The sequence below is a fragment of the Anastrepha ludens genome, chromosome 3 (assembly GCF_028408465.1).
Source record: "Anastrepha ludens isolate Willacy chromosome 3, idAnaLude1.1, whole genome shotgun sequence".
In the NCBI taxonomy this organism is placed as follows: Eukaryota; Metazoa; Arthropoda; class Insecta; order Diptera; family Tephritidae; genus Anastrepha; species Anastrepha ludens.
The window spans coordinates 78,788,352-78,914,706 of NC_071499.1; the positions used below are offsets into that span (position 1 = coordinate 78,788,352).

A 126,355-nucleotide genomic window follows, 5' to 3' on the forward strand; every position below is an offset into this window, starting at 1 on the left:
CCACGTTTCAGTCAGAATCGAAAATCAGACTTTGGAATCACTGAGCCTTTTTCAATATCTGCAAAGTGAGCAGGCGAACTCTGCGAATAAGGTTCGTTATTAGAGTTTGTCCTGCATTGATTACGTCATTACAGAATTGTACTGCAGTATCAGTAATTTGATATATGTTTCGTAATTTTTCACCTTTGTGTAGATGTAACTTAATCAATTTCATTGCGATTCCATTTACCTCCTTCTCTATATCCTATCAAACAAATAAAATTAAATTTTCTTTTGAAAAATGCAACCATTACATCAGTCTTTTCTTATGACGTTGTCACGTTAAACTATCGTCAGTAAACCGACTTTACAGACAACCTCTTTTTGTCTAAATAACAGTAAATTCCAAGTATCTTGAAAATTTGCCCATGAAAAAACCTAACTCCATTTTTGGAATCATGGAGCGATTTTATACCGTGATAGCCCATTTTTGATGTAAACCAGTGTATTTATTTCTTATTCAGAGTTGCAAGTCGCAGAAATACTCATCGTAATGAGCGAATACCTAATCATAAAAATCATGATGATCAACATTATGAAGTAAACGATCATGATCGCATTGATCTTCATGCTCATGTGTAGCGCTATAGCTCATGATAATAGCGGGACAAACCAGCTGATTGCACAACACAATTTATGTGCTCACATGCACTAACTAAAATAACAAAAACTATATGTATAATATTACATTCATGTATGCATGTATGTATGTAACACGACCGGCGCGAGTGGTAAAATAAACAAATAAGCAGTTCGTGAAACATAAGACGATGGTGTGATGGTAGAGAGAGTGAAGAAGATATTAATGCAGAGCACGGTGGAGAGTGCAGAGCCTGTTGTTATTGTTGTTTTTCGTGTTTATTGTTTATACATAATGCTGCTGTTGAGGAACTTGTTGACACCAGAAATGGTGTGTAGATTCCGCATGTTACAGCACACACATACACATCGCTCATTTGCCGCAAGTGTGTCTTTACTTAAAAAATCAAAACTATTGAGAAAAAAGACTTCAAAGTTTTATTGTTCCAGACTTCCCTAAGTAAAAGGAAATGCATTTCTCTCTTTTAGAAAATAAAATATAAGTACATATATTTTTTAGAGCTCTTACATTGATTCATTTTATATGCATATTAGGTATATATTTGTCAGTATAAAGTACCTCCAGAGAGGCGATAATGCTGATACTCGTAATAGCAGTGCAGTCGTTGCGCTGTCTGCTCTTTTACTTTTACAGCTTTTACGCAGACTATCCTTTTAGTCAAACTGGTTCAGATGAATGACCACATTTGACTAAGCTGACTAGTCAACATGCACCATTCCAGTCAACGGACCAGTGGGCCACTGGAACACTATTTAATTGTGGGCAATTTATTTTTAAATTTATTTTAATCGCCAAAAATTGTCAGTTGTCTACAGATTTTCACATTTCCTTCCTCATTTTTTTATGCGCTCACTAACCTGAAACTAATAGCGGATGCGAGACTACACAAGTTGGTCAGTTCACAGGCAGTAGCGCATGTGTGTGTTTGCGTGTGGTAGTAAAGTAATGCGATCGCTTATGGATGAACGTCTAAAAGCCAAGTTTACAAAAGCATAATAACAACAACAGTAAAATTTTCGTAATTGCGATTCCATCTCACCAAAAAACATACACATCCAACCATGTGCATATATACCAAATGTGTATGCCTCTGCACATTTACTTACATACGAGTCATATGTTTGTTGTGTGTGGCAATGTTCAAAGCGCGGGCCAAGCCAATAAAACCGTTGCCTTCAGCCGTTCAGTCGAATTTTCGAGCTTAAACGTGCGTGTGCGCATGCGCTGTAGTCAATCGCAACAATCGACGGAGAGTGTAGTTTAAAATTTAATTGAATTAAATACCCAAAGAGCTCAGCATGATGCGTATTTTGTCACAGTTCATGAGAGTTTTGTTGCTTTGTATGCTTCACACACAAGCGTATCCAATTACCAACAATAATGATGCAGCATTTGTGCAATTTGTGGCGGACAACAATCCAAAACTGATTGAGGTCAATAGCAACGCCGCCCAAAATGCCGCCCTCTCAGACGACACAGATACTTTGGCTGACAATAGACCAAACTTACGCGTCGATGAAACACAGTTAGCCGAATATACGGAGCACTCGCAAGCCGAGGATGGCGGTAGCAGCAGCTCGGGCGGATTTAGGGTAACTCGATGCGTTTAAAATGTCATTTATGAACATTTGAAAAAGTTTACGAATACTTCTTTGGCGTTTACAGATATCGCTTCTACCAACTCAAGAAAAGACTGCTGAGTCAGTTAATTTGGAACACGAAGGCATACCATCAAAGATACTCAGCACATATGACAAGACTCAGAAGAAGGTGACTGATTTGACGAATGTAAGTATGATGGACAGAAAAAATTATAATATATTGCCAGAATAGTAAATCAACTCAATGGAAAAATAATTACCGTTCACATACATACGAGTATATGCCTACATATATGTACATATGTATATTAGGATGCAACAATCTCCATACAAACAAATGGTACTGTTTTTGAATTGAAACTATACAATTTATTTAATTTTAACACTTCTGCAAAAATATTTAGAAAAAATATTATGTTTTACGTGAGCTGGATTGATTTGAAAAGAAGTACCTCCAAAAATATCATTACTTTGATTCCGTTGATATAGGTTAGGTTAGGATAAGTGGATGCTTACGCGAGGTGTCCACTTGAACCAAAAATCTAAGTCCGACCATTGTGATATCATACAGAGGAAAAACATAAAAAAAGAACCAAACAGAGGGAAAACCCAGATTTGGATTGGAGGAAGATATCTAAAGACGGCTAAATACATTTGATATAATTAATTACATCAAATGAGCTACTGAAGAAGCTCTTCAGATGTGTGATGTTTAAAGCAGCTATCCATCAAACTCAAATTTAGGCTTCCGGACCACTGTAGTGTTTTCCAAGCGAGAGGTAGTCGCATTAAAGAAGCAGCGAATTGGTTTTTTTTTATAATTAGCGTGTACTCCCTTTTTGGGTGTTTAGCCGAGCTCTTCCTCCTATTTGTGGCGTGCGTCTTGATGTTGTTCCACAAATGGAGGGACCTACAGTTTCAAGCCGACTTGGAACGGCAGATATTTTTTATGAGGAACTTTTTCATGGCAGAAATACACTCAGAGATTTGCCATTGCCTGTCGAGGAGCGACCGCTATTAGAAAAACTTTTTTCTGAATTTGGTCTTTCACCGAGATTCGAACCTTTGTTCTCACTCTGAAATCCGAATGGCAGTCACGCACCAACCCATTCGGCTACGGCGGCTGCGGATTGGTTGCCTACTTTTGTAATTACTGTAAGGGAGGTAGACAATACTCCAACAGCCGGCAGTTAGGGCCCTAGGCTCGTTTTTTGTGCGTTCAAAATTAGTTCGGGAATGCCGTTGATACAATTTTGAAAAATATTTACATAGATCTTTTAAGCTTAAACTCTCGTACATCGGAGGTGATTTTTCAAAAAAAAAAATGTTGTTAATTTTATTAAAAAACAAACCTGATTTTTGATAGTAAATCATTTCAGCTCTAGTAAATATGAATATTTTTCCGAAGTGTTTTGGCGGTAGTCTTAGAATATAATAAACTCATAATTCGGCATTTTTTTTTTTTTTTTTTTTTGGTGGACCACCCTAATATGCATATATAAATAAGCGAAGTGCGTTTTTTTAATTTATTTTAAATCTATCATTAAATTGTGTTATATTTCTTTAGCTCGAACCCATTGTGGACACAATCAGTGAGCATGAAAAATATGGCAATAACGGTGATATGTTCGATGGCATAGCGCGGTCCATTGTGAATGGCTACGAAGCTTTCTCGAATCTCCTCAATGCTTTCATACAAGTGAGTAAAGCTTTCCAGTTTATGTCTATACTTGTACATTTGTTTGTAAGTGTGAATACATGTATGTACTGCGTACTCGTACAGTAAATAGTTAACGAAATTATTATTAGCTAGCTAATGAGAGAAGAGCTTTTTTTTTAATTGCTAGTACACTCAAGTAGGTCAACAAAAGGCGTTGGCTATTCGAAATTAGATCTGCAGTGAGAATTTTAGTATTTTTAAAGCAAACATTTAATGTTGCTTGCCTGAAAGTGAAAAGTGATTAGAGCTATATTACTAAAAAAGTACTCTCAGCAAACAATACTTTTTTTATCATTTTTTTGAACTACGAAACTGAAACTTCTTTGAAAAGGATAATAACTTCACCCGGAATTATCTTTTGAGAACTAAATACTTTACAGCAACTTATAACAGTATAGAATTTAATTTTATTTGCTTTTCTCAGACTTTTCATCAGTCATCAGTCCAACCAGCCGTCTGCACTTCCCTCTGCTTAATGACAGAAGGGTTTGTGACAGTTGATCGGACATGACAGGTAACATCAGTTTAGTCCATCTGCAGTCTCTCTCGGCCTGCCAAGCTCGCTTATGGGTTACAACGTTACAACCAAAACGTCTTTTTAACAAATTTTCACTCTCAGAAGTCTTACTAATTTTATAAATAACTCTTGTGTAAAGTGCGTCTGAGAAAAGATTGAAAAAAATCCTCATTTTGTTGGGAGTGAGTTATTTTCTCAAATAAATTCTTGTCACTGTAGCGCTTTCGGTGAAATGTTGGTTTGGGGAAAAATAAATTCATTATTTTTGCGCAAAATTTTTGGGCAAATGATTTTAAACCGTTTTAGCTCTTGGGCGACTACTACGAACATACCAGTCAACTTCTATTGTATTATTTCTGTGATTTTAACGACATTTTCGACACCACTCACAAGTTCAGGGGCCTGACTTCCATTTTCGCCTTTATCAAAGAAAAACTGTAAAATGTACCGAATTTTCACTTTGTTAACTCCCACCGTCAACACCCTGTAATTCACAACTGAATGGAACAAACAAAAAACAGTAAACGAATTTTTTTAGTGTGAAATATCACCTTGACAATGAGCATAAACTTTAAATTCTTTGATCGATAATTTACGAGATATCAATCACTACAACCATCTACCGAGAAAAGAACGGATTTCTTTTTCCCCTAACTAATATTTCTGACCACGCTTAATATACTTGAATGATTTTTGCATTAAATGATAGCAAGAGTAGTATCCTTACAATACACTTAATTGGTTTCGTTCGTGATTTTTTGCTGCTCGTGAAATTATTGGTGAAAGTTAGTCTAAATTTTATTCTGCACACGTTTTCTCTCTTGTTTACATTAACCTAACCTAATTTTTCATTTTCCTTTAAAAACTATTTCACTATTTTAAAACTCTCTTTTTAATTCTCATCACTCTCAGACCCTATCTACAATTTCGTCACGACAAAGTTGTGCTATTTTTTTAACTTTCTGTGTTATTTAAAAATTTGATGCGCTTTCTGTTGAACGGATAACCAAAGAGCTTCTCCTGGTGCACTGTCGCACCGTAGTGCATAGTCCCCTTTGATTTTGCCGGGCAGTTGGTATGAAAACAGAATCGTCTTTATGTCAATGACCTTATTACCTTCAATTTCGAAGTGGCTCGGTAGCCAGCATATCATTTCTTTAGGAGCTGAAAAGTGTCGTAGTACTCTTTAGCGAGTATATCATAATTGCTCTATTTGATTAGCTTTGGTAGCAACTTGACTAACTGAAAATACAACAATAGTAGCATCTTAGTCCACTTGCTTATCGCTATGAGGATAGTTCCTCGCCAGATGCTTAAAGTACAGCCCTCATCCCCTGATACAAATTTGACCCACTTATTGACTATTGATGCTTTCTATTTCAATTCAACCGGGCTATTCGGGTCATGTTCTTCGATTTCGATATAACTCAAATATGTTGCTCTCTGGTCAAAATAATGAGACACGTATTTTTTTGTTCGCCCGAAAAAATTTTTTTTTCAAGATTTATCGGCAATTTTGTTTTTCGGCTCAAAATCGATTTTTTTTAATTATATAAGAAATTTTTTTTTTAAATGCTCATAACTTAGTCAAAAATGAACCGATTTTAATAATTTGGTTCAAAATGATCGCGATTACTTACACGAGCGATTTCATGTAGAAACAATTGCAAAAACGTAGTTGAAAATTTTTTATTTTGGAAAAACAAAAAAGATTCGAAATTTTTTCGAAATTCAATATTTCAAAAAGGGTATTTTTTTTTAACTTTTTCCAAATCAAGAGAACACCTCAAACTTCAATTGAGCGGAATGCCCAGTAGCTAAAATGAGTTGTTTTTGAGTAATGAATTTTTGAGTAAAAAACCTGTTTCGCACTTTTTGTTTTTTGCAAAATAAAAAATCTTCAACTACTTTTTTGCAATTGTTTCTGCATGAAATCGCTCATGCAAGTAATGACGATCATTTTGAACCTAGAATCATTAAAATGGGTTCATTTTATTTCAGTTATGAGCATTTAAAAAAAAAAAATTTCTTATACAGTAGGTTCTGTTTTTATGCGGCTTTTTTTAATGCGGTTTTGAAATAGTGCGGTTTTTTTTTAAATTACAAAATGCATGTCGACCTATCGGGAATTGTACATATAAACAAGATTCTAAGCCAGCTAAGCAAAAACTCATCACAGATTACATCAGAAATGCTAACCCTACAAGTATGGAACCGCCTGCATAACTATCTAGATCAGACGTGTACATTTCCTAAAGTGACGAAAGTGATTTTACGCCAAATCCTAAACGAACGCGCAACATGTGGGTATTGTCTGATTCTATTTCTGACTTAAATTTATTTTTCGATTCTGACGTTTCTTAAATAAAGATATAATTTTCAAAAATACAATATTTTGTTTATGCGATTTTATTTAATTATTTCAAATTCATGCGGTCTATGGAACGTATCTATAGTTATAATACGGGACTAGTGCCCTTTTTTATGCGATTTTATTACATTATTTCAGATTTATGCGGTTTTATTACATTATTTCAGATTTATGCGGTTTTAGCATTTGAAACGTATCTATAGTTTTACTATAGAACTAGTAACTTTTTTTATGCTGTTTTTTTTATGCTGTTTCTTGCGGAACGTATCTACCGCATAAAAACAGAACCTACTGTATAATTAAAAAAAATCGATTTTGAGCCGAAAAACAAAATTGCCGATAAATCTTGAAAAAAATTTTTTTCGACCGAACAAAAAAATACGTGTCTTATTATTTTGACCAGAGAGCAACATATTTGAGTTACATCGAAATCGAAGAACCTGACCCGAATAGCCCGGTTGAATTGAAATGGAAAGCACCTACTGTATTTTTTTTTTTTTAATAGATATAGAATTTTTAAATGAGAACATAAAAATTTTGTAATGAAATACAAATGTAGCCCTAATTTTTATATCAGCTTCAGTTAAAAATTAGTTTAATTATTCGGTTTCGGAACGTTCATATAAACTGCTAACCTCCCATTCCATATTTTGACGAATTTTGCTTAAAAATCTTGATATACGCCCCTAAATGCTCAACTCTACTCAAGAAATGTAGCCTCTTGCTCATTCGAAGAGCCCTCGAATTTATCCAATTGAAATGTCTTTTTTTAATATATGATACTTCGTATATAAATATTGTTTTCTTACTTCTTTCTTTACAGAAGCCTAAAGATCTCGCTCGCTCTATTTCGAAAGGCATCACAGCGCAACTGGATATTATTGGTGGAAAAATTGTTGGATTATAAAAGTAATACTTACTTATCTGCGTATTTTAATTAAATTTAGGATTAACAGATTTTGTTATTTGTTCAATTAATGTTAATTTTATTATTACTTTTTCAATAAATAATTTATTTTTTTAAATAAAATTCATTTTTGGCTTCTGTTTAATTACGTAAAACAAGTAGCTAAGAATAAAACTAAAAATCGTAAAACGAGCAATGCCAGTAATTACGCTATCCATCACGAATAAAAACTAATAATTATGAAAGAGGATGTCCTCCAGATCAACTTTGTCGATTACCATAGTAGTCCAGAAGGTCGGATTTTTCTCAAGGGGCCCTCAAATTTTAACATGTTGACCGAAAATCCAGTTAATTTATCGAAAAAATCATATATATAACGACTCAAAATAGAATTTTTGCCCTCAGATTTCTACAGCAGAATTTAACGAGGAATTTTTTTGGGCCTTAACCCTTTAACTACTACTGAAATGGGAATTTTTGAGCCGTTCTCAAAATAGCTATAATGAGAGGTCGTTAAAAAGGCAATTCTTTGTTTAGAATTCCCACGAAAAGTTTAAGCAGCCGATTTTGCGGAGGGTTATCTAAAACGAAAAATACGTACGGATAAGATAAGTGCGTACGAAAGCTTATTTCAAGCTGCTGTTTACACATTGGCATATATAGTCACATTGCGAACAAATATTAGCGCTGAACGATTTGTATGGAGCATAAATTGAATCCTGTATCTCTTTCTACAATAATTATTCGCGTTTCTTCGTTTGAGTAACATTTTTGTAAAATTGTTGGACAATTATATTTACTCCGTAATCATGATTCAATTATTAAAGGTTTGCTCACTAGTGGTATTCGATTTTTGACACTCCCTTACAAAAGGTTCTATTTAAGAAGGTGGAACAAATTAAATCCTTTTTGGTAAAAATGATTATTAAATTTTAATTAATATTTGAATGAAAATAATGGTAAAAACAGAAGTTATTAGCGGAAATTCATCCATCCAGGGGAAGGTGGGCTCATTGGAAACAAGTTCCGTCAATCCCACCTTTTTTTATAATGAACTATGCAATGTTACCGATCGCGTCGTGACTATCCTATTATACTTCCTGTTGTAACTCTTTGTGAAATGCTAGCTCTTTACAAAATATGAATTACGTCTAACTCACCACATCATAATAAATAAAGCTTTGTAAATTCTCCACTCATCGATCTTGGATTGCGTCAATTACTCTATTATGTTCTGTCTTAAGCGGTATGTATTTCATGTCATACTACCATTGTCCTGAACATACCGATGAAAACTCTTTAGCGAGTTGTTGCTCGTAAACAGACCATTTTGAAAATGAAATGTTTTTTCTACCAATTTTACTTTTCCCCCACTTTTACTCAAAATTTCTAGAGCTAGCAATCCAGTGTCTTGCTAAGGGAGCCGATTTGTCAAGAGAGAACGGGAAAGCTGCTTACTGAGCAAACCTTTTATCATTGAACCATGCTCCGTAATCAAATATTATTTTCTGAAAAACTGAAAACGAAAATGCAACTCGTAAGGAATGATTTACTTCGTTATTTGAACAATGAGGCCATTTCTACAAATTCCGAAAAATCGGCCAATGTTTGCTATTTCATTAAAGCAATGCATGTACAATTTCAATGCAATTGATTTTAAAATAATTGTAATTTCGGAATGCAATTATAAGAATGGTTCAATTCATATTCTAAGTAAATAAAAATTGTTTTGCAAATTCTGAGGTCTTTTTCATACCCGTTTATATTGGGTAGATTTTGCATATAAATAGTACAGTGCAGCAATTTCGGAGTAATTCTTTCAGGATAGCAGCAAAAGTTACCCTAAATTAAAATATGTAACCTTAGCTTATGTTTAGCTTATGGAAAAGGGGTAACCGCGAATAGCGGCAAGTGCGGCCCTTTGGTAATTTATTGAGCTTTAGAGCACGGGTGAGTCTCAGAAAGAGTCGCTCTATGACTGCAGTATGCTTTTACTATTACCCATTTGGCAATTACAAGACATGAATGCCCCTTGAGAAGTACTTTGTTTTGACCTTCGACTCTACGCTCTTTGTTTACAGGACTTCATTGCGAAAGTATGTCGGAAGAACCTTTACAAATGCTAACTGGGCACTATTTCATAAGAACTTTGGGAGATGCAGCGATCTGCTCGGCAAACGAAAGAGTAAGCAAAAGGCTGAACTTACTGCATACTTACAGACCAAAAGAATATTTAGCGTAACTCGCTTAAACCCAACCGAGTTTATTATTTCATGTCATAGTACAGTGTATTTGGAAAGAATGGGGCTCAATTTGACATATGCATAAATAAAGGGTTGTCCAATAACAGGTGTTATTTAGATTAGATTAGAGTTGATTAATGATTTTTTATGGCCGGAATTGGATGGTATTGATCTGGACAACGTTTATTTTCAACAAGACAACGTGCCACACAAGCAACGAAATCATTGATCTTTTACGGGAAAAGTTTTCGGACCATGTTGTCTCTCGATGAGGTGATCACAATTGGCCACCGAGATTTTGTGATTTAACAACTTCTGACTTTTTTCTTTGGGGGCACGTGAAAGAGAAGCTCTATGCCAACAGCCCAGGGTCGATTCAAGACCTCAAAGATGGAATTCGTGAGACTATCGAGGACATAGGGCAACCACTTTGAAATTCGGTTATGGAAAATTTCGTGAAAAGGATATTGTCCTGTAAGCGGGGACGTGGTGATCATTTGCCTGGTGTTATTTTCCACTATTAACGGCATACCTTCCTCTTTATAATGAAATAAACATCTGATCATTTAAATAAAAAAATAGCATTTTTCTTTAAATATCAAAATAACACTTCTTATTCGATAACCGAACGATGTATGTAATGCGGATATGTGGCCAACATCAGACCATTAACTGGCTCTCAGCGATTTTGAAGAAATCAGCTGCTTTACTGACGTCACCGCGATTATGACTGCGGTTTGTTTACGAAAAAACTGAGATTGTGTTAATGGTATATGAAAAAGAGGAACACAATCGCATGTTATTTTGTTGCCGTCTGAACAACGACTGATTAGACGAGTGTGGAGATGTGGAATATGTGTGGAATAAGCGGACACAATTCTGCTGTCGAGTGCCCAGTGGCCAATGCGAATTTTTTACAGGTGATGGCATTCGCATTTAAGGAAAACCCTACTTTTTGAACTCCATCACGTCAAAATCAACATGCTCTCCTCCACACTTGCCATTCTGTTACCTTACAGGGATGCCGAAAAAGGGCCCTTTACCCCGCTTAACTTTTTACAATTCCAGAACACTTTCTTTTTTTTGACGTTAATAATATCTACCGCGAAATAATCAGCTGGGCAGTTGCCATCACCTGTAATGGTTCCGCCTTGCCAGCGGCGAGGCAGCCGAAGTTACTCTCACAAAGAATCCACAAACTTGGTAATTTGTCGAGTCGAATTGAGTACTGATGGTGTTGCCTTCCCAAAACAGTTACTTTATTTTTCGCAATTTTGACAAGTCCGTCGTCAGGTCCCTTGCCAATAAAAAACAAACAGAAGGAGGAGAAATTACATGGTTGTGAAAATTAAGTGAATGGCTTGGTAATATTGCAATTTGTGAGCTTTAAACTAAGCAAACTAATGAAAACGAAGTGCCGCGTAATAAATTGTGAAAGCACAAATCAATATAAAGCCTCCAAATGCAGTTCTTTTGAGTTTCTATGCGGAAGACCCCGAGGCAAGAATGTGTGTGTGTGCGTATAGCTTCTTCTGTTTGGATGTTTCTATTGCTTTAGCCTGCTCTTCCTCTTCGCAAACAAGTAACTCCCCTTCATTTTGTTCTTTTATTCCTTCCGACACAGTAAATTCGGAAGACGCAACCTTGTAATCTATCGTCCCTGATCGTTCAGAATTCTTCTACGTAGTCCCCAGTGATGTGCCGGTCGAAGTCACTCTTATAATTTTGCTTCGGATGGAAAAATCTGTCAATCTATTATCCTTGTTATGTATTTATATATTATATTTTTTTTTTGGCCACAGTACGGGATATATCAGAACATTTTAGCTAACTAGCTGATACTTTAATTTGCATTTCTGATACTTCAAGTCTCATTTTACCGTCGTAAAACTAACCGTAGTTTTTTATAAGAAAACTTTTCAAAACAAAAATTCTCTTCGTATTTTGCTCCGCTTTAGAAAAAATGTTCTATCATTTGATTTTTTATTTCTTCGAGCCCGTAAGTACCCGAAATGTTCGCTGGAAGCAATAATCGGAATCAGTTCCGCAGAAATCATAAATCATGATCAGCAATTTCACCCGAAAGATAGTCACTCATAACCCCACTTGGCTTCGGTGGCTGAAAGTTGTTCCAATAAATTGCTTTACAAAATTTTACGTGAGTACGTTTTGGGAATTTTGGTTAGGGTAACTTTCGGTTTATCCTGAAGACGTACGTTGCACAATGTAAATAATAAGAGTGGCTTTAAAGATATGTAATACTAGGCAATAACAAGTTATTAACTCAAGAAAAATGGCCCGTTCAATCACAAAATTTTATTCTTGTGCTTTTAAAAATAATTTCTGCTCGCTGGCATGCTCGTACTAGTACTCGCAAACTATTTGTCTCTAAGTATTACCTACTATATATGTTAACTGGCAGTTTATGCAGTACAAATAAATACATATTGGGTATATTGGATTTTATGTTAAACCGTTATAAAACGAAGGTCTGAGTACAAATAAAGAAAAGCGAAATTTTAATTGGCAAAAGTGGTTTTTGTTCTTTACGATATTTCCAATATTTCTGCTGTATTGCCACTGAATATTTAACCTATGATAAATTAACTAAAAAAAAGTTTTCACAGACCTTCGTAGAATACTTAATAAATATTTTTGGCACAATTTGCATACAAGTTTAGTAACAATTATATAACTGCATACACACATACATAGATACATATGCATGTGTATTACAATACTATAAATCGTCAATTACCACTAGATCGAACGTACATATTTTAATCACTAATCCTATTCGTTTCTCACTTCATTAATTCGTAGATAAATATCTTTATTAAATGCTTTTAATCAATAAGATATGATAAGAATACTATCGTTGCTTTCAGCACAACGCTAAAGTTGGCTTCAGTCCTCCCACATATTCGTTCGTGTCTGTGGATCAATCGATGGTGAATAGGATTTATAAGTCTCCGTTTCACGTTTGTGTTTTACGGTGCAAAATAGCAGCATCGATGTGATTAAACCGAAGAGTTGTGCAAACGCAATGCCCAAGCCAACAGCACCAATTACGTTCAGCTGACCTTGGAACCAGGCTTGTAGCGAATGCGCGCAACCCTTACTCCACCAGAGGGCGGGATTTTCCGATCTGAAATACCAAAGATAATACATTAAATCAGTAAGCTATTAGGTCCAAAATGAAATGCTACGTGAAATATAAATTAATGAATTAAGTACTGCACAAATTATTTACTACGAAATTATCCACTACTTGAAATGGAAAATTTTCTATTTTCTATGTGGCAGTGGTGGATTCAGGGCTTGGGTAGCATTGGTAGCTGAATCCTGCTGCTATGAATCTCCCAACACCCTAAGCTTTTTCTGTCATAAAATTCGGGCATGCACTTTGTACGGAAGGAAAGGCGAGAACACAAAAACAATTGTCAAAATTTAATGGTCTTTTGTTGACAACTGAAACTTGTACCTTTTTGTACTAAAATTCAATGGGCGACAAACTGCATACACACAAACTTTTTAAAGCTTCTGGTTAAGAAGTAGAAGGTTTTGTCGAAATGAAAAACAAAATGTGTTCTTAGTTTGAGATTTTACGTGATATGGTTTTTGTTGTAGTATGAACCATGATAAAATCATAGTAAAGCAGAACCTTTCTCTCAATTCGTATTTGAAGTTTACCAGCATTAAAAGGTCTTTCACCAAAGAGCATGCAAATACAACTTAAAAACAAAAAATCCTAATAAAAGTATAAAAAATCAATTGCAAATTTAAAATTCTTACGTGAAATTGATTTTGAATCTATCTACGTATGTATGCTTTTACCCAAAGAATAAAAAGGAAAATCATGGCGGGCATGCATAAATACCAAATGCTATAAAAAGAATTAAGAAAATAATTAAATAAAATGTTGAAATCATTTCTTTTATTTCCCAAAAGGGGGTTTTTTATATATATATATTAATATATAATTGACTCTTACTCGCACTTTGGGTATTTGGCCGAGCTCCTCCTCTTATTTGTGGCGTGCGTCTTGATGTTGTTTCACAAATGTGTACTTGTAGTATTAAGCCGACTCCGAACGGCAAATGTTTTTTTATGATGAACTTTTTCATGGCAGAAATACATATAGCCAAGGAATATTCATTTGATAGTTTTGCGGCTTTACAATCTATTTCAACTGATTTTTGCATATTTAGGAAACACAAGGCTTTTGCAATAAACCGCCGAAACTTCAGGCTAATCGAGGAAAAATCGAGCGCTTTATAGCAATTTTACTGAAAGTTATATTTAAAAACATGTATAGCCAAGACAGCTTGGAATTAGGGGGTGTTCCGACTCATTTGACTTTTCCCAGTTTTACAACCGATACTCCTGATTTTTACATACTTAGAAAGCCCAACGTTTTTGCAATAACCTGTCGAAACTAAAGGCTAGTCGGGACAAAATTGAGCGAGCTATTGCAATTTTACTGAAAGTTATAGTTAAAGTCATGTACATTCTGTAAAAAATATCGCGAATTGCTCATTTAAAAAGCGAGCGATAAAAATATTGAACAAAAAATTTGTCTTAAATTTTGTGTTTTGAACGTGATTTCCTGTGCCGAATCGTTGAGAATGTTGCAGTGGACTTTATCAAAAACTCGGGTCTACGAATGGTTAAGGCTTTTGCAGAGGGCCGAGAAGTCGTGTAAGATTTACCCCGATCTGGTCGCCCATCAACGTCTTCAACGGATGAAAACGTCAACAGAGTCCATGAAATGGTGCTGGAGAACTATCATTTAAGTTTGAGGGAGGTGGCTCGTGGCCTTAGCGTCTCACGAATCAATTCGCAACATTTTACACCATTAATTGGGCATGACACGCGTGGCTGCTCGACTCGTTTCTTTCAAAAAATTCATCGGAAGAAGGGGGCTGAAGACATGCTTGAGCAAGTGAGCTCGGATCCAGCGTTTATTCAGCGGATCATAACAGGTGATTCAACGTGAGTACGAGTATATGTGTTTCACATACAAATCAGTCAACATGCGGCTGAATAGCGCTATCCACATGAGCCGAAACCCAAAAAAACACGTCAAAGTCGGTCAAAAGTGAAAGTCATACCTCTCGTTTTCTTTGATTATCACGGTGTTGTGCACTCGGAATTCATTCCAAATGGTTGTACGGTGAATAAAGAATATTATTTTGAAGTAATGCGACGCTTGAAATGGAATGTGCGTAGGAAACTGCCCAATCTGTGGAAAGAAAACTAATGGAGCTTGCACCATGATAACGCACCGTCTCACAAGGCTCACATTGTGAATACTTTTTTGACCACAAACTCGACAAATAACATCGAGCAACCACCGCAATCACCGTATTTAGCCCCCTGTTACTTTTTCCTTTTCCCAAAACTTAAATTGCCACTCCCCGGGCGCCGCTTTGAGTCGATAGATGCCATTAAGGCAAATTCGCTGAAGGAGCTGACGAAGATCTCTTCAAACGCGTTTAAAAGGTGTTTTGATGGCTGGACTAATCATCGGCATATGTGTATTGGTATATACGGCGGTCGCCGTAGCCGAATGGGTTTGGTGCGTGATTACCATTCGGAATTCAGAGACGACGTAGGTTCGAATCTCGGTGGAAGACCAAAATGAAGAAAATATTTTTCTAGTAGAGGTAGCCCCTCGGCAGGCAATGCGTATTTCTGCCATGAAAAAGGTCTTCATAAAAAATATCTGCCGTTCGGAGTCGGCTTGAAACTGTAGGTCACTCCATTTGTGGACCAACATCAAGACGCACGCCACAAATAGGAGCAGAAGCCTGACCAACAGGGGTGTAACGCCAATATATTTGCGGCCTCCTGCAGACCTATCCAAGGTCGTAATAGTGTCCGCTTAAGAACTACTCAGCCCTTCCTTCTTTTCCCTTATCTCGGTCGATTTATTTTGCTTAATTAAAAATATATTGAAATTTAAATTGAAATATAGACACACAGTCAAAGAGTTGGCATGCAAATTTGTGAAATTTTTCTAATTTAGGTATAAAATTTAAAAATGTTGCTTCTGTGTTTTTGTTTTTTTAGAAAATAAAATATACTTGCATAAAAAAATAATGTAATTAGATTCACAAAACAGAAACAAAAATATATATATTCATAACTGGTGAAACTATTGATATGCCATCGTTGTGACGCAGGCGTATCTATGAAAACAGTGAATACTGTCCTGCCTTTTAATTTCATTTGCAGCATACAAATTGTTCCAATTTTGAGTAACTTTAGAAAAATACAACTATAAATTTAAAATTCCATACTTACTTCCCACATTCTACTCGCAGGAAACTATCTCCGGAACCTTCGGTCAGTATACTACGTGCCTCCGAGGGCCGACAACACGATTCGGGTACCCAACGTTTGCCACTCCACGACTGAATGTCATACCAGTCCTCATACGAGGATACACCACAGCACTCGAACTACATAAATGATTCGAACACGATGCAACATTTATGTAGTTAGTCAGGTTTTTTAGTTTAAATTCGCGTTCATCTACTCACCGATTGCTGCACATTATCCCAAATGGCAGCGACCGATGGTGCCACCAAACTACCACGATCCGATGCATTGTAATGTCGCTCAATACCGAAACGCAACTCGTTAGCAAAGGTGCGCCCCAAACCGCCACGGAAAAGGAAAGCAATCGAACCAATTAGGAATTCGCTCAAGAAGAGCATAACAATTAGCAGGAAGTACTGAAAAATAAGAGTGAAGGAGATTTATTAAACACAAGAAATACACAAAGAAAATATAATCACTACCGCTTCCGCTTACCAACACTAACAAGCAACGTGATTGCACCCAAGCTCCGCAGCAGCCGAAGAATGAGATAACAAAACCGACCACGCCGATCGCTAAAAAAATCGAGTCTGCGCTTAAAGCATGATGATCGGGAAGTAGGGTGGCATAGCCCTCGTACGACAAACGCAGCCAGACGCCAGCACCAAGGAAGGCGCAACTGCAAAGCTGCGAAGAAGAAGAAGAAGAAAAGAGGAAGTATAAATTTTATTGTTGAAACTTATTGGAATTTATTTTTTTTTTTTTGTGTTTCTGGCTAAAAGTAGCATTTTCGGTGAGTAACGGCATTGCCCAATTTTAAGTCGTTAAGGTCATTGTGATGGCACGTTTGACTAAAAGTCTGACTTTTTTGTTAAGCTTAGCAAAGTAAGATAAAGTAAGCTAAAAGTGAAGTAAAAGCAGAATTCATTAAAAATTGGAGTAATGCTGCTGGCATTATGCCATTTCAACTGAAGACTTGCATGTGTGGCGCTCATTAGCGCAGACGCAACGTCGTCGGTCAATACAATTATCACACGCTGCGGCTTATTGAGCAACAGAAATTGCAGTCTGTAAAGTTTGTACAATGCCACTACGTAGACGATGACGATGACGTTGACGCCGGTCTCTGTACCTATTGTATGTGCACATGCTCCGCTTCATTAACTCATTGAATGCTTCACTGTTGTTATTATCGTGCATTGTTGTGTGGATGTATTTTATACTCGCACACATATTATGTAGTTCGAAAATCGGGAAACACATCAATTTCCGCTGCAGACGCACCTCTACTTGGTTTCGTACAAGTATGTGCAAGGGTATGCATATACGTACGGATATTAGTATGGTCCAAAACAATTTTTGATGGTACCCTCTATTTTGTGGACAAAAAAAAATCGTACCAAGCATTGACCTGTAAACGTTGAATTACGCCTTGAAACCTATCATTTAATGATACCACAAAAAAAAAAAAAAAACGAAATAAATATATATTTTTTAATATTAACCTTTTTTTATACTTTACGGGTAGCTACACAAATAGGGGCATATAGATAAAGTTTTTTAGATAAAGTGTAGAGTATCTTTTTTTCACATTTTGGAAGGGAAATCAAGGGAGGAGTAAAATGATACAGACCTGCAAGTATTTTATAACAAATTTACATAAAAGCGTATTTTTTTAGAAGGGAATTCAATAAAAATGTTTAAGCGTAAACGGGTAAATATTCAAAAAAATTTAAAAATAAAAAGTAGATAGCATTACCATCCTAATGTCCATATGTACCTATACTAACTAGTGCAATGTACATATACTTCGGCAAGGCAAGGTGAATAACACTTCAGCTGCATAATTACCTGCCGCCAAGCATATCGTCACTTTTGCTCATTAAAGCATCAACACAATTCCCATTATTAAAAATCGTATTCGAATGTGTGGGAATTTTTGTGCTGGCATTGAATTCATATTCACTTTTTAACAAGCATTTCTGAATATTTATAATTCTTTCTCAAAACTTTTTTATGAATGTATCAAAAGATAAAGAATAGTTAGTTATCGTTGAGAACTCGTGAATAATGGTAACCCCATTTAATTTGAGTACTTTACGGATAACGAAATCACTGATATGATTAAAAGATAGTAAAGATTACCCAGTGTCTTAGTGGAAGTATAATGAAAATATTACTCTTATTAATTCACTAAAACTACAGTACTAAAACCGGTTACTAAATAGACGATTAGCAATAAAATAGCGATACTACATATAACTTACATGCTAAATGAAAATTTGTTTAGAAATGTTAAAATAGACCGCTGATAAGTGTTCACTTCGGTTAACAATTCTAAGGATGTGTTTGCCCAAATTGAATTTTTATTATATTAGTACAGCTAGACTAGGACATTCACCTAACATTTGGTTAACAGAGAGTTTATCGAAACAGAATTTTCATTGTTGGTGTGGAGTACCTGCAAGAAGATGTTCATAAGTAAATTGCACAGCGTTTAGACTTAACCACATTTTGGGTAATTTTTCCCTTGTTGGACAGCTACCCTATATTTATTTTAAAACTAACTACCAGAATTTTTTCTAAAATAAAATTATTAACCTAATTTGTCAATGCGTTGCTCTCACAAGAGTTGAATCGCCAATTTTCTATTCAATATGAACTTAGAAGTCATGAAAATTTGCTCTGTCAGCATTTCCTTTCATTGGATGCTCTTATACAGGGTGGGCCTTATAGCGTTTGCTTTTTGAACCACCTTTTTACGAAATGGGAGGCTATACACTTGAACAAAAATGGGAAATATTGAAAACCTATTTCCAAAGTGGTGAGTCTTCTTCTTCTTTTCTGATTTTCACATCGGTGGCTACGTCAATAAGCAAAATTGTCGGATTTGGGACTCAGAAAATCAAACCGTTACTGTAGAGAAGCAAATGCATCCACAACGAGTCACTGTTTGGTGCGGTTTTTGATCTGGCGGCATCATCGGGCCATTTTTTTCGAAAATGAACGAGGAGCCGCGGTTACAGTAAATGGCGAGCGTTCCCATGACATGCTCAACGAGTTGTTTCCAAAAATTGAAGATGATGACATGGACGACATTTGGTTTCAACAGGACTGTGCAACTTGTCACACTGCCAAAGTTGCACTCGAACTTTTGGCTACCGTTTTTGAAAACAGAATAATCAGCCGAAATTCCGATATCAATTGGCCGCCTCGGAGCTGTGATTTAAGCCCGTTGGACTATTTTTTGTGGAGAGCCGTTAAGGACAAATGCTATGCGAACCATTCAGAGACGATTGATGCTTTAAAACACGAAATCGAATTTGCCATTCATGAAATTGGAGCCTAAACAATCGAAAATGTGCTTAAAAATTGGGTTGATCGAAGGGCCTACTCGTAGCAGTCATTTGAACGATATTGATTTTCGTTCATAAATGACAATCTTCAAACAAAAACAAAAGTTTCTAAAAATATTGATTAGTTTTTTTTTTATAGCCGATTCAAAAAGCAAATTTTACATGGCCCACCCTATATTTGGAATACATACGGCTATCTTTTTTTTAATTTTTTAATATCTGGTGGAAAGGTTAATGGCAAAATTAATTTCTGTTATTCACAATTAATTTCCTTCCAAGAAATAGGCGTCATGAATATATAGGTTTTGTACATTTTGTGATATGGTTTTGAGATAAAGCTACAGCAGTGTGAATAGGTTGTTAGATGTAACCTATTCACACTGCTGTAGCTTTATCTTGGTATCGTAAAGTGTGAAATTTTTAATAGCAATCATGTTCAGAACGTTTTGTCATACTTATTTTATGTCTTATTTTATGATGTTTAAAGCTACTTGGAGGTAAAATTCATCTGGGTCAAAAAAGGAATTGAATATTTTTGTAAGATAATTTTCTCGAACTTTCGACATAGTTTGCCGCTCGGCTCGCTTATTTCGAACCATCGTGTTTCGCTGGATTTCCGAATTCAATCGTCGTCGCAATTTGCCGCAGGGCAAACCCCCTATAGATCAAATCTATGATATAAAAACCTTACAGACTAAATTACATATGTACATACATTGTTCAGATTACCTATATTGCATACAAAACTGTGGATTTTGTATATAAAATAAGAGAAAATATTTGTGTTAAATTAAACATACCCATAAAATTATATTAAGCCAACAGAACGTCCTTCGAATGCATGTGTATCCTGCATTGCCCATTTCGATGTTTACTTATAGATATTTTTATTGCTGCAATAAATTGAAAATAGAACATAAATTAAATATTAGTCATCAATAAGTTTTTAAGGTATACAAAAGAATATTAAACAAAAGTTTAAGGTAGTCAAATGTGTTATAGGATAAAAGCATGATCATTTACAAATACTAACTAGCATTTCAACACCAACTATGTAATACTGTGTTAGTTAAAAAAAACCAGAGGTATGTGAAAAGCTCCTATGTTTTTTTTTTTTAATTTATAGTATTTTTAATAATTTTTATAATTTTAAAATATAATGTTTTTTTTATTTAAATTGATGAAAATCATTTGCGAAGAGATTGTATTTACATGGAATAGAAATTCCGCACAATAACCATCGCAGCTGATTCATACAGTGACACAAAACACCAATAAAAATTGTGAATAATAATTATAAGTGAATAATTCCAAAATACTGAACTTTTTATAAATGTTTCCTTAACTATGTGTATATAAGTATTAGAAAAGCAATGATAATAAAAAACACGATCCACTTCGAGTGGCAAGTATTAGGGTAAAGGCATTTTATTTTGGAAATTCAAGTAATATACATTTTTAGTGAAATCTTACCCAGACGTGAGTAAAAAAATTATTTATCAAAATTGTGTTACAGATACTTGGTATGTGGTATATCTCCCATATCATATTTCCCGAAACACAATCTGATCCCTTCTATTCAATAAGAACATTTCTTTCTTTAGATGTTTTTGTTTTTGTCCCTGTTAGCATCCCTTACACCCGCAGGTTGTGGAGTGACAGAGTTTCAATATAAGCCATAAGTGATCGATGCGGTTGTAGCCTGGAAATTGTGCAAGCCAGTTTTTTTATTACAATTTCATTAATTAAAGCCCCCGGTACGCTATCCTTAGTGGGTGTATTGGATAATTATCTTCAAGCACTTGTATATATGATGCTTAATCTGTAAATACCGTACGGTTTCAACTAAAAAACTCTACAGAATATCTGTTTCAGACACTGACGCTAAATTTTTGCTCCTGACACTAAACATTTCCTCCAAATTTTAGAGTAGTCTCGACTTGCACAAGTCGAGCCAGTCGAAGCCTGTGTTTTTTTTTTTCAAAAGTAAAAGGCCGCAGTAAGCGAATGGGTTGTCTGAGTTCGATATTTCCCGTAAGAAACTCCAAGCATTAGAAAAAGGTTTCTACTTGCCGTAGTCTCTCGGCAGGCAATGTCTTACCTCCGAGTGTATTTCTATCTGTGTTTGGGGGCGGGATAAAACTGTTGGCCCCTCTATTTGTGGAAATGCATCAAGACACATACCACAAATCGGAGAAAGAGAGTTGTTGAGGAGGGTTGATTCTCTGCGTATTAGGCTTGTATTTTACTTTTTTTTTTTTTGTCGATATTAATTCTAGATCCACTAGCTTAGCTCTACTATGAGCTTCAAGGTGAGCTTTAAGCAACATATTGTACTACAGGGTGAGTTTTTAAGAGCTATAGGAAAGTTAAAAAAAAAACTCACGTAAAATTCAGAAAAATGCATGACATTTTTGTTTAAATCGATAGTACAGTCCATATAATTTAATGTTTGAAAATTATTTCATGCAAATGTTGACCGCGACTGCGCTTCAAATAGTGCATCCGCTTAGTCCAATTTTGGCATACTCTTTCCAATGTTTCGGCCGGTATCTCACATATAAATGCTTTAATGTTGTCTTCCAATGCGTTAATTGAAGCAGGCTTGTCTGAATAGACATGAGCTTTAACATAGCCCCACAAAAAATAATGTAGAGGCTTTATATCGCACGATCTGGGTGGCCAATGGACAGGTCCCGAACGTGTAATAAAATGTTCACCGAACTCGCCTCTCAACAAGTCCATTGTTACGCGTGCTGTGTGGCATTAGGAACCGTCTTGCTGAAACCACATGTCATGCAAGTGAAGCTCTTGCATTTTGGGCAAAAAAAGTTGGATATCATTTAACGGCAGCGCTCACCATTCACAGTTACGTTACGATTCGCAGCATCTTTGAAGAAGTACGGTCCAATGATACCTCCAGCCCATAAACTGCACCAAACAGTGACCTTTTCTGGATTCATTGGTAGCTCTTGCAATTCTTCTGGCTGATCTTCACTCCAAAATCGACAATTCTGCTTATTCACGTATCCATTTATCCAAAAATGAGTTTCGTGGCTGAACACAATTTTTCGATAAAAAAGTGGATCTTAAACTTTCTTAACAGAACACGCATTTTTATAATAAAATTCAATGATTTGCAAGCGTTGTTCGTTTGTAAGACGATTCATGGTTAAATTATAGACCAAACTGAAGATGTTTGACAGTGAAACAAAATACGAAACGTGCGTCAGCTGTTTAAACCAACTGTTTAAAAAGATAATAGCTAAAAAACCACCCGTTATATGAAAAAATGGAGATATCATCCTCGCCTTTTTGTACTACTACTACAAGCGCTAAAGGGGCTTTGGCTACCGAGGAGAAGCTGTTTCCCTGATAATCGGTTCTACGTTACTGGAGCGACCCCCGGCATAAAAACACGGCCAAGAACAGTCAGCAGTGTTTTCATGCTTTTGCAAGAAATAAAATATATAAAAAGCGGTATAATTTTAAGATCCCTCCACCTGTGTATGGGAATATCAACGCAATATACCTATAGGTTTTTATTTTTTGTCATAAAATCATCAAGTAGGAACAATTTTAAGGTCTTTTTTTACAAGCCAACGATTTTTGTAAAAATTCAAACTGAAGTGTTATTTTTCTTTTGCACAACGGGAACTGTCATATTTACTTTTTTCGAGCTTATTAGCAAATCATACTGTCTTCAATAAATATAGCACTAGGACTCACTAATAAGTTGGGACACTTTATTACTTTTTTATTTAATGGGTTCTTCTCTCACCAAACCCTTTTAAAAAATTTTAAACTTTGTGCAAATTTAAAACAATTCACAAAATTTTCACACTTTTAATCAGAATATTTAGAAAATTTTCAGTTTTATACTCCTTTAAATTTGAGCTCGTGTCATGAATGCCCACCTATTTCATTTTTGTGCCAATAAGTATTATAATTGAATGGAGGATGTTAAAAAAAAAAAATCGGCGAAAATTAAGAGAATCATTTTTGGTTAACTTTTTTTTAACAAGGAATTAAATTAAATGTTTTTATATTTATTATAAAAAATCAAGTAAAAAATAAAAAACGCGATCAAATGTGCGCAGTGTTTTTCGGAGTCCATTTTTATCTCATCTGATCAAAACTTGTCACTACATTTACTCAGGGAGGCTTATCGTGTTTTTTTTCTAGCAATAGTGTCGCATTTATCCCGCGCTGCGTCAGAGCTTTCCAATTTTCGCTTTCTTTTCTAAAACTTTTGTACTTGCATCAGAATATTTGGCATTTTTTACCAAATACAAAAAATGAGGGTGCGCGTTGTTCAGCTGGTTTTTCTTTATCTGCATGCACAAGTTCATCAAAGTAGTTGTACAAAAACTTGAATTGCTCCAAATAAATGGAAATAAATCGTAGTTAAATATTAATTATAAACAGGGTGGCGCAAAATTAATCACCTTTATAATATACTTTTTTCAAATGGCACCCTTATGAACTATACAGCTTCAATATACAAACAGACAAGCAATAGAGCGCATTAAGGTCAAAATAAAGATTTCCATCACACCAAATTAATTTTTTATATTTAGTAAAAAAAATACTCAAGAACCAAATTGAGTGATTAGTTTTGGGCTTTCTATTATATTCAATATATAATTTGTGGATATGTTGGATTTTTCTTATTATATTCTATTATGAAATGTTCAATGAGCGACGACATATAATGAAGAAAACTCTTGTTTTAGAAAAGAAAACAATATTAATAAATTTAATACTTTGAAGTAAATTCTCTCGAATATTTGATTTTTTAGGGTAATGATATTCTTCCAGCAAACGAGTGATATTTACCCTCCATCACTTATTTTTGGTGTTGTTTTAATAAATTATTGCATAACTTTGGCAGTCCACAAGAAAAACTGTAACTACATTTTTGTACGTAAGCGGACTAAATGAAAATAAGGCCAGTTAAAACTAATTCATGAAACTGAAACAAATCATAATCGCACAAATGCGAGTAATCTCCAGCAATAATGCAAATTTAGGTGCAAAATTAAAAGCTCAAATCCACTATTACTACACAGTGGAATGTGTTTACAGATGTGGCACCCTAAAAAAGAGACTAGAACGACGTTGACAGTAAATAAATTTAAATAATATTTGCATTCGCCCTAAATATTTAAATAACAATAAATAAAATAGCTTCCGCTCACCACAAGCAGGGGTCTGCATTGAAGCTATGGCAGCAAATTTTAAATTTGTATACTTTTCTATTTTATTACAAAATGTGTGTGACTCGAATGAGGTTTAGGTGTTGCCAAGTCAGCTAGACACTGCTACGAGTTCGTCCATGACGGCACCAGGTTTCTGGTAATAATTCGCATACACGTTTCGGCTAACCAGAAAAATTCTTAGGTAACTGCAGTGCATATTGCTAATTAAACAAATTATCTTACATACATAAATGTTTATGCATGCATTGATAATATTCACGTGCATACGTGACTGCTGGTTCTACGGGAGCTAAGAAAATTTTTTCAACTACGAATTCATTTAACTGAGTAATGCATGCGCACCAGTACACCATCACACCGTCAAGCTTACAAATGCGAAATAGCTGCGTGTTCAGTGATCAGTTCTAATCTAATAAATTACCTAACTTTTGCTTTGTTCATATTTATTTTATTTAAATTTTTTTTATTTTAAACTTTTTGAGTGCGTACACAATTTGCTTCGGGTGCGTATTAAATTCTGTAAATCTCCGATTAGTTTTTTATAGCTTTTAAGACAGAAAGCTTTATGATGTTAATGCATAAGAAGTATAGCACAAAGAAAGAGTTATGTACACAGTACGGAAATGTTATAAGGCCAAGATGGTTATGACGATAACCACTAAAATAATAGGAAAATGTCCTAAAACAGTACCCCATAACGGAAATTATTCCACATTTATTTCTAGTATTTTAGTAACGCGCAAATTCTTGTTCTATGCAAAACGAAATAATTGTAAGACCAAAAGCGTTTGCTTTTAATTTAAAAGTTCACAAGTACGGCGGCCGCCGTAGCCGAATGGGTTGGTGCGTGACTACCATTCGGAATTCACAGAGAAAACGTAGGTTCGAATCTCGGTGAAACACCTAAATTAAGAAACTACGAGTATATTTCTGCCATGAAAAAGCTCCTCATAAAAATATCTGCCGTTCGGAGTCGGCTTGAAACTGTAGGTCCCTCCATTTGTGGAACAACATCAAGACGCACACCACAAATATCTCGAAGGAGGAGCTCGGCCAAACGCCCAAAAAGAGTGTACGTAGATTATTTACACTTCGTGCTTAACTTCCAGTCCGGAAGTAAAAAGTGAGATTGCTCATACAAAATGTATCTCCCTAAATCTGAGATTATAAAATAATCCTAGATTATAACCATACTTATTTAGATACAACCCAGTGTTATCGACAATTATTTTTACGAATATAAGGAGAAGCGACAAAGTAAAGGCTAAATAAAGTGGACGCCGGCAAAGAAAACAGGTTTGTAGACAGAATTTTAATAAAGTTTTTATTAAAAATTATTGTGCATTCATATTACAGAAAAAAGCGAACGCACTTTTACAGCAATGGAATTTCATTTGGAGTTGTGTCAAGAGCAACTGTTCTTATTTTACAGGGATAAGAAGAAGGTTGTTGGGCCTTCAGGCGTTAACGCAGTTCAGTAAAGTACCATATATCCTTGGCGGGTATACATCTTTTAATTTAGAAAAATTAAGAAATATATATGTACATGTGATAAATTTATTATATTTATTTTAAGTTTGCAGATAAATTGAATTAAAACTTTTAATTTGAAACTAGCCGAACGAAAATCTTTCATGTATTTGTGGTTAGTACTTTATTAGTTTCAATTAGTTGAATAATAAAAAAATTAATTTAAAACGAATATAAAATATTAAATTTAAAAAGAACTTAAAAACAAAGCAGTTGATTCTCTTATGTGTTCTGCGCTGAAGTGGCCTTGATTATAGGACGCCGATTCTGGTTGCGTTGATTTGCGAATAAGAAATTTGTTTGGCTTATCAATTTTTCTAAACCTTGCTTTCGAGTGACCGAAAGCGTTCTTCAAAGTTGGTAATTAAAAACTTTTTCGCTGCATCTGGCCGTTGGTTTGCAAGGGCGAGGGTTCATAAGAAACTGTGTAAATCGGATTGCTGAATCTCTCAGCACAGCGCCTGTAACATTTGTATACAAAATTGGATTCGTGTTCTTGCTATGAAGAGGGCTTTGAGGACTTTTGCTTTAAGAACGACTGCTTGAAAATTTGAGAACCAAATACTCCAAAATATTCTACCAAACCAATTTATATGGTCAAAAACCTTTCAAAATAGTATCGTCAACTGATTGTCAATTTTGCAGGTAATCTGCCATATGTGAAATGGTAGATTAATTTTGTGAATTTATTGCTATTTACTGCATATGTGAATGCACTTTAAGTTTTTATCTTAAAACTGTTATATTGTAAGTGTTTTTGATCGCTTTGTCTTGTTTTCATATTTATGGGGTTGTTTTGATTTAAAATTAAATAATTAAAACAAAATAATAATTGTTTTGAATATGAGAGAGACAAATTTTGGAGTAAGAGAGAGGTAATGCGATAGATAGCTTCAAAATTAAAAAGAAGCAAAACTGGGGCCTTACATTACTTCCAAGCACGGATGTGCCAAGAGAAGTAATAGAAAACCAAAACTTAACGTTAGAGATGTTCAGGACCTCAAACAATTAACTATTAATAAATCAAATAGCCCTGTTGAAATTAAACACACCCTCAATTTGGAAGTTACTACCCCATGTGCAACAAAATTTTGCAAGCGGATTCTAGTCTAGAATAGGTAAACGAGTACCTAAACCTAAGTTAACCACACGACACAAACAGGCCAGATTGGCATTTGCAGAAAGTACTAATTCTAGGGGAAGTTGAATGGAAAAGAGTAATTTTTTCCGATGAAAAAAAATTGATCTGGACAGAATATTTCCAAATGTATTGGCATGATAAACGGAACAAAAAGGCGGATGGAATGGCTAGTTTCGGAAGGCATTCTGTCATGCTTTGGACAGCCATTAGTTTCAAAGACCAGGCTGCAATCTTGACCTTAACTCAATCGAAAATGTATCAGGAATAATTTCTCAATCGGTTTTTAAAAAATGGAGGACGATTTTATAACGCTAACCTTCCCTTGGAAGTGCGATTATATTTGTTTACTTTAAATATAGGGTTTTTCAGTAAGAGCGCTTCAACTTTTGAACTTTTTTGAATAAAACACAAACGGTTTGACTTTTTTAACTAATTTTTTTTTTATTATCGAGTTTGAACATATACATTTAAGTATGAAACTCGATTTCTTTTGCATGACCACCGCGTGCACGTTTTACGAAGTCCAATCGTTGAACCCAATTTTCCACCACTCTTTTGCATAAATCGGACGAAATTCCAGCAATTTCGCGTTCAATATTGGCTCTGAGCTCACAAATCGTCGCCGGCTTCTTACTGTAGATCAATGGCTTCACATAACCCCAAAACGGGACGGCTTGTTAAATGGACCGTAAAATGGCCGTAATGCTCTTAAAGTAGCAGCAACAGAACGATTATTTTCATAAAAAATTTTGCTGTATTTTAAAAAAATAATAATTATAATAACAATTGGCGCGTGCACTTATGTTAGGTGTTTGGCCGAGCTCCTCATCCTATTTGTAGTTGTGGGTGGTTTTTATGAGGAGCTTTTTCATGGCAGAAATACCCTCAACGGTTTGTTTTAACATCTTCAAGAAACAAATCTTACGTGCCTGTCTCGGCGACACGTTCTATGAAATTAAGAGATGGTTCAGTGTTACTAGAATCGATGTTTTTTTCAATTTTCCCTCAACTTTTTTAACATCGGAATATCGGGCCTTCTAGTAATTTGGTTAGTCTTTGTTTCAAAGACAGCTTTTAGGAACAATTCATAAACATGATGGCCACAGGCGAAAAGTAGTAATTCTCTTCCTAAAGTTTGCTCCAAAATAGCACCAGCTCCATTGAAATGGCCAGTATTGCAAGCTGTTGTGTCACCGCACATTATTTGTACTTTGTCGTGAAGGTTCCAGTCAAAGAGAGCTGTTGAGATGTCCTTAGCTTCATGTTTTCCAGAAGAACTCTCTAGCTGTTCTCTATCGTCAAACGAAGAAATATCTGGCAAGCGTTCTTTTTTTGCACTTCATACATTCAACCCGGCTAATAGTTTTCCATTCCAATGGACAGTGACTATTTTCGGTACATTGTTTTTGAAGTCAGATTTTATTGCTTCTGCCCTTGATTTTCTAGTTTCAGTACGAATTCGCTAAATCAAAGATTTGTTAATAGGCACATCATGGCTATTCAGACCAAGCGCTTCTACCACCGCATTAAGAATGTGAATGGAGTCTCTAATGTCTAACTGGCATCGATCTAAAGTTGCCACTAGTTTAGGTGTTAAGCGACTCTTTCTACCTCTTTTCGAACTTTATTCATGGCAGGGAACGTCCGGCAACCTGAGTTCAGAGTTCAAGATCTGTTCTTCGTGTGAGTCTTCTACACTTTCTAAGTTATTTGTGGTGGAAGTAGATGCAACAACAAGTGATTCTCTTTGCCTTGCCATCCTTTCCTCTTCTTCCTGTCGTCGGTGTCTAGATCTTTCTTTCTTTGCAGTCTCTTGTCTACACCACCTAAGCATCCCGGACGACCTGGCTTTATCTGTTTCATTGAAAATTATATAGAAATTGTTCTCATAGCTTTTGAACGTAGTCTGAGTTTTCTTACAATTTTTTTGTAACTCTCTTCCAACATGATACATATCAACAAGTTTCTGTACGCAATTAGGAACAGGCAGTTTAACCTGAGGAATATTGTAAAATCGGGCTGAGAAAACTTGTCGATTAGATAGTATTGTACTTTTGTACCATTTATTTAATGGCTAGGCAATCCGATAAGGAAAATATCTGGTTTGTCACTGCGTAACTCCACCGACATGCTTACGCACTAAGCAATGGAGCACTAATAATCTCAAAGGTCTCATGCAACTTGTATGGACATGTTTAAATCGCAAGTCGGCACGGGTAATCGTTTATAAATCGAACTAATATTTTTTCTAGACAATATAAGGGTTATTACGAAACTTTTAAGAAGGTGTGCATAAAAAAATATTGAACTTGAAATTTAAGGGACACCCTAGTATATATGTATATATATATAATTGGCGCTACGCTCTTTGTTTGGCCGATACATATAAATATATAATACTCGTATAGCATCAAACACTCACTGCTTCAAATTTTTTCGTTTCATTTAGGCAGAATTGCAAATTATTTTAAGAAAAAAATATGTATTTGTATTGAAATTATAGAATATAATAGCAATTACTTCTACAAAATAAACCAGTTTTTATTAACACGTTCACGCCGGCCCTGTTATTCATGGTCTTCGCCCACAGACGGCAATGTTTACATCTTTTCGCTCTATCGGGAGCGATTGCAGAAATTTTTGAACGAAATTTTTTCGTAAGGGTAGTCGTTTATGGCATATCATCTCATAGGTACCGTCTAATAGAGTACCATTGGTGGTACACGCCGCCCCATGAAGCAATCTTGTGCGGGCCACCGGTGGTACGCGCCGCCCCATGAAGCAGACTTGTGCGGGCCACCGGTGGTTCGCGCCGGCGTGAACGTGTTAAACCAGGTATTATTTGAATTGCAACGATGTTATGTAAATTTGAATTAAAAGAAATGTTTTTAATTTTTAATGGTTTAACCGGCTTAAACTTGTAATACATATTGATATATTAATAAATATTATACATATACCTTATTGTATATGGACTTCGGTATCGTATAAACGTATAAGCATTTTTGATGCATAGAATCGAAGCGTTAACGTTTCCTTTCGGTTAAAAACAGAATACAACGGAAAGGTAGCAAATAAAACCCAACCCCTAGTATTTTAACACATTGACTGCCACGTCGGCCATATATGTGTGACACTGTACTATGCGGTTTACGCCACGTCGGACACATATGTCCGACACCACTATTATTCCCTCTCGCCATGTCACACAGCAACGATTGAAGATAAATATGATTTTATTGCAATAATAAAATATATGGCTTCCCATGATATTTCTGTTATAGTGGCTTCGCCGCGGCTCAAAAAACAATTCGAAAAAATTTGGTTTTGAAAAAAAAATTAAATTCATTTTATTGCAGTAACAAAAAATTTTTTACATATTATTTTTACAAAGTAGTTATACAAATGAACCATTAAACTTGTTTGTGGTGATTTCCAAAACATTCTAAACACATGAATGGCTCTTGGGGACAATCCGGGCAATACGTGTATACTCTTTTAGCCTTCTTTCTGGCAATCTCCCTTCTTTCCATTTGTTTTATTCTGGAATAACATAAAGTACATGTTCGACGTAGTTTTGTATTACTTGCACTTAGTTTTATTTTTAAAATATGAATATTGCCTAATTTTGGCTTCATATGTTTTCCTGGCTTCTGCAAATTTAGAAGTGATGAAGTAATTTGTTCTCTAAACCATCGTATTTGTGCATTATTTTTTTTCGTAGCTTTCTTGTGCACTACAAAAGCATTTACTACTGATAGTCAACGGATTCAAGCATCATTGTCATCATATAACGTTGTTTGGTGTTTGTTTGCAAAAACAACATACTCCCAATTGTTTTGTTTTTGCAAAACGAAGTAGAGCTTGTATGACGACGATGTATTTTGATGTTTAGCCAATGTTTTTGTCGTGCATATATGTCCGCCATGGCCCTGAGTTAAAAAAAGTCGGTAGGCGCCACGTCGAACATATGTGTGTGACATACTAATTAGTTAAAAACTGCCTGTTTCTAAGCAGAAAATATTACCAGCACTACCCTAAATTCCAATTTTGACGTCTCTGATGAGATTAAAAAAAAAAAAAATGCTGTGGCCCCAGAGCATCTTATTTGCTGAAAGTGCCTTGGCAGTCAATGTGTTAATGAAGCAAACTTCTAAAATATTTAGTAAGATTTTTTTGGTTAATTCTGTGAATGAGTAAAAACAATTTTCCTCCTTTCAAAACTTTCTGAAAATAAAATTAAAAAAAAATGAGTGATAGAGCATTTCTAATCTGTTGAGCTGCTGAATGTTGTAAAGCTTAAAAAAAACAAAAAGCTAAACTGAAGTATTAAATTGTCTATAATAGTTAAATATAAACAAGCTTTCCATACAATTTCGAAATTGTTGCTTTTACGATATAACCCATCCAGATTTCTAATGCATTTTTACTCAACCGACTAACCGGTGGCCTTTAGAGAACAGCCGCCTTATCAGAAATATTTTTTCTATTGGGTGAACTAATTCACTTCCGAATGGTAGTCACGCACCAACCCACTGGGCTACGGCGGACTTAGTATGTTGCATGTTATATGTATAGGGTTATTCAATAGGTGCGCTTCAACTTTTTTCCGACAGAGAGGGCGAACGACGCAATATTTTTTATTTTTCGCTTGTCATTTGTAAACTTCATTAGTATACATTTCATCATGGAACGCTACACACTTGAGCAACGATTGCAAATCGTGCAAATTTTTTATGAAAATAATCGTTCTGTTGCTGCTACTTTAAGAGCATTACGGCCATTTTACGGTCCATTTAACAAGCCGTCCCGTTTTGGGGTTATGTGAAGCCATTGGTCTACAGTAAGAAGCCGGCGACGATTTGTGAGCTCAGAGCCAATATTGAACGCGAAATTGCTGGAATTTCGGACTTCGTAAAACGTGCACGCGGTGGTCATGCAAAAGAAATCGAAGTTCATACTTAAATGTATATGCTCAAACTCGATAATAAAAAAAAAATTAGTTAAAAAAGTCAAACCGTTTGTGTTTTATTCAAAAAAGTTCAAAAGTTGAAGCGCTCTTACTGAAAAACCCTATATATTGCATATCATAGGTGAGTTCAAATGCGTTTATATAGTTATTTTGAAGAATATTCACAATCCTATATTTTGTACAGACAATTGTTAGCATTTTTTCCATATAACGCATCCAAAAAATTACAAAAAACTCTGCGGCAATTGCTGACCATTTTAAACGTACCAATTATTAAGCTAAAATTTAATCAGCAATAAAACTGCTTAGCTTAAAATATTTGGAAAATTCTGTTAACCATATTTTAAATTTTGTTTGAAATTTGTTGATCTTTTATAAATCAGTTTGAATTTTTTAAACCATTTCCACTTACAAAGACTTTAGTGTTCATGTTGATTAAAGTGGCGAGACCGAAGAAAGTTCTGTCAACGATTTTCCTCGATTTTCTAGCTAGTCATTATTAAAAACTCTTCTCCAAGATAAACACATATATTGAATACTCAAATTTGATACAATGCAAAATTGCACATTCCCAAGGGCCCTGATGTAAGTACAGAAAATAAAGGAACAAAAAAAGAAGAATGAGCGAAAGTGAGTAGATAATCCAAAGAATATATCAAATCTGAACAAACAGGTTTTTGTATATTATTTTCCGTACTGACGTCACTCCATTGTGAAATGCACCAAGAACAAAGTAGCGGTTTTCGGAAGGCGCCATTTTCTGTATTGTCTACATCGGGCAGAATTCTCATTTACAATTTTATTTTCTGCTATTATCGTAGTTCTTATCACAGGTCCTATGCAAGCGCACCCTTAAAAGTAGACAAGTATTTTCTAATAGCTGTCACCCCGGCAGACAATGGCAAATAACCTCCCCCATTTTTGAAAAAAACAAAAAACAGCAAGGCACACACCACAAATAGAAGAAGTTTGGCCAAGCACTCCATAAAGAGTGTAAGCACATATATATATACAAGGTGGCGCAAAATTCATATAATAAAAAAAAAGGTTTAAGAAAAAACTATTTCGAGTGATGGAAATCTTTATCATTTGAACTTTACGCGCTCCATCACAAGCCAAAAATTATTGGCGTACGACGCCATTTGCAAATATTATACATCTTCCCATAGGGTGATTAATTTCGCGCCACCTAGTATATATATATGTATATCTCCTACGACCAGAAAGTACCGGGAATGTTTAAATAAAACAAAGTTAAATTTCAGGCAAATTTATTTTATCTCCTTCAAAATATGACCCGTCTAAAGCAATACACAGGTGCCTACGATTAACCTAGTCCTCAATGCACCCCTGGTCGGCCGGCGAACGGTTGGGCTTCAGCTCCTTCATCGCATTCTATAAGATCTCCTCAATCGACTGAAATCTCCTTCCACGAAGTGGTAACTTCAACTTGAAAAACAAAAAGAAGTCGCACGGGGTCACATCAAGTGAATGCGGTGTTTGCACGATGGTATTTTCTTGGTGTTTGGTCAATAATAATGTAATACAGCATAATTTAGGCTCGGTGCGATGGCGCGTTATCATCATGCAAAATCCCAGAATTTTTTGCCCACATTTCCGGCCGGCTAAAAAGTGACAGATATGTGTCTTACAGTCCCTACCAACATAAGAAAAAAATATGGGCCGGTTACCAACTGCGCCGTTCGTTTAAATTAAACATTCCCGGTACTTTTTAATCATAGAGTATACATATATTAAATAGATCTGTCAATCAACCGCCTACGTCAAGTGATTTGAGTGTTTTGGACTAATTCTCACATCTCCGATAGATGACATAGAAACCAAGATTCGACGGACTTTAGCAAGTTAAAGCCTTTAAGGTTATAAACAATTGAATGTTTATCGTAAGACGCAGTCCAAGTAGCTACTTACCCGAATGTATTTATATACACTAAACAGCATAAGCTAATAAAGCCAAAATCTTAGCAGGTTAATTTTTTTCCGCGAAAGAAAAGCACCGGCTAAATACACGCAGCTTTTTATATATGTAACAAACACTTATTACAAAATTTTGCTTTCTTTTCTTGATTTTAATTTAAAAACTTGAACATAGCGTAGCGAGAATAACCATAATTACAACACAAAATTAACTGAAGTCACACGTACATACAGATCTAACTATGAATCGTAGATGCAATCCGCAACGATGTCTATCAAGCAGACGCGTTAAGTATATTTCACTTAGAAATCACTTTCATCCGCGACATTAAATTTAATGGTCAAACGCAGCGGCTCTACCGAATCCCGTTTAGCACAACTAAATCGTTGCTTGGCGGTTGCTGATTGCGATAAAAGACCGAGACGCGCGCACGAGTAAAACTCTTCACTGCAACGACTCTTGGCGGATTAAACTGACTGACTGACCAGAGGTCAGCAGCGTATGTCTGTGCTCATCGCAGGCAGGCGGTCGTTGACAAAAGAAAAATCTTTGTGCTACAGTCGACGACGAGTCAAACATTCGGTTGACCATTCAACCGCCCAGCTGCATGGCACAATGTATGTATGTATATGTAATACATACATAAGTATGTGCGTTCATTTAAGTGCATACTCATATACAAATATTCATACATGCTCATACATATGTACAAATGTATTTTACCACACATATTAAAATGAAAATTGTACATTTTTAGAAACAAAAAAAAATGATTGTAAAAATTACTGCTATAGTATGTGCATTCATACACAAACAAACACACAAATGAATGCATAAATATTTGTGTACGTATGTATGTATGTACAATATCTATTATACCCGCTGCGTTGCGCGAAAGTCACTAACTGTCGCCAGCTGGTGTACGGGTATGCTGCACCGTTGAGTTGATTTCGCCCGCCTGCTGGATCATTCGCTACAAAACTGAGTCGCTGGCTTATTCGCTTATTTTCTAATTTAACTCAATAACATTTTGGAATAATGGCATTTAAATCATTGTAAATTTGCAATTTACCCAGTAGAAGCGAGGAAAATATCATAAACAAAAACTTAGACTTTGCTACATTTTGATTGCCACCAGACTGAACTAAAAAAAGGTGCGAAAACAATAATGCTGGCTGCAACTGTTGCCCGTTTCAAGCTCATCGTCACGGCGGCGCTGAGTGACAATGATTGAGTTCGAGTTGGCGTAGTTGGTGCTGTCAATTGCAATGAAAGCTTTATGCATATGTACATGTGTATGTATGTATGCTTATATATAATTATAAAGATCAAGAGCTCAGCTGATGTCTGCTAATCGCCCTTAGAGCTGTTGATTGACAAGCTTGAATAGATTTTTCAATGAAGATACGTTTTTCGATACACAAATCGTCATCTCTATCACAAAAAATAAAAAAAAAATAAATTATTGGCGCGTACACTTCTGTTAGGTGTTTGGCCGAGCTCCTCCTCCTATTTGTGGTGTGCGTCTTGATGTTGTTCCACAAATGGAGGGACCTACAGTTTCAAGCCGACTCCGAACGGCAGATATTTTTATGAGGAGCTTTTTCATGGCAGAAATACACTCGGAGGTTTGCCATTGCCTGCCGAGGGGCGACCGCTATTAGAAAAATGTTTTTATTAATTTTGCTTTCACCGAGATTCGAACCAACGACCTCTCTGTGAATTCCGAATGGTAATCACGCACCAACCCATCTCTATCACACTTTTTTGAAATATGAGATATAATTACGTACATCGATAGCCACAAATTCAATAGAAAATTAAAAAACAAACAAAAAATTACAAACTAGTTTCTCAAGAGATATTTCAATTCGGCTTATTGAAAACCGTAGTTTTCGCTACTGTCGCCAATCAAGTTTCCCATTTCCCATTCGATTATATTTTTTCGCAACTAATGCGCTCGCGATTATTTATTATTATTTATTGTTCGACTTTTACATTTCATTACATTTCATTTTTAATCATTAACATTAGAACGTACGACAGTGACACTAGGTCGTTTGTCGGAAGAAAAAAGAAAAAAAAAAAAAAATCTTACATTTTACATATGTTACTATGGTACTATATATTGAATTCGCTTAAAATTAATTTTCTATATTCTATAGCACCAGTGATGAACTTAAATAAATTATTATATCCAGAAGGGCCAACACCATTTAAAATGTCTATGATTTCATCTCGGTTTAAACTAAATTTTCCAAAAAATCTTTGACGAATTCTTTTAAGCGCTCGCGATTATACGCAATGATTTATTGCCCTGTCTTATGCTGTCTAATGTCAAGCAAAATGCGCAAATCAAATTTTCTCAAACTCTCAGCTGCACAATCAAAGCGAAAAAAATGCAGAAGGTGTGGCCAATATCAGACCGTTAACCGTCTCTCTGTGAATTTGAAAGAATCGGTTGACGTAACAGGGGTAATCGGCCAAACCTGGTAATCTATCACCATTGGATGCAAACTTACCACAGCTTCATGCACGGTGGAGGGAATGCAAGAGCTTGTGCATATGAGTGAATTTGCCAGAATCAGTTATATCAGTAGAGGGATCGATTTAGCCATGTTTGACGCCCGTCAGTCGTGTGAAAGGTGTGACACTCAGTCTCAGAGTCTGTAGGAGTAATCTTGGATAAGAAGCTGACTTGGAAAACACATGTTTCGCGAAAGGTGGATCGTGCACTGAGGATATTTCAACGATACCGTACACCCTTTGGCAAAACCTGGGGTCTGAAACCGGCTGTGGTCTGGTGGATATACACAGTACATATCACACCAATCATCACTTATGATTCTGTAGTTTGGTGGAGAAGGAATATGATTAAGTCAACACGTCGGGAACTATACAGGCTGCAAAGAAGCGTATGTTTATGCAGTACGGGTGCCATGAGTACAACTTCCGAAGATGATATGCTTAATTTGCTCTCCTTGGATCTTAAGATATAACAGGAAGTAATAAAAACAATGTATATACTCCGTAAATATGGCCTCTGGCACGAATACGGAAGTTCGGGATGCAGAGAAATCTTTAAGTTACTATCTGAGCAGCATCCACTGTTCTTGGCATCTAAAGATGACTTTTCACCTATAGTTTCATTTGGAAAGAAATTTTATTTCAAATACCCACTGCGTGAGCAATGGTGTAAGCCAGAGTGCATTACAAGAGGTTTGACGGATATTTTCTTCACCGATGGGTCCAAGAATGTTAAAAGATTCTGGAGCCGGAAAAGTACTTAAACTAGAGTAATAGGTATCATTACGCTATGGAAGGAATGTCAACTATTTTTCAGATTGGGGTTTTTAGTGACAGTAAGAAGAAGCTTAATTCTTTTGCAAGACAGAATAAGCTCGTACTAATATGGATTCCAAGACACTGCGGGGTTCAAGGGAATGAAATTTCCGATGAATTGGGCAACTGTGGATCAGCGATTCCCCCACAGGGAACCGAAATAAGTGCTGCAGAAATCATGAAGTGGATCAGCGATTATGTACGCAATTTACATAAAGAGCGATGGTCCAGTCTAGAACGCTGCAAAACTGCAAAATATATTGTGACAAGCCCTGACAGAAAACTTTCTTCTAAAACTTGGAAGAAAAGACGTTCTGTTGATGATAGGTATTATTATAGGACACAATCCATAGAGTCAACATATGACCACCATTGGAATCATTGAAAACCCGATTTGCCTATCTTAGTTAGAGGAGGAGGATAGCATTGTGCACTTTTTGTGTGAGTGTCCGGCATTTGCTAGAGCTACGCTGCAAATTTTGGGTTCCGATGTCGTGAGAATGAGTAATATTCGTTCTCTAAAACTGGTGGATATTTACAGATTTGCCAGAGAATCTGGAAAATTCTCACAGGACTAACTATCTCTATCTCTGTCTCTATTCTTTCCTATCTCTGTCTCTGATACTTTTCTCCCTCCCTCCTTGACTATCTACCCCCTTTCCAGAGCTTTAAATACAATGGGCTCTTTAGCCTGAGTGTTTTAGGAGCCACCAAATCTCCTGGTGCTCCTTGGCTCGACCTTTTCAAATTTCAATTTCATATGTATTTTGGTATAGACCGAATTCAGCCATCTGAAGTGGTTTTTTTTCATATTTTTTGTGTTCTCTATTCTATTATCAACCACGTTTATATTTAACTAACCCCATCTAAAATTGCATCGAAGCAAAATTACTCTCAAATTTCCATTTTAATCTGCATTCTATCTTTCTTGATGGTATTCATATAAATTTGAAGTAAATGCTTAATTCCTTATTTAGCCGCCTTAAAGTAATTACTTCTTTTTTATTAATATAATTCACTGTATGGACAAATATACCATACACTTGAGGAAAATCTTTATTTCGGCCTCTACGCGCTCCATTGCTTTTCTGAATGTTTAGTGCAGATGTCCAGTTCACAAAATTATAAATCTTCTGAAAAGGTGATTAATTTTGTGTCACCTTGTACAATAATAAAAGTAGTTAAATTTAAATTTTTCAACCGCCATATTGTCCACCTAAGCTAAGCCATTTTAACAGATTATAATATAATATTTCATGCCACGATAACTACTAGAAGAAATTTTTCGATATTTTGTGGTGGAAATTTAGTTTTTAATTAAAACGAAACAAAAAATATTGTTTCGCTTCTTATTCTGCAAGCTTATGATCTCATTGATGAACTCTCTGTGCATCAAAAGAAATACTTAATTTTTTTGTAGTCTCAAAATTTGGGTTTGGTTCTAAGACAAAATGTTGCGTATTCCAAGCTAAAACAACTCGAAGCGAATCGATCCCCATAATTTTGATGAACAATTTTTGCTTTCTTTGGCACTTAACACATTTTCGGTAAGTATTTGCATTTAGCAAAGTTGCTTATCAATGAATAGAGAAAGTTAGAAATAAATGAAGATGCACTATTTATTGTTCGTTATTCTTGCGTTAAAATAAATGCTTTAAAAAATGGACTTAGCTTTTCACTCTAAGGCTCGCTATTTTGTAAAATTCTAAAAATCTCCTGCATATGCCATTTTAAACTACACTGGAAATATTTGTCTCCTACAGAACAGCAAGTTCACCACGGTTTTCTAATGAATAATAAATATTGAGTTTCATAGATTGCAAAACATTACGTCCAACGATCTCCTAATGTTGCATAAGTTAATGGACCATTGTAATGAAAACAATATACGCTGAATGCTGCGTTTTGGATAAGAGGTTAATTCAAAATTTGTTATACTTAATGGAGCTTTATACAGGGTTGCCAATATTCGACGGACCCATCTGGCAACCCTGCATCTTTTTACAGAGACGTCAGATCGCATAATGACATACCGCGTTGGAAGCGTCAGTCCATGCAGATTTTTACCATGGAACAGTATATTCAACGCGAGCCCGCTCAGTTGTTGAAATTTACATTCAACAAAAGAAGTCAATTGTGAAAACTCAACGTGCGTATAAAAAATTAAATAATGTGAAAAGTGCGCCTTCTAAGAACACCATTAAACGTTTGTACGAAAGGTTTTCGACTGGTGATGCTCTTTCTAATCCAAAGAGCCCAAATTGATTTTGTACGGGCCAGTGTTGAAACGTCGCGAGACGTCGAGGACATCCCAAAATCGCCGTTCTCAGCTGTTGGGCATTGCTCGGACCACTTTACAACGAATTATCCGCATTGATTTGCATTTATTCCCGTATAAGATTCAATTGACGCAAAGATTATTGCCTGCGGACAAGCTTCGTCGATTGGAATGGGCCCAAAAACACATGGGTCCGTCGAATATGGGCAACCTTGTATATGATTGTATCGGATGTTTTTTAATAGCTTGAGAGCTTAAAATAATATTACAAAATATTATTATAATCTGAGAGATAATCTCATGGCATTTATTTTTTGAATATGATATTCGGCATATGCCAAGCGTGCATGATCCATTCGATCAGTTCAATTTTGGTAACTTCTTCCAATAACTATATTACTTTTTCCGGATGGCGTCAATGGTGGTTTGAATATTGCAACAAATCGATTTTTAACGCGCTGTAGTTGGGACTAACCTCTTATTTCCATAATTTGGAAGTGTTGTTCTGGCATTAAACGATTCATGGTGACATTTCTCAGCTGTCATTCGCCATTCTCAGCTGTCAAGCCATAATTTTCGATATCGATAGCTAAAATAACACCCCCCTAGTAGCTAAAATAACACCCACTATACGAGGTTTGTTAAGAAAATAAGGTGACTTTTCAAATTTCGCAGGCTTTTTTTTTTGTTGGTACACTCGTCTCGAAGATATGTTCACGGTATTAACCGCTTTTCGATAGCATATCCAAAGCTTGTGACTAAAGAACATTTATTTTTTGATGGGGCATTTCTTAATAGATTTTTTGATAAAGCTTTTTCGAATTGATATGTATCTTAATTATAAGATAAAGCAAAATAAAATAAGAAATTGTTTTAATACATTAAAAGATCAAAACAATTTCAATTCGTTAGTTTTTGAATTACTAATAGGACTATGAATAAGTTCGTGCGGTTTTTTTCGAAATTTGAAACTTTATTGACGTAAAATGGTTACAAATTTAATATTCAAAATATTGTCCATCGCTTACTACTACTTTTTCCCATCTTTCTGGCAATTCACGGATTCCCTTTGTGAAAAATTCGGTCGGTTTTGCCGCAATCCACGAATCGATCCATTTTTTGACTTCATCGTAATTACGGAAGTGCTGGTCAGCCAGGCCATGTTGCATCGATCGGAAGAGATAGTAATCGGATGGCGCAAGGTCTAGACTATACGGCGGGTGGGGTAGGACATCCCATTTGAGCGTTTCTAAGTATGTTTTGACCACTTGTGCAACATGTGGCCGAGCATTGTCATGTTGCAAAATAACTTTGTCGTGTCTATCGGCGTATTGCGGCCGTTTTTCTCGCAGTGCTCGGCTCAAACGCATCAATTGTCGTCGGTAGACATCCCCCGTAATCGTTTCATTCGGTTTCAGTAGCTCATAATACACAACACCCAGCTGGTCCCACCAGATACACAGCATAACCTTCAGGCCATGAATATTCTGCGCCGACGTCGATGTTGAAGCATGGCCAGGGTATCCATACGTTGCCCGACGTTTTGGATTGTCGTAATGGACCCACTTTTCATCGCCAGTCACAATTCGATGCAAAAAACCCTTTCTTTTGTGCCGTTGAAGCAGTTGTTCGCATGCCATAAAACGGCGTTCAACGTCTCTTGGCTTCAATTCATACGGCACCCAATGGCCTACCTTTCGGATCATTCCCATGGCTTTTAAACGTTTGGAAATGGTTGATTGATCAACTCCCAAAGTTTTTGCAACCTCTTCTTGCGTTTGAGCCGGATCTTGATCGAGCAATTCCTCCAATTCGGTATCCATGAACTTTGGCGGCGCACCCTCGCGTTCTTCGTCTTCCAAGCCAAAATCACCACTTTTAAAGCGTGCAAACCACTTCTGGCACGTTCGCTCAGATAGAGCATGCTCACCATAAACTTCCACCAAGATACGATGACTTTCGGCTGCTTTTTTCTTCATATTAAAATAATGAAGAAGAATTCCCCGCAAAAACACATTATTTGGCACGAAATTCGACATTTTCAAGTGTGGTAAAAATATTGTTGTTTACGCTTCAAATAAAAAACTTATACTGACGTTTGTGCCTTACGACAGTAGCTCTCCAATGAATGTTTGGAAATGTGGATCGATGGAATAATAATCAAGTTACGCCATCTGTTGTAAAACCGCACGAACTTATAAATAGACCTATTAGATAATATCGTTCGTTTCTTTGTTGGGAAATTAGCCATCAACAGCCAGCTATAGAAATCAAGAGCGCAAGAAACTATACTCTCTCAAAAGCAAGAATATCATAAAATGTTAACAAAGGGGAAAACAGATATAGGGTGATTCAAAAGTGAAGTAATTTTTTAACAATAATTATTAATGATAAATAACTTTTATTTTTATAATTTTATTTTTTATTTATTTATTTTTTTTGGCAATTGCTGCTTTGGCAAACTTAGTCATGGAATGATATTCAGTTGAAAAACGTGTAGAAGTAAACCCCCAAATTATTTATTAAAATGGTTGTTCTGAGGAAAGGTCATTTCGCGCATTGCATGATTTTTTACTCAACATAACCGACACATTTTCACTCAAATGTACACGATTACAAGAAAAACTACCGCATTTGAAGTAGTGAGAATCCACAAGTCATTCTAAAAAACCTTTGCACCCACAACAAGTTGGTGTCTTTCTTAGGTTGATGGAGGCATCGTACCTTAATTCTTGGAAAATGATGGCGGTAACGATGTTACAGTGAACAGTGAACATTATCGTGATATAATAGCAAACCTAATTGGCCTGATTTAGATGGCATGGACTTGGGCAATATGTGCGTTCAACTTGGCAGTGCCACTAGCCACACAGAGCATGCAATAAAGACTATATTACAAACGAAGTTAGCAAGGCTCATTACCATACGAAACAGCGAGTTCAAATGGCCGCTGAGCTCTTGCTATTTGACACCATTGGACTGCTTCCTCTGGGGCTAAGTGAAAAGTGGTGTCGCTATGCCCGAGAAGATGTCAGGACTAAAAAATTAAATCATTATGAATGATATGCAGCCCAAACATTGGCAAAAAAACCATAGTAAATTTCGGTATGCGCATCCTGTGTTGTCAGACGAGCCGTGGTGAGTATTTAACCGATATTGTGTTCCATACAAAATACAAGGTGGCGTCCATCTCGTACCGCTATTCCCCTCTCAGCGAATTTGACAGAATATATGTGCATGTTACGTCACGCTGGAGCAATTGGTGATTGTAAGCCTAGCAATTTATTCTGTTATTGTTGTAATTTCTTCTTCTTGTATTCTTGTTCGCGTTTTCGCATTTCTGCGTCACACATTTCTGACGTCATTTTAACGTCAAACAAAAATTATTGTATTTCTATTTGATGGGACAATCGTTTATTCCAACGTTCTTTTGTTTCATACATAAATGTCATAGACTAAAAAACATGATGAAATTAAAAAAAAAATAGTTTCGAATTTTTGTGTTTTATTTATAAAAGAAAATCTGCAGCCTCATTAAATCACCGTGATTAAACCTACCATGACTTTGAAATCAATTAAAAGTCAACCGTAATGAGTTAACTAAAAGCTAACTGTTTTAGTAGTCGCCCACGAAATTTCTAACAGGGTTGCATTTCTTAAATACGATCGCATTAATTAATCTTTAAAATATATCACAAATATTATTTACATACAAATTCCACTGATTTGAATGTGATTCGCTCTCATTGTCGCTTTGTCGCCCTCACAATTGTGTGTAAATATTAATTGTTGTGATTTTTTCTAACATAGCAACTATTTTCACTACAATTAAAACAAATGGTTGTTCACGATTATTATTGTTGTTGCAGTGACTGCATTTTTGTGTGCAATTATGGGCAATGGCCGTAAAATATATACAATTATTTATATTAGCATAAAAATTTAAATACTCGTTCATACGAGCATACACAAACACATGTATATGTATATATGAATGTGTGAATTTTTAAGTGTCAGCGTGCTTCAACGCATTACGCTGTTATCCAGTTCCTTTGTGGAGCAACGGGTGGCTTCTTTAATCGCGCAACCGGTTTAAGATTCGCAAGTGCAAAAGTAACTCATCTCAATGATGGAGAATCAACATCGCCACCACTTCGATGCCACAGCTGCGTGTGTGGCGGCTACAGCGCTGCATGCAACAACCGCCAAAGCGCGTTTGGCTATGTTCAACCAGATAAGTGTTTTCAGCAGCACATACTTAACTACACACATGCACGTGAACGCCTTTACGCATGTATGTCCATATGTCCATATTTTACTAGTACAAGTTGTGTCAAGTAGCTTCTGGAACAGTTAGCTGCTTGCATTCAAGTGGCAACAGAAGAGAGTACTCGGATGATGACTTGAAACGCAAGTGCGATGATGTGATTGTTGGCCAGACAATGCACAAATTGCCACACAAAGCTGGATAATTTGTCTGGCATACTTAAAAGGCCATTCGCTTGCGGGTTGGTCAGTTCTTTGATTTATCGTTTTATTTTATTTTTTCGTGTATTTTGACTTAATTTCCAACCAAGCTGTGCTGTGCTTTTTCATGCATCATATATTTGTTTGTAATTCCTACCTAATTAGTGGATAGACTTATACATATGTATGTATATGTAAGTATACATGCACTTTTAGTAAATAAGTAGTTCACCATAAAGTAATAACCATTGCCGCATTTGAAATTTTTTAACTTAATTTTATTCTACCATCTCCCACCACTTTCTTCAACACTGGGTTAATCGCTGCAACTCATGCAGTCTCAATTAAATATTAACTACTTATATATATTACCCATAGCATTTTGGCCATGGTTATAGCTTTGTTACCCAGCCAACGTTCAAAAATCTCTGCTTGTATTGAAAGTCTCTATGAAGAGTTCACTTACATTTGTCTTGCTTGTAAAGGGTTTTCCAATAAGAGGTCTTATTTTGATACTTTTCCCGAATAACATCAATGGTTTCGTTGCTTGTTAAAATTAAACGTTGCAAAGATCAATACCATCCAATTTCGGAGATAAAAAATTGTCTCTCGATATCGCAATCCATTCACCGTAACTGTTGCTCCAGCTTTAGTTTCGAAAAAGTAAGGTCCAATAACTCCGCCGGATCATAAACCGCACCAAACAGTCACACGTTGAGGATAGAGAGGCTTTTCAACAATAAATCTTGGATTTTCTGAGCCACAGATCCGACAATTTGGTTTGTTGATAAAGCCACCGAGGTGGAAATGGACCTCATCACTCAAGATAATTTTTTGATGGAATTCCGGATCAATTTCATGCATTTCAACGACCCAATCCGCAAAGACACGAAGTTTTTGATGATCGACCCGCTTGAGTTCTTGTGTTAACTGGACTTTAGAAGCCCTAAGACCCAAATCTTTATACAAAATACAGTGTAATGACGTTTGTGGAATGCCTAATTCCAAAGAACGACGAGGAATGGACAAACCTGGGTTTTCTTCAACACTTTCGCCTACAACAGCAGTATTTTCGGCTGTTCTTGAGCGACGTGCACGGGTTTTATTCTGCACATCACTAACTTGTCCAAACAGCTCGAATTTTTTCACAAATTTCTGTATTACGGTCTGACAAGGTGCTTCACGATGACTCAAAAATGTTCGAGTTTTACAAACCGTCTCTGCCAAATTTTCATCATTCTTATTGTGAATTTTAATAATTTCAATGCGTTGTTTAACCGTGAATCATTCCATTTTTATTAATGGCGTAGTTTCTACTTGTCAAATATCAAACAATGACAGCTTCAAAATTGGCATCTACCGAAATAGCGGGCTATTTAAAATAACACCTGTTATTGGAAAACCCTTTCAAATGGCCAAAACACTTAGGACCGAAATTCCATTAGTTCGGAGCAATGTCGAAGAAAATTGCTGTATTTTTGGCGAACTTAAAATGTTATTTCATTCTTTGTCGATATCCAACTCAAAACCTTTGTCTTTCACCGAAAAGGCTTAGTCGAAGTCTGTTAACTGCTAAGTTCACGCATAGTATTTCTGCTCTCAACAGTCTCCACTAATAACTCATTTTCTCACACTTTTTAATTAGGCAAACGAATTTGGCATATTTTTAATTTTAGTAAAAGTATTTCTTTACTATTTTACGGGCATAACTTTCTTACGTACTATTTAGAACGAAAAGTACAATAGAATAACTATCGACTATAATTTAGTCTCTTCTTCTAATCATAGTCGATAGCCTGCTCTCCTTTGCACGGGCATCAACTCTCTATTAGTTAGCTAAAAGACAGTCCAGAGCACTGTTTACAAGCGTGCGAGTATTTTGTCGAGAGTAAACGCGAAAAAAGAAAATCAGTAATGGATTTCAAAAGTAATAATGTGATAACATTACATTTGGCTAGAAAATCACAACCAGCGATTGTTTGTGAGCTCGAGCTTCTTAGCATCGCGAAGCGTCATGGAGGTGGTCATCAAAACACTGCAACGACACGTGAAATGGTTCAAAAAGTGACTTGAGCGAAATCTCCGCCGAAGTGTCAATCAAATAGCGAAAGAACTGAAAATATCTGACCGTAGCATCCACCGCATACTGAACAATGATCTCAAAGTCAAGCCTTACAAAATCCAAAAGGCGCATGATCTCACACCAAAGCAGCAACAAATCAGACTTGAGCGAACGAAGGAGTTACTTCGCTTGGCCGAAAACGGTCAATTTCCGAACATTGTGTTTTCTGACGAGAAAATTTTTTCAAATTGAGCAATTCATAAATTCCCAAAACGATAGGGTTTATTTGATCGAACGTTCATACGAGAATTTGAGTCATCGATTGGCCAGCAGGAGGCAGCACCCGCCACATGTAATAGTTTGGGCCGCTGTAACCGCAGATGGGTGCTCTCCAATCGTTTTCATCGAGCCTGTCGTCAAAGTAAATGCGAAATATTATCGGGAAAGTATTCTGGATATTGCTTGAAAACCTTGGACAAAAAATGTTTCGGTGGCAGACCATGGATGTTTCAACAAAACTCGGCACCGTCTCACAAAGCTCGAGTGAACCAAGAATGGCTAAAAAACAACGTTCCGAACTTCATAACGTCCACTTAATGGCTCTTCAATTCACCAGTCGCGAATCGGATGGATTATTCCCTTTCGGCCATTTTCGAGAACAAGGTCCGAACTGAAAGATTCACCAGTCTCGAGGCACTGAAAAAGCCATTGTCCGCGAGTGAGCAAAAATACCTACAAGTAACATTCGGGCAGCTTCAGATTTGTTTCACAAGGCCATAGTCAAGGCAAAAGGTGGTTGTGTCGAGCAAAAGTAAATTTATTCTTAGTCTTGTATTATTTTCACACATTTTTTACTTTGGATTGAATAAAAGAAATTTTCCCCACTAAATTTTTGACCTTGTTAATTGGTTACACTCGAGTGCCGGACCCTGTACACAAAAGACTTCCGAATATGTGCTTTATGTGGACGCTGTTTTCCATTGTTTTCGTTTTTAGCATACTATTTTCATATTCTGCTGCCGGAAGGAGGCAAAATATATGGAGCAAAAAATACATATATTAAAGGGTTACATGGGTTTCGTCGGATAAAAAAAGGCCTATTTTCAACATTTTTTTTCTATGTAAAAAATTATTTATTTAATTCAAACTTTTTTCTGTCTTATAGATACATATTTAAAGAATAATTTCTGAAATTTTCAAAAAAAAAAAATTAGAACTCCTCCATTGTGACGTCATTTACGGTGACCCCTCGAAAAAAAGGCGCGTCCGCATTGTCAGCATAACTCCTAACAGGCTCATCAAAAATGAAAAAACAAAAATGAGTGCTTTAGTTAAGACCATAAACTCGTGCTTGAACGAAGGAAAGAATAAAAAAGTAAAAATTGGAATTTTGGCAGACATTTTTCCAAAAAAATGAAAATTTCGGTCAAATTTGCGTGAAATTTTGTTTTTTTTAAATAGTTGTAATTGAAAAAAAAAAAAAAAATCTTTCGCTCAAGCACGAGTAAATTGTATTTCGAACACCTGTGTAAAATTTCATCAAAATCGGTTGAGTAGTTTTCGAGAACATTTGGCAACCGACTTTGAAAACACAGTTCCGGGAAAAACGCGTTTAAAGTTTGAGTAACAATAAAAGTGACTTGGAGCGCACACATTCCAAAGGCTGTATCTCCGAATTTATTATTCGGATCGACTTGAAAATTTAGGATAATATTCCTGAGATGTTGTAGAAATTAATAAGCCGAAAAAAAATAAATCGATTTTTTGAACCAACGAAACCCATGTAACCCCTTAACAAACATTTATATATCATGCCCGATCTTCATTGTCAGCTATTGTTTTTTTGTTGCACTCTTAATTTATTAGATGTTTTTAATAAATATTTCTTTGTTTATGTTTTCCTTTTGCCTAAGCGCTCCGAAGCTTTTCATAATTTTTCAAAAAAATGTATTTACATATTCTCTAATGCATTAAATTGCTTTTGATGTGCCCATTGGGATCCGCAGTGGCTGTAGCAGTGGCCTCAATACCTGAACGCATAGCTAAAATTTCAAACAGGTAGTTAAGGTTGACTTTGCAAATATTCTAGTAGACAGCATTTTTCTATTTATCTATTACTCTCTCCTTGAGTTGTGTTGCATCTGGTTTTTTTTTTCATCATTTTGTTTTTCACACTTTTCTATACAACAGAATACGAGTATAGCTGTAGTTAGCTACTTTCGCAAAATCAACGTCATGCGACAACTGGTTTGACTGCAATACTTTGTTGTTGTAGTGAAATGGCTTAGACGTTATCTACTACTGGTGATTTAAACGTAGTGAATTTTCAGTGCAAAAGGACAAATCTTAAAAAGTGTCTAAATTTTGCTAAGAATGTGTAGGTGAATGGAAATTTGCATGCACTGAAGCAAGAAAATCCAGAGCTGGGGCAACTAAATATTCCATTTACATATATGTATATGCGTTTTATATTTTCTTAGAAATTAAAATAATGAATGCGTAAAAGCACTTTGACACAATTTTCGTTAAAAGCAATTTTTATATAATACAACTATGTATACGAGTATAAGTAAGAAAGCTAATTTTTTTTTAATTTCACTTACTTCGCCTGCACTTGAGTCATAAAAATATCAACTTCGTGTTATAAACAAAATTCACCAATTATTTATTGTGTCGCTCCAATCAACCACACCTGTTGCCGATTTAACAAAATAAATGATAATACACACACACTCGCACGTACACACACACACACCAGATACTACTTGCATGGCTTCTTCTCTATGAAAAAAGTAGCTGCGCTGCCGTTACTGCTCATCGCTTGATAAATTGATTGCATCTTAGCATTTGTACTGATTCGTTCATTTTTTATCAGCCAACACACCGAACCTCCACACACACGTGTAACATAGCACACATTGGGACCGAGTGGGGGGGAGAATGACGGGGCGTATACTTTACACTTACAAAACCCTGTGCAAACATCTATGAAATATTCACTTAAGTATTTGTGGTGCTATGCGTGTGTTTGCATTTGTTTGTGTACATTTGCGGCATTAGCTGCACATTTGAGTGATTTAAGTGAGATGTGGTGGCGGCATCAACAGTTGCTACTGCGGGTAAGCTAATATTTATAAATAAACAACAACCATTAACAGCATAACAGCAACAAGCACGCCACGGTGATGGGATGCATCCGCTTTAGTGCATCCGTTAATTTAAAAAAATATGCAGAAAAAAGATTAGCTACTAAAACAATTGTATGATGACGGCTAGTTCCATATTTAAAATAATGAAAAAAAGTGCTTTATAGTAAAATGTTAAGATTATTTTGCTTATTTACGGTAATACAACTGTACTTGCTGTCTTATGGAAGATTTACAAGTCTGTCAGATAAAGTATGCTGGTTGGTGAATAACTAAATTTGAATGCAAAAATTAAATGATAACAGACAGCAGCTATAACTTAGCAAAGTATAGCTGTGTAATACAGTGTGTCCCAAGAAAATGTGTACACACCCGAATTTTCTGCAGGGGAAGGTCATGCCAAGTATTTTTAAGGCTAAAGAGACTGTTATTTTCAGCGAGTTTGTGCACTCTCCACTATCAAAGTGATGTGAGAGTTTATTTCAATGAAATCTGACAAACAGATGAATTGCTTGAAGAAGGGCCAATTTTTTTCTTTGAAATCGAAGAATGCATGAGAAAATGCTTCACCGTGCTTGCGACTGCATTGCTTCGCAGCGCCAACATTGTTAAGATCAAAATGAGGAACAGTTTGAACAATTGAATTGACTAAATAAATTCCACATTTGTTTTCATTATTTATTATTCATTAAAATATTTATTATAAGCTGTAGCTTGCAATTATAATATAAATTCAAGGGACTTTCAAAAGACGCGCCAAAAAGTTTTGTTAATATAAAATATGTTTCAGATTTTTCAGGTGTCCCTATTTTTATTCAAAATATGGCTCATTTGTGAAAAATCACATCATTTAATGTCCACCATGATCACGTCTACAGGTAAAAGCGGCTAAACAGTCAATTCATGAATACCTAATTGTTGAGTACGTCCAGATCGATGTTAAATGTTTTTCAGCAACACTTTGCGCTACAGCAGCAATATTCTCAGCAGAATGCCCAGTTTTTGGCCCATCAGTTCTTTTTTATATACTCGACAGAACCAGTTTCTTGAAATTTTTGAACCTTTGAACTGTCGATTCAAACGAATGATTCTTTCCGCCAAAAACATTACGAATTTTGTGATATATTGTTCTTAAAGATCGACCATTTTCATTATAAGTTTCAATAACTTAAACGCGATGTTCTATCTTATAAATATCGTATTCGTATCGTACGCTCTCGCGAAAGGACTGCAGAACTATTATAGGTATGCTAAGAGCTCATACTCTATTGGCGGCACATGCGTACCAGATAGGGATTGCTAACACGGACAAATGCAGGGAATGCAAAGAGGATGATGAGGAAACTTTAGAACACCTTCTGTGCGTTTTTCCGGTATTATTAAAAACTCGTTTAAAATGCCTGGGAGCCCCATTGTTTGAGAGTGTGGAGGGCTTTTCAAAAGCGGCTCTCCCAGCTCTGCTTTGATTCACCAAAAGCGCTGACATCCTACATGATGTCTACTTTCAGTATTCACAGAGGTCGGTCTCCATCTGGTTTTGCTAGGGACCAGAAGGTTTATGCGTGCCTTATTGCCAACCAGGCTAACCTAACCTAACCTCTATTGTATAAAATTTTACATCTGTCTCCTTGACATGACAAATGTCAAAGATGACATAAAAAAGATACCATTTTTCAAGCCAGTTCCTACCACAACTGTCTTTTTTAAATTGTACTTTTAATCTGCACCCCATTTTAATACATATGAATTGTTTTTATAATCACGTAGAGTGCGTCTGCTTTTTTTTGGGACACTCTGTATGTCATTCTTGGAATTATTTTTCGACGAGTTGTTATATGTATAAGGAAAAAAAATGTTTGAGCATAGACACGAATTTTTTTTTTAAATACCCTATAACTTATACAAATAATTAATATTTGATTATGTATATTATTATAACTATTTAATTTTTGTATTTATTTTTTCCTTTACAATTACATATTTATACAAAATAATCACCAAATTGAGTATTTGCAATTTCACTGCATTGAAAAAGTAGACCTTTTTCAACAAAAAAAAAAATCAGAATAATCCTTGTTGTCCTTACTCTTAACCACTTTATTGCGACAGCACCCAACTAACCAGCACCTCATATACGAGTACGATATATATGTATGTGTAAGTACATCAATAAAGCACTGCGTAACATTACAACTGAACTGAACACAACTGATAATTCACTTAAATAAACATTCACATTTATTTATTTCGCCGTTTTAAAGTTTCAGCTTTCGCGTCACCGTTCTGTACGTTGCGAGCATTCAACAACAACTGAATGCATTAAACATTCTTTGGTATCGCTGACAGCCAACAGCGGACGGCATTCACAGTCAACCAGATAAATAAATAGATACTTATTACCGAGGAGCTACTCTTCGCTGTAAATACGCGCTAGATATATTAAATCCAATAAAGGGGGGAGGCGCGCAATAAGCAAAGCATCTGCTACTGAGGCGGCGGCCGCTACTGCTGCTGCTACTTTACACCGTTGCATTCTTACTTGATTGCTGCTCTCTTTCGGATGCGCCACAGTTGACATTCATTGCTCATATGCATTACTTGTTGCTGCTTGATTGACGGTGTTGTAGCTGGCATTGATGCCCTCGCATTCAACTTAGGCGCTAATTGATGGTGGGTAAACATCGACGGAGAAAACACTTAAAACCTATTGTTTATTATTCGGCCAATAGTTGGTGGCACACTCACAGTGCTTGAAAATGTTCGATCATACTGTCAAACATGTTCGAATACAAGTTCTCTGTGAGTGAAGTGGTATTTAAGCTGTTTTAGGTAAGGTAGCATGAGCCAACGACATAAGGGCTCGTAAGAGGGAAATAATAAAAAAAGCTATTTTCAACTACGAATTATGCGACGAAACGAAAATGAAGAAGACGGCAGTGATTGCGCAACAGAATAAACAATGTACGTTTCCCAAAAGCTGTGAAAACCTATATTTTAAAAACTAAAGGTATAAGTTTAACATTGCAATTGCCTACTAACTTTTTTCCGTGGTTTATTAAGTGGCTCAAAATGGCCGACACCCTTTATTATGATAAATTTTTTTGAATATAAAACATGTTTTTATGCCGTATTATTCTTTAAGTGTGCTCACGTTGAACAAACAATCACGCCTAAATAGCGCACAAGCCAACATCACAAATGTAAACAAACCAAGAAGGGGTCACAGAAGAGAAATATCAAGAAAATGACGTCACATACTTTTTTCCTAAATTCGATAACAAATGCATAGCCTTCTTCTATATATGATTCATGGTAATGAATGATAGAATACAAGAATGAGTCTTTTCTAGTGCCGTGACGTCAATAAAGCAAAAAAGAAGAGTAAGAATAAACGCAAGTGAGAGGAAGCCCAGGGATATAGAATAAATCGAACGTACATATAGGTATAGGAATAAGTATCCATCTTTTCTTAGCCAAATTTACAATTTATTTAAACAATTAAATAATACGAGATATTATGTGAAATATGTGCCATTGAAAGCTAAAACTTTACTCCATCTTTCAGACAACATACAGATTCCTCTGACGAAAAATTCGAGTTCGGTTGACTTGATCCATTCATTGAGGCAGTTTGTTATGCTCTCGTAAGAAGTGGTAAGAGCTGACTGCACTGATCGGAACAGATGGTAATTAGAAGGTGCAATGTCTGGGGAATACGGCGGCTGGGGCAAGATTTCCCAATTCATTCCCTCTAAATATTTCTGGACCGGTTTAGCAACATGTTTTTCGAGACGAACGTAGACATTTTTGGCGTCAGTTAAAAAAGGATATTTACGCTTCAATCCAATGTCAACTACTGCGATCCAGACCTCACATATACACCTTCAAATCACCAGTATATTACTAGTACGAACACAAAAATAGTATCATAAGCGCCCTCTTTTACAAGGGCGGAAAGTTATTCCCATACCCAATACATTTACACACAAAGGTTTGTTTATATACGGCGTGAGTACTGACATCACTAAATTGTCAAATTCGCCAAAAATAAAGTATCAGTTTTCGGAAGGCACTACCTTCTGTATCCTCTGCATCGGTGTTCATGATAAGGGAGTAAGATTAGGCTATAAAAGTAGATCAGTTAAAAATATATTCGAAAAGTGTACTAAAAATTATGTACAAATAAAAACTAGCATGCAATAATAAAATTAAAGTGTTGCAGCTTTCCCAATTGGGCCCCACAAATTGAAGAATTTTTTCGACAAATGGACCACCCTACCATTTTATGCCACTGCGAACCAAAACTTTTGAATTAAGAGGTTGCGCTTGAAGGAGAACTTTTGCGAGTAATTCTGTCGGGGCGTCACTAGGGAAAGTGTGGAACAAAACAGTGTCAAAATAACCAACTTTCGTAAGCAATAATGTGATGATGTTGCTGTGTTTGGTGGGATTGGGCCCTCCCAGTGCATTGGGAAATATTCGAAAAGAATGTCACGGTCAACAAGGAGCTCTACATTGCCCAACTACAACGCATGAAAGAAGTTTTTCGACTGAAAAGAGCTGAACGACATGGTCAAACCATACTTCTTCATGACAACGCCAAGCTCCATGTTGCCCATGTTACACAAGTCGTCAAAACCGCACTCTAAGTGTTCGAATGGAAAGTCCTTCAGCATCCGCCGTATTCTCTCGATCTTACACACACCGATTACCACCTTTTCCACTCCCTACCAATATGAAGGGCGTTACTTTCGATAACAAAAAGGTCCTTAAAAACTGCCTCAATAACTTCTTTGACATCAGACCAAGCGATTTTTGGCGGAACAGCATCAACAAATTGGTCGCGAAATGGGAAGAGGTTGTAAACAGCAACGGTGAATATATAAGTGATTAACTTATTGGTTTAATTATTGTTTTTTATTTAAATAAACGTCTTGAGTAAAAACGCTACATACTTATTCAACGTAATAGATTTGATTGAAAGTATATTAGTTGCACAAATACTCTCAGAGGCTTGCCATTGGATGCCGAATAGCGAAAGGGAGAATCATAAGCAATCATTATACTTGTGAACTAATTAACTGTACACAGACAGGCAATGGAGCGCGTAAAGGTCAAAATAAAGATTTGGATCACTTAGAATATTTTTTTTATTTAGTAAAAAAGTTATTCAAAAAAAAAATGTAATGATTAACCCTATCCCATGGTGTCCCATTTGGCACCTTAATCCCATGTCTATATAAGTTCGACAGGAGTTATTTTTTGGAAAGCAGCGTGCACTGCATCTTCACCTGCCGTTTCGTTATATTTATTGATTCCTATATTCATATATTTCAAAATGATCTCCAAAATGTCATCTGTAAACAATAGCGAGCAAGCGATCCCCTCCCTTAGCCGTTAGAGCACGATTTTTTCGGACGCACGCCGACCTCGTACTTCAGGTAAATTTAATTTCTATTTATACCAATGTTTCCCATACACACATCGTCGTTGTCGAGTAGACGTTAATGGCTGTGATTCTGCTTCTTCTACATCTGAAGTATGAGCGGATTCAAAAACTTTTCAGCGTATTCTTCACTACACGACTCTTCTTGTTCTTCAAGAACATCTTCTTCATTATCATTTGAATCGCTTCCGAAATATTTCACAGGTTCGCTCAATTCCAGCGCTTGTCCGATCTGCCATTTTGTATTTACAAATTTGTATGTTTGATAACGAAAATTAGACAATATAAGTTAAAATAGCTTAAAATGGCATATTTTCCACACGAAAAAAATTTCACTTACCTACAGAAAACTACCGAACCCTATGTGGATGGGTCGTTGACGTCCGCTTGTAAATTGCTTGCTCTGGCTGTTCAATACAAACTGTACTACGAATTCGAAATTTTTACTAAATTATCCTTGTGACGAATACTTTTTTGAGGAGTGGAGATAACCCCTCCAACTTGCTTAGTAGTTCCGGAGAAAACATAAGAAAACGGGCCGGTCATTAACGACCCATCGACATGGGAATACGTTTATCGACGATTTGAAAGTTTATATCTGAATTGTATCTAAGTGCGGTTCAAAGTTTTCACTCTGTTACACATTCTTATGGTAAATCGTCAAAGAAACTGCGTAATTCTTACATTTTATACACACGATGTGTTTAAAAGTTGTATTTAAAAAAACGGGGAACATTTTTATGGAACATTGTAGCTATCGAACTCCTCAATTGATTGGCTTTTTTGTCTCTTTTGGGTGAAAAGGAAAATATATAGTCATAACAGAGGGATACAGTTGATTAAAATGTGCCGCACCTACAAGAGTTTTCCAATAACAGGTGTTAAAATCACTATAAAATTGGTGAAAATTTGGCAGAGACGGTTCGTAAAACTCGAACATTTTTGGGTCATCGTGAAGCACCTTGTAGGGCCGCAATACAAAAACTGGTGAAAATATTCGAGCTATTGGGGCAAGTTCGTGATGCGAAGAATTAAACCAGTGCACGTCGCTCAAGAACAGCCGAAAATATTACTGTTGTAGCCGAAAATGTTAAAGAAAACCCAGGTTTGTCCATTCCTCGTCGTTCTTTGGAATTAGGCTTTCCACAAACGTTACACCGTATTTTGTATAAAGATTTGGGTATTAGGGCTTATAAAGTCCAGTTAACACAAAAACTCAAGCCGGCCGATTATCAACAATGTCGTGTCTTTGCTTATTGGGTCGTTGAAATGCATGAAAATGATCCGGAATTCCATCAAAAAATCATTTTGAGTGATGAAGCCCAGTTTCACCTCGGTGGCTTCATCAACAAGCAAAATTGTCGCATCTGGGGCTCAGAAAATCCGAGAATTATTGTTGAAAAGCCTCTCTATCCTCAACATGTGACCGTTTGGCGCGGTTTATGTTCCAGTGGAGTGATTGGACCTTACTTTTTCGAAAATTAAGCTGGAGCAACAGTTACGGTGAATGGATTGCGCTATCGAGTGATGATTAACGATTTTTATGGCCAAAATTGGATGGTATTGACAACATTTATTTTCAACAAGACGGCGCTACAACGAAACCCTTGATCTTTTACGGGAATAACACCTATTATTGGAAACCCCTTTATTTCCCATAAAATTCTGCTACAAGTCTCTAAATACGTCAAATCTCCAAATGCAACTTAAATGCCACAAATATGTCAAAACTATAATTGGGTAAAGGTTTGATTTTGTCGTACAGTCCTGTTTGTGCCTTCTTATGTAGCTTCATTTAGACATTCAGAAGAATTTTTTGCCCTTCAACTTCGGGTAAAGGAGTGATACTCTAATATTTTGTTTTTCTCCTCTCATGTAATAGAAATTATAATTTTTCTACGTACATAAATGATGAAATGACCAGATCTAATCCATTCAGAAATAGACACTCTAATCGTATAGAGTTTGTGAGATTATCTCATTCTTAAACACGTTCCCACTGTCGCATTTATTGTCATTCATTTAATTGTATATAATTGAAAGTTTCTTTAATTATTATGCAATTCCATGGCACGACTAACTAATACTACCTGATTGCAATGGCGCATTAGGATATTATAAATAGATTTTATGTGTGGGGTGGTGCTATGGAAGCTGCAAAATTCCCAATTTTTGTTCACAAAATTTCCAATTAATGTTTCTTCCGGTGTGCCATCACTGGCTGTAGTTATAAAAAATGCACATTTTGAGAGCGAGAGAAAAATAGTTTCGCATCTTGTAATCTATAGCCTAAACGAGTGATTGGACGAGCGTAAGAATAAGTGTGAAATGACTGAGAGCTGAATTCTCCTGCCGAGTCCCCAATGGCGTAGCAGCCGCAATAACACTCACACTTTGGCTTTGGATGGCCAAACCTTACCCTTGCATGTGACCCATCGTCCAAGATTGGTATCAGGAAAAGTGTAAAATTGGAAAATAATTAAGGTGAGTTTTTCTCTCTGCTCATTTTCGTATGCGTATAATATATACATATCTGATTGGCATCACAGTTTCTTTGCTTCTTCTTCGCTATAGCTTTCGCATTGGAAGTTCGCACTAAATTACCAATTCTAAGAAGATTTATATAATTCTGCAATTTCCTTAAATATAGTTAAATATCTATTGTAATTTCTTCTAATTGCTTCAGAATATTAACAAAAATAATAACCCTATCAGAAGATTTATAATTTTGCAAACGGTGTCATAATTGACACTTGTGACCTCGATAGCTGCAGTAGGTATATAAGCGTGAGAAGGTCAAAATAAATATTTTCATCACTCAAAATTATTATTTTTTATTTAGTAAAAAATTTATTCAAATAAAATATAAAATGGATGATTAATTTGGCGCCACCTAGTAGATCTAAGTATTCACGGCTTCTTTACACTTGCCCACATGGGTGCTAATTTCGGAAGAGTTCTGGTATTACCTTCCATTTTTTGTTTATTTCGCACGTTACTAGCAATTTTGTTATTGGAATATTTTTTTGTTACCGCAAGCAGCCACTATTTCTTGTACCGCAACTCTAACGCTCACTCAACATTGCCATTATCAAACCGAAATGCTGTTGTTGCATAATTTAAGGGGCAATACCTCCGCCATCCATGCAATTATTGTCTCACAGCTTCTCACAATAAAACATGAACTATGCCTTTGAACTTTGAGTCTCTTAAATTTTATTACAGCACCACTATTCTTTAAATGTGCACGACACTGTACAGAAGTACATATTTAAGTAAAAATAATAAAAATAAAAATGTTTCACCTATATTGTGTATGAGTGTATTGTGTATATGAGTATATGCACATAATCTAAAATAAATGTAAGCTAACTTATAGTCCACTTAACATTCACTTTTCCTTGCGCAGCTTTTGACTAGATACTTCGATCGAGTCTAACCACAGCTTCAGATCCGCTGGCATATCCGGTCGGGTTGTGGCTTCGGGAAAGGTTTCCATCAACTCTGTGACATCACAATTGGTGATGCATTGTTTGGATAGTGCCACAGCGCGTACGAAGCCATCCGATAATGTCACAAATGACTGTTCCAAATAAATAGCCTTCTCATCCCACCAAATAAGTTTCGTCTGGATTTTGTATGCATTGAAAATGGGTATGGTGCGACGATAGCGAACGCTCGATGCACCTTGTACAGCGCCGCCTTTACGCTGACGTACTTTTTCGTAGAGACCTGTGAGCGCATAAAAATGGAAGCGGGCAAAGTCTAGCTCACGCAGATAACGGGCGTTATTCATGTGGCGAATGAAAATATCTACATCCTGTGAAGTGCACAGACCTGTTGACAAAGTCAGAAAAAAATAGAGTAGTTGAAAAACCAAATAAAAATTTTTCAAAAGTTGGGAAAAGTATCACTTACCGTAGATGGTTGTGGTATCAGTGACCTTGCGCTTACTCTGGAATAGACGACCAGCCAAGACTGTGAAAATGCACCGAATGAAATAGTTAACATCCCATATGATGTAGAGAATGAGCAGAACCACCAGGAATGACATATTGCCTAAGGGAGAGCAAATTAGAGCATAAAATTAGTCTATAAGTTTATATAAATCAAATACTTAAAAATTTGTCATCACTCCAAAATGTAATTCTGTAAATAAACTAAAAACTCCACAAAAACAACTACAGTTCCTATCTAATTTATATTAAAACTAAATGCTGGTGGAAATTTTTACACCAACCTTGAATATCTCTAAACCAGTAACCAATTTGTTAGTTGAAATTGCGGAAATGTGCAAGCAATAACTAACACTTCAGTCTCGGTCGCGTAACGAACTTTACTCTTTATTTTTACCAAAGTTTTCTCCCTCTTTCTTAATTTTGCCATCACTATTTACATAAACAGGTCAATTGCTGCAATATTTAAATAATTAAAACGCAACATCTTGACTTTTGCCCTAAATTGATGTAAATATTCCAAAAGCTTTGCTCAACCAACTAAAGTCGATGGGTTTCAACACACGGCAAATTGGCTTCAGCAAAAATTAAAAAAAAAATCATAACAATACAGCTCTTCGGCTTATATGTATGTACATATGTATTTTTATTTCCCCACAACAACTCACCTGTTTTTTGTTTTCTTCTACTTTGTTGACGTCCACTTCACACAGCACACAAAAACTAAATGAGCCTTCGAATGCCCAAAGCAACGCTAATATGTATAAAGCACTAAAATGATACCGGCTGACTTGAGTACAAGTAAAGTAAAGTAAAAACAAGTCCAAGAAAAAGAGACATGGAGAGAGTAGTGAGCAGCTCATCTATTTTGTTGTAGTTCATTCGTCGCAACAAATATACGAGTATTTATGTGTATGCGTAAATAGGTATATATTTCCTTTGCTTTCTCTCATTCTCGCAGTCACTTCATGTATTTGTTAAATTTTTGTACAGCCGGTTTCTCCCCCAATACATTTTTCTTTTGATGAAGTGTACCCTACATTACGCATTTTCGAATTGATGATGTGCAATGCATTTTAAGTGCAAACAGGTAGTTTTGAGTTCAGAATACAAAAAGTTTCATCCGCCATGCATATGTTTTTGTTACTGTTCATCATAAGAAGATAGCTAAAGATAGAAACATAAAGAAGTTACTTGCCAGTTATCACTCTTCAGAATGTCACAACCGAAGCAATCCACTCCTCTGCTGTAACCAGAACCATTTTATAGCCTTAATTGGTTTATATGTAGTATATCGAAATAGTTAATTCTTAAAAATTCAGACAAGAGCAAAAGTCGGTTGCTGTGGATTTATTTTCAGCAAATGAAACTATTATGCTTAGACTGAAAAACTAAATAAAAATAGGACAAATACTAAAATTTGTTGAGGAAGTTGAGCTCAGAGAAATATTCTAAATACGTGAAGGGGGCAATGCTTAATCCCCTCATAATAATAGATTTAGTTTTGCTAGCTAAAGTTCTTCAGCAAAAAGTGCACTCCAATCCCTTTTAAAGCTTATTCGTACTTACCAGAAACTGTATGACATATTCAACATCTTCATCATCATCATCAGAGCATTTACAACTTCATTTACTATTGCGCTCCATACATGTCGGTTCATTGCATGGATTCTTTCGTGCGTTCATGGTTTCACATAATATGGCCATTTTCTTGGAGCGGTCCGCACTTTCCGCAGCCCAATTTGCAAGAGTTAAAAGTCTGCTTTGGAATTCTCTTGTCGTCCATTCGAAGTACGTGCCTTAGCCATCAAAGACATTGGGCCTTCACGAAGCGCACAATGTTTTGTCCATTTACCAGTTTTTGACCTCAATGTAATGTTTTATTCCATACGGTCCATCAGGCTCTCGTGCATGGCAAAAAATTCTCCTTAAAATTTTACGCTCAAAATATATAACATTATTAGCTGAAAGAAATACTTAAAGGAGGATTTGTTGAAGCATTTCATTCATTTTATTCAGTAGTAAAAGAAGTAGGTTGAGACTTATGATGAAAGTGTACAAAACAAAATATCTGCTTCCATCCAGCAAACGCCAAGAAATTCCGCGGTGTTGATAATATCGAAGGTGGCTACATACAGTGGGCTCAATAAAAAGCCAAATGATATAGCTTTAAAACTAAAAATATATATTAAAATGCAAATCGGATGCGTTTATGTGTCACATTTATTTTCGTTCCGTAAGAGGCTTTTGAAAACTACAAAAAACATAATTTAACTTCAACTCATTCGTACATAGAAAATACAAACATAAAAACTTACAAAATATGGTACGTGACAAAAAAAGAACTCGGGCAGTTATATAAAGTAGAGTTAGGCAAATAATATTTAAGAAAACACAATATAATTAATATTTAGTCGGCAAGGCTTTATTTCTTCTCATAGCACTCAGTCTTCTTGGCATGGGTTCGACGAGCTTCTTTCATGTTAAAGGATATATTTTCTCCCACTCTTCTTAAATAGCATCTTCTAGGCCTTTCTAGTTTCTAATAGTATGCTTTTTCAGATATTCAATTACATTGATGTCTGGAGATTATGGTATTTCAAGTACTTAAGGCCAGTTGTACATAAGCCATTGACGGGCATCAAGTGTAAATGATCCTTAATTCCCAACTTTTCAGTACTTTAGACACAATTTTCTTTCAAGATTGTTAGGTATTGCTTGGGGTTCATATTGCCGTCAAAGAAGCACAAATTTTCAGTACCAGCAGCGGACATACAACCCTTTACCGACCAACCTCCATGTTTAACTGTCGGACGTAAGTTTTTTTCCAGCAAATCTTCATTAGGTATTCTCCACTCATATGATTGTGCATCTGACCTAAATATGTTAAACTTACTTTCATCTGTAAATAAAACGTGCTTCTACAACTCGAAATCTTTATCCTCATGACGCTTTGCAAATTTTATTCTCTTGTGTCGGTTAATCTCGTTGATGAAAGATATTTTTCGTGCAACTTCTCCATTATAATTATTCTTTCGCAACACTCAACGTATACTTTCGGGATTGCAATTGATATTAATGTGTTGGACGACTTCCGCTGCGAGCTTAGGAGCGCTCAAATTTGGATTTGCAACCGAAAACCGGAAACAGTTTTGGTCGTCCCGATTTCTTCTTATTTTCCACGGATTATATTTCCTTGAAACGTTTTATCACGATTTCCCGAATGGTTTTACCCTTTTTCTGACTTTAATTGAGCTTTGCCCATGTTGTCTACCCATGTTTATAATTTTTACTTTTTGACTTTTATTCAAGAAAACACGACTGTTTTTTTATTTATATTTATTACGTTTGATTCTTGATTGTGGGATTCCCCATGCCAAACGAACGCAATAATGCCAGATGTCCAACTTCAATTTTGCGAATGCTGCATGATAAATTTTTTATAACAAGGAGGTAATGGATTTATAAATTATTGTTACTATTTTTAAAATCCCTGGGTATTCAATCAATATAAAAATATAAAAACAAAAATATTTAGCTTGCATTTCTTACAAGAACTTCGAATTTGAAGCTGTATGCTATGCATGCCCGAGCTCTTTATTGCCACTGTACGCTCTTAGTGAATTCGATAGAATCAGCTATTGAGCTGAGGTAATAAAGGCACATTTGTTTTCATTTTTCTTGCTATTATTATCTTACCATATTCTCTCCTATTATATCACAGCCAGAAATACTCTCCCTGATATCGCAATCTTATAATAGGACTCTTCTTTCGCCAAGACTTAGCAAGTGGTGAATGTATGAAGCAAATGAACATATCGCACCCTAAATACAAAAGGATCACAACTCAAAATTTTCCACACTCGAGCTTGACTTGTTTACAGCAGCACAGAAAACAAACTATGTGACATATCACGCTGAAATTTGCCATGTAAGCTTATAACAGTCCTACCAGAAACCAAAAAATTTATTTTTGCCATATGTCATCCGCGGACCGTTGTATTGATAAAGTCTCGTTCATATTTGAGCAAATGGTACATTTTGAGTTGTGACCCTTTTGTATTTAGGGTGCGATATGTCGTCAACGCGAGAGAGAGCTGCCTTAAATTGCATGTGCTGGTAAGGCAGTGCGGCCTAGTGAGCTATATAGCCATACTCTCTAGCGGCGATTCTTCCTCCATAACTTTGTTGTTGCTTTCGCAATTTTTTCGTCAAGTTAATCGAGCATAGAGATAGCGAGCGGGGAAATGGGAAATAGAAAAGGCCTAATATATCATTCCTCATAACTGCAGATGAAATAAAATAAAGCAGAGCATGATAAGCTCAGCCACAATGTATAGAATGGAAGGGGAGCAACCGTTTCGTGCCCTCATTACTCTTTCAGGGAATTTGACAGAAATGCTGTATGTGTAACTTCACTCTTTCTTCTTTTTCTGGTACTTCTGTTTACATTTTCTCTCGCAATTGCACCAGAGTACACGCAATTTTGTATTGTATTCTATAATTCTTGAAGCTGGGCTATATGTTGCAAATGCTCTCGACATACTTAAATTGCAGATCCTACTACAAAAGCGGGCTCACCCAGACATTTAAACCTTCATTTCTTTAGAATACAAATTATTTTAAGCCATGGCATGTCAAAGCTGCCGTTCTTGCAAAGAAATTGCAAATTGTATCACTTGCAACTTCACATGAAATGCCACAAAAACCAGATTATTTTTCCAAGAAGAAATCCAAAAGTTACTTAAAAGATGGATAATAATAGTGGCAGGGTAATGATATTTTAGGGACCTCTTTTGTCTATAAAAACGTACTGCTCGCTGGTGAAGCATTAATGATGACAAAATCCATGGCACAGCCAATTGAGTATTTGAAGGAAGGGTTCTGTGGAAGATATGTGGGATTTTGTACGATAGTGATGGATGCTCGAATGTTAACCAGCATGAGCTCTACAGCGACATAAACAAAGTGGTTAAGTCATACCATCCAAGTTGATACAAACTCGTCTGCCTCGTCCGCAAATCAGTGATGTATTGATGATGCAGAAGAAAGGGATTGCCCCCTCTGGTTTTAGCCTTCTCTGGGTTCACTTGGCGTTCTTAATTCGCATTAGTTACTATGAAAATCCGACGGGCTGCTTGTCATCAATAACTAATACGCCCCTTGTAAAGTAGTATCCGAGATTTTTCCAAGCTTTTAAGCTTTTCTGATGTTCGTCTTTTTCTTAATTTCGTTCAGGGGCTAACTAACCAGCAATGGTGCATGAGCTGACGCATTATTATGAGGCATCATTGCGGGCGCCGCAGTTGAATGAGTTAGTGCGTGACTACCATTTGGTAAGATCCGAGTCCAAAATCCTGGACATAAAACACAAAATGATAGAAAAGGTTTTTGTCTTGTATCATTAGCCCCTCAGCAGGCAATGGCGAGTGTGTTTCTGTCATGGAGCGCCTCATAAAATACCAACTGCCGGTCGGAGGTGACGTAAAACTAAAGGTTCCTCAATTTGTGAAACAACATGAAGATGCAAACCACAATTGGAGGGGAAGCTCTGTCCTACATCCACCAAAGAATATATGCCCCGTATTTCTTTCATTTCTTTCTCGTGCTAACCGGAGAAAGTCTTCGTCTTCCTTTGCTACCGCCAGGTGGCACCGAATCAAATACTCTCAGAACCGGAGCGTTTGTTTCCATTCGGACGACATGACATGTATGCGATACTCGTCGTCACCGATGTGCAAAGGTCCAAAAATCTTTCGCAGAATCTTCCTTTCAAAAACTCCATGTGACACCTCATCGGATGTTATCATCGAACAAGCTTCTGCGCCATACCATACAGACTATTTAAACTACATAACAAATAACTCAAATATTCTTACCAAACTTAAGGAAACCAGACGAAGGATGAGGATTTTCTACAAATTTGCCTTTATTTATTGGTATAGGATTCATCCTTTTTGCACACATTTACACATACATTTATTTTAGGTAGTTCATCTTTCACATTGGCATATACGTTGATCTCACTCCAAAATTTACATATTTCTATTTGTATAGAAAACTAAAAATTAACACAAAAATATTTTATCAAGATTTGAATACTAAAATTATTTCCAAAAATAAATAAATTCTTTCTTCTTCGCAATTTTCTATTTTTCTTTAGCATTTAGTAAGTGCAACTACATAAATATATACGTATTTAAATTTATATATGTTTGTATATATGCACATATGTATGTACTCGAATATGTAGACACGCATAACCATAAACTAAGTAAGCACTTTTTGTATGTATTTGTATAGTATTTAGATTGACTATCTGCAATTCTACTGCCCATAACTATCAGCAATTGGCGCGTAGATTCTTACTTGACAAATCATTATATTCGATCCATTTTTGAATCTCCGGTGGCACATCAGGTTTCAATTTAACACGTGCTTGTCCATTTTCGGCCACATCCAAATTTGTTGTGGTTACAGTACTATTATTCTCCAGGCTCGCCGTTGAGGTAACAGTATTGTGAGAAGCTTGCAATTGCATACTTTTAGGTGCCAATAATTCATTCATCACCTCATCCGCTGAGCAATCGACAATGCGTTGCCGACATATTGCAATGGCGTGTACGAATTGATCGGAGGGCCTTACAAAACGATGTTCCATATAAACAGATTGATCGTCCCAATAGATGATCTGCAAACGTAGAAAATTGCAACAAAAAAATCAAAAATTTATTTGCTTATTTCTTTACTTTTTGTCTCAGGTGTAATACTCACTCGTGATTGTATTTGAAAACGATGATAGGGTCTGATAAAGCGCCGATACCGTATGGTAGCTGCTCCCTGAAAGACAGAACCACCTTTTCCTTTTATTGTCCGATACAAGTCTGTGCGCTCATAGAAATCGACTCGTGCAAAATCCAACTCTCGCAAGTAACGCGCATTGTTCATGTGGTACAGCAACCAGTCGATGTCATTAGTGAGGCAGATACCTTGAAAAATTTAAGAAAATTAAATATTTGAAATAATTCTTAACATATAAGTGAAGAAAATTAGTAAATTAGACTAAACATTTTTTTTTTCGTAAGGCTTTTCTTGGCCAAGAAATGTAAGTATGCCGATTATTCTGATTCGGATTGTTAATACCTAAGGCTCATAGGTATTCTGAGGGTTATGAAAAATAAGAAAATACGTATTTTACCAAATACTTATGTCAGTAGTTTTTTCCTTTAAGGTCACCTCTAACTTTAAAGTTCCCATTTTATACGTGGGGTGGAAGTTCATTATACAATTTTGTTTTTGAATAACTTTTTTAATACAGGAAAAATGATTTTGAGTGGTGAACATCTTTATTTGGACCTTTATGCGCTCTATTTCTTATCTGTTTCTAGTTCACAAGTGTCTAATGTAACGTACGACGCCATTTACAAAAATTATAAGTCTTCTCACAGGATGATTAATTTTGTGCCACCTACTTGCGCTACTAGTATACTTTTGACGTGATAACGTCTTATAATTCGATTTAACAGGCTGCACGCACGAAAAAATGTGTCGTTACCTTGCTCATATGTAGGTACCTTGCTCATTAGTGTTACCTTGCTCATTAGTGTTACCTTGCTCATATTAGTGTTACCTTGCTCATTAGTGTTACCTTGCTCATATTAGTGTTACCTTGCTCATTTGTCGTTACCTTGCTCATTGCATTGAATGAACTGCAAGCGAAAGGGCGGAACGAACGACAAAGCAAACAAAGCAAACGAACGGCAACGTTCGACATCTTGCTCTCTCCTACTTAAGTGAGCGTATATATGTATGTATGTATATGCGCAAATGTACATATATAAATTCACGTATTTGTATTTGCATATGCCTTCTTATTGATTATTATTAATTTGATTCACTTGAAGAATTTAAAATAAAACCAAGTTTGTTAATAATACCTGTTGTTTTAATGTTATAATTATTAATTTTTTTATTATATATGAAGGAAAACATGTATGGTAATATTTACCATATACCTTATAAGATATGTTGTCTATACTAATATTATAAAGAGGAAAACTTTGTTTGTTTGTAATGAATAGGCTCAAAACTACTGGACCGATTTTAAAAATTCTTTCACCATTCGAAAGCTACATCATCCACGAGTAACATGGATTATATTTTATTTTGGAAATAGGGCTCGAGATATAGGTCAAAACGTGGACCCGGGTAACTTTCGGATGTGTATGTACAATATGGGTATCAAATGGAAGCTGTTGGTGAATGCTTTAGTCCAGAGTATTTTTCATGCCACTCCGTGACTAGGGTCTCGAGATAGAGACCAAAACGTGGACCCTAGAATGTGTTTGTACAATATGGATATCAAATTGAAGCTGTTGGTGAATGCTTTAGTACAGAGTATTTTTCATGCCGCTCCGTGACTGGGATCTCGAGATATAGGTCAAAACGTGGACCCGGGTAACCTTTGGTTGTGTATGTACAATATGGGTATCAAATGAAAGCTGTTGATAAGTGCTTTAATACGGGGTAGTTTTCATACCTATTGATGACTAGGGTCTCGAAATATATGCCAAAACGTGGACCCGCCGTGTCTTTGAACCGAATTAAACCAAACTTACACACATTGTTAAGTAGGTATTGAAGATGATTTCCGTATAGTTTGAATACCTATTGGTAGATAGGGTCTCAAGATATAGGTCAAAACGTGGACCCGGGTAACCTTCGGACGTGTATGTACAATATGGGTATCAAATGAAAGCTGTTGGTAAATGCTTTAGTACAGAGTATTTTTCATGCCGCTCCGTGACTGGGGTCTCGAGATATAGGTCAAAACGTGGACCCGGCTAACCTTTGGTTGTGTATGTACAATATGGGTATCAAATGAAAGCTGTTGATAAGTGCTTTAATACGGGGTAATTTGTTATGTTATGTTATGTAATGTAATGTAATGTTATGTAATGTAATGTTATGTTATGTTATGTTATGTTATGTTATGTTATGTTATGTTATGTTATGTTATGTTATGTTATGTTATGTTATGTTATGTTATGTTATGTTATGTTATGTTATGTTATGTTATTTATGTTATGTTATGTTATGTTATGTTATGTTATGTTATGTTATGTTATGTTATGTTATGTTATGTTATGTTATGTTATGTTATGTTATGTTATGTTATGTTATGTTATGTTATGTTATGTTATGTTATGTTATGTTATGTTATGTTATGTTATGTTGTGTTGTGTTGTGTTGTGTTATGTTATGTTATGTTATGTTATGTTATGTTATGTTATGTTAAAGTATATTATGTTATGTTAATGTTAACTCATTCTCTATATCCATACAAAATATCTATCAAACAAATAAAATTAAAATTTTCTTTTGAAAATGCAACCATTCAATCAGTATTTTCTTATGACGTTATCACGTTAAACTATCGCCAGTAAACCGACTTTACAGACAACCTCTTTTTTTTATAAACCAATGTCCTGCACTACATCCTAAGTGGAACGATCTTTGATCACTCATAGAAACGTAAAGGCTTGATTGAAAACTTCTATGGCTTCGACTAAAAGTACAATACATAAAATCGTTTTTAAAGACAACAACTATTGGGTTGTGGAATAAGTTCATGGCGTATTAATAATTTCTTCTATTTTATTTTATTACTCTTTCTGCCCTACAAAACTATGTTTGAGGCTTAGAAATGGAATACCTAGGAGGTAAAAATCAATATTTACCTCCTTTGCTTCTCATCGCGGTCAAAAAACTGCCGAAGGAGATCGGCACATTTGCGACGTGTACGGGAAGGTGTCATAGACAAGTCCATAGCACGGGAATGGTTTGCAAAGTTTGAAAATGGCGACTTTGACGTCGATGGCCCGTCCCGCAGCGGGCGGCCTTCTGAATTTGATGAAGAAATCACTTTTGAAGAAGAACGGTCGCCAAACCATACTCGCAAAAAATGGACTGCGATCATAAAACGATACTCATTCACCTTCAATGGGAAAGCGTGAAAAATTGGGAGCCTAGGTGTCTTACGAGTTGAACGAAAACATCGACCAACAGCGCTTTTTGTGACGAACAGTCACAGGCGATGAGAAAGGGTGCCCATACATCAATGTGAAGTAAAGAAAGGAGTGGGTGGCTCCAGGAGATACGCCAAAGCCGTGAGTCTAACCGGATACCCCTCCAAAGAAGATCATGATACGTATTTCGAGAGACTAGAAGGGCATGGTGCACTGGGAAATGCTTGAAAAGAATGCCACGGTCAAGAAGGAGCTCTACCTTGTCTAGCTACATGCTACACTGTGGGAATGAAGATTTTCAACTGAGAATACCTAATCAACCTTACCAAAGACAAATCATATTTCTTCACGACAGCGTCAGGCCCCATGTTGCACAAATCGTCAAAACCGCACTCCAAGTGTTCGAATGGAAGGTTGTTCAGCAACTTCCATATTCTTCACCGACCGATTACCATCTTTTTTGCTCCCAATCAAACCATATGAAGAGCGTTACCTTCGATAACAAAGAGGTCCTTAAGAAGTGGCTCAACAATTTCGTTGACACCAGACCTGGCGATTTTGGGCGGAACGGCATCAACAAATTGGTCGAAAGGTGGGAAGAGGCGATTATATAATTGATAAACCTTTTGATATAATTACTGTTTTTGGTTTGAATAAAAGTTTTCGGTAAAAACGATACGAATTTATTCCCAAACCTAATACTGTATTTTGTTTTTCTTTCAACATTGGTAAATACTAGAACTAAGCTTTTAAATTTTGTAACTCCCATTCTGTAGACGTATTATAAAAGACGATATACACCCACATACAAATAAATAAATATTTACTGCTATGCCCACAGACATTTTATTGGAATTAAAAGTTCTTATTTTAGATGAGTTCACAAAAGATCAGCAAAAACAAACTGTAAAAACTGTAAACTAATTGAAATATCCTCTCCTGGTAATTAGTTGACCACTCCTTTATACACTGCCATGACAAACACCAAATGATTATTTTATTTTGCTGTACATTTTTATATCATAGTCTGAAAACATTTTATTCCTTTCGAATATAATACGAAAGCATTTTTAAAGTCATCTGCTCTTGTATCAAAGGTATGTAAGTTTGATTTTCAACATACTAGCTACAATTTTTTTGCATCTGACTTGGCAAAGAACACTAGAAATTTAGCGAATTATGTGTAATGGCAGAATCTTTGCTAAGCCAAAATAGGCATAGTTTTATCACACTGATTTCCTAATAGCCAGACACGCCCAGAGGTGCAGACATATGACTTCTACAAAAGCTGTCTAAATGAGGAAGTCGAAGAGACGATCTGGAATCTTCTAAAACTTTTGAGAAGTTCACACTAGTTTTAGGAGAGATAAGGACAAGTTCCCCAGGCGGTTATGGCCTGAGTGGACAACTGCTACAAGCTGACTTAATCTATGGGCTGCTTGAAAAATTCCAAAAACGTCAAACTGCTGGATATACACACAAACCGAGATGTATTCATAGCAGAAAAACTATTTTTTTTATTTTCTTGCGTTTAATGGTTTCACTGACAAAATTATATGGTTTTTTCGTTATTGATTGAAATCTCGACACTCAAACTAACAACTTGTAAAAACAAAATACCCACAAAACAGAAAACATGCAAATTTCGTTTGTGTGCTACTGCTATCACTTTGCATGCTATCCACTTCTGCAAATACAAATAAAACGAAGCAAAGTGAAACAACTGTAAGTAGAAATAAAACAGTATCATTTTTGTCTGTCGGTTGCAAAAGATACCAGCATTATTAATAAGTAAAGTATGTATTAATCTATTGTACTTAAAATATGGTCGTCGGTGTACTCTCATTTAGCACAACTCAGCAAAAATATGTACGAACCGAAAATAGTCCTCAAAAAGTGGTAAAGAAGGTCCTTAAATTATTCGTTTTGTTAAATGGGATAGACCTGCCAAAAAAGTAAAGCAAAGTTGCTGGTATTACCTTAATAATACTTAATAATATCACACCACTAATATCAACCTGCGGAAAAATCAAGAAATGCCGCCAGTTATCCTCACTTTGAAGATTTTTTTGTAAAAACTGTATGTATTTTTCTTTTGTTATATTTATTCGAGATTTTTTGGGGACTTTTAATTTTAAGGGCATTTGGGTATTTGACTCAGCACTTCCTACCATTTGTAGTATGGTCCCAATGTTTTCTGCAAGTGGAGGGACTTATAATTTTATGCCGCCTACGAACGGCTGATGGTTTTTTATGAGGAGTTTTTTCCATGACAGAAATAAACTCGGAAGTTTTCCATTGGAGTTTGCTGAGGAGCGACCGCGATTAAAAACAAAAAAAAAAGAAACAAAAAGTTCTATGAGTTGGTGTTTCGCGCCCGGGGTTTCGAACCAGTGCACTTCCAAACGGTAATGCTCCAACCTATTCAACCTACGGTGAAATAAAAGGAAGTAGCCTTGAATTTTACAAGGTTTACTTGTCAAATAACTTCTAAGGTATTTACCTTCCGAGGATTAAAAGGTTAGAATCATTTTATTCAAAGTTATATAGTTTTGAAACACGCATATGTAGTTATTACAGCGTAATATTCAAGCTTTAATTTGAGTATAGGTTGAAGTCCTTAATACGCAATATTTTTTAAGAAAATATGGCCAAAAATATTATCTTTATAAGTTTTTACCGCCGTTTTTCTCAAATCAAAGATGAAACTGCCTTTTTGGGTCCCAAAATCATTTCCAGCGCACAAAAATATGCCGGAAATAAATCTCTTATAATTAAAAAAAGGATATTTGTAATCAGAAAAATCTCAAGGAAGATATTAAAAGAAAAATAGAAATTCCATAAAAAGATGTTCACAGTGAGAGAAACTAGGAGTAGATTTTCATGACGAAAGACATTTTTTTCAATATTAGTCTTCATCTGTGGCAACGCTGCACACCATTCAAATACTTTATTCCTAGACCAATGCTTTCTGGTTAAAGTAGAAAAATATAAGTTAGCTAGCGTCCAACCTAGGTAGGTTTTACTGTAATATTATTTGATTGGTCACTCCTTAATTATGTAGCGAAAAATAAATAAATATTTAGGACGAAGAAGGAGAAATATGTCAATATTAATATCCTTTTATCACAAGGGGGGCTCAAGTGCCAATATTTGTGCTCAGGCAGGTTATTTGCGGCAAAAACACACTCGTCGCCTTCGTGTGGACTTAACCGAACTACCTTGAAATGAGTTATATTTCAATATGGCGTATACGACTAGTTGTCCAATTAATAAATTCCTTTTTCATAACTTTACGTATACGCACCGTTGACCAATCACTACTGAAGCGATTCCAACTGGGCATGAAAATAATTAAAATTTCATTTCTCGGAAAAGCAAGACATTCATGCAATACTACGATAAAATATACAAAATTGTCCTCCAAAGTAACGGGAGGCGTATAACGAAAACCATATGTAGCCGAATAGCTCAATAATGTTATGTCAATAACGACACTTCTTCGTGTTTGTTTTTCAAAATTATAAATACACATTCCTACTACGGATACCTTGAACTTGGCTGAACTAATTACATACACGACAAAAGGGTTTCTTATTTGCCACCAGCGCTGGTGCTTTTAAGCGCACCACCATCATGCACTGGCTAGGTAGATGATTAGGTAAGCAAAAAATGTGCACGTGTATGGCATAAGCAAAAAGTGGTTAGAAGTGAATACGTTTACAAAGGAAAACAAGCATGGAACTTTATATATACCCGGCATATATTTGCCTAATTTTGTAAAGAATAGTACAATTTTTTTCTATTTCACCAAACTCAAGTACTTTTCCATCAATGCAGGGAAGCATTCTTTCACGGTCACTGCAAGAAGTTACCGGAATCAAGCGATTACGTAAAGGGGTTGATATGCATAATGCCATTTTTGGTTAAAAAGGTAGTTATTAAAGTTTAACGATAAGCCCGAATGGAATACAGGTCGAAAACGATAAATTTGCAATGGGCATTTTTTTGACTCACAGTAGATCTTTGATGACGGACCCGAAACTTCACAAAAATATTTTCACATTAGGCGCAGCAACTTAGCTTATTTAAGCCTTCATATGAAGGCAGTCCGAGAACTTAAGACACAGACGTTGTACAACTCATCGTTCGATTCTAAAAACTGACACCACATGTGAACCTCAACTAGTCGTATTTCTGCTAAATTTGTTTATCATATCTAAATTATTTATTGAGCGCAATGAGTGTGAACTCGATATTATTTTAAATGTGGACGAGAATTCAAAAATGACAGTTCAAAAATGGGTCGAGACCGTCTCTTTCCAACAACTCCAATTAAGAGACGCTTACTGACGTCTAGACTATTATAGCGTTTTTGATTTCCATATGAATTTAAATGGTATGGGGCAAAGCTGGCGAACATAATAAGCCCTACTCCTTCAAGGCTCACCTTCTTCGTAGAGAGCCAGATGACAATCAAGGGCGAATAACTTGGAATAACTAAAAATTCGTTCCGCAACAGCGCCAATCTATACAGGATTTCGGAAAATTAGTATTCGAGTGAACGGGAAAAGAGTCTAAAACAGCACTTGAAGAATTCAGGAGAATGCTAGAGCTACTAACGGACTATTCTTGAAGCCGCAGTATCGCATTTACTCTGGACACGATAAGTATCTCTGGAACGGCTTCTCAAGGTTTGAGCAATTTAGCAATTTCAATGCATTTTTGTTATGCGAGCGGTAGACGTGATTACTATTGAATCTAAATTACAATCAAAATCATGACTTTCGTATCAAAAGAGACATTTGTACACCCATCTTGCTGGAGTGTGAGATTTACTTAAGAGTATAAGGTTTCAAGTTCGTTTCTCAAAAATAAGTAATAACCGCAATTCCGTCATTGATATCAGGTCTTAAATCTAATTTTGTTATTAGAAAAAAGTGGGGAAAGTCTGTTACTCCCCGAATCTGCATACTTTCAACAGTAAACGTCCCCATACTGAGGAAGACATTTGTAGCAAACTTGTTTAAAATATCAAAATTTTTGGATTACAGTGTGGACGGACATCAACAGACAAGGTAAAGTTAGCAAAGCAATTTTCTGTTGATTTTTTTCTCAATTTACTGGTTTGAATGTCAATCGAAATCTAAGGAAACAAACCAAGCAGGTAACTTTGATATACAAATAACCAAATCACAAGAAAGATATAAATCTATAAGTATTTTCGATGTCCTATTAAAGTTAAAATACTAGTGCACACTAGTACAAAAATGCGCATCCCCTGTTGTATTTGTAAAACAAACAAAAATCGAATGGGTGATTTCTCAACACACACTCGTACTAATATATGTATATATTTACTAAATGCACACACACACATATCTACATATAATTTCGAATACTGCCTTTAAAACATGTACATAGCCTGCTGGAAAAATTCATTGTTCCAAACTTATAGCCTCCCATTGAACTAGGCAACTAAAACATTTTTGCAGTTTACGTTTATTTTACTCAACGATGTCCAACTGTGCCGATTACCTAATTTTCGTTAGTGGAAACATAATCCTTTTACCGGTGCCAATCATTCTGAGGTGTTTGGCAAGAGTATGTACGAGTATATGCTAAGGGTAGGTGTAGAATTGTCGTAGAGGTACTTACGTAAACAGCAAAAACACGAGTCTATCGCATGTGACAACAGTAAAGAAAAAGCTAAACGGGGCATTCCATTGTGGCTGGACTGACTATGTCAACGGAAATTATACAATGTTTGAATCTTTTTTATTACAGAGATAAATATATAATATTAATAAACGAAATCCCTCTTAAAAAAATACCAAGCAATTTGTTGTTGGTGTTTCTAACTTTTACACTCTACTCGATCTTTCAACTTTGTATTTGAGCAAATAAAAATTTGATGGCGTCTTGGGCCACTGAAAGTTTATTTAGAAACAACAAATCCGACATATAAACAGACATGTACAAAATTTTAAAAATATAAAAGTCTGTGTCAGAAAAAAGGACCCGCGATTATTCATGAAGTATAAAATATAAATATTTAAGAGTCTCCGACTGTCACTCAAAGCGAGCGGTTGCCTTTCTTTCGTGTGCTCTGTGCTCTCTAGCCATTTCAGGTGTAATCCACGTGCTTTGCCAATACTGTGTTTGTATCACGGCATATTAATTTCATTTACCAAGTGTAATAAATTAAACTTTAAAGCCAATCGTTTCCAGTTATTGTGCAACTATGGCCCCCGGGCCCCCCCTCCCATGGGACTCTAGGGACTAATCGGTTTGCAATGCTGGCCGATAGTTCCAAAATAAAAAAGAAAAAACAAAAGCAAAACAAACAGAAAATAGACATTACTGATATCTTTGACTTCCCAATTTTACCAACAGTAATAAAAAATACTAGTGACCCCAAATACATTACTATTGAGTCGACCGAGCAAAATAAACCAATTTCACAATTTTCCTGCTTTGCTGTATATAAAGCCATATGTGCAGTCAGTAGCGAAATCAATACAGTGAGTGAGCTTCGTGATGGTAAGATTTTGTTGCTAGTGAAGAATAAAAAAATAGCGGAACGCTTCATTGCTTTAAAACAACTCCCGGGTATTTGTAGCATAAAAGCCAAATATCATGATAATTTGAACTTCACCAAAGGTACAGTGTTTGCCCCTTTCTTGAACAACGTCAGTGAAACTGAAATCGTGAGTGAGCTAGGTTCACAAGGCGTAGTCGCTGCCTACAAGTTTCAGAGGAAAAATGAAAGTAATCAACCTACTCCAACCGGAGTTGTGTTGCTAACATTTGACTTATACAATTTACCTGGACAACTCGATATCGCCTGGCGCAAGGTAAACGTCAGACAATACATACCCAATCCCATGCGCTGCAAAAATTGTCAGTTGCTTGGGCATACCATCAAACATTGTAAAGGCAAAGCAGCTTGCAATAATTGCAATCTCCCCCCCCACAACCCTAAAACATGCACACGTACTCTTTGCGCTAACTGCTTTGCAGATCACCCAGCCTCTTCAAACAAATGCCCTAAGTACAACCAAGCTAAGCAAATACAAACGATAAAAACAACAAAAAAATGCACTATGCGCGAAGCAATCAAAATATATAATTCAACAGTTTCCCTGCCTGAAAATGCCCCTTCATTTGCATCCACTCTCTCTCGCTCCACAAACAAGCAAAATATACAAGAAACCCAACACGATAACCCACCTCTAAATGACACATCTACCAACTATTCATCTACTTGCTCAAACTCTCCCAACAATCAAGAACTATCTGAAAATAATACTCAAACTCACACTATCACACCCACTACAATAATCAATGAATCAACCACTCCAATTCCCGACTCTTACTCCAACACTCTCAGCACGCCTGTGTACTCTGACATGCACGAACAGAGCTATTACGCTCTCACGCAACACCATCACCCTCACTTTCACTCACTCAACAACACTAGCTTTGACGCATACTCAAACTCAGCTACAGATCTCTCTATTGATCTCCCAAGCAACAGCAACAAAAATCGAATAACTTCCTATTCTGATAACTTCTCTCTTCCGCATACGGATGATACAGTAATGACACACGGTGACTTCGCCGGAATGTCATCTGATGATGATTAACTAAACAAACCAACTAAGAATACGTATAAACGTTAACAGCACAAACACGCACAAAATATCAAATTTAAACTCTTTCTTCCAATTTACTATATTAACATATTATGTTCTCAATTTTACAGTGGAACATGAATGGTTTTTATAATAACTACCATGAGCTTCAGCTCTTGGTGCAGTCCCTATCCCCTTCAATAATCCTACTCAATGAAACCCATTTAGCTTACAACGTTAACGCTTTCCACACCAAACGCTACTTTAGCATATTCCACAACTTGCCTTTAATAACTTCAAGTAAGCAAGGCGTTGCAATATTGATTAAAAAAAGCTTACAGTTTAAGAGAATCGCCATTCAATCTGCAATATCAGCAATTGGTATTGAAATTTACTTAAATTTTAAATTAAATATAATATGTGCTTATATACCTCCCACACAAAGCTTCTCAAATGCTGATATCCTACACTTGCTGCAACAAGTCACAGCCCCCGTCATCCTTGCAGGTGATCTAAATGCATGGAGTCCATTATGGGGATCTCCATTGACAAACAATAGAGGAAAACACCTTGAAGATGCTTTGATAACATCGGATCTTGTATGCCTCAACAATGGCAGTGCAACACACTTTTCAACCCATGGTACGTTTTCGCATCTCGACCTCACCCTCTGTTCGGCATCTCTTGTCCCACTTTGCACATGGAGTACGTTAAATGACTTGCATGGCAGCGATCACTACCCGATTGTCTGCAAAGTAAACATGCAACTTCGTTCCAAATTTAAACCAAAATGCATCTATAAAACTGACTATGCCGACTGGAGCAAATTTTCGGATTTATGTGAAAAGGCGAATACCAATATTCCGGCTTCTGTCAACACGAATAGAGAAGCAGCGCTAATACAAAAAATAATTCGCTCCGCAGCAAATCTGTCTGTTCCGCGCACCAACAGTGTGAAGCCCTCTAGAAATGTACCGTGGTGGAATTCTAATCTAGCATCTCTTAGATCAAGGAAGCAATCGACTTGGTATGAATATAAACGTTGTCAAACGCTTGAAAACTTAGTAGCCTACAAAAGATCGAATGCTCTCTTTCGCCGCACGGCTAAAGAAGCGAAGCGACAATGCTTCCAAAACTTCACAGCAAATATAAATCCTTCTTCCTCCCCAAAGAAAATATGGAATGATATTAACATCCTGTCCGGTGGACCAAAAAATACGCTAATTTCCCAATTAAACACATCTGCGGGACCTTTAGTCACCCCCGATCAAATTTCAAACTACTTTGCAAACCACTTTGCTAACGCCAGTGCCGATGAAAATTTCAGCTCCCAATTTCGCAATAGCAAGGCATTAACCCTAGGCAATTTCCCTTTAATAGCATATAACCTCTCTCGATCTGCAAAACTAATAGAATCCGAAATTTCGTTATCAGAATTCGAATATGCTCTATCTTCAGTAAAAGGTAAAACGCCTGGATTGGACAAAATTTCTTACCCACTAATCAAAAATCTCCCAATTTCAATCAAGGTACGACTAACAAAGCTATACAACAATATTCTTGACACTGGCATTTATCCGCAGTCCTGGAAAACATCAAACATAGTTCCAATACTTAAATCTGGAAAACCATCCACTGATGTTAATAGCTATCGCCCTATCTCCCTTTTAAGTTGCCTAGGGAAAATTCTAGAAAAGATTATCGGCAACCGTCTTGCATGGTACGCCAAAAGAAATAACCTCATCAGCTCGCGTCAGGTGGCTTACCAAAAAGGACATGGCACAATTGATGCCTTGCTATCCCTTGACAATTTTGTAACAAACGCCCTGTCTAGTAAAAGTCATGTATCCCTGCTCTCATTGGACTTCCAAAAAGCATTTGACCGCATTGGAATTCATGTCGTTTTAAAACAATTACAAAAATGGAAAGTTGGTCCTAAAATGCTAAACTTCTTGAAATCTTTTCTAACTAACAGAAAACTCTCAGTCTCTGTCAATGGCTCACTCTCATCTACCTGCAATTTATCAAACGGTACCCCTCAAGGATCACCTCTTTCTGCCTTCCTTTTTATCATCGCCTTTGATGAATTGAGCCATCTCCTATGCAAATACAAGAACATAGAGCATCAAATCTATGCCGATGACGTACTCATATACACCAAAGCCAATAACATATCTAGTGTTGAAAATATCTTTACTGATATTCTCAACGATATTTCATTATGGTCCATAACTTCAGGTGTAAAACTCTCTCTAGAGAAAACTAATCTTTTACATATCTGCCGAAAGAGGAGTCCGTGCAACATATCACTGAGAATAGACAACTATGCTATTCAACCCAAAGAAAACTTAATGTTGCTAGGATTAATTATAGACTCTAAGTACTCTTTTAAGCCACATTGTAATTATATTAGAAATTCCCTAGCAAATAGATTAAATATCATTAAGTATTTGTCCTGCAAGCATAGTTATATACATCCTACGACACTTATTAATGTTGTCAGAGCACTACTTCTATCGAAAATAGACTACGCCTTGCCAATGTACGGACACTGTGCAACATCTTTAATACGCAAAATTTCAGTGCCTTATCATGCAGCAATTCGTCGAAGCCTTAGAGCTTTTCCAACTTCACCAATAAAGTTTCTACTAGCAGAAGCCGGCTTACCGAGTATCCCCAATAGAGTTACTGATGCAACATCTCGTGTTCTTGCAAAACAACTCGACACCACAAATATGGCGTTAACAAACATCTTCAACAATGCAATTTTACGAAAAACGCAGCCGAGGATACTATCATCCATATCAAGATCCCTCGTTTTCGCCAAGGAGAATTTCATAACTCTTTACCGAGCGAAAAGAGTCGTTGAAACTTTCCCTCCCTGGCTCATTAGCCCCAGATCATTTGAAGACGTCTTACTTAGCTTGTCTAAGCAAAACACACCAAACACGGTATATCGAGCTACATTCTCGGAGACATTTGAATGTTATAGAACATCTGGATGGAGCTTCATTTACACTGATGGATCTAAGACTTCAGACTACACCTCTCTGGCCGTAATCAACCAAGATGGAGCCGCAATATCACAATGGCTTCTTTATCCAATGTGTACAATATTCACTGCTGAAGCCTTGGCAATCGAACTAGCCGTTGAGTATGCAAAAAAAAACAAAGGGAAATATATGATTTGTTTTGACAGCAAATCATGCATCACAGCAATCAAATCACCGTCTAATTTGAACAAAATTATTTCATCGATTAGAAATTCGCTTATTGCAGCACCAAACAAAATCAAACTAATGTGGATACCCGGTCATGCTGGAATCTCAGGAAATGAAGCAGCTGATACGACTGCTAAAAATGTCAACAAATCTCCTACACTTATGCTTAAAGTTATAAGCAAAACGGACCTGTTTAACGCCATAAAGAAAGAAAGACGTAATGTCGATTTAGCAGACTGGACAACGCAAGGACATCACTATTACAAATTAAATCCAAAGAGACTAACGCCATCCTATCCGGTGAGTCTGACCCCTAATTTCTTGAAGCCGTATACTCGTTTAAGACTGGGTCATACAATTTTTACCCACTCACACCTCCTAACCAGGAAAAGTCCGTCCTGCTGCCCTTTGTGCGGCGGTCCAAACACAGTGGAGCACTTTATTAACCAATGTCCAGTAACGAAGGAGTACGAAACCGCTGACAACATTAACATAAGTAGAGCATTATCTACACCTAGCTATGACAATATCGTCACAATATACAATTTCTTAAGGAACCAGGATATCTTAAATTTAATATAGCGTAGATTAAAGTATTATTTTATTTTATTATTCTATAACAATAACCGCTTACGTATAATTTTTTACTTTTCATTTCATCCCACTTAAATAAATTAACAATCTTTCCATCAAAAAGACGACTGAAAGCCTCGTAGCTAGTGTCGCTTTTCTTAATTTATACTATAATTTATTATTGTATAATTTGTTATAAATAAATAAATAAATAAATAAATATTTAAACATTTTTTACATGAAAGTATGTCGAGTATAGCCTGGCATTTGCTCGGCATACTTTGAACCGGATTTCCTGCTTAGCTCGTCGACAAAGAGGACCAGATTTTTCGAACTTGACGCACGAGTTGCTTTAAATCGTGGTCTGGATTTCCGGCAAGATGCGTTTTCATAATTCCCCACATATTTTTAATGGGGTTGGCGTCTGGGGGCTGGGAAGGCCAGTCCATTAATGTGACGCCATTTTCCTGTTTCCATAAATGCATACCGCTTCATGTACTTCTCACTCATTTTTGTTTGGTTGCGTTCACGGAAAAGTTTCGAAGGGCACTAACCAGGCGTCGTAGCCCTTGAATGGGACTATTACGCAGCAAAAAGCAGAACGAAAACCAGAAAACCGGTTCTTTTCTTCTGACACAGACTGTACAATATAAAAAGTTAATAAAAAAACACATATAAAGATGTACTGAAAATTGTTGCTTGCTACAGGTTTTATATAAATATTAAGACTTAAATGGTGCTTTATTTCAAAATTTATGATATGAGGCTTTTTCTAAGCGGTCCCAAAGGAAATGTTTAAGTACCGTTTTCTCAACAATCTGATGAAATAGAGGACACCAATGAATTTAGAAGGCCTTAGTTAAATAAAATTACATATCAAAACCTTTTAAACCTTGAAAATTGTCAATCTCTAAGAACAACGTACCACAAAATTCGTGATTTTTTTGGTGGAAATAATCATACGAATGAGTTGACAATGCAATGATTGGTGGCAAAATTTCGAGAAAATAGGTCTGTTGAGGATAGAAAAAGGACTGATAGTCCAGACTGAGGTTTTTTGAAAAGTAAAATCTTTGTAAATAAACCAACAGCGAATCCAAATCTGAAACACAACATTCGAATCGAGATGGCTGACTTCAATGCGACAGTTTGTGAGCCAGTTAGTGAAAATTTTAATTCTCATATGAGATTCTCGTCCTGTAGACGTGCTCATGGCGGATATTTAAATTATATATGTATTATATTTTTTCACATATTTGTTATCGTTGAATAAAAATAGTGAAACCTGAAATTATCTAAATTTTATTAAATTTAAATATTTAAATTTATTAAATTTAACAGAAATCAGAGCCCTAGTAGAGCATTGCCAAACCCACAATCAAACCCTCATAATTGGATGCGACGCAAACTCCCACAATGTGGCATGGGGAAGCACGAATATAAACAACAGAGGTGAGTCACTCCTTGAATTTTTATTACTTAGTAATATAAAGGTAGTAAACAGGAGTAATAAACCCACTTTTGTAAACGCAATACGACAAGAGGTACTCGATTTAACTGTAATTACTAACAAATCTTTGAATATGATCAGTAACTGGAGAGTCTCGGATGAGGACTCAATGTCTGACCACAAACACATACTCTTTGACCTAAATGGGGTGGTAAAGTTCTCCACATTTTACAGAAGCCCAAAAACAGCAAACTGGAAAAGATACAATGAATGTCTTTCAGCTAAGCTTAATAACAGCGTAAGCAAAATATCATCAACAGAGGTGCTAGAAGAGGCAGTAACAGACATGACTGACTCAATCATGTCCTCATATCAAGACTGTTGTCCACTAAAAATGAAATCCTCCACGAAGAGGGTTCCCTGGTGGAACAACGAACTTGACAAACTTCGGAAAGCAACGAGAAAACTATTCGACACTGCAAAGAAAACAAACAAATGGGACGAATATAGGAAATCCCTAAATAACTATAACAAAGAACTAAGGAAATCCAAACGAAACTCTTGGAAAAACTTCTGCGAGGATCTAAAAGATACTCCAGCAACAGCTAGAATCCAAAAATCACTTTCCAAAGGTGACTCAAGTCCCATAGGCACACTAAAAGGTCCAAACGGAACTATTACCAACACATTCGTAGAAACACTGAGCTTCTTCTAAAGACTCACTTCCTAGATTGTAAAAGTGGGTCATCGACAATAATCTAGACATGGTAACTCACTATCAACGGAGATCGACGGTCTCATTTGTCAATAAAATCATAAATTTCTAAAGGGTAGAGTGGGCAATTAACTCCTTTAAACCCTTTAAATCACCAGAGCCGGATGGAATATTCCCAGCACTTCTATCCAAAGGCACTGTGGAACTGATCCGAGTCATGGTGAAAATCTTCACAGCTGGTCTAATATTGGAAAACACTCCAAAGATATGGAGGAAAGTGAAGGTAATATTTATTCCTAAGGGAGGTAACAAACCCCCTGATTCTCCAAAATCTTACAGACCAGTCAGTCTATCGTCGTTCATGTTAAAGACAATGGAAAAACTACTTGAATACCATCTAAGAGAAGAAGTAATCTTCAAAAAACCCCTTCATAAGCTGCAATTTGCTTACCAAAAAGGGAAATCCACAGTCACAGCACTGCACACACTCGCTGTCAATATAGAAAAGGCTCTAAATCAAAAAGAAATAGCCCTATGTTCCTTTATGGGCATAGAGGGAGCCTTCGACAACGCAAATTACAGATCCATGGAAACGGCACTCGGGAAAAGAGGTGCAAACCCAATATTAATACATTGGATAAGCCAAATGCTTAATCAGAGGATTATTAAAGCCTCGTTAGGCCAAGCTGAACTTAATGTCACAACAGTAAAGGGATGTCCGCAAGGAGGAGTTCTTTCTCCACTGCTATGGTCCCTACTAGTTGATGACTTGGTGCAGCACCTAAACAATAAGGGATTTATAACCATTGGTTATGCAGATGACATATCTGTTATAATAAAAGGCAACCATGAAAGGACACTAAAAGACTTAATGCAAAATGCCTTGAACGCAACATGGGAATGGTGTAAAAAGGAGGGGCTGTCGATCAACCCTAACATAACCACAATAATCCCCTTCACAAGAAATAGAAAGTTAGAGTTTCCTGCATTGAAAATAAATGAAACAGTGATAGAACTAAAGGAAGAGGTCAAATATCTAGGTTTAACCTTAGATAAAAAACTCACTTGGGAATCACATATAAATAATATAACAAAAAAAGCCACGAAATCCTTGTGGACAACCAAAGAAGTACTAGGGAGATCCTGGGGCCTCAGCCCTAGTATGACCCTCTGGATATACACCCAATTGGTTAGATCAATCATACTGTATGGGGCACTAGTATGGTGGAGCAAATCTATCCAACATGAGAACTACCCCAACAGCTGGCATGGAAGCACTCCTTAATCTCCCACCACTTCATATAGCAATCCAAGAGGAAGCAGCTACGCAAGCACTCATGCTACACATGAAAGAAAATTTCAAATTGGGCAACCTCACCGGTCACCTAAATATCCTAAATATAATCAAAAACACCATAAGCTTGGCTCAAGTTTCAGACCACATTGACCCAACCCTCTGTTTCACAAAAGGATACACAGTTACCTTTCCTGAGAGGATCGAGTGGAAAACAAACCCGAAATGGATGAATGATGATTCACAAAAATGGTACACTGATGGATCAAAAACACCTTATGGTGTAGGAGCAGGAGTAGTGGGGCCCAGAATCCACAAATCATACACTCTCACCAGGGACACAACTATCTTCCAAGCGGAACTATACGCAATAATGGAAGCAGCAAACATCATGCAACGTAGAAACCACAAGAGAGTAAAGATCAAAATACTCTCGGACAGCCAATCAGTTCTAAAAGCTTTAGATAGCTATACCTACAACTCAAAAACCCTCTTAGAATACCACAAGGCACTCAATAACCTGGCATCCAAAAACAATGTTTCATTAATTTGGGTACCGGGACATGAGGGATACGACGGCAACGAAAAGGCAGACTTTCAAGCCAAAAAAGGGGCACCTAGTCCCATGTTCGGATTCAACAAAAACAGCCTAAAACAAAAAGTAAAATACTGGGCCAAACCTCTATTAAATAAGCATTGGAACAACGTAGAGGGTCTTAGACACTCCAAAAAGTTCCTAAGTTTCAGCGCTAAAACAGCTAACATGGCCCTCACGTTAAACAAAAAGAGCATTCGCACTCTCACAGGCGCCCTCACGGGACACTTCACCTGCAACAAACACTTACATAAATTAGGCATAACTAACACCAGCACCTGCAGATTTTGCTGCGAAGATGAGGAGTCTATAGAACATCTCATTATCGAATGTCCGGGGTTGACGCATAGAAGGAAAAGGTTTTTAAACAAGTTCATGCTTACAGATGAAGACCTTCAATCACTCCCTCAGAAAGAGCTGGTACAATTCATAAGCATACTTAACAGTCAATAGACAGCATAGGGTGCACAATAGATCAATATGGTCGCAGTGCTAAAGGGCCATACCTTAACCCTTTACAACCATTAACCATTAACCATTAAATTTAACAACATCATCGTTTTAACAAGCTCATCTTTTGAAAGACCTTTTATTAAAGGTTAGGAAAATTACCTTTATGTTTTTTCGAGTGACTTCTGAGACACGCGACATGCATAGAAGAAATGCACAATCACTAGCATAAATTGACTTTTATGTAGCAATTTACAGCTATAAACCCTCATTCCTACGAAGTCAATAAATTCACCACAGATACAATTGAGATTTTTATCACAATTGGCATTTCTTGTTTTCTTACAAAAGCTCATAACCTCAAATCATCATAATTAAGTGAAAGTTCTGAACACCATTCCAGCAGGTCACGAATGAAAAAGCTGTTAATAAAATAAAAACAAGTGTTTTTTGATTTCATCGATTTTGTAAAAATTTGCTCAAAATGTTGTATGTGTGCGCGACTATTTTAGTGAAACGAGTGAAGGATGTGGAACGGAGAAAAATTTTAAAAGCGTTGCTCGATGATAGTGATCAATTTGCAGAAATTTTCGGAAAAAACCAATAGCAACAAAAGGTAAGGCAAATTGTGTTAAATTATTATTGTATATATTTATTTAATTATAGTTAGTTATAACAATGTTATGCTTATATTATAGCTTTTATCAAACCTTTGGAGTAAAACGTACAATTTGATCAATTGACTGCACTTACATTAGCAGCGCATCAACATCTGCCAGGAGCAGAAGAATATTAGAGGATAATACTCGCATAACACCAATGTCGAAGCAATACGTGTTGTTTAAACTATAACATACTTTCCACCTCTCTGTGGGACAGTTTACAAACTTTTTTCTTGAGAGAGCTTTTTAAGAAGGAATAGAGGGCTCACAATTACAATATCATCTAACAACTGAGCTGCTATTCTTTTTCCCTATTCACAAAATGCACAAGTTGAGATTTGCATCGCAATTGATACGTTTGTTATATTTAAAGAACAACTGTGAGCACCAGTCAATGAGGTCACACACGAAGGCCGCTACTGAAAAAACACCAGAAAGTGATGAAAAGTGAACCTTATGTTAAAATTTTCTCAAATAATTTAAAAGGTTTTATGTGGTCGTGGCTGTTTTAGCTAAACGAGAGAAGGATTTGACGAAGGATTGCAGGACTTGTATTTTGAACTTTCGGAATATAAAATCATAAAAAACCTAAAATATTGTGAATTGCTCATTGCAAAGTACTTGATAAATTCCAGCTAAACATCAAACTACTGTAAATACAAATAAAATAAAGGAACTAAACCAATTCGGATTGGATAAATTTTTGTATAGGTATATCAAAAAACAAAATACTTAGTCCTGACATAATAACTTTTTTAAAGAAGTTAGTTTTATTTTATGACGTAAATACTAAAAAAAAAATTAATTTTCATTCGAAATGTTCACCATTTGCGGTTTCCATGGAAATGGACGCCGCTGCTCAAGCCAAAGACTGTTCGGGGCTCTCCAGATTTCTGTGAGGTCTTCGAGAGGCCACGCCCTCCAATTCTAATCACAAACTGTAGTCCAATGGGCTCAAATCTGGACTTCCAGATGGCCAATCTTCTGCAGCTATGAACCCACGAATATTATTTTTTAGCCACTGCTGAGTGGTTTTTGCCTTATGGGCAGGAGTGGCATCTTGCTGAAAGATCAAACCATCAGCATTGAAGAGAGTACTGCTCAACTGCTTCACCATGCCTTCAAAAACATCCTCCTGGTACACTTTTGCCCTGGTCTTAACCCCTCTGTAGCAGAAATGAAGAGATATAACGCCTTTACAAGATACTCCACACCAAACCATTACGGTGGCTGGATGGTGGCCACACTGAACCCTTGAAGCAACTGTTTTTGTGTAAGTTTTATAAGTTTAAACATACATTTTGTCGTTTTACTTATTAAAAACTTATTTTCATTGTTGAAATTTGTCTCATCTGTGAAAAGAATATTTTCATAGCCACTGACCACGTGGCACCGAAGACGCTGCTTGCATCTGTCGAGTCTACTTTTCTTCAAGCGTGTTGTCGAAAGATGACCAGTTGAGAAACGGTTAGTCTAATTAGTCTTGACTTGGATCTGGTCGATACATTCATTTCCCTGGGCATGACTTTCTGCTTTCTAAGGGAATTTCTGCGAATTCTTTCTCGCACGGTTTTTACGGCTGTACGAAGCACGCGCGGACGATTATCACTGCAATGCGACTTCCCCACTCCATTGTTAGCCAGTGAAATTTGCCAGAGAACTGAGTATAATTTATGAGCATCCAATGCATACGTATAAAAGCAAAAATAACGAAACTCTTTTCTACGAATTTGTTCTCGCAATATGCATTGTTCGATTTGTCACAGAATTTATTACAAAACTAAGTATATTTCATTCTTCAGAATATAATAAATATACGAGTATTTACCAAAGATTTTATTTAGAATTAAAGCATACAAATACATCAGGCAAGTGAAATCAGTGTTGTAAAGTAACTAAAGGGTGGCGCAAAATTAATCGGGTGGCGCAAAATTAACCATTCAACTTTTTACTAAAAAAAAAATTATTTTGAATGGCGGAAATCTTTATTTTGACCCTTACGTGCTCCATTGCTTGTCTGTTTATATGCTGCAGCTGTCTAGCTCACAAGTGTCAAATATGATTGCCGTAGGACGATATTTGTAAATATTATAAATCTTTCCATAATTGATTAATTTTGCTTCACCTTTTATGTGTATTATAAGCGAGTTCGAACGTTCTTTTGCAGATCATTGTTATGCAGCTATTAGTTGTTATTATTACTTTCTTTGTTAGATTAGATTAGGAATGCAAAGTCCATATTCCGCTCCAAATAGATGAGTCTACAATTTCATGTCGCCTTCGATTGGCAAATACAAGGGGAAGTCCAAAATAAACAAGACTGGCGTCATAAAATCTTTTTGTTGGCGCAATATTTTTAATGAGTTAGTGCGTTGGAAAGTACATCGCTAGCTGACTTCTAGTGAAAGCTTGGTGACATTCAGTTCGTCAAAAGTGTCAGAATGTTTGTGTCATCGGTACAAAAAAGAGTTTCGAACAAAGAACTAATATGAAATTTGGTTTTAAAATATTTGAATTGATGAAAAAAGTGTATGGCAATGATTGTCTATCTCGTGCTAGAGTTCATGAGGGGTTTACACGTTTCAGAGATGGTTGTGAGGACATAGATGTCAATGAACTTACGGGCTGCCTAAAATCAGTAACCACCACAATTTTTCACGTTTTATTGACTAACGTCTCTGTAGTACATAGTATCTATATTATAAAGGGTATCTCAAAAGATGCGCCTACATGTCGTTTTAAATCAAAAATGTAAAATTTTTTTTTCGGGTTTCACTAATTTTTCCAAATACCGCTCTTAACAATTATATGTGAAAACAAATATTATTATTATTATTGACTTGTTCCTATATTGCAACCCACATCGTAATTGAGAACTTAATCTGTCTACAAAAAATGTTCACAAATCGCGTATTCTTGATACATATTTTAGTTCGTTGAATGATTTGTTGGTATCCTTATTTATACATCTTCCCCAAGTCAATTTTGACCGACCACTATTTCTAGCGCTTTGTAGATACCACTGCAAAGCTGAATGAGCTATTTCGTCCGAGTTTTTTAAAAGCGTGTATCTGACCTATTTATACTTTCTGCGCATAATTCCCTTTTCAATAGGTTTTTGTTGTAGATGTTGATTAGAAATAGTTCGCGGCCATCAAATGCCGGTAATACGACACAAACAACTATTTACAAATAAAATGCGAACAATTACTTCACATAACGGTACACCATGAGCACGTCTACAGGCCGTCATACGGGAATTAAAATTTTCAAGTTTCACTCACACGATATTGTATTAGGTTCAGCAATGTCGCTGTGAATGTTGTGTTTCAGCTCTGGAGTCACGTAGACTTTACTCTTCGAAAAACACCAGCGTGAGCTGCCAGTCATTTTTCTGCACTCGACAAAACCACTTTCTTCAAATTGTTTCACCAATCTTTAAATTGTCAACTGGCTCGGATGATTATTTCTACCAAAAAAATCACGAATTGTTCGATATGTTGTTGTTAAAGATCGAGCATTTTCATAATAAGTTTCGATAATTTTAACTCGTTGTACTGTTGCGTAAAATTACACACCTGTCTACTCTTCACTACTGACATCTAGACGTCACTTTTAAAATACCCGTTTTTTTATAAGTAATACAACATCTTCATTCGCCAATACATACCTCCTACTGTGGTCGTTTCCAAAATGTGACATTTACCCTTAACGAAACGCGCTGAAATTACACAAAGGCACATACGCAGGAAGTAATGGAGTTCGAATAGAGCATAAAGCACCAGCCCCACAATTAACACATAACACCACCAGGGCAGCATAATTGGAAGCAGCAATATTATTTAAGTGTGCAAGTATTACTTAAGTACTTAAATGTTCTGTTATTAAAGCTACGTTGCTGACGAATGCCGCTAATGAACTAATTCGAAGGAGCTGCAAGTTTTCTTTGATCAGCGGCATTGGACGTAGTTCAAAGCAATGCACAAAATGAGCTGTACTTCCGTGCTTTGTTAAGTTCTGCTAACTTCAATTGCGGTTAACTTAGGAGCCGCACTTATACGGATTCACAAATTGCCAATTTATATTCCATGTACATTGAATTGGCTTCGTGTAATCAAAGGATGCGCGTAATATCACTAAATTTCAATAAGGATAGTTAATGTGAGTACTTTCTAATCACATACAAGTTTATGTACGTGTAAGTATGTGTGTGATAAGGTTTTCTTTTGGTAAATTGCACTTTTTGTACTTCGAGTATACATTATTTAATTCTATATTTATTATATATTTTTTTTATAGATGTGACTTTTTTCATATTCTGTCATTTAGAAACATGAACTCGTATTTGTCATTTGGCATTTGGTGGGAGATCAATAACGTGTGCAAACTATAGTACTTTCAATGCATCCGTAGATTACACTTCGTCACATTAACAGTTCATCTGAGAGCCGACTTCAATGCATTCACTTCTCCAATCAATCTATTAGACTTTTTTTCGCTGTATGTACACTTTTCGTTTATTTCGCTATTCTTCTGCTTTTTATACTTTCTAAAATGTAGGTTTAGTCTTCTTCGTTTTGTCTTTCTAAAACTGGGTCATAATCCTTTCACATCGTTGCCAGTTATGTGTTACAGGTTGAATTACTATTTGCTAGTCATCATCAGCCTTGTGTAAAAATAGTCAAAAATGCGCTTTTAGTAGCTGGAACTCCTCAATCAATGAAAACTGCCCTGCCGCACTATAATTTGGCTTACTCCTATACAGTTGTGTGAGTATTATTTGCGCCAGCTCTTCAAACCAAATTTACGCCCATCGTACGGGTCATCACTTCGTCATTCAGTGATGGGTTTACCACATATGTGCATACATATATAAGCATACAGTGCTTTTTTGCTGTTTTTTATAATGCAATTTGCTACCATATAATTTTCATACCCAAAGAAGATTTTATTTATTAATATTTGTTAGTCGTTTTTTTTCTTTGCATATAAACCATCAAAGGAATCTCACGAATTAATCTACTGCTAGTAAAAACACTTCGTAATCAATATTATTCTAATTTTCTTCTCATTCTCTAACTGGTGTGGATATTAGTGCATCACTTTGTACGCCTAAATGCAAACATTAAAACAATGAAAGCAATTATTTTATGCTACTTGCACCACCACTTATTGCCACTTTGCGGATATAACTGTGCATAATAAGTATTTATCTTTCTATATTTTCTACATTTCTATATAAGTTTGCTTCTAAAGCACAACATTTCGTGGCCGCAACTAAATAACTACTAAGTGTTGAGTGCGTAAAATTTTTGGGGCTCTCGGGACTAAGTCAATAAAATGTTTGACAGTTGTCCTCCTCAATTTTGATATTTTAGCGCATGCGCTCTTTCATGCGAAAGAGCGTGCAACACGTGGGAAATATATAATATAAAAGCATTTTCGCTCTAAAAATGCATGTAAAATGCTATTGTATAATCCATAGATAGGAGGATAAAAGTAATAAAAACCGAATTTATTAAAATCTCTTTGAGAATCTACAAAGAAAGAGCGCTCGTGAACATTGACTGACCTACCACAAGGATAACGTCATCATAACTATCTGTCATAAACAACAAGCGTCTAAGTCGAAAATCATGCACTCGAGTTGAAACATTTCTGTGCAAAATGCCACAAAAAGGATGCCCTATTTGAAGGAGCTAACCACTTTTCATTTGGCGGTTAATATAACTGATTGGCTTCAGTTTAATTTTTACAGTAGACAGCTACAAATTTTATTGTGTTTCAAGATCGTACGCTATCAGAACGCGAAAAACTGGTTTCAATGCTTTTGCGGAATAATTCGTCAGTAGTTTTAACTCAACGTGAATTTCAAAACAAATATCTTAACCGTGCGGCACCACTGTTCAAACAATGTTTAGTTGCTCGGCTTGAAGAGATCGAGTCAACCTGAGCGCAAAAAATAAACGAAATAGCTTCGAATATGTAGACCACACTCAAGCTACAAGGAATAGTATCTAGGAGGACCAACGCGAAAACGCGGAACGCAAATGAGCTTTGCTCAAAAAACTATTTAAAAATATTTGACTGAGAACTTCAACATTTTCCAAAATTCTTATGTCGCAACAGCTGGTGTAAGCCCACCGCCAAACACGTGTCGGGCTATTATAGACACAGATTGTTACAGTCTGATTTTTTTTTTCGTTTTTGTTTTTTTGAAACCTTAAAATAATAAATACATTATTGCACCTGTTAACTAAAACTTCGAATCTAAATGGATGAACTTACAAAAATTGAAAATTTTTTTCGGTCGGCCCTCGGAAGTCAGTGGCAAACCTCCGAGTGTACGAGTATTTCTGCCATGAAAAAGCTTCTCATAAAAAATCTGCCATTCGAAGTCGACTTAAAACAGTAGGTGCGCCTCCATTTGTGGAACAACATCAAGACGCACACCACAGATATGAGGAGGGGCTCTACCAAACACCTAACAGAAGTGTACGCGCTAGGTCCAGTATAAATTGCTTCAACGCAAAGAGATGAGGCTTCAGCATTGATGTTATGCTCAACCGTTTTGGCATGCTAGCAGTGCAAAGATTTATCGGTTCTTTGACCGAGTACAACTGCATTTTATTTATTTTGAAATAGTTGGAAAAGTTCAGCAGCATAATTCGCAGTGCATCTCCACAGCCGAGCTCCATAGGTCCACACCAGCTTAAGAATTTGAGTACAGATTAAAAGTTTATTTTGGATACTCAACTTTGACGTTCTGCCGATACAACAGTATAATTTTTTGTGTTTTAAATTAAGTTCAGCTGCTTTGGTTTTGAGATGCTCCTTCGACTTAAGCTTAGTCTCTAACGTCAAGCCCAAGTATGATACTTCGCGGTGCAAGCGTGCGGAATGTTTACGGAAAATGTATGAATGGGTTTGTAAATAAGTTTTTTGTTTTTAAAATTTACGTGTACCGATTTCTTCTTCTTCTTAATTGGAGCGTTAAGGGGTTATACGCAGTTATGAAGCAAATAAAAGACGGGTTGTAAAGGATTTATCCTGAAGAAACTTCAGAATATTTTAATTTGAAAATGTTTGGCGGTTATAAAAGCATCCTTCAAGAACGTAACAAAATTTTTTATTTATGAAAATGTTGATTATAGAGCGCGCTACAGGCGATTTCTGGAACCTCCTTTAAAAAAAGACGATTTACGGTGTACATCGTAACTCAGGATTGGATTATCTGAAATCAAAAAACCAAACAAATTTTGTTAATATATTAGATTATCTAGTAATTAATCGTTCGGCTAATCAAAATAGTGAATTTTCACAAAATGGCAGCTTTTAAAAAAAATGGTTTCGATTTTTACGTTAAAATTTGGCCGTAAATTGATTATAAAATGGAAAATAAGTATCAGATTTACAAAAGGAACGATTAATTACTAGAAAATGTATCTTTAAAGATTGAGTTAAAACGGTTGACCGATCAAACAAGCCGTTTTCGAGATATCGTGTACACCGACTTGAAAAATGCCGTTTTGAAAAAAACACGTTTAAAGTTTCAATACCTACCATAAAACGTACCGGCATCTCTACATATTTAGGTATAACTCCGAAAGTATTGCTTAGATCTACTTCAAATTTCGTGCGTATACTTTTGAATATATGTACATTACAAAAATGCAATAAAAAAATCGATTTTTTTGAAAGTCATAACTGCGTATAACCCCTTAACCGCTTTCACTATTTTGACCGAGTTTAACAAGTCGTTTCTTTCTCGTGCTAGCTGGCGCCAGTTGGACACACCAAGTGAAGCCGAGTCCTTCTCCACCTGATATTTTCAACGCAGAGGAGTCCTTCCTCTTCCTCTGCTACCACCAGCTGGTAACGCATCGAATACTATTAGAGCCGGAGCGATGTGTCTACTCGGACGACATGACCCAGGCGGCGTAGCCACTGGATCTTTATTCGCTGCGATATGTCTAAGTCGTCATAATGCTCATACAGTTCATCGATCCATCGCCTGCGATCTTCGCCGTTGCCAAGGTGCAAAGGTCCAAAAATCTTCCGCAGAATCTTTCTCTCAAATACTCCAAGCGTCACTTCATCGGATGCTGTCATCGTTAACGCTTCTGCGCCTTACGTTAGGACGAGCATGATAAGAGCCTTGTAGAGTGTTAGTTTTACTCGTCGAGAGAGGACTTCACTACTCATTTGACTACTTACTCCAAAGTAGCACTTGTTGGCAAGAGAGATTCTACGTTGGACTTCAAGGCTGACATTGTTATAGGTGTTAATGCCGTGTACAGATTTAGTTTCATTATATTTTATATTCCACGTTCTTGTAGAATTAATTTGTTTTGTACAATTTTTAATGTACCGATTTAGTTTAATGAAGTTTTATATTTCATATAGCTTTGTGGTTGATGCATTCTCGTTTTTATCAACCACACCATTTGTAAATATCGCTATTTTGCAGGATTCTGCGACCGGCAAATCAGAAGTGTACAATAAGTATAAATTAGACCCAAGTATGCTTCCTTGAGAAAGGCATTGATTTTCCTAATGCTGGTATATGTCTGCTCATGTTTTATGCGAAAATACCGATCGTCGATCGTCAGTAATTCAGTAAACTGTATCGGAAGAAGTTCTTCAGTTTGTAGGTCAGTCCCTCAAGCCAGACTTCATCGAAAGCCTGTGCTATATCCAGAAAAATCGCGGAGCAGATGTGATTTTTCCTCAGAACTTCGTAGAATGTTTTTCTGTGAACCCAAACTTAGACGTAAGGCGAATAGTTTCTCAAATGGTTTTCACATCAGTCGGAGTAGTGAGATTGGGCAATATGAGACTAGCTCATTCGCATTTAGCTTATGCCGATGACATCGACATTATCGGCAAACCCACCGCGCTGTATGCTTGGCATTCTGCAACTTAAAGAGAAAAGAGAGCAATGCGGGTCCTGCAGTGAATGAGGGCAAAACAAAGTACCTGCTATAAACACAAAAGCAGTCTTTGCGACTTGGACAATATGTCAGTATTGACAACCAGCAATTTGAAGTTGTGAGGAACTTTTTCTACCTTGGGACCAGCATCAACTACAAAAATGACGTCCGCTTGGAGATCAAGCGGAGAATATTTCTTACCAACTGGTGTTATTTTGGGCTCAGAAGGCAATTGAGAAGTAAAGCTCTCTCTCTCTCGAAGGGCCAAACTGACACTCCCCCATACGCTATATAGTGCGGAAGCATGGACGATGTCAACAGCAGATGAGAAAATTTTGGAAGCTTTCGAGAGAAAAATTCTGCTTAAGATTTTTGGTTCCCTACACGTTGGTGAGAAATATCATTTATTGTGGAACAGCGAGCTGTATGAGCTATATAAGGACATGGATATACATACTTGCAAAAAAAAATATCGGGAATTTTTCATTTTAAAAGCGGGCGTTACACATTAGCTTGTTTTTTGGAATTTAATTATATCAGTCAACCTCAGGTGTACTCTGCGATTTTCGCTATGGATAAAAATATCGAACAAAGAATTTGTCTTAAATTTTGTGTGTTTCAAAGGGGTTTCGTGTGAAAATGTTACAGAAAGCCTATAGCGAGTGGACTTTATCAAAAACACGGGTTTACGAGTGGTATAAGGGCCGAGAAGTCGTGGAAGATTTGCCCCGATCTGGTCGCCCATAAACGTTTTCAACGAATGAAAACGTCGACAAAGTCAAGGATATGATGGTGGAAAACTATCATTTAAGTTTGAGGGAGATAGCTCGTGACCTTAGTGATAACTGGGTATGAGATGCGAGACTACTCGACTCGTTCCAAAAGAGTTGAATTTCTTCTTCTATTGAAAAAATTCACCGGAAGAAAATTTCTGAAGACATATTTTAGCAAGTGAACTCGGATCCAACTTTTATTCAGCGCATCATAACAGGTGATGAGACGTAGTTATATGAGTTTGACATGCAAACCAGTCAACAGGCGACTAAATGGCGCTATCCACATGAGCCGAAACCCAAAAAACCACGTCAAAGTCGGTCAAAAGTGAAAGTCATGCAAGTCGTTTTCTTTGATTATCATGGTGTTGTGCAGTCTTAATCTCGAAATTCAATCCAAATGGTTATAAAGAATATTATTTGGAAGTTATGCGGCGTTTGAGAAAGATTGTGCGTAGAAAACCCAATTTGTGGAAAGAAAACTAATGGATCTTACACCATGATAACGCACGGTCTCACAAGGCTCACATTTTGAATACTTTTTTGACCAAAACTTAAATTGCCACTCCGCGGACGCCGCTTTGAGACAATAAAGGCCATAAAGGAGAATTCGCTGAAGGAGCTGAAGAAGATCTCTTCAAACGCGTTGAAAAGGTGCTTTGATAACTGAACTAATCGTCGGTATATGTGTATTGCTTCGAATGGAGCCTATTTTGAAGGCGACATAATAATTTTTCATGATTAAATAATTATTTTGCGTTTTATTGAACAATTCCCGATACTTTTTCGACAGAATGAACTTAAGCGTGTAAAAATACAGAGGCTACGCTAGCTTGGACATGTCAACCGTATGAACGAAGATGCTCCAGCAATGCAAACTTACGAAATGGTACCCCCAAAAAGGAAGACGAGGAAGGAGAAGACCACATCTTCGTTGGAAGGACCAAGTGCGGTAGGACCTGTCAGCGCTTGGGATTTCTTACTTGCACAAGCATGTAGTAGCCTCAAGATTCGGCTTTGTATGTCTGCTGCAAAAGTGAGTTAATAGGAGAAACAATGGGCAAAACATTTTTCTTCTTTCATGTATGATTAGGAAACAATAATGCAAAACGCTTGCTGTATGCAACGACTTTAAAATATACGATCACAACGGTCGGAAATGCAAGTCGAAAATTTTACAGCTGTTGCGTATCTGAAACTACCCTCACATGGTGTCATCTCAGCGTCGTAGGAAATGTATGATATATTTTGGAAAACACAAAAGATTTAAAGAAGTCTCATGTAAAGGAAAAATGTCAACTAAATTGATGCAGCTGCTAATGAAATCCATTGCAAAGAGGCTAAACGTTGTTGTAACCAATAGAAAATGTAATGCAACATAATAATACCTCGAAAAATAATGTAGTTTTTTAGTCTAGAAAAGTGATCAACATAAGATTTGGCTCCAATTTCAGTTTAGTGTACAAATTAACATATAATGCTTTTTAATTTTATTTTTTGTTTACTTTTTAAGCATTGGTTGTTTCAACAGAAGTATTCATTTCGTTGTTGCGAGAGTTATTGTCTGTAGAGTTTGACAATTTTAAAACCAAATAAAAAGAAAAACCCAAAAGCGTATCAACTTTTCTAGGACAATTTTCTGGCAAACCTGTATAAAGTTCGGTCCCCACCAAATTTAGCACTTCTTAACTTCTTATACATTGAATTAGTTTGAATTGATGCCGAAAGCGAGCGAAGTGAAAAATTTTGATAAATTATTGGGTATGGGAATAAGTTTCCGTTCTTTCTAAGCCAAAGTTACGAATTATTTAAACAATTAAATCATACATTATATTATGTGAAGTATATGCCATTGGAAGCTACAACTATACTCCATCTTTCAGGCAACATACGGATTTCTCGAAAATTGGAGTTATTTTGACTTCGTCCATTCATTGAGTCAGTTTGCGATGCTCTCTGCTCTCGTAAGAAGTGAATCGCTCTCCAATAAGGGCTGACTGCATCGATCGGAACAGATGGTAATTCAAAGGTGCAATGTCTGGGGAATACGGCGGGTGGGGCAAGATTTCCCAATTCAGTCCCTCTAAATATTTCTGGACCGGTTTAGCAACGTGTTGTCATGCAGTAAAATTAGTTCGTCATTCAAGAAGCATCTCCACGTCACCAAACGTCTCTCGATATCCCTCTCCTTCATTTGATGTGGCACCCAGTTACCTGTTTTCCGGGTAACCTGCTTGCCACGTTGGAGGCATCGAAACCACTCTTTACAAATTGGGATTACCGTAAATATTAATCATTATTCGACACGATTCAGCTGTACTTTTTTTTAAAACGTAATAATGAAGCAAATGCTGTTTTTTCGGGACGAACGTAGACATTTTTGACGTCAGATAAAAAAGGATCTGATCTCCTTGTGGATCTTCGGCGTTCGAATCTAAGTACGTTACCGAAACCACCCGAATTTAAATCCGATGAAGAACTGCCACTTCAGCTGCATTCGCAAAAAGTTTAACAATAACAACAAAAATAATAAGCATTTTTTAGTGCGCTCTATGCCAACATAATTTACAAGTCGCCGCTTAGAGTACCTACGAAATGGCCGTTGAAAGCCAAGCCGCGCGTGAAAGATGGTGAATTCGAAAATTAAGCTTTAAAGCTGGGTGCATAGAATTTCCTAAAAAATCGCGCAGATATCACAGACTAGAAGCTGATAGGAGCCGAGAGTAAAGCTGATTAATTGGAGAAAACCAGTATTCAGCTCTGACCCTCGCTGAAATGGCATATCGGTCAAAATAACTAAGGAAACACTTTTTTTCATTTATAGCTTAAAATTTTAACGAAAAAAAATTAATTTTTTGTGGGGTCATTAAATAGAGTATAAAAGGGTTAAACGGTTATTTTCAATGAAGGCAGTGCGGAATTATCGTTGAATGATTTTTTTCGCTCTACTTTAAAATTTTACTCAAAGGAGTTAGCAGCTTTTAGCGCGACGGCGACGATATATTGTATTATTCAGTCACTGTTCGTAACAGGTGGTTATTAGTTATTTTAAGCAAAAAAAATGGAAATGGACGTTTAAATTAGTGAGGGGCGAGACTCTTAGGGTTAAAACAAAATAAATGCTTTGCAATTTCAGTTGGAAGTGAAATGATTAGATGTTTCCCAAACTCTTCATTAAAACGAAAACAATATTTAATACAGAGCGCCAATCGGTCTCAGCTCCACGTTTAGCTCTGTGGATACCCTTACACAATCCATCAACTTGTACAGCACAGAGATACAGTGGTGATCACGAATTTAGTTCTCTATGCCATATCAACATTCTCTCGTTGTTGTTGTTGTAGCAGTTTATCAAGCCCTTCCAGTACGGTGTAGTCACCGATAGTCATCGTGCATCTCATCTAAAGATATGCCCAGGAAACATGCTGTTTCGATAGATTGGGTCCAGAGGGAGAGAGGTGTAAGATGAGAAGGTTTTTGGGGGCTTGTGAATTGATGGTTAGTATCGTGGCGGCCGCCGTAGCCGAACGGGTTGGTGCGTGACTACTATTCGGCGACAAACCTCCGAGTGTATTTCTGCCATGAAAAAGCTCCTCATAAAAAAATATCTGTCGTTCGTAGTCGGCTTGACGTCAAGACGCACGTCACAAATAGGAGGAGGAGCTCGGCCAAACACCCAAAACGGGCGTACGCGCCAATTACATATAGATAGTATATATATGTATATATGTGACGTGCGTCTTGACAAATGGGGGAGTCTACAGTTTGTATTTATATATATCGTGCGCGGTACATTCGCAAGCCGGACTCTCTTACTCTGCCAAAGTTACGCGGGTCTCACATGGGAGGTAAAGCGTTCCATGACAGCCGTTTCTACCTATCGGCAAGACTCGGGTTTTTCCAGACCAAATGACGCCAACCCAGTAAATTAACGCTGTCTAGGATGCTGAACTTCACAACATTCTTTCTATAGTATTCCTGCTCTATGCACTAAATGATTTGTAACATTTTTCCTAGAAATTTATTTACTAAGTAGAGAACAATACTTGCAGGAAATGTAAAGAGCCGGGTACAAGATACACCCCCGAACAAATTCTATACTACTCTCCGACTCTCTCGAAAACTAGACTATGCTACGCGGGTGCTCTCAGTTTTGAGACTCTAGAATGTATTCCTGAACGGAATGCATTCGCGAACAGTACGCGAATTTTGAGTGATGCATATTTTCGCTAAAATAGGATTCTGATCTGGTATCGCTATGGACCAAAATGATATGTGCGTGTCTTCGGCCAGCCAGTATTACCTAACCTAACCTCACCTGGAGAACAAGTTGCTTGATATATTCCTTCCTTCCTCATAAAACTCATTTACATGCAAGTAGTACCAGTTAGAGCTGTACTCATACTTAGCACATATACGAGACGAGTCATTACTAAATTTCACTGATTCAAATTTTTTACTAAGATTTTAAGCTAGATTACTTCTATAAGTTGAAATAAATAAAAGTTTTGATGCTATGAAGCGCATAAAATCAAATCAATCAGAACATAAAAACATCTGGAAGCATAATTCTGAATACATATATCGAAGCATTTGCGATATTCTAAAAAGATGGTTTATAATGCCTTTAACAACATCCTCAAATATGGTGCATGGGTCAAATATGAAAAAATGGGGCAACGCCTCAGAGCACGAAAAATCAGTTCTAGAGAAGATTAATTGATATGTACAGCTTTATTGGCAGACCCATTTAAATGATCCTGTCCTATCCAGAGTGAAGTGTTAATATATTATATTTTCCAAAACAATGAATGAAATGAAAAATTTAAGTGGGTGCATAGGACAAGACAAACCACTTATTACAAAGAGGAAACACATATACAGAACTTTGTGCGCCAAAGAGCAGGATATCAAAGTTTTTGGCTGATTTCGAGGTTGTAAAATACTTCGTTTATTTAGGAACCAGCATTAACACTGGTAACATTGTCAACCTTGAAATCCAACGGAGAATCTCTCTTGCCAACAAGTGCTACTTCGGACTAAGTGGGCGATTTAGTAGTAAAGTCCTTCCCGCGACGAATAGAACTAACACTCATACCCGTCCTAACGTATGGCGCAGAAGCTTGGACGATGACAATATCCGATGAGGTGTCACTTGAAGTGTTTGAAAGAAAGATTCTGCGGAAAAATTTTGGACCTTTGCACTTGGCGACGGCGAATATCGCAGGCAATGGAACGATGAGCTGTATGAGCTTTACGACGACATAGACATAGCGCAGCGAATAGAGATCCAGGGGCTACGTTAGCTGGGTCATGTCGTCCAAATGGATGCAAACGCTGCGGCTGTGAAAATATTCGATGTGGTACCAGCTGCTGATAGCAGAGGAAGGGAAAGGCAGAGAAGGTGGAGAAGGACTTGGCTTCACTTAGTGTGTTTAACTGGTGCCGGTTAGCACGAGAAAGAAACGACTGGCACGCTTTGTTAAACTCGCCCAAAATCGCGTAAGCGGTTATCGCGCCAATCAAGAAAAAGATAATGTTATGGTATGGGCACATTTTATCGGGCCTGGCCTAGGTCCAACGCATTGAAACAAACACCCATATGGAATAACTAACACCTTTATAAATCCATCATAACAGACTTACATCTCGTCTATCATACATATTCACAAGAATATTTGGTCTGACGATGATATTTCATACATGAAAATTGTTCAAAACACACTCACGCTCGTTGAACTGTTGCTTAGAAGCACTTAAAGTGTTTTAAATCAGCTTCTCAATCAGTGGAACGCCATTCCTTTGAGAACCTTTAGTGTGATTTTGAGCCGAGTATTAAAGCAGTAAAATCCAACTTGTAGAAAAACTTGAAGATAGTGTCTACTGGGCACAAATAGAAAATGCCTGGAACGCAATACCCCAAAAGCGATGTGCAGCTCCTGAGAAGAGTTTGTAATGTCGATGTAGCGCTGTCTTTGAAAAGAAGGGATTCCCAAATAAACATTAAATTTATTCCTTTGTAATTTTCTCTTAATTTCAATTGAACAGAAGTACTCTTAGAAGTGATAAATTTTAGTCCAGCTCTAACTGGTACGCCATTATTTTTGTGTAAATGTTTGGGCAAATGGTTTAAAACTGTTTTCTGGTCGACCATTTAGCTTCTGGGCGATCCTAAGACTACTTACATGCCGGTCAACTTCGATTATTTCTGTAATTTTTTCTGTGATCGACATTTTCTTTAACATTAAAAATGCCTGAATGGAATTGATAAATCCAAAATTGCACAGTTACAGTATCGACATCATTAACAATTTCAGCGGTCTGGTGTGAATTTTCGCCTTTGTCAAAGAAAAACTATAAAATGTACCGATTTTTCTGTTCTTTGGCTTCCTGTAACTCACAGCTGAATGGAACAAACAAAAACAGGCAACAAACAACGATTTTTTTAGGTGTGAAAGGTGTATGGTACCAGGCACTGAATCAATGTGCCCACTCAAAATTTACAAAGCTCAGTTGAGCTGCCGATGTCGATATTAACGGAACCTAATGATGTTGAGCCATCAAATTCTCCACGAACTTCAAGTCGTACAACCGTACAGTCTCGAAAAACTTATTTTTGGGTATTTTCCGTTTTGATATTAAACTTTTGACAAGATATGTCCTTCTTTTAAGCTTTACACGGTTTTTTTTTTTCTTAAATTTAATAAAAGACTATCGGTTTTTCCTCACATACATCGTCCATGACCAAACTTAGTAACAATTCCATTTTACTGCACAGCGCGTTCATAAATGCAACAAATCTATTTGCAATTATTCAACAAATCTATCAGTTGCATGAATTGTCACATTGACAGTGCTGCCAGCGCTGCAAGTACTGCGCATTATAATGCGTTTCTGAACATAGCCTATACAAGATCTTTCAAAAGTGGCGCTTAGATGTGGTTTTGAAATAAAAAATGCAAAAATTTAGATTCTTTCAGATTTCACTAATTTTATTCAAAAAACGGCTCTCAACAATTATATGTGAAAATTTAAATAATTGGTATCCACCATAAGCACCTCTACAAGTAAAGTACGCCAAACAGTCGAGAACGTTGAGATATCAATGTTGAACACTTTGCGCTACAACAGCAATATTCTCAACAGAATGTCCAGTTTTTGGTCTGCCAGTCCTTTTTTACCCTCCACAGAACCAGTTTCTTGAAATTTGTTCACCAAACTTTAAATTATCGCGTCATTCAGTCGATTACGTCCACCAAAAAAATCACGAATTTTGCGATACGTTGTTCTTAGAGATGGCCCTTTTTCATAAGTTTCAATAATTTTAACGCGTTGTTATATCGCGCAAAATTGCACATCTCGGCTATGTTCAGAAACGCATTATAATGCGCAGTACTTGCAGAGCTGGCAGCACTGTCAATGTGACAATTCATGCAACTGATAGATTTGTTGAAAAATTGCAAATAGATTTGTTGCATTTATGAACGCGCTGTGCAGTAAAATGGAATTGTTACTAAGTTTGGTCATGGACGATGTATGTGAGGAAAAAACCGATAGTCTTTTATTAAATTTAAGAAAAAAACCGTCTAAAACTTAAAAGGACATATCTTGTCAAAAGTTTAATATCAGTCGGATTCTGAGCAGTAATTTTATCTCCGATGTACTAAAGTAATCACTAAAACCAAGAAAAGTAAAATAAAATAAAGTTTAAATATCGTTTTTTTCATCAATTTTTGTATTAAAAGCTAAAATAAATAATTGAAAACCCACTTTTCGTCAGACATTGTACTAGCGTATTTATTGGCAGTGTGAAAATTTTTGCTGCAAATAATGCACGACTTTTGATACAAAAATGACGTTTAAGAACGCGTTGCATTTGCAGTACTCCCATATTTGCATTTTTGAACGCACTGCTCACTCTGAAATGGTATGTTGGGCATTATAATGCATTGTTGAACATACCCGTACCCCTCTTTACTTGACAGATGTCAAAGATGGCACAAAACAAAAAAGGTGTCGTCTAGAAATTATTCACTACTTACATCTAGGCGTCACTTTTGAGACTTTATTTATGGATTAATAAAAGATATACATTTTTTTTCAATATTACGGTACTTAGTTTATTTTTCGCAGAAGTTAGTTAAGTAGTTTACATATTGCAAGCAATTACCACTAGTATGTAATAATATGAATTTTATTTATAATTATATAATTAATAAAGGCGCATTTTATGAAATCCAATTACTATATTTTCTCATCGAACGCGTTATATTGTAATAGACCCATTTCGGCGCTAAAATTAAACAATGATTTGGGAACATTTGTAACAAAAAAAAAATCGCAAACAATAATTGCTTTTAAACAGTTATGAACCAATTGCTGTTCAGCACAAGTGAATGTCTATTGGGATTTTTGTGACTAAAGCAAAGAAATTACAATTTATCAGTTGCGAATTCGCTTGCCAGTTAACAAAAAAAAATAATAACAATAAATTAAATATTAAATAACACTCTCTTGTCGATATCGAAATCAAAATATACAATATATATTTTTTGTGAGTTTTATCAGTTAATTAATAATTAATAAGGAAATTTTTTTTAGTTATTTTCGATTTTTCCAGCCATTATTTGTGTGAACTGCATTTGGTTCATCTTGTAACTGTAGTCCTTTATAGTCCTTATATATGCTAAATTGTGTATGCGACTTTTTGCATATTTTTAATTGTAAACGTATGGCTATCGTAAGCACAAAACCAAATAATAAAATTTCATGAAATTCTTAATTATTAGGTTTCTTTTAACATTCAAAGAAAATCTGCCTCCCGGCGTTTGGCTTACGATAAGCATTTAACAAAGTTATTAAGTGCATGCAATATGTATATATATATGTATATATATTTACTGCACGTCACTTTTTATATGAATACGCTAGTTTTCATATTATACCTTACATTATTGTATACAGAAAAATGAATAATTACAAATATAGCCATTCGTCCGGTGTGCAACTTCATTGTAACAATCAAAGACTGATAGGTATAAAGATACCGCTCGATTAAAATAAACGCTTTTCCGTTCGTCTCAGAGACCCCAGGGAAATTCAGCAATGTAAGTATATTTGCTATTTCAGGCATAACTCTTAATATTTAAGCTCAAATAAAAAAAATATTGAAGTCGTACAATGTCATTTGTAAATAGGCAACTAAGTTAATTTAGGTGATGGATAAGTTAAAACTGGATAGGTTGTATTCATTTTTAGAATACAGCAAATATATATAGTTATATATATATATATATATATATATATATATGTACATATAAAAAAGCAAATCACATTGAATGCGATTTTGCAGTGCTCGCGAAAAAAATATGTATGTAAAAGTGTACGCACTTTAATTTACAAATCACCAAGTAATATACATATTTTTTACCATTCAAGAACTTATATGAGGTTACAATAAAGCTGCTTTGATATTTCTTTTCAAAATAAGTTAAAAATCACGATTTAACCTATTCGCACTACCTTGACGTGTAGTACTCTACATATATATATATATATATATATACGGTAGCCAACGTCGATATCTTCATATGCATAACAATATGTATGTATACGTGTGTATAAATGTTAGCTTATTTTAATTTTTTTTATTTTTTCAATTTTAACTATATATGTATATGTGTGTAAAGTTGTTTGTGTGTATACTCATATTCAGCTTCGTTATCAACCTAAGGTATGTATAAGCAAAATCGCTGTGTTCCTATTCTGTATTTTCGCACACTTGTTAATCCAAGATATTTGACATTTGCAACAGTTAATTTACAATTAAGTCACAATTCGAAAGTAGCGCCAGTTGATCAAGCAATAAAAGCTTTCTTTAATTAGTGGTATTTAGTTTTTGTTCGTTTGCTTTTTTACAATAGCAAAGTTTCTCTCCATTCTCGCTGTCTTGATTTGCACAGATTGTCTATTTTATGATCATTTTCTTTTTTGTATGTTTTCAATTCGGCTCTACATGCTGTTCATTGTGGCACAATTCTTCTAAATCACAATTGGAGACATTTTGGGTGTACTGCTTTTTCAGCGTCGTCAAGCTGCAGAGATCTTGATCTTGTGGGCAGCCCGGCAGGCGAATTGGGCGTTCCTGATGCAACGTTAACACCATCGATCCATTTTCTTTATTGCACCTGAAAGTTAGACGGAATATTATTAACTCGTACTTTAAGAAAAGATATGCGTAACAAGAATTTGACAATTTTTAATTAAAAAGTTTATACAGTCTGTCTAATAGGAGTGTGAACGCCATAAATTGGAAACTATTTTACCAACTCAATTCTAAAAAACTGCATCGCATAGGTTGTATGGGCTTGTAATATTTATTATACGCAATATCACAAAAAACGTCTCATAAAAACTTCTTCGGAGTCGACTTAAGGGGGAAGTCTACTGTGACAAGGGAAAAAACAGGCTTATTTTCCGGATTTTATCTCTAACAAAATATTGCTCGTACATAAAATCTATTTAAACTCTTATCTTTATTATATATTTAAGTTTTTGAAAAAAAAATTTTAAGTCAAAATATTCAAAATGGCCGCTGTGGCACTTCTGCAAGCGCAGGTCCGCTTTTCTTAGGTGCCTAAACGGTGTACATGAAATCTTACGTTTCGGTGATCTAAAACAAAAAAACAAAATATTGTTATCATATACATAGTATTGACTCTCGTCTGACGTAGGATTATGTCGATAAAAAATTTTGGCGTTGAAAAAAAAATTCTTGAAATGTTTTTCTTTTTTTTTTGCCTAAAATTGATGTTACTATTGTTTATAACAATTTAACAAAACACGATATCAAAAAAATCCTATGTCAGACGAGAGACACTATTACAGAGAATATATAATTAAATTTTTAAGCTGATTCATTTATCAGAACTCGAGATATCGTGTACACCGTATACAAAAACTTAGTTTCGAGAAAAATGCGTTTAAAGTTTCAGTATAGCAGGTACGCGCTTTGGAGCGCTTCGGGAAAAGGTCGAAATTTCAACGAAGAAAAATTTAGCCAGCTGTAACACATATTGTACCTTATTTAAGAGGGTTCAAAGTATTTTTTTAAGCTAATAAAAAAAAAATCGATTTTTTGAAAAATTCACAGTAGACTTCCCCCTTAAAACTCCGTTTGTCGAAGATTATCAAGACGCATACCATCATTGAGGGAGGAGAAGCTCGGCCAAACGCCTGACCGAAGTGTGTGCGCCAATTATTTATTTTTATTTTGATACCACCTTGATCAAAAAGTTCCCGGAACAACCGCCAGGTGACGCTCTAATTCAACTGATTTGCAGAGAACGTTAATGTTCTCTGTGATTTGCATTCTGTTTTTTTTTTAGGTTGTGATTAACATTCCTACATTCCATTTCATCAAAAAACTACAAATTAACCATCGGAGAGCTGGCTAAGAACTTAAAGAACTTAATAATGATTTGGATTTGCGCCGAGTTGCTGGTCCCATAGGATCTGAAATTCGTGCAAAAAAGGGCCGCATTGATTTTCTTCTTCTTCCTAATTGTCGCGATAACCGCTTTCGCGATTTTGACCGAGTTTAACAAAGCGCGACAGTCTTTCTCGTGCTAACCGGCGCCAGTTGGGCATACCAAGTTCCCACGACGGTCGGTTCTACGTTACCGGAACGACCCGGATTTATATCCGGCCAAGGACTGTCACTTCAGCAGCATTCCCCATATATGTATGGGGAATTATTATGCTGCTACAACAACAACAACCAAGTGAAGCCGAGTCCTTCGCCACCTGGTCCCTCCTCTGCTACCAGCAGTTGGTAACGTATCGAATACTTTCAGAGCCGGAGCGTTTGTATCCATTCGGACGACATGATGCAACCAACGTTGCCGCTGGATATTTAGTCGCTGCGCTATGTCTATGTTGTCGTAAAGCTCATACACTCATCGTTCCATCGCCCGCGATATTCGCCGCCGCCAAAGTGCATAGGTCCAAAAATCTTGCGTAGAATCTTTCTCTCAAACACTCCAAGAGACACTTCATCGGATATTGTAAACGTCCAAGCTTCTGCGCCATACGTTAAGACGAGCATGATGAGAGACTTATAGAGTGTTAGTTTTGTTCGTCGAGAGAGAACTTTAGTAATCTATTGCCTACTTAGTTCAAAGTAGTACTTGTTGGCAAGAGAGATTCTGCGTTGGAATTTCAGGCTGACATTGTTATCGGTGTTAATGCTGGTTCATAAATAAACGAAATCTTTTACAACCTCGAAATTGTAACTGTCAACAGTGACGAGGGTGCCGATACACGACTGTTTGTTTAATGACAAGACGTATTTCGTTTTGTCTCGTTCACCACCAGACCCATTCGCTTTGCCTCTTTATCCAGTTTGGAAAGGCAGAACTAAAAGCGCGTTTGTTAAAGCATACGCCAACAATTGTACGCACATATAAAAAATTGTGCCTGAGCGATTAAGTTCTACAGTTCATACGATCCTTTCCAACATCAGGTTAAAGAAATCACACCACAGTATCAAACGACTCGGAGATGTCCTTCCCAATTCTGACGGCGCTGCTGATGTTGAGCAACGTCATTTTGAAAGCCCTAATAGTTTTGTGGGGGTACGTAATTCAGACATCGTGACATACAGATAACTCCTTTTCGTACTGTCGAATGCAGCTTTCAAGTCGACAAAAAGATGGTTTGTATTGATTCTCCTTTCATGGGTATTTTCCAAGACTTGGCGTATTGTGAATATCTGGTCGATAATGGAATTTCCAGGTCTAAAGCCACACTGATAAGGTCCAATGAGTTGGTTGATGGTGGGATTCAGCCTTTGACACAATAAGCATTGATTTTACCAAAGACATAATTTCCAAGGCTGAATCCGACCCAACACTCATCAAACTGATCATTACTGGAAACGAGACGTGGGTACAATAGGGCACGCAATCCAGATATCAGACTCCGAATGGGTTACAACGGTACTGTACACCACGAATTTTTGCTAGAAGATTTTTTAGACTGTGTACATAGGAACATTGTCTCAAATCGTTTTTCATACACGGAACTCATTTTGTAAATAGAACGCATGCTTTCCAAAATTTCTCACAAAACTAAGAAACTGCACAGCGTGTATTTTGAAAAGGATATGCCTATTTAGCAGCATTTAATTTTTTTTTTTACAGCGGAAATCTAAGTTTGAATTTTGCGGGTCACGCTTGCATTAGACAGATTGTATGTCTATTTCTCACGTACTCATATAGCACAAAAGCTAAATTGGTTGCAAATGTGTCAATGACACTGGTGCGCCAGGCGCGTTCACGTCCAAAATCTCGATATGTTAAAGGTTCTGCGTCTTTGTAAAGACCAAGATGAGCCAAAACTTTGAGCAAGGTGCCAGAGTGAGTAAAGTAAAAAGTAGCATTTGGTTTGTTGGAATTCGGACTGAAAAAACAAATTAGGAAATTAGTTATCAAATGTAGTGAAAAATACGATAAGGTTTGTTAAGCAGAATAAATTGAGGCAGTGGGCTACTCCAACAAATTTTTTTTTTTTTTGTAGCACCTCCCTGATTGTCATAAAATAGCGCATTCATGCCTCAATTTTGACTATGTTGTGCACTCTTCTACTCACTCAATATATTCAAACATATTTTCCATAGCCGCACAGGCTATGCGATGCGTAATTTCAAAACCATAACCATCGTTCCAATAATACTCGAGATCTTCGAAAAATTCTAATGCTTTGATTGTGTCCTGATTAAATAGATTGCACCATACTGATGGATCTTTCCGACGATTCCAAGCTGTCTCAAAACCGCAGATAGTATAGATGAGTTTCGCCTCTTGGGCTGTAATATTTTGGATCTGTGTGCGACGACGTATAAAGTTGACGGCGTCAATCATTTCGGGTTCATTCAGAAAACGTTCAGCATTGTCAAATGTCTTTGGATTATTATCAACATCAATCTTCCAGCGTTTGCAAAGTTTATAAAACTGTAAGGAAAGAAGAGGTAATTATTAATAAATCGCAGAAAAATTAAACACGAATATTACACTATGTTATACAATAAATAATGCAAAAAAAAAATAAAAAATTGAAAATCTGGAAAGCTAAAATACAAAAAAAGAATGCTCAATAACAAATAGTATAAATTTCAATAACAAATAATAAAAATAATTATGCAAAGACTATGTAAGAATTTAAAAAAAAAATCAAAAATAAAAAATCTAGTTGTATTTATTCATAATATTCAGGTCTGTTCTGTTCTAGAATTTTCGGGGTCGAAATTAGTCGGTGTTCTTGCTTACAAGTAATTACAAAATACTTGGTAAATTACACGAAATATGTAATATAAGTTTTAATCTAAATAATTTTAAGATGACATTTTAGTCCTAATTGCGCTCATATCTAGTCAATAAGTTTAATAAACCTCTTGCAGGAAAAAAAGCATAAACAATCGAAATGAAAACATGTTCTAGATCTGAACATTTTCTAGATCTGACCATTACTCATCGAAAGCTTTCATATTGCCATGCTTACAAATCATTTTCGAACAAACATTTTTAGGTTCGTAACTTTTATTCACAGTTTTATTTGAGTTTTAGTCATAATAAATATATTAGTCATACAAAAAATTTTTTTACGTTGGTGTTTTTCATGAAAATATGTGACAATCTTTTCCTTTTTTCTAGTTTTTACAAATAATCTGCGACTAATGGCATCCAGTAACGAAAACATTACTGAAACCAGCTGATTATCAAATCTAAATGAAAACGATTTCGTACTTCTCGATATCACCCGGAATTGAGAACACCACCACGAAACGGAAACGAGTCAGAATGTGTATCGCTTTACTTTTCAAATCGAGTGGGCATTCAGAACAGGCCTGATAGTCACATATTAATTTTCACATTTTTTTAAATACCTGCTGCAGGTTCATATACAACGACCGTGTTATCGACACAACCCACCGCCAAGGCGGCCTTATATGGGTGGAACGACAAGCAAGTCGGATAACCGATTTTTGTCCCCATAAAGCCTTCGGTGCCACGCAACGTATTCAATGCTCGTCCATTTTCTTGATATATTGCAATTCCCTGCGCACTACCGCACGCCACTAGATCGGCCGATGGGTGGCTGGCGATTACAGCCACATCGGAGCCCGCCTCCCAGCTGGAGACCACAGCTGCTTGACGCAAATCGAAGACACGCACACGACCCTGTGTACACCCGGTGACCAGCATAGGTTGGTTTTCCTTTAGGAATGCGGATAATATGGCACCAATATGTTCGCGAAAGACGCAGATACGCGCCTCTTGTGGTGGCAGGCGTTTGTCAAACAGACGCACACTACCATCACCACAACCTGCCACAACGATACTGCTGTTCAGATTGTAAGAGAATGGCGCTAATACCCGCACGCTCGTCTCACTGCCAATCGGCATGTCACAGTATTTCAGTTCTCGCTCTACGTCCCATATGCGTAAATACCGCGAAACGCCACCGCCCACAACTAGATGCTGACGCCATTGCTGCCAAGCGGTGACTATACCGGTCCGCATCAAGTCGCGACGATGCTTCAACGAAGACGATCCGGAGCCAGTACCACTACCACTGCCACCGTAGGAACTAGTATAAGCGGCGTTCATAGCTGGGAGACCCTCAAATGCAGTGATAAGCTGCGATTCAGTCTGATCCTCGACACCTGGTTGCCAAACGCGCACAACACCATCCTCATGACCTGCCAGTATCAAGCCTATATCATGCGCATTCAGAAACTCAATGGCACTAACTCGTGAAGTCAAACTTTGTTGCTGTTGCTGTAGGTACTGTTGCTGATGATGTTGCATATGTGCTGATGGCGACGACGATGAACCACTGGTTTCGCCGATGTAATTACGCGCTACGGCACTGCTGCTCGCCTGTGGCACATAGGAACGCACCATATTTCTAACCCAATCATAGACTAGCACTTTTTCTCTATAGGCGACGGCGAGTTGCGTTTCAAATGGCAGCAATTTGACAATGGCGGGCGTGTGTTGTGTCTTCAGCATGCATGTCTGTGTATCTATACGGTTTCCACGCATATGTTGCTCCTTCGACTGCCGTCTTATTAGTTCATTGCGATGAAAACGAAAATGTCGCGAGCGTAATTCTGGTGAATTTGTATCTGCGGGAAATACCTGCTGTCCTTCTGTACCCTCGGCGGAGGCATAGCGATTCTTTCCAGGTCGCATAAAGTACGAATTAGCCCATGATATGAACTCAGTTTGTAGGATTGGCTTAAGCGGAGCTGATTTCGTCTCGTAGTTGTTCTCGCTTGTACTGCTACGAGCTGAATGTGAACCATCACCACCGCCACTGCTGCCACCAGTATTCATGTTCAACCCTGCACTTGCTCCCACTGCAAGACCGGAACTCATCAAGACTGCGCTACGACTGCCGTTCAGCGGCCCACAACTATCCGTCTCATCGCCCATCGACGTTGTACGTAGTTTCCGTTGTAAAATAGACTGATGGTCGCTGCTGTTCATCACATTTGTAGTTAAAAGCTTGTTGTTGCGCAGTTTGGTCGCCCAGTTGCTGCTGTTTTGATGCCCTATTTGCACGCCGCCTCCTACCGGTGGTGACTCACCGCCCAGAAAGTTGCCGCGAGTTGACGGACTCGGGGGCAAACTGACACTCGAATTGCACTTGTCGCTTGTGGCTTCTTTGGCGGTAATCAAATCGACTGACTTATCACGCACGTAAGCGATTATCTTTTGCGCTGTCTCCGCCACCTCTGGGAACGGATCATGACCTAGATTGTAAATGCCCTGCCACAATCGTAGAAATATCGATTGGAATGGTATAGAGGTTGATACCATATTTGATATTGAACTTGAGCTTGCGCCTCGCCGCATTGAAACATGACGTTCCAAGCTGTGTGTAGAGTGATGCACGATCGCTGGACTGGGCGCGCCTGCCATACCATGGCTAACACTTGCGCTACGTTCACTACCGCTAACTGATGTCGTAGCTAGCGCCAAATTGGGGTTCGAGCTGTTCATTTGCTCTTGCATGTAAACCGTCACGAACTGGGACTCAAATAGCAACACCATCCATTGGAGCGCTGCGGCCAACTCCAAGCGTACCAAAGGTGACATATCCTCTCCCACGGTATCCAAGAGTGTAATAGCAATTATGCGATCAATGTTATTGGCGTGCTCCTCTCGATCCGTAACTGAACTAATAAATGTGCCCAATGCGAAAACTGCCGCCGCTCGAACTTCTGGTATTGGATCCTTAAGTAGAGGATACAGTTTTTCGTGCGCCAAATCGCGGACACCAGACCACCGAGCTTTTTCGAAATTTTGCCAAAGCATTCCTAAGAGCAAAAGGTAAGAACAATGAGATAAATGTGAGAATAGGTTTCTTACCTTAATTTTACTAAACTTGCAAAACCTTTGGGATAGAATTATTACAACTCATACTTAAATTCATAACAAATTATACTTGCGGAAGTAGAATTTTTTTTCGCGCAAGTACGATTAGTACGAATTTCTGATAGTACTAAATGTTAAGCAAGATTTCACAAACAATTTATTTTATCATTACCTAAGCATATTGCCAGCCATTGCCTCAAAAGCCAGCTTTCATCATTCAGCTGCTCCAAACATATCGACACTAAAGAGCCTTGCAAAGCGCTTGTTTTCCCCAACAAAAAATCATTAACAATGCAAGCTAACACAAATGCAGAAAGCGTGCGATATTCCTTGGCCACGGTTGTGTCCTGCAGTACAGATAGAAAGTACTTATGCTCCTTTACTAAATCCACCTGACAATTTGGATCGACAGCCAGTATTTTGGCCCATATAAAAACGAGCACCGGGCGCAACTCTTTCGCGGAGCTTTGCAGCAATTTAAGTACGTAGGGAAAGATGCCCACACCAAGCGCCAAATTAACCGCCCAAGCCCCAAGGTCTAGAAAACGGGCTAGTAGTTCCAAAGCTCGCAATCGGTGCACTTGGGATAGCAACACTTGTAATACAATAGGCAGCTGCTCAGGTGGTGAACGCGATTCAGATTCGCGATCCAACCAAACTTGGAAAGCGGTTAATTGTTGCTCAAAGAATGGTAGCTGGCGATAGGGTGCACCTTTTTCCAGTATTTCGGGCAGCTGCTGCAACGCGTAGTCAACAACTAAATCCCAAGCGGACCACATGTGGTGACGGAAGCATGGTGGCAATGCTGGATGCGATACAGGCGTGCAATCATGAGAACGTAATATACGCTCCGCGAGTAGAAAATTGCGAAAGAGACTAGCAACGAGCAAATCCTGTCGGAACAAACGCTGAAAGAGATCGCGCGGTAAAGTATTCCATGCAATAGTATCAGTGATAGCAGTAAAAATCCAATTTAACTCCCCCATCATTGTTCGGCGATCATTCACTTTCCCTGGTATCTTATCGACTTGTTCACTTTGTATGAGCGGGACCAACTCGAATTTCTCTTGCATTGTGTACCACTTAAGAGCAATATTTATGGGCGTAGTTAGACAGGAAGTAAATAAATCTGCAGGCAGGTTGGCATTCATTGGCAAGATCTCATTCACAGAGCAGGCGGCCAAATGTATGCAATTTTTATAGCTCACCAGTGGTGTCAATATGGATGGTGGTTGTGCAGATCCTATGCGTTGACCCGACTTTTCTAAATCTCTTTCATGCTGCTCTGCAAATTGCTGGAACGAATTTATAATTATACCAGCGTTTGAGCAATCGTATACATATATCGACGGTGCACCCATCCAGCTTTGTAGTTCGAAAATGCTTAAAGGTATATATTGTGTGAATGTTTTGTTGAATACCCAAATTTCTCCATTTGCTGTAGGCTTAGGAACACCGTGTCCATTGTAGTGGAAGAGGATGCGCTCACCCTTCGCATTACGACGCAGTGAGGTACACAGCTTCTTTACATCCTCAGCTGTGGGATCGTGGCATTTCTTGTAGCGCGCGCGTGGTTGCCAACGTTCATATTGCATTTGTAGATTACTGCCAATCAATTCCATTGCTTTTGGTGCCGATACGGATGAAGGATCGACCCAACATTCCAAGCGTGCACATGGTTGTATTTTGACGACGTCGGGTGGATCAACGCCTATATTAAGGCACAGCACTAACACCACACTAGCAGTTTTCATTCGCTCTCTTATGCGCCAAGCAACTGGTTTGCACTTTATTCCCTCAATTTTTTCCTGATGTCGTTTAGCTTGAAAGCAGAGTGGGCAATGCTTATCCGGCATTATAATGCCAAAGGATCCATTGGCCAACTGCTGCAGCATGGTTAACATTTGTTGGCTATCGGACATTGATGTCTTGCGGCTACTTGGGCTCATGGCACCGGCACAAACGCTTATACTGCTGCCACTTCCAATAACGAAGGAGGTAGCGAGACGTCCATAATTTCTTGCACTATCCATTTACGCGGTTAAGACCAAAAAATAATCCTAATACACTTCTTTATGTATTTTACTAACACAAATAATACCAGTTAAAAAGTCGTTTTTTAATGACCCTGACCGACTTTGATCCGATTTTACTTAAGATTAATGCGTTTCACTCCTAATAACCTCCTGTCCCAATTCTGTTTGCCATAAATATGTATGTATTATATTGGGATTTAGTTGCGTCAATAAATTCTCGAATTTGTCGGCCTATCATACAGGACTCTTCTACGTCGTTCACAAGCCCTCTTTTCGTTGCTCACAGACCAGGCCTAGAGCCCGATACGCCGTAACAGCTAACACAACCGAATTTTTTTCTTTTGGTTGGAAATTTATCAGACCCTAAGCAATTCTTTCTTGCTTTGCGTTGTTTCACATCACTTTTTGCGCATCTTATATTCACTGTACAACTTAAATGCGTTTGTTCTATTTAATTATGAACACTTTTTATTCTTAATTGAAAACCACGTTAGACTGAAAAATACGCAGCATTCTTCCAATTCTTTCCCGAATTTGACGTTTTACACAGCTTTATTGGTTGCTTCGCTTTGTCGGGCAGTTCGCGTCTTAATTGCCTTGACTGCAATGTTCGCCAATATGTCCCACAGCTGGTAGACTTGCCACTACTTGCCTTTATAAAAAACAAAATACCCGACTCAAAGGGAAATTTATTCACAATAAAAAAAAGAGCATTCCATAGCACAACTATCGATAACAAAATCGCCCGATCACTAACCGCCAATAAAAATCAAGAGCGCCAGCGAAATTTACTCTCAAAGAGAAAAAAAAGAAAAAATGTTTACGAACGGAAAACTTGCCATCACTGTAAAAACAAAAAAAAATTGTTTGTTTACAAAAGGTTCAGGCATATGATGAAGGTCATATATGTATGTACATATGTTCATGATAGATAATTTTCGCTGGCTAATATTTCTCTTGTTGTTGTTGTATCAGCAAAAACATTCCCCATACAAATATAAGGAATGCTGATTCAGTGACAATTCTTGGCCGGATATAACTCCTGTTGTTGTTGTAGCAGCATAAACATTCCCCCTACCTACATACGGGGAATGCTGCTGGAGTGACAGTCATTGGCCGGTTAGAAATCCGGGTCGTTTCGGTAACGTAGAACCGACTGTCGTGGAAACGGGATATAAATCCTGGTCGTTCCTGGTTACGTCGAACCGACTGCCGAGAGAACAACACCTGTCACTTTGCTCGCTCAATTTTTGAGTGATGGGTAATTTTTTGCTGTTAACGAACCTAGCTGTAAAAAATTCCTAGTTTTTTACAACTATTACAATTTGTGTGTTATCGACCATGAATAATAGCTCTCTAATTATACACACCATGTACAGAATGCTAAAGTGTGACCAACTTCAAATCGTTAATCGGTCTTGACAACGTAATAAGGGGTATGGCAGCGATTTGTTTACAAAAGAGGTCGGCAAAAACTGGGTTTGTGTTACTGATATTAGAAGTAACGCAGCCATTCCCTATGTTACTTTTTTGTCGTCTGTACAACTGATTTTAATAGCATATTGAATATGTGAAATAAGCGGTCACAATTGGACTGTGAAGTTTCCTATGACATACAAGCTGCCAAAGTTACTCGCACAATTTTGTTTTGGATGCCAAATCTTCAAATATATCATTCTTGATTTTACACGAATATGGTAACTAAACTTATTAAAACAAGATGGAACTCGGCAACAAAATTGCATAGAACAAATATAAAATAAACATATGTATATTTAAAAATTAATATAAAATAATACTTTGGTTCAATATATCAAATGTTAACTCATTTTTCACTCACCCTTAATACTGGATCTTTATGCAATGCTTCCGGATATTCAACAGCTCCGATACGATGTCGTCCGAAAAGACCACTAGTAAAACTCTGTGCGCTCTTTAATGTGCGCTGGGTTTTTGTGTATTTGAAGTAATAGAAATCGGGATGATATTGGTCAAACAATAAATCCGGGAAACGATTCTGCATACGCTCTGCCAATTCGATTAGTTCGTCCTCGCCTTCTGCAGTAAGATATTTCTCTTCTTCGCTGCTGACATTGAATTGCCAATTTCGCAAACGAATCAGTTCTTCGGGACATAACTTAGTTTGAGCATTCTTAAGAATTTGTTCCTTCAATCGTACGAGTTTTAGCTTGGCTTCCTCAATGTGCTCTTTGCTGGGATTTCGCGTCCCATGACGTATAATGGTCCAAATACGAGTAGCGCGGCATCCTATTTGATATAAAAAAAAGTAGGTAGACACAAAAGTTAATTACACTTTTATTATGCAGCTGTCTTCGTAACAGCATTATGAGCCGGTACACCCGAACGAATTTTCCAAGTCGTTGGAATTGTTTTTACCTTTTCAGCATTACTGCTAAGCGCATTTTCCTAAGAGTTCTTACCTGAATAGGTGAGGGGTTTATCGTCCAAGTTAGCCACTACACGATACGGTGTCTTAGTTGACAGATGAGACTCGATTTCATGGCGTTTTAAATTTGGGCATGGATGCTCCACAAGTAAACTATCACGGGACTTTATGACGGAATCAGACTTCGCAGTACCTTGTAACACAAAACATGCGCTGACAACCAGTAAAAGTAAATGCATGAGGCACTTTAACATTTCTGTAGTATTCCCCGGGAATAGTTACAAAAATTTTGTAATTAAATAAAACAGGAAATTTGTTTAAATTAAAAATAGAGGGCACACAAATTATAATAGATGCACAAGGGGCAGAAGAAACAGTAAACAATGAATAAAAGAAAATGTCAAATCTATAAACGTAAACAGCTGGGCTGCGAAAATGATAAATACCCAAAACAGGAATTACTTTATAAAGAATGCCTTATTATTACGGGATTACAGAGGAGGATACTAGAAATCTTAAGACAATATGATTTTGATATAATGAAATCAATGTGACTATGAAATAAATAAATTCAAGTATAAAATTAGATATTATATAAGAAGTATAAAGCATATTAAGAATTTTGTAAAGGGTGGCATAGCATTTTTTAATATTTAAAGTATTTCGTTATTTGTGACACCACATAACAAATTTGTCCACTTCTGCTTGAAGCCTATGTAGATGTACATATAATACATGTGTTGTGTTATTTATAACTGAAAATATTTCTAAGTCTCCAGCATATCACAAAAAATGAGTGAATGAGAGGCAATTGCTAATGCAGTTGATAAATAACACAAAGAGTAGGGGGCCCAATGAATGTTTCAGAGGATATACCGTCAACTGTAACGACGCAACGCCTTCCGCATAAATCCGATTTCACCCACTGCAGGAAAGCAGAGTGGAGGATGGTTCCATGTGTAGAAGCACAGGAGGATGGTTCCATGTGTAGAAGGCCACGCAAGTGGGGAAAGTTACTGATCGCCATTCACTTGGGAGTGGCCAGGACGATTCTTCTACATATGGTCCAAGCAGCTCACAACGTCCGGGATTAGCCCACGTATCCTCTGGTTAGCTTCCGAACACCCGTCCGGGAGTGAGCTAAAGTGAGAAGGCGAAGCACCCCAGCATAGCTGGTTGTGCGCTGGGCTTGGGACCCGCCACTTAAAAAGCCCCCCCAATGAAAACAGCAACAAAGCCTCGGATGAGAACTTCCAACACTGATGACGACCCCTGCAAACGAAATAAGGAATACGATTTGAGGGCATGCACCTGGAATGTCCGGTCCCTTAATGGGGAAGGTGCCTCTGCCCGGCTGGTTGATGTCCTCGTGAGAGTAAAGGCTGACATCACTGCCATCCAAGAGATGCGATGGACGGGGCAAGGTAAGAAAAACATAGGACCTTGCGACGTCTACTACAGCTGCCATGTAAAGGAGCGCAAATTCGGTGTCGGATTTGTTGTGGGAGAGAGACTTCGTCGCCAAGTACTGTCGTTCACTCCGGTGGACGAGCGTCTCGCAATAATCCGCATCAAAGCGCGATTTTTTAACATCTCGCTAATTTGCGCCCACGCCCCGACGGAAGAGAAGGACGATGCGACCAAGGATTCTTTCTATGAGCGGTTGGAACGTTCCTATGAGCGCTGCCCCCGCCACGACATTAAAATCGTGCTTGGCGACTTCAACGCCAGGGTGGGCAAGGAGGGAATTTTTGGTCCCACAGTCGGAAAATTCAGCCTGCACAACGAAACATCCGGTAACGGACAGAGGCTGATCGACTTCGCCGGGGCCCGAAATATGGTAGTCTGCAGCACCAGATTCCAGCATAAAAAGATACACCAAGCTACCTGGCTGTCTCCTGATCGAAAAACGCGAAACCAGATCGATCATGTTGTGATAGATGGAACACACGCTTCTAGTGTATTAGATGTACGTACGATCCGAGGAGCCAACATCGACTCGGATCATTACCTTGTTGCAGCCAAACTGCGCACACGCCTCTGTGCAGCAAAAAACGTACATCTACCTACGCAAAGAATGTTCGACATCGAAAAGCTGCAATCACAACAGACAGCAAGAAGATTCGCCACTCGACTCTCACTCCTGCTCTCGGAGAGCACTGCCCAACACACCGGCATGCGCGAGCAATGGAGCAACATTTCTCGTTCCCTACGTACCGCCGCCGACGAAGAAATCGGATTCCGGCGAGCCCGAAAAAACAATTGGTACGACGAGGAATGTCATGCTGCCGCCGAAAGAAAAGATGCCGCCTATAGAGCCACGCTGCGATCGGGCGCAACGCGAGCCATGTGGGATCGCTACAGAGAGCTGAAAAAGGAAGAGAGTCGTATTATCCGACAGAAGAAACGAGAGGCCGAAATACGTGAGTGCGAGGAGCTTGAGATGCTGGCCAATAGGAACAACGCCCGAAAATTCTACCAGAAAGTTCGGCGGCTTACAGAAGGTTTTAAGACCGGGGCGTTGTCCTGTAAGAACAAAGACGGCGATCTGGTGACTGACGTACAGAGCAATCTTAAATTATGGAGGGAACACTTCTCGAACCTGTTAAACGGTGACAGCTGCGCATGTCATAGAGAATGTGAAGATCCCGATACCCCAATCGTTGACGACGGAATTGTCGTTCCGTTACCCGACCATGACGAGATGAGAATAGCGATAACGCGGCTAAAAAACAACAAAGCCGCGGGCGCTGACGGACTGCCGGCTGAGCTATTCAAACATGGCGGCGAGGAGCTGGTAAGGTGCATGCATCAGCTCCTATGCAAAATATGGTCGGATGAAAGCATGCCTGCCGATTGGAATTTAAGTATGCTCTGCCCAATCCAGAAGGGCGATCCTGCAATTTGTGCCAATTACCGCGGGATTAGTCTTCTAAATATCGCCTATAAGGTTCTAGCGAGCGTATTGTGTGAAAGGCTGAAGCCCACCGTCAACCAGCTGATTGGACCTTATCAGTGTGTCTTCAGACCTGGAAAGTCTACCATCGACCAAATATTCACAATACGCCAAATCTTGGAAAAGACCCATGAAAGGAGAATCGACACACACCATCTTTTCGTCGACTTCAAAGCTGCATTCGACAGTACGGAAAGGAGTTACCTGTATGCCGCTATGTCTGAATTTGGTATCCCCGCAAAACTAATACGGCTATGTAAGATGACGTTGCTCAACACCAGCAGCGCCGTCAGAATTGGGAAGGACCTCTCCGAGCCGTTTGATACCAAACGAGGTTTCAGACAGGGTGACTCGCTGTCGTGTGACTTCTTTAACCTGATGTTGGAGAGCATCGTACGAGCCGCAGAACTTAATCGCTCAGGCACAATATTTTATAAGAGCGTACAATTGTTGGCGTATGCCGATGATATTGATATCATCGGCCTTAACAACCGCGCTGTTAGTTCTGCCTTCTCCAAACTGGATAAAGAGGCAAAGCGAATGGGTTTGGTGGTGAACGAGGACAAAACGAAGTACCTCCTGTCTTCAAACAAACAGTCGGCGCACTCGCGTATCGGCACCCACGTCACTGTAGACAGTTATAATTTCGAGGTTGTAAAAGACTTCGTTTATTTAGGAACCAGCATTAACACCGATAACAATGTCAGCCTTGAAATCCAACGTAGAATCTCTCTTGCCAACAAGTGCTACTTTGGACTAAGTAGGCAACTGAGCAGTAAAGTCCTCTCTCGACGAACAAAACTAACACTCTACAAGACTCTCATCATGCCCGTCCTAACGTATGGCGCAGAAGCTTGGACGATGACAACATCCGATGAAGCGACGCTTGGAGTGTTCGAGAGAAAGATTCTGCGTAAGGTTTTTGGACCTTTGCACGTTGGCAACGGCGAATATCGCAGGCGATGGAACGATGAGCTGTATGAGCTTTACGACGACATAGACATAGCGCAGCGAATAAAGATCCAGCGGCTTCGGTGGCTGGGTCATGTCGTCCGAATGGATTCAAACGCTCCGGCTTTGAAAGTATTCGATGCGGTACCAGCTGGTGGTAGCAGAGGAAGAGGAAGGCCTCCTCTGCGTTGGAAAGATCAGGTGGAGAAGGACTTGGCTTCACTTGGTGTGTCCAATTGGCGCCGGTTAGCACGAGAGAGAAACGACTGGCGCGCTTTGTTAAGCTCGGCCAAAATCGCGTAAGCGGTTATCGCGCCAATTAAGAAGAAGAAGGAAAGCAGAGTCAAATACAAGCGAAGATAATTTATATAATAATATGTAATGACAGGCTCTGTCGACACCTTTGGAATCCAAGTAGATCCAGTAGACTTTGTTCCCGGCTGTGAATGATCCAATGTAATATTTACCAAAAGCGGCGAGATTGAAGTGGCCGTCCAGTGATGAATTCATGCTAATTACTCGAAATTGAGCTTTTAGTGGCAGGAAATATTTGCTTTGATAACGATTTCGAAAATTTAGAATGTGTCGAGAGCTTAGAAATTAGCCAAGGATTACTTACTTCATTCTTATTGCCGCTTTTAAAAATTGAAGAGTGACATACTTGTCAGTTTTCATTCATTGCTAAAAAAAATGATTTATTTGTCAGTTTTCATTCATTGCTAAAAAAATGATTTATTTAAGATTATTTATATGGGAGAAATAACTGTCCGGCATTCCTTTAGAAAAATTACTCTGAAAGGCCCAAAATTCAGCGTTGAAGATATCTTTAGGAGCCGATCTAAAAATCAATAAGAATCTGAATCATTGAACACTGGGCATTCTGACGAAAATAATATTGGAAATGAAGCGAAAAGATTGACTACACCCCATGACAGTCGGTTCCTCGTAACCGGAACGACCCGGACTGTCACTTCATCAGCATACCCCATATATGTATGGGAAATTTTAATGCTGTTACAGCAACAACAACAACAGCAGTTACATTTACTGGCGGGTTAGCAGATTTATAACGCAAACAAATAGCAGATGTAACACTACTACACGATTTCTTAAATTTAATGTAGTGTCAAATGTCATAAGACTAGATTTAATCTCTTTTCAGCACTTAGAGCGTAATAATTTTAATGAAATTTGCTTAAGCAATTACATTTTTTCAAATACTGCTTATAAAAGTTTAAACGTTTTAAAGAACTCATTTCACAGGTTTTTAAACTTTCAGAGACCATTGGTTACCAAAATGCGGCCAATAATTATGTTAAACTGTTTTACAAAATAAGTTGGTTGTACAAAATTAATTCTACAAACTGCAATTAGTACGCCACCACCTAAAAAAACATCCAGTTCTCTTAGAGTTACAGCCCTTGCGAAGGGCGTAGAATAAGTTTGAATCAAAATATTTATTATCATAAAAATTTGAGTTAAGCCAGTCAACGAAAATTGTCACGTAAAAATCCACATTTGGCGGAACGGGTGTGTATGGTATCAGACTTAGTACGAGTACCACCTATGTTTTGAAAGTATAAATTTAACTCATTAAACGAGTGGCAGGAATTAGAGAATGTGGCTAGGTTAGATTATTCGGTAAATATTCTTTTAGAAAAACTTGATAGGGACGCACTTTAACTTTTACAGGCTAAAACGCAGGATTCATAACCTCATCATAATGAGAGGGCAAAATCCCAGCGTAAAGATGATCTGATGAACCTTTTTAAAGAGTTTGTATCCACATCCTTTCTAGTAAGTTTAAAGCAGGCAATGTGATTTTGATCTATATTTCAAATTTTTTTAAGACTGGATTCACAAAGAAATATAGATACTACCAATTTTCAATTATATTTAAAAAAATGAATTTGCAAGGGAGTTACTGCCAAGAAATATAGTAAATGCGAGAATGTAAAGTGAGTATTTTTAATATTTTTTTTTTATTTAAAAATTGGAAAAGTAATGATTTTAAAGCATTAGCTTCATTTTGAATATCATTTTAAATTACACAGGCCGACAAAATTTAACCAACATTCAGACCCAGAAACCAGACTATATATTTGCGAAGGTTTATGATGCGCTGAATCCAAATCTGGCCTCAGAATTGCTCTATTAGTTTGAGTTTTCGATATATCCTAACCTAAAAGTGCAAAAAACCCCATTTTTGCCCATATTTGAGGTTATGTAGCCTTGCAGATGTTTTCGTTCACCAAAATTAAAGGATGACATCTTTAAACACAAGCCTTCTTTTTTCAAATGGTGTTGAGTTTGCTCAAATATCATTTTTTTTCGCAGAGATATCGCATTTTGAAATTTTCATGTTTCTAAATTTTCCTACACCTGAAAATCGATTGAGATAACAAAGACATGATATAGTCGATTACTAATACGATTGCAGGCCGAGATATCTCGTTTACGTAGTTGGCAGTGACAGAGGCTTAGTTCCACAGTTATTATGATTTCTGCCCATCAAAGGTGCATTACCTCTAAAAAAAACGTCCATTAAAAATTTGCGGTTACACACAATAACCTCCTCAGTCGACTTAAAAAAGAAACTGAGGATTCTATGTATAGAAAAAGTACATTTTTCCCAAAAGCCTTCGAATGCCAGCCGAATAGTGTGAAAGCTTCTCTTTCAAATGTAGTATCTCTAGCAGATGTAAACAAACCAGTATGCCCATGGGCTTAATTCACATTAGAGTTGTGTTTGCGCCGTTCAACATTCATCTGTTTCCGGAGCTAAAATCATCATTAAAAGCAACCAGATTTATGACTGTTGAAGCTGTGAAAGAGAAAGCGGCAATTGACCTGAAATAAATATTTCGCTCAATGGAAGATACAAAGTGGCGCAAAATGTATCACCCTATCGGAAGATTTATAATTTTTGCAAATGCAGTATACAGACATACCAGCAATGGCAGCATCACTCAAAATTCAGTAGTTTTTATTTAGTAAGAAAGTCATTCAAAAACAAAATTGGGGGTATGCATATTTAAGGTAAGAGATAATAAGTAAATACTAGGTTATTCATTAAGTTTTTCGGTCCGATAAGAGAGGGCGTTGCGACTAGCCTACTTTTTTTTTTGTTATATTATATTGGCACACTCTTCATATTAACGTATGTGAAGTTTCATGTCAATTCTTTCTTTGTCTACAAACCATTTAGTGTCACAGTATTTTTACAATGGAAAAAATCAAGTATCGTGCAGTGATTAAATTTTTATTTCTGGAAAGAGCAAAAAAATGAATGAATGAATGTTGAAAGTGTATAAGGACTTTTCGTCATCAATTAGTACAGTAGAAAGATGGGTTACTGAATTTAAACTTGGTCGTACATGCCTTGAAGACGATCCACGTCGAGGAGGTTCAAAAACAGCAACAACACCAGAAATCGTAGAAAAAATACAGAATATCGTATTGGAAAATCGTCGAGTGACTGAAAGAGATTTAGTAAAGCCCTAAACATTTCATTGGACAGTGTAAGCAATTCTTTGACTGAAGTATTGTGTGTAGAATAACTGCCGCATTCGCTAACAATGGAACAAAAACACATTTGAATGCAACTTTCTCAGCAACATTTATAGCGTTTTCAAAATGGTAGAGTGGGTTTTGTGCGCTAATTCCTCACTATGGATGAAACTTGGCTCTATCATCATGATCAAAAGAAGAAGCTAAAGAGTGGTGTGAACCTGATTCTTCGAGTTCGTGTCCAGAAATCGGGCAAGAAGGTGTTAGCATCGGATTTTTGGGGTTCGAAAGGAGTTTCGTTTGTGGATTACTTGCAAATTATTAAAACAATAAATTCTGAATATTATTGTAACCTTTTAGACTAGAAGAAAATCATTTTTCGTCAGAAATTTCAAATTCATCAGATTTAGCCCCTAGCGATTTCCATCTGCTTCCAGACCTAAAAAAATTCATCCATAAAAAGCGCTTTTCATCACATGATGAGCTCATAACAGCTGTGGAAGCGTACTTTGCAGCCTTCCATATTTTTTTCAGGGATGGAATTCATAAGTTGGAATCTCGTTGGAAAAAGTATCAATACACGCTCAGGGAGACTAAATTGAATAATAAAGTGTATTTCAAACCATACAATTGGTTTTTTCTTATCGAGCCGCAAAACTTATCGAACAACCTAGTATGTGTGAAATCAAAATAAATTATTTTACAGTGTGAGTCTCGTTATTTGAAAGACACATCTGGTATATGTCGCCATATTCTACTAATACCTTGGCTTCTGGGTAGTATACCGGTGCATAAAGCAAGATTTTCGACCTCGATGACTAGTTCTTGTGGCTACAGACCTATAGTTAGAATATCCAGCGCACTTTGTGTACAGGCTGAGCGCGGCAGATGAATAAACCTGGACTTATTCTGAACATTTTAGTAACATCTTTGACAGCTTTTCTAAAAGCTTGAAAACTTAAAATGATAATAAAAAAGAGAAATATTATTGGAATTAATTGTTTTTTAATATAATCTGATAGATAATTACATGGTATTTTTTTTAATATGATATCCGGCATATGTTCGCCACGGCTACGAAAAATGTTTGACTACTTTTTCAAATAAACTTCGCCGTATGGCGTCAATGGTGGCTTGAATATTATTAAGCGTGCTGCATAGCAAGTTGCGCCGTATTTTTGGAACCAAATGCCGTCGAAGTTCAGCTTATTAAATTTTGGATAAAAAAAATGTAGGCAGCATGGCGCGATAACACTCGCCATTCACCTTAACGGCAGCTCCTCTCTCATTTCAATATAATTAAGTACCGACCAGTGATTTATGAACTTCACGAACAGATTTATTTTTTTCAAAGTAAATTTCCACCGTTTGGAAGGGTTGTTCTTGCCTTAAACGACTTTCCAAACCTTACTGAATAGAAATGGCTACACAGTTTGCCATTCTCAGCTGTCAAACCATAGTTATAGATATCGATAGTTCTCATGCAGCTAAAAAGACACCCAATGCATATATACATATATAACATCAACAACAACAA

General features: G+C 36.9%; 6 protein-coding genes across 10 annotated transcripts; 1 reads left to right on the plus strand and 5 right to left on the minus strand.

The window, feature by feature from the left end:
* The first annotated feature begins 1,846 nt into the window (after positions 1-1,846).
* On the plus strand, positions 1,847-7,786 carry LOC128858247 (uncharacterized). Its single transcript, XM_054094361.1, has 4 exons — positions 1,847-2,232; positions 2,306-2,428; positions 3,809-3,940; positions 7,673-7,786. Exons 1-4 carry the CDS (start codon positions 1,939-1,941, stop codon positions 7,754-7,756), a joined length of 633 nt encoding a protein of 210 aa, XP_053950336.1. The 5' UTR covers positions 1,847-1,938; the 3' UTR covers positions 7,757-7,786.
* Positions 7,787-11,088: 3,302 nt separating this feature from the next.
* Positions 11,089-52,080, minus strand: LOC128858245 (tetraspanin-9). 3 transcript variants are annotated; one of them, XM_054094358.1, is made up of 6 exons: positions 51,868-52,080; positions 20,483-20,575; positions 16,822-17,013; positions 16,548-16,742; positions 16,309-16,466; positions 11,089-13,147 (listed from the first exon to the last, which is right to left on the minus strand). In XM_054094358.1, exons 2-6 carry the CDS (start codon positions 20,543-20,545, stop codon positions 12,907-12,909), a joined length of 849 nt encoding a protein of 282 aa, XP_053950333.1. In that variant the 5' UTR covers positions 20,546-20,575; positions 51,868-52,080; the 3' UTR covers positions 11,089-12,906. The 3 variants fall into 3 exon arrangements, with proteins under 3 accessions (XP_053950333.1, XP_053950335.1, XP_053950334.1); XM_054094360.1 differs by lacking the exon at positions 51,868-52,080 and adding an exon at positions 51,780-51,854; XM_054094359.1 differs by lacking the exon at positions 51,868-52,080 and adding an exon at positions 34,480-34,997.
* Positions 52,081-58,415: 6,335 nt separating this feature from the next.
* LOC128856573 (protein THEM6) lies at positions 58,416-59,937 on the minus strand. 2 transcript variants are annotated; one of them, XM_054091881.1, is made up of 3 exons: positions 59,852-59,937; positions 59,146-59,286; positions 58,416-59,064 (listed from the first exon to the last, which is right to left on the minus strand). In XM_054091881.1, the coding sequence occupies exons 2-3, from the start codon at positions 59,279-59,281 to the stop codon at positions 58,619-58,621; spliced, it is 582 nt and encodes a 193-aa protein (XP_053947856.1). In that variant the 5' UTR covers positions 59,282-59,286; positions 59,852-59,937; the 3' UTR covers positions 58,416-58,618. The 2 variants fall into 2 exon arrangements, with proteins under 2 accessions (XP_053947856.1, XP_053947857.1); XM_054091882.1 differs by lacking the exon at positions 59,852-59,937 and adding an exon at positions 59,468-59,491.
* Positions 59,938-65,088: 5,151 nt separating this feature from the next.
* On the minus strand, positions 65,089-91,083 carry LOC128858248 (protein THEM6). Of its 2 annotated transcripts, XM_054094363.1 has the most exons (4): positions 91,039-91,062; positions 89,479-90,920; positions 65,958-66,172; positions 65,089-65,874 (listed from the first exon to the last, which is right to left on the minus strand). In XM_054094363.1, the coding sequence occupies exons 2-4, from the start codon at positions 89,627-89,629 to the stop codon at positions 65,527-65,529; spliced, it is 714 nt and encodes a 237-aa protein (XP_053950338.1). In that variant the 5' UTR covers positions 89,630-90,920; positions 91,039-91,062; the 3' UTR covers positions 65,089-65,526. The 2 variants fall into 2 exon arrangements, with proteins under 2 accessions (XP_053950338.1, XP_053950337.1); XM_054094362.1 differs by having other exon boundaries at positions 89,479-91,083.
* A 12,506-nt stretch (positions 91,084-103,589) lies between these two features.
* LOC128858250 (multiple inositol polyphosphate phosphatase 1) lies at positions 103,590-117,772 on the minus strand. Its single transcript, XM_054094366.1, has 5 exons — positions 117,436-117,772; positions 116,835-117,262; positions 109,165-109,526; positions 108,787-108,975; positions 103,590-105,701 (listed from the first exon to the last, which is right to left on the minus strand). Exons 1-5 carry the CDS (start codon positions 117,653-117,655, stop codon positions 105,515-105,517), a joined length of 1,386 nt encoding a protein of 461 aa, XP_053950341.1. The 5' UTR covers positions 117,656-117,772; the 3' UTR covers positions 103,590-105,514.
* Positions 109,438-115,742, minus strand: LOC128858249 (regulatory-associated protein of mTOR). Its single transcript, XM_054094365.1, has 3 exons — positions 113,131-115,742; positions 110,459-112,900; positions 109,438-109,526 (listed from the first exon to the last, which is right to left on the minus strand). The coding sequence occupies exons 1-3, from the start codon at positions 114,989-114,991 to the stop codon at positions 109,519-109,521; spliced, it is 4,311 nt and encodes a 1,436-aa protein (XP_053950340.1). The 5' UTR covers positions 114,992-115,742; the 3' UTR covers positions 109,438-109,518.
* Positions 117,773-126,355: the final 8,583 nt, after the last annotated feature.

Bases quoted from the DNA above. Each gene is read 5' to 3' on its own strand.
- LOC128858247 (XM_054094361.1), top strand. From the start codon at position 1,939: ATGATGCGTATTTTGTCACAGTTCATGAGAGTTTTGTTGCTTTGTATG. The intron at 2,429-3,808 runs GTAAGTATGATG...ATATTTCTTTAG, and splicing joins AGGTGACTGATTTGACGAAT to CTCGAACCCATTGTGGACAC. The intron at 3,941-7,672 runs GTGAGTAAAGCT...CTTTCTTTACAG, and splicing joins TCCTCAATGCTTTCATACAA to AAGCCTAAAGATCTCGCTCG.
- LOC128858245 (XM_054094358.1), bottom strand. From the start codon at position 20,545: ATGGGCAATGCAGGATACACATGCATTCGAAGGACGTTCTGTTGGCTT. The intron at 17,014-20,482 runs GTATGTTTAATT...TCTTCTTCGCAG, and splicing joins GGCTTAATATAATTTTATGG to CTTTGCAGTTGCGCCTTCCT. The intron at 13,148-16,308 runs GTAAGTATGGAA...TTGGTATTTCAG, and splicing joins CTGCGAGTAGAATGTGGGAA to ATCGGAAAATCCCGCCCTCT.
- LOC128856573 (XM_054091881.1), bottom strand. From the start codon at position 59,281: ATGTCATTCCTGGTGGTTCTGCTCATTCTCTACATCATATGGGATGTT. The intron at 59,065-59,145 runs GTAAGTGATACT...CTTTGTCAACAG, and splicing joins TGATACCACAACCATCTACG to GTCTGTGCACTTCACAGGAT.
- LOC128858248 (XM_054094362.1), bottom strand. From the start codon at position 89,629: ATGCTGCCCTGGTGGTGTTATGTGTTAATTGTGGGGCTGGTGCTTTAT. The intron at 66,173-89,478 runs GTATGTATTGGC...AAATTTTTCAAG, and splicing joins GGAAACGACCACAGTAGGAG to GTATCTGCCTCACTAATGAC. The intron at 65,875-65,957 runs GTGAGTATTACA...CTACGTTTGCAG, and splicing joins GTTTTCAAATACAATCACGA to ATCATCTATTGGGACGATCA.
- LOC128858249 (XM_054094365.1), bottom strand. From the start codon at position 114,991: ATGGATAGTGCAAGAAATTATGGACGTCTCGCTACCTCCTTCGTTATT. The intron at 112,901-113,130 runs GTAATGATAAAA...TTTTGCTCTTAG, and splicing joins ATGGCTGGCAATATGCTTAG to GAATGCTTTGGCAAAATTTC.
- LOC128858250 (XM_054094366.1), bottom strand. From the start codon at position 117,655: ATGTTAAAGTGCCTCATGCATTTACTTTTACTGGTTGTCAGCGCATGT. The intron at 117,263-117,435 runs GTAAGAACTCTT...TATATCAAATAG, and splicing joins TAAACCCCTCACCTATTCAG to GATGCCGCGCTACTCGTATT. The intron at 105,702-108,786 runs GTACGTGAGAAA...TCTAACTTTCAG, and splicing joins TTAGCTTTTGTGCTATATGA to GTGCAATAAAGAAAATGGAT.